The sequence below is a fragment of the Archocentrus centrarchus genome, chromosome 4 (genome assembly GCF_007364275.1).
Source record: "Archocentrus centrarchus isolate MPI-CPG fArcCen1 chromosome 4, fArcCen1, whole genome shotgun sequence".
Lineage (NCBI taxonomy): Eukaryota > Metazoa > Chordata > Actinopteri > Cichliformes > Cichlidae > Archocentrus > Archocentrus centrarchus.
In genome coordinates this window covers 12030378-12134233 of record NC_044349.1, presented here as the reverse complement: position 1 = coordinate 12134233, position 103856 = coordinate 12030378, and the positions used below count along the sequence as shown (strand labels likewise).

Here is a 103856-nt window from a genome sequence, read left to right as displayed (position 1 = left end):
AAAAGAATAACTGGTAGTATATACTGATGAAGTAGAGTTTGGACTCTTTTTGCTAGACTTCTTTTTCACATTTGCACAAGGGAATATATGGAGTCAGTGTATATGTGTGTCATAATAGGCTAAAAAATGTCAGATAAGGCTAGAAAAAAAATGCCTGCACAGTTTATTGTATTTTTATTTTTAAGTTAAATATGAAACTGTCAGACTATCTCCCAGCATTGCTAAAGTGTCCCATACTGTCCCACACAGAAACAGTATTGTAACCGTGTGTGGGGGTCAAAGGGTTCATTCTGTGAAAGCCTTTTACTATTATTTTGAAAACTGCTTCATCAACTTCCGCAAACCCTCCAGCGTGGCCTGACTGAAGCGCTTCCTTTGACACAGTGTACCACAGGGTGGCAGGGGCCAACATGACTAACTTCATTTAGTTTATTACTTTCATAATAAGTCACCGTACATGATGTTTAAATTAGTGGCATTAAACCCAAAAAAAAAAAAAAACATTTTGGCCCCAAATCTACCAAATATGTACACATAGCAGAACAAAAGAAAATATGAAGTCAATATTAGATTCCAGTATTTAAGGATAGGGTTTCTTTTAATTAAAAACATGAAGATGTGGTACTCTGCACATGAATGTAGGGCATGTTTATAAGAAACTGCTTCTCATGCCAAAAGTGCATTTATGCCTTTTGTTATAACATATAACTGATTGTTGATGTTGTTATGGAGCATTTTGTTGAAATAAATGTATATAACGTCTGTTATTGTGAGCTCTTTCATGTTGTGATTGTTTTTTTTTGTGACAGTTGCCACAAAGCCAGTCAAATGAAGACCCATCATTCTTTGCTACATGCCTGATAAAGCTGCAGATTTTTATGTTTATGGTTTGGGCCATCTGGAAAATCTGGTCCCTTTGCACATTAACATGGTGGTTCAGGGAAAAGGGCAATTAAGGATTATACTGTTAAACTGTTGTTGCATCACAAAGACAAAAAAAATAAAATCACACACCACTATGAATTAATTCAGTCATATCATCATATTTATGATAAGTTAATCCACATTGTTTCACTCACATCATTAGTTTGTTTCTACTTTATTAGGCTAAAAACAATAAAATGCTTTTAGGTGGTGGCAGACACACAGAGAGAAATTAACAATTACACTCGATTACACTCGCAAAGTAGCAGAATATAAAATTAGTTCTGTTCAACAGCATTAAGACACTTAACATTCAAACCATGACAGACAGAAATCTTCCTTGCATGGCTGACACACTGAAGTCCGATTTACAAATGCACATTTATGGCCTGTTTAGCTGTGTCGGTTCTGCAGTCAAAGCTGGTCAGTGTGCACCGTTCATAAAACGCTCTTTGTTTTGGTTGTTTAATGGCCGGTTCAAAGGACGCTTTGTGCAGCACTGGGACAGAATGTGCTTTTTTTTTTCTGTCTAATTGGTAGGCTCAGCTGCGGCGGCGGCTGCACCTTCCTCAGGCTTGGCCTTGCTGGATATGGAGTAATGATAAGTCCTCATGGCCTCCTCAACTTTCTTGAAGTCGGGACGGTCCTCATGTCTGTGAGAGACGAGAAACAGAGACAGCAGTTTCTGATTAATGGAAGTCACAAGATATCAAGAGATTGCATTGCTGACTTATTTTGGCTTTAAAAAAAAACCCAACCCAAAATATTAAATGGCACATTGTTTTAATTTCTGATGGACTGACTGGGGACTATAATGTCATTCAGCCTCAGCAGCCAGGCTTTAGCTCTGGTCATAGAGGGTGTGGGAGACGATAATAATGATTATTGTCTGCCATACCAGCTATGACGCTGATAAAATGATGCTGATAATAAATCTCTCACACACATGGAGTTCAGACGTTTTCAAATCAATTTAACAGGTTAAACACAGTTGTCTCACTAGAATCAGTGTTACCAATATTACACTCCTTTATTTCCCCCACACACATATAGTAACCAACTGGAAATGGAAAAGTGTTCTTTTATGCTAATAGCATGCCATCTGCTCCATCACAGAACTGTTCTCCTCCAGATTACAACCGTTTGTTATTTTTAAATCACTCTAAATTCCCCAAAGACAAAAATGTGGATTTCCAAAGAGCTTTGATGTTCCTCTGATAATGGAAATCTAATACATTCACAGCATTAATGCTTTAGGAAAAAGATTTAGGAACAAACTCCAGATAATGGGGAGTCTAAAGCAAGTCAAAGAATACACACTTCATCGATCTGGCTTACGGTTGTTGTGATCCAGCTGAAAGTTCTTCAGATCTGCAGTTTACTTACTAACAAAGTGTCCAATCCTTACTGCACATTACTTATCTAATTTTTGTAGATTACAATAATCAAGTCTGCACACCTCCCCACACTCCATCCCTCTCTGAGGTAATCTTTAAACTGATGTGGTAAGTTTTTCCTGTTATCTTACAAGGAGGTTGTTTTTTTGTTTTGTTTTTTTAAATCTAAATAATAAGGGTGTTCACCTCTGATGTATAAGCACTAGATAAGAGACAACACATAACGAGCCATGAAAAAGTTTTTGCCTTCTTTCTGATTTCTTATTTTTGTGCATATTTGTCACACTTACATGTTTCAGTTCCTCAAACTAATTGTAATGCTAATCAAAGTTAACTTGAGTTAATAAAAAAGGCAGTTTTTAAAAGACGATTTCATTTATTCAGAGAAAAAACTATCCAAACCTACCTGGCCTTGTGTGCCAAAGTAATCGCCCCTTATACAGTATATACCTTATACCTGTTTGTGCCAACCTTGGCAGCCAGAACTGGAATCAGGCATTTGTGATAACTGGCAATGAGTCTTTCACATCACAAACATCAGGAATTTTGGCCCACATTTCTTTGCAGAAATGTTTTAATTCAGCCATACTGGAAGATTTCCAAGCATGAACGGCCTGTTTAAGGTCATGCCAAAGCATCTCAATCAGTCTCAAAGTCCGGACTTTGACTAGGCCACTCCAAAAGCTTCATTTATTTGTTTTTTTTTTTGCTATTCATTTCGGATCATTGTCCTCTTGCATACCCCAGGTGCTCTTGAGCTTCGGGGTAAAAACTGATTCCCGGACATTCTCCTTCAGGATTTTCTGAGAGGGCAGAATTCATGGTTCCATCAATCACAGCAAGTCATCCTGAAGCAGCAAAGCAGCTCCAGACATCACACTACCTCCAGCACATTTGACTGCTGGTGTGATGTTCTTTTTATGAAATGCTGAGTTCACGATTTAACAAGGAGGAGCAATTACTTTTTCACGCAGGGCCAGAATGCAAAGTTATTTTCAGATATTTTAATATTTGTGGCAGTTATCTGGAGGTGTGAAATGGCTGCTATGTTGGACTGAACTGTGTTGTGTATACACATAAAATCAGTTTTCATGTCTCTCTTGTACAAGAGATCTTGATCTCAGTGAGTGAAAATAAAACTCAACACATGCACAAGCCTCAGTCAGTTTCTCACTTGTATGTCCAGCAGTCTTGCATCACCGTATACATTCTCTCCGGACACGCTGCTGGACAATCCATGCGGCTCCCGTTTTCAATGAAGCGGATCACGTCGGGTCCTTTCATTTTCTGGAGGAAAAAAAAATGAAAACAAGAGCAGTGTGAGCTCTGGGATCAAGCCAAGCTCTGATAATCTTCTGCAGTAACAGATTTTTACCTTGTAAGGTTTCCCTCCATAGGAAAACGCCTCCCACATGGTGACACCAAAACTCCACACATCGCTTTTGCTGGAGAATTTGTGGAAGAGTATACATTCTGGTGCATACCACTTGAGTGGCCATTTACCTGCAGTACGAGCCTGTGAACACCAAATTTATGACCATAAGAAGCATGTCACGGACTCACCAAAGCAAGCAAACATCAGTGATGATAATTAGGGCCTTGGAGTGAGGGATTGCTGGGGCTTTCTGATAACTCCATTCCCTCCAGATATAGGTCAATAAATCAGTAAAATGGAAATCAATCAAGCCTTTAGTTTAAACAGAGCATCTGACATCTTTGTGTCGACAACACTTAATTGGTGTTTGCGCAATGTGAGGTCAGCAATTCCCAGAAAAGCAATCCCTCTAAGACACACTATCGTTTTGTATTCACTGATAACCCCACACCTGACCCTTTAATGACTCGATATTTATGTAACTTTATATTGTGAGTACTTTGTAGTAGTTGTCATCGGCTCCCAGGGCCTTGGAGAGGCCAAAGTCACTGATTTTGGCAAACTGCTGGTTGACCAGTAGGACGTTGCGAGCTGCTAAATCTCTGTGCACAAAGTTCTTCTCTTCCAGATACTTCATCCCCATCGACACCTGGTGCATCAGGTTGACAATGTTCTCCACTGATACACTATGCCTGTGAAGACAAACATCCAGAGAAAAGAAGCATTAGGATATATTTTATGCACAAACATAGTTTTTCCTAAGACAGCTGGGATAGGCTCCAGCCCCCTTCCATGACCCTGAATTGCAGCTTTGGAATCACCTATCTATCCATTTTTTGCTGCTTATCTGGGTTATGGGGGAAGCAGTCAGAGCTGAGCCACCTAAATCTCACTCCCCAGCCACCTCCTCCAGCTGTTCGGGGGGCACAGAGGTGTTCGCAAGATGTAATCTCTGTGAGATGTCTTGGCTCTGCCCCCGAGCCTCTTCCTGGGAGGACATGCCCAAAACGCCTCACCTAGGATGACTCTCAGCAGTCAAGCAACAGTCTGACTTCCAGCTGGACAGGCCTTTGCATGTCATTCTCCTGCTCTCTTATCCATCTCTGCTCTATTGACTGGACTTGAATTATAGGCTGCCGTTTGCTTTGCTTATGAGTATTATAAAGAGACCTACACTATGTACAAATCCTCAAAATTAAAGCATCTGAAGGGCATGTAAAATCATATCTACATGTTTCAACTTCTGCCCTTCGGGGGGATGCTGCTGTCCATACAGACTGCAGTCTCCGCCGCAGGAAAAGAGAACGGGCTCAGAAATATCAGAAATGTCTCGTAGGTAACAGATTGTCTGATTCATTCCTCATCAGCATGTCGTGGCAAGGATTACTCCAGAGTCAGGTATTTAACAGAATCCACGTGAGGACTCTATTAAAAGTAGAGAAGTAGAGACTTGCAGCAGGAAACACTTTGAGTGCTCAACTTGAATAGAACATGGCCACATAAGTACCAGTCCACTTACTTTTTACTGTTTAAAAGATCTGAATTCTTTGAGGTAAATATGTGACTGTTCACACTTGCACATGCTTCGATCCTTTCTACAGCTGAAGGATTTTTGTAACCAATTACAGGCACTATTAGTATCACTGTGTGATGAACACTTATTTACAGATATGCATGACAACACATTCCAGAAACCCCAAAGTGGGGTTTAGGAACATTTATTTACTGCCATTGATAGTATTTTGTTGAAATAACACAGATGACTCAATTAGACTTAGACTGTTTTTTATTTGAATCTTTCTACACAAATGTTGCCAATCCAATGATGTATTTGTTGCACTTACTTTTCGGTGGAAAGGAATTTGTTGAGCGGTCCGGCTGAAGCCATCTCCATGACCAGCATGAGACATTCTGCATTGCACAGGCCAAGCATGCGGACTATGAAGGGGTTACTCAGCTGGTGCATGATCTCTGCCTCCCTCATCATCTCCTCCTTCACCAGCTTCTCGTTATCACTCTTCAGCACTTTTACGGCCACATCTATCTGACCCCTGAAACAAAACACACACACAAAAAAAATTAAAGCAGTGGGATCAGAAGGATAGATCAATGTATACACACACTATACTGTATGTACAACTCAATTTCTGTTTTTATAATATTTGGTTCCTCACGATTCTGTTTTGAGGACTCCCTTCTTGACACAGCCAAAGTTCCCAGAGCCGAGCTCCACCTCGTCCATCAGGAGGTCAGACCTTTGGATGTTGAACCTTTTGATATCATTGGGGTTGTGATATGGGTTGAATCCACTGCAGTCCATGGGGAGAAGATCACGGTCTTGAGGCACGGGTGTAGTAGTCTTTGAGGTCGGTATAGGAGCTGTAAAGTGCAAATAACATACAACAAATATTCAGTTTGTAAATATGATAATCTGGTGACATTTTTTTTAGGTACTCTACACATTGCTGGATTTTCCAAAATGAAACAGCATTCCAGCTCTAATCTAAATCAGACAAGAATATAAGCTTTACAGTAAGATACTGTCAACCCTTGCATTATACTGTGCATTATACTGTTATTAATATCTATAAACAGTTAAATACTGTAAAACATTGCTGCATGCCCTTGACCCGACTAAATTAAAGATTTGAAGTTAAACATTTAAAGTCTTCTTATACAGTAAATACGAACAGGAATTAGCTCTTATTTCTTTCCTCAAAGGCATCGGCATTTATGGTGTGGTAAACGGTGTAATTGCAAACAAACTGAATACAAAAATGTATCTATTGTTACAGCAATTTGTTACAGTGCTTAACACAACTGAATTTAGAGTTGTAAATACTGCAACTTAGTATTTTATTTTAATCTTGAAGGTGACTTAAAATTAAGATTTTATACTCGAAATCATGTATCAAGAGTCTAAAACATGATACACTGGTACAGATTAAATTGCCCAGTCATATATTTAATAGAAACTATTGTGGTGACATCTGCTATCTCCTTTATTTATTGAAGTGACACTTTTAAAAGTATAAAAAGACTCATAAATTATACTCATATGGAGTATAATTTATTATTGTTATTATTTTTTTTTTGTGTGTGTGTGTGTGTGTGTGTGTTTTCTTTTTTAAATGTATTTTAAAGCCCTACGCAGCAACAGGTATTGCAGACTAGCTTATGCTAAATGCTGCTTGTGTGTTTGTACTGCTGGCTACTGACCTCGAGGTGGCGGTGTGTATCCATTGGCGCCGCGAGGCCTCTGAAAGAGCGACAAAGAAATAAATCTTAGAGAATGAAGAAATATGCTGACTTGAATGGTGCAGGATGTGCTGACTACTTACATTGGGAATGCTGGGTGTTTCTGAAATATTACAAACAAAGATGCAGTATATTATATTATTCATATTTTAAAAAACACAATAATAATCTGCAAATTCAGGCTGACAAACTATTTTAAAAAAAAAAAAGGAAAAATGGTCAATACTTTCAGCAGCAGCTTTGCCGTTAACACATGCTTCACCAAGAACATTTACCAGGCCATCAGGTTTCATCTTTAGATACTCCACCAGCTGAACATGGAGAATAAGTTTAGTTTTAACTCAGAAAAATGTCACATAGATAAAGAGAGAAAAAAAAAAAAACAGCTTGAGGACTGACCTGCCAGATTGTGTCAAACTTTGTGCCCTCAGGCATAGAAAATTTCCCTGACTTGTCCTGGAGGATCTGATAGTGGTAAACTGTTTTACCGTACATCATGGAGAGAGCATATGTCCCAGTCGCTTCTCTGTCTCGGATTCTGAGAAACCAAACACACAAACAAAAACTGCATTAAAACCTCTGACACTAAATCTTTACTCAACAAATGAGCACAAAAATCGATGGAGAAGTCAGAAAATCTTCATAAAAAAGAAAGAAACTTACAGAAACTTGCCGTCTGGTTGTACTCCCGAGTACAGCCGCCTCTCACCTTCGTGGCGTGAGATTTTACCGTGATACCAAGGCATTTTCTCATGGGCTGTAGTTGCGATCAGCTTCTCGAGCTGAGGAGCTTGACTGATGATGGCCTGCTCCATGGCTTCTCCCTGCACGGTAAAACAAATGCGTTCAGAAGGCCCACACATTATCTCTGTGTTTTGCAACATTTTTTTTTTTTTTATATTTTATCTAAATACAAGGAGGACTGCATCACAGTTTGCAACCAAAGCTCATGTTGGGTGTCAAATGCAGTGGAAGGTGGTGCATGTGAAGCTCAGAGAGGGAAGGCTGTGACACTTGAATGCAGGCAGGTTCTGCACAAGTGTGGAGCTAGTTTGGCTGTTCTGTTGTATCGTAATGATAAAAGGATGCTGATCTTAGTACGTGCAGCAGGAGTGAAACAAGTGAAAATGCACTGCAGAGGGATGGCCTTCACGCTGAATAAAATCTTGTATTATAGGTTTAGTTTGTTGACTAATTCTTTCAGCGCCATCACGTCAGACCCTCGCACTCCCACCTGGCCTGCCTTTTCTCTCCAGTGACCTGCTCACTTGTTCCTACTCCTCCATGAGCTTGTTCTCAGTAAAGACTCTTTCCTTTTGTTTCTACTTCTACCCTCTGTGTCATGCTTTTGGGTTTTATTTCTGAGAACTGTAACTTGTCAGTGCAAGTACTTTCGCCAAGCAACAGGAACCTTCGGAGGAGGTAAGAGCTCCTACCTGTGTTTCTACTTGAGGAAGGCTCTGGAGAGATTGCAAGCCCCCCCCCCCCCCTTACACACACACACACACACACACACACACACAAAAAGTCCCTTCAGAAATCTCAGTTAAACCAGACTCTTAGGAAAAACTGTCAAACATGTGGCTTGCGGGCCAGAACTTTCCCAAGTAAGAGTCCAATTCAGCCCACTAAATGGCTTTTTGAGGTCTAGAAAATTGTGGCGAAGGAGGCTACCATTTTTGGACTTCTCATTCTCATTGTATTTTACAAGAAGAATCAGTATATCACGAGTCATTAGAAATGGAGGGGTTGTCTGAAATGTTAATTTCATCCGAGTGGGATGTCCGAATCATCACGAGTTTTAAAGCCTCCTTACTAGCAAAGACATCACCTGGTCTAATATGGCCGGTCATACCACTGACACCAACATGTTTCTTTGTAATGACATTAGACTGACTGAATGCGGAATTAAAGATTCATTAAACATGAATGTTTTTAGACCGTACTTGTACTTTTTTTTGCACCTAAACACAGGGAAACACAGGCTTTTTTATTCTGTTGTGGAGTAGTTTTCTGGTCTTGCCCCCCTTAAACTGAGCTGTATGTGACCCATGAACTAAAAATAGGTCTGACATGTCTTCTTTAAGATAAGAGTTCATGATGGCACATTTCATCTACATATCAATACAGCAGTGGAAATTTTTGTGTATTTAAATGTCTTATCTTTAAATGTGTGCAGCTGCTCTCAAATAACCGCAAAAACATGGCAAAATTTACTCACAGGCAAAAACATTTATCAGTTCATGCAAATTTCTAATTACAAGCTGTATTTTTTAGCCACCGGCAGAAAGTTTTTCTATTGGTTTTACTTGCTGTATTTTGGGGGCACAAAATATAAAGACTGAAAAGATCATATTCACTGCACTGTACTTCAGGGTGGATGGAGACATCCCATCAAAATTGTCTGCAGTGACAATGCCAGTACATTTGGGGGTTTAATTTTAGTAAAAAAAAAAAAAAATTAAAAGTAACATGGCAGGAAGAAATTTATTTATCATATATCATTATGTAACTAGTGACTATGGCTGAAAAAAAAGAATTCTGTAGTCTCAGAAATGCTCAAAACTGTACTGTACATGGATATTTTTTTTTTTCTGAACCCTTCAACAGTACCCAGGACTTGGGTCAAAGGCTCACCTCCAGATTCCAGGTTTGCTTCACGTACTCCCTAAGCATGTTTTCTTTCAGGCTGTCAAACACGCCTTGCCGGATCGGTGTATCTGGGGAGCGCAGACAAGGTTTCTTCAGGAGGCACACCAGGCCGTCGGTGTCTTTGCTGTAAAACTCACAGAGCTCTGCAGGGCCACAGTGAGGCTTCCCTCCTATGATGCAGTAAGTCCCGTTAAGCTGTTTCTCTATGGAGTAATGGTGGAACTCCAGGCTCCACACAACAGACAGGACGTAGCCTCCCAGACTGCGGAGACACTGTCGCAGCAAGAAGAGGCCGTCGGACATCCCGGCCAGCTTCAGGTGCTGCTCGGCCTCCGAGCGACTGATGCTGCCATAGAAGAAAGGCAGCTCTGCCGCAGGGTCGATGGACATGGTGTGACCCCGTAGAGTTGACCTGGTCTTAAAGTCCTAAATGTAAGAAGTCAAAAGAAACTAGAGAGACAAAAAAAAGGGAGAAATTTATTTTAGAAATTTGACCAGTGCACTCAGATTGAAACAAATCCATGGCCTCTGACCCTTTAACCTTTTAGTCTCTATCACCTCCAGGCTCTGCTCAATCAACCCAATTTTCTTATTTATCAAATTACAAATACGACAGCTTAAAAATGGACAACACAAAAATCAGTGCTACAAACAGCAAAAAAACCCCAAAACAAAACACACAATCACTCCGGATAAACTCACCTCTTCTTCTTTTCCCAGCTGTGTTATACTAGAATCTACAACACACCTAACAGACCTGTGTTTCTCAGGACTGTGAGCCCTAAACATACAAGTGAGGAGACATATATGTGGGGATGAAACACTTAGCATGAGGCACCCACACTTTGAGACTGCATAAAGTTTGCAGGTTAACAAACTGATGACACAAGCCACAACAGGAAGTCGCAGTCCGCCCTCACAGCCTCCTTTCTCCAGCATGTCGCTCTTCCGTTGAACAGGTGCTATTTGGTTACAGAACATTCCCTCTGCTTTAAAACTCAAGTTTGTGCATTTTCCTTTTTATGGAAGAAACAAGGGATAGCACTTATCCCACAGTCTCATTGCAGTAACTGCTGCGTGTGCAATTAGAAGCACTGATTTGGAATTTGATGATTTTATTGCAAATGGGAGTAAGGATAAGTTTAAAATCAAGAGGGTTTCGACTGCAGCGTGGAACGGTTATGTGACAGCAAGCAGAAGATGTCTGAGATGAAGAGGGAAATTGACAGCGATCATAATACGTCACACACATCAGCTCACAAAACCCAGAAAGGAAATGATCTGAAATTAACAGAAAGATCGAGATTTTATGGAAATAAAAATAATATGTTAGAGATTAGCCAGGTTATTCCCCTGAGTTTTAGATTGTGGAGTAAATAAGGGCAAGAAAAACATTTGAACACGGAGGGATGCAAATTGATACTTAAGCCGATCTTGTGATTGTCTTTGTGTTATTTACACTACATGTCCATCATTTTCACTACTTAATATTAGTGGAAAACTTGATCACAAAAGAGTATTTACATTTATTTATGTCACTCTTCCACATGAAGATCCCTGATGCTTTGTAACATTTGTGAAGAACAAACCCATTCTTTGGGAATACTGTCAGTGTTGATGCCTTTGAAAGACAACATTTCATTCATGGTTCCTGGATCAGGACAAGCAGTTATTATAATGATGACATTATAAGAGAAACCTCAAAGCTGGCAGTCGTATAATGAAGCTTATACTGTAAAATAACAGTTAAAAGCTGGCAAATCTAATTGCCAGCACTTTACTGTAATTTAACAGGGAAACTTCTTGCAGTTTATTATTTAAAAAAAAAAACAGACAATGTGAAATCATAAAAAGTGCAAAACCTCAGCTTCCTGGCTACATACCTGAGTTGCTTCCCACATCAACAGTGGACAACCAAACACAAACATACGACTGCCACAAGAAACCAGGTTTTACTGTAGCATGACCTCCAAAACGCCACAACAAAGTCAGCCAGACCTTACAGTGTGGACAAATGGATGGCGTCTAGACACATGCAGCAATGTGGTATCACAAAAATGCTGGAGCACTTCATATCTGCACCCAACTGGTGTTTAACTTATCAGCATGTAGTATACATCAAATGGAACACTTCAATATTTGATATATGTATATATTTATATTTATGTATGTGTATATATATATATATCTATATATATGTATATATTTATATTATGTATGTATATATATATATCTATATATATATATATCTATATATATATATTATATATATATATCTCTCTATATCTATCTCTATATCTATCTCTCCTATATCTGTGTGTGTGTCTGTCTGTCTGTCTGTCTGTCTCTATCTCTTCTCTACTCTCCCTCCTCCCTCTCTCCCCCCCCCCCCTCTCTCTCTCTCTTCTCTCTCTATATATATATATATCTATATATCTCTATATATATATATATATGGGGGGAGCCACTGTGTGATATTTTATAGATAAACAATAAATGGCTTGCATCTTGTGTGTGTCTGCATATGTGCACTTGAGAAAGGAGGTCTACTCCAGTAAAAATCCTATAAATGAATTCAAGTAACTCCATTATTTTTTTCCCATTTCCCATTTAAATTCCCCATACACTGTGGGACATTTAAGTGGGTAGCACAGTGATATATCAGCTCTAAATTTATGAACAACTTCTGTGATATTACTTGAGCAAACTGAAAGGGAAAGTGAATTTAATAACAAACCCCCTTTAACAGACCGTGACAAGCACATTAGCTACGCTGCTGTAATTTACGACCAAACTAACCAAAATACTGACAGCTTTCCAACAAAACATTAAAACTTCCAACAACAGCAGAAGCCAAGTCTCAGCTCTGCATGTGCCCTTTATAAACTAAGAGTTTTGTGCATTTTTTTTCCCTTTCTTTCTTTTTATTGAACAAAAACAAAGACTGGCGGGAGATGAGGCGACACATGGCACAGTTCCTGAGCCACACTTTGAACCCACACTGTTGCGGGGAGTCTTTTATACTGCGCCTGGGACTGCCACACAGAAACTGTATGCATGCAATGTATAAATCCCTGTGATGTGCAAAGAGTACTTTTGTGAGTGTTGCAGAGTAAGCAGATAGCGAGTGACCCAGTGAGTGATGGAAAAAAAGTCCTATGAGTCACTTTTTTCAGCAAGTAGAAGACTCGACGCAAAATCTAGAGGCCCGAGCACTTGTTTTCCACAGAGAACAAACAGGAAGTTTTCTGGCATGAAAGCAATTGCAATTTAATGCAAAGCAAAAACCTGATTGTGTTTGTCATTTGGTCAAACTTCTCTATTCTGGAGAGACGTACAGCTCCAGGTTATCAATCCTGATGGCAGCGAAGGAGAGTTTTTGTCGAGCACAAAGAACGGAGCGAAACCAAACACTGGGGCTATTGTAATCTTTACGATTGCTCGTGATAATGGCGAACTCACTGCGACGTTACAACCTCGGACGTGCAAGCTTAGACAAACTACGCGCGTAAATACTTCAAATCATTTGCTCTCAGATAAAAGCAGCATGATTAGGCTTTTAAAGGAGACCCCAGCGCGAGTGAAAAGTATTTGTTCAAGTAAACCACAGTTAGGAAACATAAGCATTAGCGGCGGAAGCTTCACATCTTGACATAAAGGTCAAATCTTAAACAGTGTTTTGAGTTGACGGCATTACATTAATACGCTCACAGTCACAGTGCAAACATGCAGATGTTTAGTGTTTACGATCCCCAACCTTTTTCCTTTCGTGTGTTAGCAGGCTAATACGTGCTAAGAAGAACCGAGCACAAAGTGAGGAAGTAGATGGGGATGTCGTCAACTAAAGTAGAGAACATGTTAATATTTTTGACCTGCTGTTGCTGAGATATTTAAAAATATATATATTTAATAAACTCAGCGTCGTCGTGGCCTCTGGACCCTGAAAGCAGGGCCTAATCTGGGCTACTTTTGGCACTTAGAGCACAAGAAAGTGTTGTGTGAGCCAGATCTGGCCTAAAACTCGTGCGACAGGCTTGATATCTGTCACACCAAGTGTGACCCAGCTGTCACAACACACCTGTAATCTGACCCATGTAAGATGGACCTTTAGCTGAGACGAGGCTGCCAGACTCACCCCTTGGCCCAAATGTGGCTCCATAGAAAGCATTTATTGCAAAGAAAAGCCAGGGCATCATCAAAATCATTGTTATTGCTCACAAACAAAGTTTCACAGCAGTCCATCCAGCATTTTTTGAGATATTTTAGTCTGAACCATATTAACCATCCCTTGAGCCACACTGCAAGAATAACTACAGATTTTAGAAAAATAAACCATTCGTGTAATATTTGTGTTACTGAGTGTAAACTCTTCCTCGGCTCATTTAAACCCCAGAAATATTATTAATACGTGGGCATGCTGACATCAGTACTGAAAGTGGGGAAACCCGCCGAATATGTCAGCATCAGAGGAGCAGGACTGTGTGCGGTGTAAATAGCGATCAGTCAAATATCTGCTTAAATGGTCGATTGCTGAGAATAACACGACTAAAAGCAAATCACCAGAACAGCGTTCCTCCTTATCACACGCATACACGGCACCATGAGCTCAGTGATTTGATTTGCTTCCCTTTGTTTTCTATAGATTGCTGATCGATATTAAACCGAGAACATGTCAGTGATAACTATTCAGAGTTTTTAGGTCATGATTATTTTCTTTGTGATATCAGGAAGTTAGCTCATGGTTGTGTAACTCGAAGCATTCCTGCGTACATGCATCAATGCATGAGACTGCGTAAGCATCTAAAGACAGATAATAAGCCCTTTAACCATAATGCAGAAAATTATTTTCTGTTTTTGTGCTGGTGCTTAAAGTATGTAGGTGGACTTTGATAAGAACATGCATGTGAAATCGGGAGCCTAAATGCCCCAAAGTGAATCATAATTTCCTGAATCAGTGGAAAGAAACTGTCATTAGATAGTCTGTCTACTTTCCTGTTATCTGCTTTATGTTTTCCAAAGCCTGTGCAGCACCTTTGTGCTCTAGAAATGAACCTGACTTTACCTGACGTTCAAATTAACAGTGCTCAGGCCCACCTCTGTTTCACTGATATTTCAAACTCAAAATAAAGTTATGCGTGCAACTGGTGACATCAAAAACCTAAAACATCCTAAATCCTTATTTTATCTCTGTTAACCATAACTCTACTTTGATTTCTGTTAACTGTAATGTGTGTTTGTGTAAATTGCACCTTTATCTAAAAATATAAAATGCTAAAGACTCTGAACATTACATTGTGAATTAAAGAGCCCATTTTGCACATAAAAATTCAGCTTCCGTCGTCCAAACCAATAACTGTCCGACTGCGGCTGACACATCTTGCAGATATGCCTCAGTGCACCACCAAAAATACATCCAGTCATTTTAAGAAAAGTTACAAGGAATAAAAGACACAAACATGGACCTCTTGGGTGTCTTAAAACCTATACCATTTTTGGTTTTCTATTCCAAGGCACAATGAAAGCAGCTATTTATGTTTTGAGCATGTAATGACTGCTTTTCTGAGCCAGAGCAACTGTGGTGTACACACGGTTTTATTCTTTTTTTTTACAGGCTCAGACACAGTTGTGAATATTAAATAAAACTCAGTTGAAATTAGATTTAACCGATCAATAGGATCACTGCACCAGGATTAGCTGGACTGAATCCACCAAAAATGTCTAAAATTAATAGATAAATCGCATTTTTATGTGTTTTGTGGCCAATTCTTGAGCACACCGAGTTCAAAATGTACCCTAGGTTTTTGTCGAGTTTGTGTAACAACGGTACAACAATTTCTCAGGCCCAGGCTTAAGATAGTCATACAATCACCTACCTTATCAGAGATGTCATACATGAGTATAATTAACCAATTTAACCAATACAACAAAGTCTGTTGTTAAGTAATCAGATATAAAACCTACTTACAGAGCACTTTGCTGCTAGGCAGACGCTGAGCGATGTTGTTGCTTCAGATATATCTGTTGATCTGACAGAAATGTTAGGTGCTGTGAAGAAGTGGGGGGTTAGAGACAATGACACACACTCATACACACGCGCACACAAACCCACACACGTGCACAATGGCAGAAAGCATGCACAGAGGGCTGATTTCAGTTTGACTGTCACCAATGAGGCTCTCAGTTAAAATAAATCCCAGCTGAAGAATTACAAACTATAAAGTGCAGTGTCCAAATATGCTATCCAGAGTGAATTAATATTAATTAATTAATTAATTAATATTAAAAGAATAAACCAACACTATGGGGGATTACTCTTATTTGCTTTCTAGACTGAAAATGATACAGTAAGCGTGTTGATTAAACTTGAGTCAAGATGCAGTAACTTAGCCCAAAAACAAAGAGAAAGAGCTAGCCTTCCTCTGTCCAAAGACATCTGACATCTTAAAGGTCAAAAATTTGCATGCTCGATCTTGTTCGCAGCTTCATCACCTTCATTGTCTGCGGCTGCCGTTAGTCACCAGTCCTTTGCCACTTCGTGCTCATTGTGGGCTCATGCTGATTATTCTCTTGCACCTTTTGCACCTTGTGATGCCTATTATATTGATACCCTTACTCTTGTAAACAGTCTTCACTTCATGTTGCAGGTCATCCTTTTTATTTATACAAAGTCAGCCATGCAAAACTGTAAAATGTAAGCAGTGGTTTTACAGGGAGGTACTGACCTATTTTTTAGCACCTGTATATAGATGATACTTGACCATCGCTTCCCTTTGTTTTTAGTGCAACCCTTAAGCTATGCTCTATTTATCTGATTTTACATTTCACATACTCACACAACAGCTGAGCACTTGTAGACAGCTGGCACAGTCTGAACTGATAGCACTCTCATGTAATAGCCTAATGTAAATATAAAGACTGGAAACAGCAGAAAACAGCTGGCCAGGCTCTGACTAAAATTAACGTGCATATGTTTATGTTACATATGCATAGGTTATATGCAACAATTAAAAGGTTGTATCTAGGTTTTTTTAAATGAATTGTTGTAATTAAAAACACATTAAAGGTTTATACCACTCTTATGTCTGAGTGAAATCACAGCAAGGCAACAGTTACAGTGCTGTGAAAAAGTATTCCTGAGTTCCTGAGTTCTTATTTTTTGCATATTTGTCACACTCACATGTTTCTGATCATCAAACAAATTTTAAAATTAGATACAGGAGACCCGAGTAAATGCAAAATGCAGTTTTGAAATTATAATAAAATTTGATTTATTAAGAGAAAAAAAAAAACCTATTCGAACATACCTGGCCCTGTGCAAGAAAAGCAATTGCCACGAGCCACACCCACACTTGAGTACTGCCAGACCTGCTGAATCAAGATATCACTTAAACAGAAAGTGAAGTTGGCTAAAAGAGCTCAAAAAGTAACACATCATGCTACAATCAAAAGAAACTCAAGAACAGCTGAGAAACAAAGTCATTAACATCCACCAGTCTGGAAATGGTTACAAAGCCATTTCTAAGGCTTTGGGACTCCAATGAACCAGAGAGCCATTATCCACAAATGGAGAAAACTCGGAAACTTGGTCTGGAACCTTTCCAGGGAAGGCCTAAAATTATTCTAAGAGTGCGTAGATGACTCGTCCAGGAGGTCACCAAAGAAGTCAGAACAACATCTAAAGAACTGCAGGCCTCACTTGCCTCAGTTAAGGTCAGAGTTCATGATTCAAGAAAGAGCCGGTGCAAAAATTGCATCCATGGGAGAATTCTAAAGAGAAAACCACTGCTGCCCAGAAAAGAACACAAAGGCTCATCTCACATTTTCTAAAAAAAAACATCTCGATGATCCTCAAGATTTTTAGGAAAGTTGGAGTCCTGTTACATCTGGAGTAAAACTAAGAGCATTTCATAAAAAAGAACATCATAGCAACATGGTGGTGGTAGAGTGATGGTCTGAGGCTGCTTTGCTGCTTCAGGGCCTGGACGACTTGCTGTAATTGATGGAAACATGAATTCTGCTCTCTTAAATAAAACTTTTTTAAAAACTGCATTTTGTGCAGAAAATAAATAAATGCCCTGCCTCTCGCCCTATGACAGCTGGGATAGGCTCCAGCCCCCCCGCGACCCTTAACAGGATGTGCGGAAGTGAATGGATGGATGGATAAAATAAATCAGAAAGAAGGCAAAATTTTTATCCCAGCATTGTAGCTTAGCAAAAGACTAGAGACGGGGGAAATATGGAGCCTGATTGCCTCTAAGGTTAACTAAATCTCTCTGCCCACATCTCTGAAGCTCACTCAGGTTATAGCTTCTTTGTTTAATTTCCACACATTTTTAATTTTAAAAAGTTAAAACATATAAAAGTGTTAATTTGACATTTTACAGGAAGCTTTGAGGTTTTCACTGTATAGAGGTTGCTACGCAACTGAGGCAACTGCTGGGGTAGTTGTGGAAGGCAGTGGTAGAGATCCTCAAAGGGTAAACTATGGTTTTCACATCTATAACTTTTCAAACTTCACACAGAACCAGGCTGGTCTGTTTTGTTTCCAGTATTTGTGAGAGGCTACTTTCTGTTTTGAAAGTGGCAGGTGTGCGAGCTTTATCAATCTTCTCACTAACTCTCAAGAAGAAAGCATTTTCTTCTCTCAAAATGTCAAAAACATACAAAGTCTGCGGCAGTTAACAGTATTAACATGCAGCCCAGTTAATCTTTTATTCAGCATTGTTAGATGTGATTCACAGCATGCAACGGAATTTCTGTCTGTGACATTTAATTGGACTTTCATAACTTGCGCATAGTCCATGTGTTTATATATTAACCTATATCATAAAATATTTTTCTGCCTTTTATCTGGCACAGCGAGGCTACTGTGTTAATATAAAACTGCCATCGTGACATAACAGACATATACTCTCCACTCCAGCACCTGTGCAATACCCACAGCACCAAAACCAACAGCAGGGATAGCAAACCCCTCACCCCTGCAACCCACACGCACTCAACCCCCACCTCGCCGGCTGCAGCTGCTTCCTTGGAGTTGCGGATCTGGCACCAAGTCAGCAGGATCCCGCTGAATCAAGCCACGCAAAAACAGACAAAACGAAACCAGAGATCAAAATGTTATCCTGCAAAATAAAAGCACGCAGTTCACTGGTGGGAAGCGTCAGCAATCTCTTAATCAGGGCAATAAATCAAATAAACTCAGCAAAACAGCTCACAAATTCAAGTATCGCATGCTCAGAAATATTTGTTACAGTTCAGACTGAAGTTGTCGAAATGATTACCAGGCTGAACTGTATAATAGATGTTGGTTGGTTTTGCCAGAGGATTGATCTCTCGAGAGTCATCACAACAAGTGCTCCTGGCTGTAAAGTGCCGAGCAGTGTGAAATCATGCAAGCCTTCCATGAAGTGGTTTGATCTGTGAAAACAGCTAAGCAATATGCTCAGTGAAAGAGACTGCCTTCTTCTAAAACACTTGTAGTTTGAGCCACCATTCTGGTTCAGGTACTAGATTCAGAGTCTGGCCATGAATGTGCACAGAAAATACAAAGTAACCAATTTTTTTTAATTTATTTATTTATTTTTTACATGCACGTAGTGTTTCTGTGCTTTCAGCATCACTGACAAGCAGACAATTGTTAAGTGAAAAGTAAATGAAGCACCAAATACAATGTACTGCATCACAGGCTACAAGTGTACTTGAAATAAGGTTCCATAAAGGTCTTAACTGAGAAACATGAATTATTTTGGCCGTAGCTCTTTATTTCATCCCAAACCCTCGCTAAGCACGAAGTCCAGCAAAAACTTTATTTTGAAATTTTATTTTACCGGACGTTTCTATTTTTACCACGGGGGAAAATTGACACCGGACTCCAGCTCTCCGCTTGTGGAAGTGGAAGAAGTTGAGTCTCCTCATTGACCCGCCGGCGCCGCCTCCTCTCCTCTCCGCTCCGCTCCGCTCGGCTGCTGAGGACAGAGGACAGACTCACATCGGAAACTTCTGCACCGGGGACACGGGAAGGTAGGTCACCGAGCCCGGCCACATTCTCTCTCCTTTTTTCATGCACAGCTCTGGAAGAAAAAAGCCACTGCCCTGGCATGATGCTGGCAGGAGGTTGTTCTCAACTCTTGTCCGCGCCTTCCTCCAGAAATATTCCTGCAGAGACTTTGCGTGTCGCTCTTATTTATGAGCTTTTTTCGCAGCGGAGTCATGAGGTCATTAGGTGCACCTCTGAGGACGTGGGTCTAATGTTTTCTTGTGGGATTTGTAATGTTCCTAAAGTCTCAGTCAGTGGATACTTCTCTTCTTCTTCGGATATTTTACTTTTTATGCCTGGGATCACCTCATTAGCTGATGACAAGACAGCGTGTGTCTGTGTCTGTGTGTGCATGTGTGTGCGTGTATTGCTGAAGGGGTGATGTGGCTGTCAGCAGACATCAGGTACACAAGTGAAGGGTGGCGTTGTGTTCTTCACCGGCTGGGGGCGCTACTTGCAGTTTCTCCATTCAGCAACGCGCACTGACTCTGCAGCAAGTTTTTAAAGACACTAAACTGATATCACGGGAAACATTTAGGCCATATTATATGTAACATCTTCTATGGCTCAGACATAGAGTCACAGATGTGGAATAATTGGCTGTGTGACATATCAGCACACGTAAGTGCAACAAAACAGCAAATCAGATGCTCCTTGCGCAGAAATCTGCAGTTTTCTTGATCATTATGCAGCATTAAAAAAAAAATTCTTTACCACATACAATTTCATAATTTTAATTTTGCTCTAATTCTAATTCTCTTCTATTCCCAATACTATTAATTTTTTTGAACTCTTTTAGATAATTGTGTCCTTGGTTGAGTGTGTTGTATGTTTGATTGTTTTTATAGATTTACCTATTTTGCTGTTGGCTGCAAAACAAATTGCCCCTCGGGGATAATAAAGTATTTGATTGATTGATTGATAAAACAAAAAACTGATGCAGATGTTTGTAGTTTTATCATCAACCAAATTACGCACACACGCTGCCACACTGGAAGCACAGATCCAACTTTTTTCTTCACCTCAACATATCACACTTCTCTCCAAAATGAAAACCTGTAACTGTCTCTTTGAAGCTCTGTCTTTGCATTGCGTTGATTCTCTTCTTAAATTGGGCAGTCTGCAATCACAACCTCAGAGGGTCAGAGCTGAACTGACACAAGTTTAACTGTCAGTGACTCTGACAATCATTTATAGGGAGTGACGCTAAATATTCAAGATTCCAACACCTCAAATGTAAGTTTTTCCTTCTTGTATTTGTCTTATGCGACAGTGAAATTTGTATTTTGGTGTTTTGGATTGTTGGCAGTCCCAAACCAGAGAAAACACAGCAAGAGAAAAGCCTTTTCTACCATGTGTGCTCTGTTCTCAGCGCTGCTGGTTGACTCACTTCGTGTCGAGTCAGCTCTTTGTCTCTCTCTCTCTCTCTCTCTCTATCTCACACACACACACACACACACACACACACACACACACACACACACACACACACACACACACACACACACACACACACACACACACACACACAGACACACACACACACACAAAATATTGTTTCAGACCTAGAGAGGCACATTTTCACTGAGGGGAGCACATCCGAGGTTCTCCGGCCTGTTTATGTTCCCACTTTTCATCTGCACACTGTTTATTTGGGGAAAATTGAGACAGGAATGCCTGCCCTTTTCTCTTTGTCTTTTTTTTTTTATATATCAGATTTTAATCTGAGATCTGTTATTCAGGCCTCTCTATCACCTGTCCAGGGCTTAATGTTGAGATCTACTTGAATCTAGATTATTATGCTTTTTAATTCAAGGAGTGAGCGGTTGATGCTGGAGCGGATGGAAACACCGCATCTGACTCGGGACATTCGTCTCGCGAGCCATTTGATCCCACAGCCTCATGGTCTTATTTGAAAAGAGAAGCTGTGCCGTCAGGTAGAAACTCAACTTAAAGCTGATTCATTAGCTATTTGCTGATCAAAGTGGAGACTGTGTGTGTGTGTGTGTGTGCGTGTGTGTGTGTGTGAGAGAGAGTGAGTGTGTGTGTGTGTGTGTGTGTGTGTGTGTGGGGGGGGGTCCTAGAGCATCTGTTCACTCGACACAGACTTTACTTTGAGCCGGTCATATGGCTTTGATTAGTGTGCTAGTTTTCAGATAGCTCCACTCGCCCTGGCAGCAGTTAAGGACAAGGACATCATAGTTAGCTGCAGTAATAAAAAAAAGAAAAGAATATACACACATTTAAAAAAAGCACCAGTCAGTGCTCACTAGGTGACAAGTTTTTTTTGGTTTTTTTTGGTAAAGTGACGTGTCAGTATGCCTCAGGGTCCACTTACTTGATTACACTGAATATTTGGCCCACCCTTAAATTCCCACCTAATTATCCTGAGCGCTCCAGCTTTTCTCTCTCGCTCTCTCTCGGCAACAACGACCCCTTTCTATTCTCCTCTGCAAAATTCTGATAGCGCTGGAAGCTGTGTGGCCTGTGTGTGCAGCTCGGACCTCGTTCCCTTTTTGGCCGTGATTGCAGATATACGCCCGAGATCCATCCAAGCAAAACCCAGACCGGAGAGTCCGTGTGTGCGCTCTCACTTGGCCCGCTGACAAACATACGCTTTTTATTTTGCAAAAGTGATACAGCCCAGAGGGAAAGCTTTGCACAACAGACCGCGGAAGATGTACAACGCCGTCACCTCTGCGAGACAGCTCTCTCTTAATTTAGCTGTATTTCTCTGCGGTTCATAATGGAGTAATAATTTACCAGAAGAGCTGTGCGAGGCAGTGCATGCGTCTTGTTGTGTGTGTGCGTGTGTGTGGTGGTGGTGGTGGTGGGGATTTGAAGCCTGTCCACAAATCTTTCTAAGCAGCTGTACTTAAAAAGCACCAGGGGACAGCACTGGGGGTGGGGTTGGGGGTCCTATCTCTCCTTCTTTCTCTGGCTTAAGTAAACAAGAGGAGATTTAGTGGTAATGAAAAGCACTTGATATCAAGCTGCAAGTTTAATAACCCCACAATAAATCGAGAGCGGGTGCAGAAAAAGTAATGAAAATGGAGGGGAGTTTGGCTTGTGCAGGAAATGACTGGGAGAAAGCCGGAGGGAGGGGAAGAGAGAAAGACTTTTAGTTGTTCCATATATGAGAGAAGTTGCTACACCACAAAGACCCCTCATTGTTTTTAAAGCAAGCCATTTTTTATACTGTACCTGCCCATTGCTGTTTGAAATTAACCAAGAGGCACATTAGGGCCCTTTTCATCTCCTCCATACTCAGTTTAGCGTATTAACACTCAAGAATGGCTCTCCCAGCTGGCTTGAATAGCTTACACTCCCCTCTCTCTCTTTCAATCCCTTCAGATTTTGCACTTGGTTTTTTTTTTCCTCCTTTTTTTTTTTTTTTTTCGCTAGGCAACTTGTTCCCCCTGCTCTCGTCACCAAAAGGTTTCCCATCTGCCTCCGATTACCTTTGGCTGCAGTTGGTTAGCCGCCAGCCATCTGGGCCAGTGCGGCGTCTCCGCTTGCTCTTCTCTCCCCAGACAGCTCTGAGGGAGGGAGGGAGGGAGGGTAGTAGGGCTGGGACAAGAGTAAGCTGGGTGGGCAGACCTTACTGGAGGATAGGGTTGGGTTTTTAGCTGACACTGCAATCTGTAGCCAGGAAACTCAAGTCAAAGAGAAGGGCACCCATGAAAATGTGAGTCCTGATCCAGGCTCTGTTCTGTTTTTGTAATGGGTACTTTGGGTCTGAGGAAGTCGTTTTTCCATTGTTATTATAATCTTGCTCCATGTTTGTCTCAAAGCAAAAAAAAGAAAAGAAAAGAAAAGAAAAGAAAAGAAAAGAAAAGAAAAGAAAAGAAAAGAAAAGAAAAGAAAAGAAAAGAAAAAATGCTCAAAATGTAATAGTGCTCAATTAAAAAGGAACTTGGCATTTATTTATAGGAGTAGACAGCTAAATTAGTAGTGTGGAAAATGAACAAAAAAAAGAAAGAAAGAAATTTGTGATGTCTGGCTGGCTGAACTGTTACCTCCAAACAGTCTTAAAAACTTTCTGTTCATATATTCAGCAGTTATAAGCATCACATCTGTCAGTGTGAAACAATGACTGTCATCTGCTAACTGAGAACTGGCTTTGCTCAGTGCTTTGCAAATCATGCATGACACCCTGTCCTCTATTTCCCTTTATGCCCCCTTTAATTTGCTGTAATTAAAGGTTTGTGTCTTGTTAAGTACTACTGCGCTGCACAGACCACATGAAAAACGAGCGTTAATTCTTTTGTCACTTCAGCCAGTATTGGCTGAAGCAGAAGTCTAGAATAAAAAGAAATGTGGGCTATATGTCCTGCTGCACACCTGAATCTCTGATTGAATTGTTGGTGGTCCTGTTGCACTGTGGGAAATGTAGGCACCAGATTTTCAAAATTAAATCTGTTTAATTCCTCTGGTTCAAAGCGTGCCTCAGAGCAATCCAGTTAAAATTTTAATGTTGGTTTTGAAACTTTGATTCTTGCTCCTGTTTTTTTTTTTTTGATTTAAAAAATTAGGACATCCAGATCTAGAACAAAGACTCTATGATCTGTCTGTACTGTGTGCCAAATATCAACACCGCTCTCAGTGTCAGTCAGAGTATAAATATAATAATACTATTTGTCTGGGATGTAAACAAGCTCTGTATAGGTGCTCATACCATCAGTCTGCTACACAGCACGGTGGCCAATTAGTGAGCTGGACAGTCAGGCAGCCAGCCAACAAGTCGCTCAGCCATACAGGCAGCAGTGTCAGGCAGTGAAGCAGTGATGGCAAACGGCTGTGCCTCTCAAACTGGCCCATTTTTACCCCCAGACCCTCTGACATAATACCCACTTCAAGCCCTGTTTGGGCACCAACCACAGCTTTTTACAAGATCAATGGCCTCCTTTGTGTTTGAACTCTTTCCGGTGGCAAGGCAGCTTAAAGTGTGGGTCCTCAGGGGCCCCAGGTTGGGACCTATTGTTGTCTCTGGTCATCAGAGTGAAATACTGGGTACTTGCCCCTCACTAAAGCCAAGATTGATTATCAGAAGAAACAATGGAGGAATGGGCAGTCCTTGAATATGAACTGGGTGGATTTGCCTTGTTAGACTGGGAACTGCATGGGTCATTGGGATCTCATGCTCTCTCTCCGTCTGTGTTTTACTATGTCTCCCTTGTTCCTCCCCTCGTCTTTGAGCCTAAATTTGTCTTTCCCCTCCCTTTCAAACCCTTTCCTGGCCTTCCTCCTGCAGTCACTAAACAGTTTCTCTTCTACAGGGAATCAGAGAGGAGTGTGAACCTACCACTGCTGCTGAGCCCCTTGAGAAACCCTTCTAGGTGTTTTCCACTTCTATGAGGACTTCTTTAGGGTCCATCACCTCTTGCTGATGCTACACTGAAGACGCTGCTGGTTCTCAGATCCTCTGCAGCCATGGCCCAACAGAGCGCTGAGCTGTCCCTCTGCTAGGCGACGGGGCATCCGAGAGGGCAGGAGACATGTTGGAACAGAGGCACGGGGACCACTGCACTGAATTTTGTTACTATAGCAACTACTGTAGTAACCATGGAAATGCTATGGAGGACTGGTCTGGTCTGCACTTTCATTGTCATCATGGTTGCCACCGAGGTTGCAGGAAGTCACGGAGATGAGTTTTCTCAGTCACAAGGTGAGATAAACCATAAACTGTATATAAAAGATGGATGTAGCCTCACCTTAGTTTCCTGATCTGAAAAGTAAAGCCAATGCAAAGTGCATTAAACCTGCATTCTCTCTAAGGGCCAGCAGGGGGAGACTCCTATGGTTACCAAAAGTATTCCTATAATATAGAAAATTACACTGTATAGTTAATTCATGGGTCTGTGTGTCCATGGAGGGACACATAGACCTTTACAGGCAAGGCAACGACACCCTGACTGCCATTTGACATCAGGATGAAATCCTTGTACCCACTGTCAGACCCTATGCTGGTGCAGCGGGTCCTGAATTCCTTATGGTGCACGTCAATACCCGGCTTCATGTGGCGAGGGTATGCAGGCAGTTTCTGGAGGATGAAGGAATTGATACCATTGATTGGTATCAGACCAGATCTGGGAGGAGATCCCCCCCAGGATCAATCGATTTAATTAAACATACTATTAAAAAAAAGCACAGATCCTTTTTCTTTATTTTCTGTAACGTTTATACTACTTTAATTATATTCAGTCTTTTAGACCAGTACCATTTTAATGTGTTTTATGGTCGAGGTGCACGGGCTGGGATCTGTTTTTCATTTCAGGAAAAAAAAAAAGAACTCTCAGCACTACCCAAGTTTAGAAATTTAAAATAAATAATTTATTCACAATTTGAATATGTCATTATATTAAAAAAAAAACATTTTTTTTTTCAAGGATCACCATATGTTTTATAGTTAGTGTAATTGTATTTATTTTTCCTCAGATGAGAAAAAGTTGGATGGTCTGAACTGGCTGCCTGACCGGCCGAGGCACACTCCCTCCAGGCCTCCAGGTCTGGACCGTCTGAGCTTTAACTCTGAACTCAAATAATGCTGGTCTGTGGCATGACCACATACCCGGCCTCTCAGCTAGAAGTCCTTCTAAAGGCAAAGACATAAAAATCCCTGGGTGTGCGTGTTTCACCACCCAGAACAAGGATATGATTGTGTATTTCCTAAACCTAACCTTTGACCCTCCCCCCCTCATATCCCTCAATCTCTGATAGTCTGCCACACTGCTTCCCCTAAATAACCCACCCCTTAAACCCTGACATGCCATATTCCCTCAGAGAGTTAGTTTTCCACAGTTACAGGAAGTCAGGTCTTTAAACCTGAACTTAATTAAGATTTTTTTTTATTAACAAGGATTGAATGTCTGTGTGTGATGTGAAAAGAGTTCCTTGCCATGGCAAATCCATGGAGGATTATCTACCTTCTCCTCAGCTCTGTGGGGCCTTTTAGCATTTCTTAGCTCATTTTTTAGATTTTCTGGTCCACAGCTTTACTCTCTTTAGTTCTCTCTAGCTGCTTTCATCAACCATATTTCCAGCTGTAGCAGCCATTTAAAGAAAATATACATAAAAACCTCATCTGATGGTTGGTAAGACCTGGCTCACAGCTGGCATTCCAGTTAATTTAGGTGTTGGACTGGGTTGAGGTCAGGGCTCCAATCATATTGTTCCATGCTGAACTCTTTCCTTATTGATTTTGCCTTTTGCTGCTAATAAACAAACAAACTTTGTTGCCTCAAAGTTAGAAGCGTCTAAAATGTCATAATATGATTTAGTGTTTTGTGTAGTAAAATCCTCATCTTTGCAGAAACTGCTGTAACTTTAGTTTGGTTAGAGTCCAGGGGTCTGTCGTCTCGCACTCACTAAATCTTTAAATGTACAGAAATACCACCCAGACTGCGCACAGGAGAAGGCGCAGAAAGACGTGAAGTTGTTTTTTATATAAATTGTCTTGTGAAGCATTCCTTCACAGCTGAAACAAAGTGATCTAATGGTAAGTGCTCCTCTTAAATGGCTCTTATATTTTACACTGAATAATCACCCGTTCTTTCTCTCCTGCCTCAAAAGAGGCCCCAACCTTTGGCCTGAAATACAGTCGAGATGTAACTGGCATAGAGGGAGGGGCACTTTTCCATCAGAGTACTTCCTTTCACTATTTTCATTTGGCGATAACAGAACTGAGGGTGTATTTATCAGCAAAGACATTTCTGTATGAGACCCTGTGGGCCAGGGTGTTTTCTCCTATTAAATTTAGCATGCACGTTTCCACTGATTGTGTCCTCTTTGTTCTGATGTCTCCTACTATATTTTTCAGCTCCTGAATCAGTCGATGACCTTGTTCGCAATAGATTGCTATAGCTTAAAATTGCTGCCAGAATACCAGGAATAATACATACAGCTTGCTATATGTAACATAGCAAGCTGTTTTACATATAGTGCTGTGCAGAAGTCTTAGGCCACCCCTCATTTCTTTATATTTTGCTAGGAAAATGGGAAATAGGTGGAGTGATTTATGGAAACAATGAAACATACGTGGAAATACACTATAAAGGGCAAAAACAGTGTGTACAATTCTAACGAGATGGAAAGTCAGCATTTGGTATGACCACTTTTATTCTTCAGCACGGCCTGAACTCTCTTTGGCAGCTTCATGTAATTTCTTGAAGTAGTCTTCAGGAATAGTTCTCCAGGCTTCTTGCTTCTTCAATAATGTTGAGATTCGGGCTCTGGGGAGGCCACTGTGTGTTTTTCTATCCAGGTAAGCTTTTACTGCATTGGCACTGTGTTTGGGATCATTGTCATGCTGAAGCTGTTGCCAGTCAGATACTTTCTAGATGGCGTTGCAAATCTGACGATGCTTTTCTGCGTTCCTAATTCGATCAGTTTTAACACGATCCCCAGCACCACTGCCTAAAATGCAGCTCCAAACCATGACGGAGCCTCCACCATGTTTTGACCGCCTTCACACATATTTACAGTGATTTGAACCAAAAAAATTCAAATAACTGGACATAAAACCTGTTGCCACTGATTTTCAGTCCAGTTCTCGTGTAACGTGGCACACCCGAGCCTTTTCTCCCTGTTTCCCTTCTTTAAGAATGGCTTTTGGACAGCCACCCTTCCACTGAGACCATTTCTGATGAGGCTTCAGTGAACAGTAGATGGATCAACTGAAGGGCCAGATGCATCTCTCGGGTCCTGTGTCAGGTCTTTGCTGGGTTTTTTCCCCCCTATTTCTTAAGGACATGACTTTCAGATACTGTCCATATATAGTTTTTTTAGGCCTGCCACTTGTCCAGTTGATTTTTTTCAAGGACAATGAACACTGCGTGAGATATTCCAAGTTTTCAGCTAATAGCGCTTTGGAAATCTTCTTTTTGGTGCAAAAATATTATGTTAACTGTGTTATCTTTTTTTCATAGATTCAACTAAAGAAATGGGAACAAATGACATGTTTTGGTAACAAAGTGCCTAAATATACAATTTAAAACTGGTTCTTTGTTCTCTCTTATGTGTAGACACATCCCTTGAGTTGGATGCCTTGTTTGTGCTTGATTAACTCTTAGTCTCATTGACTGAAAATGAGTGAAAAAGCAGCCAATGTCCAATTAAAACTTTGAAAGACTTTCAGAAAGCCTGGAGAACTTTTGCTCAGGACAAATTAAAAAAAAATAATAATAGGAAAGTCTGACTCTGTGGAAGCAAAATCTAACGAAATGAGGGGTGACTCAAAACTTTTGTACAGTACTGTATTGTGTTCTAGATGGTTTAATACTACAAATAACAGCAATCTAACACTGTACCTCTAATGGCTTACTAAAGGGAAAATAAACTTTTAGAGGAACGGGATTGATAACCATTCACTGCTTCCATGTGTGCGTGAACAAAGGTTGTTTTAAGTTCATAGTATTCATAAATGTGACATATTAAAGCTGTGGAACAGTTTTTAAAACAATCCTTAAAAGCTGCACGCGTTTTATCACCCCATTATTGTCAACAGACCTTCTGTGGGAATGAGGATTGGTTGAAAATCCTGAGTTTAAATGACTGTTTCGAAAACGCATCTGCTCAAGCCGTTACTTTAGACTGCAGGTTAATTTGTGTTCTGTTTTTCATCACTCTTAATTCTGTGTGAGGTCTCGTTAATGTCTCCTATAGAGACAAATTTTATCTACTTTATTAGTACTCACATTTTCTGTCCTAGAGTTTTTCCTGTGCTTCAAAGGTAGTGGAAATCCCACCTGCCTGCTTACACGCTGTGGTTTACAAGAACAGGATGGATTTGTTGTGGGAAAGCATCCCAGGAGGCTAATGCTTTTCAGGATGATTGAGGAAGAAATGCTCATGGAGTGCCTTTGTCATCTGTTGTAGTTCACTGAAAGAATCATTTTCTCAAAGCTAAATTTAATAATGAGAATAATACCTCTTTTGTTGATTAAATAATAAGTAATGGATGTCACCGCTGAAGCCACGTTACTGTTTCAGCTTTACAGATGTAAAGATTTGCTACTCTTCTTTGCTTCACACTATTATACATTGAATATCTTTGATGTCAATAACAATTAACGATGCTTAGTTGGTACAAAGGGGCCCAAAATGCGCCAAGAAAATAACCCTCACACCATTAGACTACCACCAGCAGCCTGAAGCATTCATATAAGGTTGGATTGATTCATATTGTTTACACCAAATTCTGACCCTACCCTTCTCCTCTGACCTCTGGTATTAACAAAGCATTTTCAGCCAGAGAACTGCGACTCACTGGATACCTTTCTTTTTTTGCACCATTCCCTCTTAAACTGCAGAGATGTTGTGTGGGAAAATCCCAGTAGATGAGCAGTTTCTGAAATTCTGAAATCCTCAGACCAGCCCGTCTGACACTAACAGCCATGTCACTTCAGGCACCTTTCTTCCTTATTCTAATGCTCAGTTTGAACTTCAGCAGGTCGTCTTGATCATGTCTGTATCGTTAAATGCATTGAGTTGCTGCCATGTGATTGAAAGGTGTACCTAATGAAGTGGTGGGTAGTGTTGAAGCTTTTCCCAGAGTCCTTCTAGAAGCAAGCTTTGGCACTCCGCAGCTATGTTGAAATGTATCCAGGCACGTTTTTGGGCAGTTATTTATCTAAATGAAGTTTAATTTCAGTGATTGCAGGACATGTGCATGACTGCATGTGCAGAATCACAGGTCAAATCTGTTAAGAAATACACTTAAACAGTTTGCTGTCTTTGCACCAAAATAAGACTTTATTAAGCCTTTTTCCCCTCTGAAAGTCACACTTGTACTATCTGCACAGTTGAGGAATTCTTCCTTAGATTTTATTTCAGATTCTTACCATCGACTGTGTGGTTAGACTGCTGTTAAAATAATGCCATTTTACTCTCTATATTTAATACATAGTCTGATATAGGGTCGTTTTAATACCACTATTGATATATGAATGAATTAGCGCTTGCAGGGTTTTTTGGGACCACTTTAGTCCAGCAGCTCAATGAAGTAAGAAGGGACTCAAACATGCCACTCACAGACTTAAGTAACCTAACCTTTACTAGGGAGCTGGATTTTATGGCAGAACATTAGTAGACAGACAAAACAACTTGGGATGATGTAGTGAGTGTAACACATTTGATAACCTTGCAGAGGAACATGGCAAAACGATGTGGTAATGGGGTGCAGGTGTGCAGCTTGGTGTGGAGGTGTGGTAATGAGGAAAAGTGGGAACACACTGTTGGACGGAGAGGAGATGACAGACAAATAGATACCTGAAATATGTTTAGTCTAAATCTAATTCAGACTAAACACGAGTACTATGTCTTTTTGCTGAAAGTGTGTTTTGCCAACATAGGGCTGGAAGATTAATCATTAAATTAAAATGCAGAAACTGCACTGTATTTTGGACACGTTCTCGTGTCCAAAATACAGTGCAACTTCATGTCCATGTGAAGGCTGCATTCGTGCTGTAATTGTACTTGCCGTTTACTCAGACACAGCTATCTCCAGAGAGGTTTTTCCTGGTACGGAGCTTTTAAAGTCTGTACCAGGGAACTCTGATCTCTGGGTATTTACTCTGTGTGGGAAGGGGCTGCTTCTCCACCACCCGAGACCAAAGGTTTAATGCAAACTGGGCTCATTTGCTGGTGACCCTTCCCTGTCAGTAAGCTGATGCTGGCTGTTTGGAGCTGTGCGTGTTTGGACAATAAATCTCTGCCGGGCCCTAGCACAGACTGGGACAGACAGGAAGTATACAGTTTCAAGGTAACCATGGGAACATCCTTATGGCTCACGGAGGAGGGGGTACTTGGAGTGGAGGGGCCTTGTCAGCAATGGGCCAAAAAGTCTGCAAGTTCCTCTTTTCCAACTGGGTTAGTCACTCAATAAAAAGCCCATTGTGTGATTTAAAATAAGCAGCTTGCAAATCCTTGACAGTTTTTTTTTTTATTATTATTATTAGAGTTTTTTGGAAGAAGCTGAATTTTGTCTTTATCTAGTTAAACTCTGGTGCTGATTTTATGCTGTCTTTATTTCTCCCCCTCTAGCTGCTTTCCTATCCAGTCTAGGCCAGTATGAGATCGCCGTCCCAGTACGTGTAGGACCCAATGGCGAGAAACTGGACTCAGAAATGACTGAACACCACCAAAGAAGAAGGCGCAGCACTGAAGACAGGCTACCTGATTCTGTATTAAACTTTTTGATGTAGCTCCTGTGAATTTTTTTTTTTTGTCCTACACCTTTACCCATTTTAAACAAATTAAAAATACATATATTTATTTATATCTTAGGCATCTTTTTGTCTCTTAGCTCTTCTATCAGCTGTCAACATCACGGAACAACTTCCTGCTCAACCTGACGCTACAGGGAGGCCTGCTGTCCCAGCAGTTCCGGGTGGAGTACTGGAAGAGGGGTCGTTTAGCCTGGAGTCACCCTTACTCACCTCATTGCCACTATGCAGGACACCTCCAAGACCAACCGCATTCCAGCAAAGTGGCCCTGAGCAACTGTAACGGCCTGGTAAGACTGGACCCTCCTGGTCTAATCCACAGCTAATACACTGAGTGAGGGCAACAGCAGCAGCAGTGCTGCCTCAGCAAAGAAGGGATCAGGAATGCCTGAGTCCAACATCAAAGCATGAAATTTTAACAAACCTTGAATCCTCAAGCCACCCTTAATCTTTAGCCAAACTGATGAATGTGGTTCTTCTAAACCTTATCTGAAAGGAAGAATTAGATGACATGATTAAGTATATCCAGCACTGCTGCTGTAGACTTACAACTTGGGTCCTTTTTAATACACTCACCAGCCACTTTGTTAGGCACACCTTTTCAACTGGTCTTTAATGCAAATATCTAATCAGCCAATCACATGACAGCAACTCAGTGCATTTAGGGATATAGACATGATGAAGATGGCATGTTCAAACATGAAGGTTAAACTGAGGAAAGAACAGGCTACTGGCATCTTCCCCACACAGCCATCTCTAGGGTTTACAGAGATCAGAGGAGAATGGCCAGACTGATAGGAAGGTAACAGTAATTCAGATAACCATTCATTACAAACAAGATATGCAGAAGAGCATCTCTTATTATACATCCTGAACCTTGAAGCAGATGGGCTGCAGGTGTGGAAGACCACACAGGGTGCCGCTTCTGTCAGCAGGAACAGGAAACTGAGGCTACAAAGTGACACATGAATCAGTCCAACTTTACTCGAATGCTTCAGGCTGGGGTGGGGGTGGGGGGGTTACCTGAGTATTGTTGCTGATCATGTCCATCTCTTTATTCCAACAGTGTACCCATCTAATGATGGCTGCTACCAGCAGGATAACGTACCATGTCACAAAGCTCAAATCATCTCACACTGGTTTCTTGACCATGACAATGAGTTTGCTGTACTCAAATGGCCTCCACGGTCACTAGATCTCAATCCAATAGAACACCTTTGGGATGTGGTGAAAGGGGGGATTTCCATCATGGATGTGCAGCTGACAAATCTGCAGCAACTGTGTGATGCTGTCATGTCAATATGGACCAAAATCCATGCTGGAGGAATGTTTCCAGCACCTTGTTGGATCTAAGCCGTGAAGAATTAAGGCAGCTCCAAAGGCAAAAATGGTATCCACCTTAATACTACTAAGGTTTAATTAATGAAGTGTCTGGTTATTAGTGTATAATAATTGTAAAAGAAATCCTTGACTATCACTATTTCCATTCCAAGGCTTTATGTCATGGTTTTATTTGCACTTTTCTTAAACAAAGTTACAAAATACTTCACAAACAGAAATAAAAAAAATTATTTTAAAAAAATCCCATTAAAATGGAAAACGAAAGAGGGATTAAAACATTCATGGAGGCTTTTTACTCAACAAATGTTTTAAGAAGACGTTCAAAAGGTAATAAAGAAACTGCCATTCTGAGCTCAATGGGCAGACTGTTTCACAGCAAGGGAGCTCTAAGCCCAAATTTGTTTGCTAGCCAAGACCTCGGAATAACCAGCAGAGCCCCATGCACTGATCTAAGTAATTGCCCAGGTGCATAAGGTGTTAATAACTCCTCGATGTGCTTTGGAGCAAGATTCTCAGGTTTACTACAAATGAAGACGGCGCTCAGACATTCTAGAAAAATGCTAATTATTCTTAAGCCAGTGTGTAGTCACCCTACCTCACAGCTGTCTAGCATGTGCTTGTTGAACCCTTAAAAGGCATCAATTTCATTTCCCTTTCTCATGAAGTCACCTCACCCCAACACAACACAACAGAGGACTTGGATCTACTCGATGCCGGGTCAAAGCTAGTTCCCTTCTGAACCCCAGTGTTGTCGGCTGAAAGCGGTCCGCTGTATTCACAGCGCTGTGTATCTGTGTATCCTCTCACTACAAACAGCAGGGCCCAAAATAACAGTTGTATACACAGCTGAGGATTAGATTTGTTCACAAAGCGTTAATAAGCTGCACACGTAATCACTGTTAGTCAAACCAGCATGAGCACATTCACCAGTGAGCGGGCTGTGTGTCCAGAGGACCATCACTAACTTTATTATGGGATTAAAAGCACTTTGAAAGCTGCCGCCGCCATTCAAGGGGAGACTCTCGCTCCGACCAAAGCCAACACATCTGAGCAGAATCAAAGGAAGTGTTAGTGTATCGCTCTCTCTGTCTCGCTCTCTCATTTTTCTCGCTCTCATTCACTCTTTCATGCTCTCATGTGTGTTTGTCTGTGTATGTGTGTGCCGTGAGGTCTTGATTCTAATGGGTCCAGAGTTCCCTAGAGAGGACTCTGTGAAGATACGCTGTCTGTAGAGTGGACACAGAAGGATATGACAATCAAGTTGTGCTTCTTTCCCATAAAATATGAGGCTCAGTGGTGCTGCTGACATTCACAAACCCTGAATAATTATACCATGTGGCATATATTATTGCATCCCCCTTTTTGTGTTCATGTTTGGGAGTTTAAATTTGCATTTCTTAACATCTTTTTAATATTGTTAATAATTGCCACTTCCTTTTGCTTTCAGAGCTGCCTTAATTCTTTGTGTCTTTGTGTCCAACAAGGTCTTGGACACATTCCTCAGAGATTTTGGTCCATATTAACATGATAGCATGTTCAAGAAACCAGTTTGAAATGAGCTGAGCTTTGTGACATGGTGCGTTATCATGCTGGAAGCAGAAAGACGTGGTCAGTAAGCTGTAGTATTTGAACAATGCTCAGTTGGAACTAAGGGGCCCAAAGTGAAAATATCCCCACACACCATTACACCACCAACAACAACATGAACTGTTGGTGTAAGGTAGGATGAATCCGAGTCTTTCATGTTGTTTACACCAACTTCTGATCCTGCTGCCTGAATGTCACAGCAGAAATTGAGACTCATCAGACCAGACAACATTTTTCGAATATTCTGTTGTCCAATTTTGGTGAATCTTGTGTGAATTGTGGATTCAGTTTTCTGCTGCTGTAGCCCATCTGCTTCAACCTGTTGTACAATCTGCATATCTTGGTTGTAATGAGTGGTTATTTGAGTTATATTGCCGTCCTGCGGCATGAAGCAGTCTGGCCATTCTCTTCTGACCTCTGACATCAGCAAGGCATTTTCTCCCAGAAAAATGCAGATCACTGGATATTTTTTTTTTTTTTGGACCATTCGCTGTAAACCCTGGAGATGGTTGTGTGGGAAAATCCCAGTAGATCAGCAGTTTCTGAAATACTCAGACCGGCCCAGCTGGCACCAACAACCATGCCGCATTCAGAGTCACCTTTCTTCCTCATTCTGAGTCTCAGTTTGAACTTCAGCAGATTGTCTTGATCGTGTCTACATGCCTAAGTGCATTCGGTTGCTGCCATGCGATTGGCTGATTAGGTACTTGAAATAACACGCAGTTGAACATGTGTACCTAATAAAGTGTCCAGTGGGTGCGTATTTTAGGTATAAGTAAGTGCCTTTATTGATTGATCCGTATTCACTTATTGAACTCATTTATCAGGAAAAGCGTTTGATTTAGTAAAGACTGGCACTGTAAAATGATCCTTCATGTCTTGATGGAAATTGTTATTTTATTCTATTCTATTCTTCAAATCTGTTTCTCTGCAGCAGGGGGTGATTGTTGCTGGGGGAGAGGAGTACCTGATTGAACCCCTTGTCTCACCAGATAACCAAACCAGGACAGAGAGCGGGGAGAGAGCAGAGGGGCGCCCCCATGTGGTTTACAAGCGGTCATCGCTCCGCCATCAGTACAAGGGCCAATCCTGTGGAGTCATTGGTGAGAGGAGAAATATTCCGGTCTTTTTAGTAGCAGTGTTAAGGTCTAGACTGGAGGAGTAAACATCCCCAGGCCAATCTGTGCACCGGCCAGCAGCAGAAGACTGTGGTTGTGTCTGCGTTCCCGGTTGTGATTAGGCGTGACTGAGTCTGTGTTACAGGGCGTTGCTGAAAAAGCACAAGTATGTTTGGAAAGTCATAATTTGACAAATATAAGAAAAGAAAGCTACTTTGTAATGCTGCACTTTAAATATGCTCTACAATTATGTGAAGTGTGTCAAGTGTTTCATCTAATTATTATTACTGTTATTAATCTCTGGTCAAATTATGGCAAAAAAGCAACTGGGAAAATGAAAGAGTCTGTTTCTGATAAACAACTGGATCAACTGCTGCTGTGCCTTTGCTGAGTTCTTTCAGCAGTACGCTCTCAAAATGTAAGAATATGCGATCTGCCTCAGATGAAAAGCCAATGAAAGGTGCGTCGTGGTGGCAGCGGACCCTGAAGACGCCTCCTCATCACGTCGGCCGTGGCCAGCTGCCTCTGAAGCGCTCGGTGAGCCGGGAGCGCTACGTGGAGACGCTGGTAGTAGCCGATAGGGTGATGGTGGGTTATCATGGCCGAAGGGACATCGAGCAATACATCCTGGCTGTTATGAATATTGTAAGTTTCACAACACACAACACTTTCCCGGTGACTCACGCAGTACGGCAGCATTAAAAGCCTCGTGTCAAGTTTCACTAAAACAACATGAAACTGAGAAGATGCAGTGAAGATGTTTGCTTTCCTGTAATTTAGCTTTTCTCAGCTTTCACCAGCTATCCATCAGCCGGTCGTGGTTTGGTTCTTTGGCATGTTACAAAACAAAGAAACAGCTTGGAGTCAACAAGGAAATGTTTTTGAACTGATCAAAGGCGAGCTGGAAAGCACAGAAATGCCTTCATTGACAGAAATAGGTTTCGGTGTTTCTCCAAGGCTGAGTCAGGCTTACGGGGACGCATTATTAATGTTTCTAGAAAGAAAGAAAAACAAATGTGTTGCCTTTGCCTGATTTCTCCTAGGGGAGGCCACATGCTTTAGTCAGTCAAGCTTCAGTTGCATGCCCTTTTCCTGCACTATTCCTGTCAATGAGGAGCTTTCTTACGTTCAGTTAATCATTTGAAGACCATACCCACACAGGGATGGGTTCTTAAAGTAAAGATATTGCTCTAAAAATAGTCTGATTTCTTTGATTATAGCTTAAAGTCGCTCAGCCTAATTGTGTGTGCCCTGGCTGTTGAGCGGTCAGCCCTCGCTGCGCAAATTATTCCAGACTTTCCAGGGTGATGATTTGGAAGGTCAGTGCTTAAGCCGTTATATATGGAAAACACATTAGTGCTTTGAGTTTGCCTTTGTTTTAGCCTAATGAGAAGGCCTGGGTAGAAAATAAAGACACAAAGTAAAGTATGTGTATGGTTTTGAATATTCAATATCCTGTTTATTCTGTTGTTTTCTGTGTTGACATCGCACAAACTGCATCAGTTATTTATATTAATTAAATGACATCTTGTGAGAAGTGTGAGAAATTTTGTCTTTTATCCATTTTGGGGAGTGGGCCTTTTTTTCTGATATTTCTCTTGTCACGCTTCTTCTCTGTTGTGTATTTATGATCTAGTGTTGTTGCAGGTCTGCTAACATCCTCCTTCAAACTCATCCCCTCTCCAGTGCAATATGCTGTGATTTTTTTTTTTTTAAATCTTATTTTAGGAAACCTGTTAAAGTAGAGTGCACACCACCATATGGATAAAATCTAGCTTTAAAAAAAAAAAAAAAAAAAAAAAGCACCTGTTTGTGCAATCAGAACAGCGGAATCTGTGTTTGCGTTTATCAGAGTCCCTGTTCTCTCTCATCCCTACTGTTTTTTTTTTTTTTTTCATTTTGGGCTCCATTTATCCATGCATCAAATCTGGCAGGGAGAAATGACAGGAAAAAAAAAGTTCCTACATTTCTTTTAACTACAAAACATAGGCTAATTGTTGTTACTGTACATGCTTACTCTCGGGCATAGTCAAGACCCCCCCGAAGGCCTGGTCTGAGCCAGGAAAAGACCTGCTTTGGTGTTCTCAGCTGTTCTTTCAGCCGTTTTTAAGACTGGTCTTTTCTTGTTTCCCTGGAGGTCAGGTTGCCAAACTGTTCCAGGATTCTAGCCTGGGGAATGCAGTCAACATTGTGGTGACACGGCTCATCCTGCTCATGGAAGACCAGGTAAATAATGAATTACTGTAAATGCTGAGCAGCCCTCCGCTCTCCACTCTGTGCACGTCCTCTCTGTCCACACTCCATCCTGACCAGAAACTACGAGCTCCCTATTTGTGTCAAATTATTGGCTGAAGTGTCTCACACCAGTGTCTACAGCCTATTTTGTGATTTTGGGTGGGATCTCGCTTGAAGGGATCACCACCAAATTTTGGTACATATATTCATGTTCCTCTCAGGTACATTTTTAACAAGGTAAAAAGATGAAACTTTTCATGTAGGACCACAATTATTATTTGTCTTGTATTCAATAGGGGGCAGGGTGGCATTCTTAACTGAAGAAGGTGAACATGGAAGACATGGAAGCCTCTTTTTCATGCCGTAGAGCACTAATGTTAGCATTTAGCTCAAAGCTCTGCCACTACTATTTCTGCAGACTCCTTTTATATATACAGTATGATGTAAGTGAGTGACTGTAGGTCAGGAAAGATGCAGAGTTAGAGTCCACACCTGACCACAAGGCAGGAGTTCAGCTCATTAAAAAAAAGTGCATGACCTTACCAGCATAGCTCAGGAGATGACTGTGCCATCTGACTCTGTAGTAAACGACCTTATTAGCCTGCCATTAACAGCGTGCGGCGAGACTGTGCAGCCGGCTGCATTTTAATGTTAACCTCGTAGCACTCTGACAGATGAATCATACCGAATTAAAGGGGAATTACGGTGTGGCTTTGGGGTTTCCTCTGTAGCTGTCTTATTAGGGAACATTTATGATTCATACTTTTCATACTGCCTCAAAATTAGACCCCATAATTTAGTACCAGGATGTGTTCTTTATCTGACACAGTAATGAAGTAAATGTTAGGATCATTAGCGGTAGGCAAGTATTAGTGTTGTTATTCTTACTCCACAGACCACTGAGGTTGGGGCAGGATTGAGAGTGTTCTGCGCAAGTGGCTCTGCTGCCGGTTTCCAGGTCTGACTAGGCAAGCTGCCCCTGGAAAGGAAAATGAGGACAGCAGTAGGGCCAGAAATGAGGGACTCTGGGATAAGACAATTACTAGTTATGTCACCGCATGCATTCTTGGGTTACGAGATCTCGCCAGCTGTGGCCAGCAGAGCACTCCCTCCGCGCTTCTACATATTTTTTACAGGATTGAGGTACTAACGTGCAATACTATGGTGGAAAAATGCCTAAATCACTGCAATACAGGAAGACAGGGTTATTATAGCATTGTTGGGATTTCATGTATTCGTTGTTGACACTGGAATAGCTTCACGTTAAGTATCTTTGTTAATCTCTGAAACTGATTGTTTTTGTGTTCAAACAGAGGAAGCACTTCTGAGTCTGTATTTCTGTTGTCTCTCTACCAGCCCACACTAGAGATCAACCATCATGCAGGGAAGTCTTTAGACAGCTTCTGTAAGTGGCAGAAAACCATCCAGCACCGCAGCAGCTACGGGAATGCCATACCGGACAACGGCATTGCTCATCACGACACTGCTGTGCTTATGACCAGGTCAGAAACCCCCCAAAAGAAAAACCTGTCTCACAGGTATTCGCACTAGAGACCCTGATACACATAAATAACTACAATTAAGAATGAATTGTCAGTTGAAAACTGCCTGTTATGCCAAAACAAAACTGAATGTAGTCTTTTTCCCTGCTCGCATAAGAGTAAAAACTGTACGTCCTCCAAGCTGGATTCTTTCATTCCAAGCTCATCTTCTCATAGTCTGTCTTTAAGCCAAGTCCAGGAGATCCGGGCTGTATTTTGTCCTGTTTGGGGTGACAAAAGCTCTGCACATCTCAGCACCTGGAGAGAAAATGTAAAAGAAATATATATGAGGGGACAGAATTAAGGTTTTTTTTTAAAAAACAAAACAAAACATAAAGCAGCCAAGAAAAAACTGCGAGACACCCGGATAGGATGGGAAAGCAAGCACACATGAAAGCCAAGCAGCCTTGAACCTGTCAGCAGTAACTACTATCACCTGTGTCTTACCTGGATCTTGAACTCCAACCCCTCCACCGAGTTCACTGAATCATCTGAATCTCATGGATGGCTTTAATGTGTTATTAAAATTGTCTGTCAAGTGCTGACAGGTTTAGTTTGATTCGTCCCTTGAGACTTGTTGGCGATTGCGTTTAGAGTGAGGGCAGTGAAGACAATGAAGATTTCTGTCACTGCACCCTCTGTTACTGATTGTCCTGCAGTAAAACACAGACACCAGTGGTGGATGCATATTAAGTAGAAACAAAACAGTGATGCTATTGACTCAGGAATGTGTAACAGTGAACAGCACAGCCACGGCTTGGTCAGAGTCATCTGAATGCAGTTGTGCTTGGGCAGAGCTGCCACAAATACTTTCCTATTCTGTGCAAAAAGAATGTGCTCTGACCTCGTGCTGCGGGAGGTTAACATTCGGGGGGTGAAAACAGATAAATGTCACAACTTTTTTGAGCTGCGGTTTTGGTGGTGGCTTTGTGAGAACAGCTTGGTTTTATAGCAGCATTTATCAAGCGGGATGGAAGCTGTCCAGACAAGATGACACCACAGTGACCATCCGTGGTTTCCGGCTATTGTTCTTTTAAAACTTTATCCGTCTGCTATCGCTACTGTCTGCGTGTGCGTGTGAATCTGCTGCATGTCCAAGTGTGTCCATATGCATCTTTAGCAATGGCCGATGCTGATGCTGTTTCTGTACGTACAGTGTCAAGCAACCTTGTTTATTTTTCCCTCCTGCCTTGCAGGTACGACATCTGCATCCAAAAAAACAAGCCCTGCGAAACTCTAGGTAACCTTCAATCACACATTACCGCAAACTTCCATATTTATACCCCCTGCTAATACCCCAGCTGACTCTTTCTCCTAGCCCTGACCATCGCAGCTACATATTTTATCCCAACCATAACCACAACAGTAACCCTACACCTTTTTCTATCCTTAACTCTAAAATCAGTTACTCATCCAAGAACCATTTTAAGGGTCCCACCCAGTGTGTTCTTACTTTCCAAAGATGCCTTCCTTTTGTAGACCAAAAAACTCAAGCTGATCCCTACAGAGGCGACATAAACAAAACATGCACACTTTTTCTTACACACACACACATACACACACACAAGAAAATTTGATGCAAATTATATGTGACAGTGTAGGTTATAAGGTGCATTGTGTATGTTGCTGTTGCACTTTTTTGATAACAATGCATAAAAGCAGAGTTGGCAAAGTAGTTCGCTGCTGCTCTGAGCGGAGTTCTACTTGGAGCATCATCCTTTCTCTCTGTATCAGGCTCTTTCAAATTCAGTTCATACAATTGCTACAGAATAGAGGTTTATATTCATATACTGGATTTCTGTGTGTGTGTGTGTGTGTGTGTGTGTGTGTGTGTGTGTGTGTGTGTGTGTTGTGTGTGTGTGTGTGTGTATGTGTGTGTGTGTGTGTGTGTGTGTCAGGTCTGGCTCCAGTAGGAGGGATGTGTGAGCCAGAGAGGAGCTGCAGCATCAATGAGGACATCGGCCTGGGAACAGCCTTCACTATCGCCCATGAGATTGGACACACGTGAGTCTTTTTTAAATTCCCGGACACTTCCGAGGTTTACAGATGTTGTTTAAGAAAAAAAAAAAGACTTCTGTTTGATGTTATCTCAGTTCATTTAAATGTGTAGCATTGTTTTTGTCACATACTTTTATTTCTAATATAATTACTCAGTTGATTACTCTGGCTCAGTAAGAGTGTGTGAAATGGTAGGAAAATCCCTTCAGTTTGTGTATTGCAGGACAAATTCATCTTCACCACAGAGGCTGAAGTGTTGGCGAGCTCGAGGTGTCAAACGGCAGAAGAATGACAAATATTACTCCGACTTCAGTTTCTCTTTTTCTTTTTTAAATTTAGACGCTATTGGCTGCAGACGGCAGTATCGTTTCCAGAATATACCGTCTTTACAAATATTAAATCGAATGCCAACTCAATGAGCAGATCCTTCGCAGCTGTCTCTGAAACCAGAGTTAAACATGGATTTGAAGCTGTCTGGAATATAAACGAATTGATTTATAGCAACGCTGAAAAGCCATTTAACCACCATCCCACGAAAAGTGTCAGCCTTGTTTCAAAGTATGCATTGGGGTTAATGTTATAAATCTCCTCAAACAGGGTCAAACTCCACAGTGTTGCTTGCAGAGATCAAGCACCAAGGCCACGGATAAGGGGTTCATAGCTGATGACAAACATCTGTTCCGTGATCCATGAACTAGACTGATTGCCCTTCTTGAAATATAAAATGTCACGTAAGGGTTCCTGAGATGTTTCGCATCCTCTTCTAGGGTCCAAGTCTCTCTCTCTCTCTCTCTCTCTCTCTCTCTCTCTCGCTCTCTCTCTCCTGTTTATGAAAGGGAGACTGAGATTATGTGTTAAAAGTCGTACCTTTGGATCACAGTGAACTTAGTCACATGTGGGGCTAAAATTCTGTCCTCTCAGTAGTTTTTCAACATCTGTTACTGTTGTAACCTACGTGCTCAGCAATTCACCGCTTCATTCATTTGTGTATGAAAATAGCATTGAAAAGTATTAGGGCAGATGGCAGATCCATCAGGATTTCCTAATGGTTAACACAGGGTTTCTTTTTGGGTTTTTCTTTTTTAAAGCACTCAGTCCCTGAGGCTGCCTTGTCAACATGACAAATTAATGTGTGTATATGCACACATGAGGGTGCTCGCATGAAGGGACAAAACATAAATGACTCTGCTGGGAAAAGAAATGTTTAAACGGTTGTATTTCAGATGCAAACGCAGCTTCTGAGAGCGTTTCCGCTTTCTGCCGCGGATTCCAACTTCTCAGACGTGAGGAGTTCGTTGTTATTAATGAAAATAATAAGGATATTAATAATAAAATTATTATTTTGCAGTTTTAGTCAGGTGTGCTAGTGAGATGTTTGCAAAAAATTGTCTTCGGTATTGATTAAGCTACACATTATCCTTGAGAGTAAGTGACTAATTCTTTGCTGAAAGAAGTGCTGGGAATATATAAAAAATAAAGCACACCTTCTTTAGGTTCTAAGGTTTTATGTATCAGGACATAACACAAAAATCATCTTGTACTTAGCAGGTCTTAAAATTAGGTAAATAAACAACAATAATGCATGACATATTACACCATGTCATTATTTATTTAACCAAAACTCAGCCAAAATGCGAAAGCAGTGTGCAAGAAAAACCAAGGACCCTTACAAGACGATAAGTCGCAGCCAGGTGCTGCTTATCAAATGCACTTCATTAACTGGTCATCACCAAGTGTGAGCACCTCTATGAAAACAGAAGTTTTAGCAAAGTTGCTGGAGACATCAGCAATAATCTTAGAAAAACAGTTATTCTTGCCCATCAATCTGGGAAGGGTCATAAGGTGATTTCCAAAGAAATTTTAAGTCCATCTCATTCTACAGTGAGAAAGATTACTCACAAGAGGAAAGCATTCGAGACAGCTACCACTTTTCCACACAGGTAACAAGACAATAGGAATCAGCTGGGTGGGAAACACAGGAAGCAAAAATAAACACACCGCACAAGGACCAAAGATTGACCAAAATAAAACAGGAAGTAACTAAACACAGAGACCAGGACTGAGACACAAGAACTTGACACCAGGACAGGAAGGTAAACAGACACTGAGACGCAGCTGACTTCAAGTATAAAAAACAGAGACAAAGACAAGACTAGGGTTAGGTAACCCTAACCCTAACAAACATAAACCAAGAAGCCCTGTAAATCATAATGTCAAAAGGCAAGGAAAAATAAACTAGAATAACAATCATCATAAAACCAAAATCACAAAATTCAAAAATTCAAAACCTCGGGTCCAAGACTGAGGGACCATGACAGTTTGGCCGTAATGCACAGCACCACATTTGGTTTAAACCAGACACAGCATATCAGCACAGAAACCTCACACCAGCTGTCAGCGCGGTGGTGGAGGGGCTGAAGATTTGTTTTTTGGGTTTTTTTTTTTTTTTTTTTGCAGCCACAGGACCTGGACACCTTGCAGTCATTGGGTCCACCATGAACTCCTCTGTGTACCAAAGCATTCTGGAGTCAAATGTGGGGCCATCTGTCTGACAGCTACAGAATGGCTGAAAAAGAAAAGAATGGACGTGCTGCAACGGCCCAAAGTCCAGACCTCAACTCGATTGAAATGCTGTGGTGGGAGTGGGAGAGCTGTGCATAAACGAATGCCAACAAACCTCAATGAACTGAAGCAACACTATAAATTTAAAGTTATTGATGCTAAAAGTGGTTTTACAAGCTATTCAGTCATGGGGTGTACTTAGTTTTTCAGACACTGCTTCTGTGTTTTGGCCTAGTTTTTGAGAAACAATGAATATGTTATGTGTTGTTCTTCATCCAAGGTTATATTTAAAGAATTGTAGAACCTGCTAATATTTTTCATTATGTACTGATACCTTAGATTAAAAATCTTCACAGATTTCCTTAAAAGATTAATTATTGATAGACTAATTACAGCTCTAAACTTGACCTCCTGTGATACAGAGTTAAACCTTTCTGTTTGTTAAAAAACTGTGCGTGTTGTTGTTATTCCAACATAATAACATGCAAAGTTAAGCCCCTTTAAAGCTGTACAGATGCACCTTTATGAGGTGTAAATCGGTCCCAGATTTGATGTCCAATAAAAAAATCAAAAACACACCAAGGCAACACATTCTCCTGAAGACCGCTGTCCCGAGATGATCTGGTCAGAGTTTCTTTTGTTAGATGGAAGGTGGACGTTTCTGACAGCTGACGACTGTAATCTTTCGTATGTCTGTTCTTTAGATCCCTCTCGGTTATCTCCAGTGATCTTTTTTCCACTGTCCCCATCGCTGCTGCAGGGATTATTACCCGTCCACATGGCCTCAAAGTGTTGTCACTGTATCATCATGGGCTTTAGGTTTGGGATGAACCATGACGGTATGGGGAACGCCTGTGGCCCCCGCAGCCAGGAGACTGCCAAGCTGATGGCTGACCACATCACCATGAAGACAAACCCATTCATCTGGTCCGCCTGCAGCCGGGATTACATCACCAGCTTCCTGGAGTGAGTCAGATTAACTGCGACAGCATAAATAATTTGTTAATGAGGGAGTTGAGAAAGAAACATTCTCACGAACATTGGTGTCAAATTTCTGATGGTCGGAGAAACATCCAAGTCACGCATGGGGCTTAACGGCAGGAAAATCTGCTTCCAGCACTACGTTTATTTATCTGTAGCCTGTTTAGTGTTTTCATAAATTTCACTCCCTTTTTGTCTCCTCTCTTCGCTGCGCTTTAGCTCAGGTATGGGCTCCTGTCTGAACAACGTCCCCCCGAAGCAGGAGTTTGTGTACCCCACCACAGCGCCAGGTCAGGCTTATGATGCAGACGAACAGTGCCGCTTTCAGTACGGCGTCAGATCTCGACAGTGTAAATATGCGGTGGGTATATTTTCATTCATCTTATGCTTCACATTTGTCCAGTCAAATAGCCGTATTTATATAGATTTAGTAAATTTTCTGAAAAAAATCCACTGGCAAACTTGTTAAGGAGGAATGTCAGAATAAACTGGACAGCACCTGAGGGGAAACACAGGGCCATGCACAGGGAAATCCACAGAGCAACAGAAACAAAGGAGAACGGGAAGACAGGAATATAAATACTCCATAGAATGATTACTGATGGGAAACAGGAGGAAGAGGACAGGTGAACACACTTACAAACAGGTGAAAACAATCAGAGAATCAGGGGAAGACAGACAGGAAGCAGAACTGACACAGGAAATGAAAGAAAACAAACCTTCAAAGTAAAACAGGAAAAAACCCAAAGAGTCGAACGCAGGTATGAGCACTACCAATTAACAGGGGCAACACAGAGGGGCCTAGGCATAAACAAATACTTGGGAAACTGTTATTGATACCAATACCTATCAAGGTAGATGCAAGATAACACAAAACCTAAAACTCATTACTACAGTGTGTAAATAAACAGTAACCTAGGACTTTGCAATATAAGAACCAAGACCAACATTCAACTAGAATCTGAAAATCCAGCAAACACAAAAATCAGAACCTTAAACAGTAAAATAATGAAACCCCAGATCTGAACTAAGACTCAAAAATGTGCAGAGACTCGGAAGGAAGAATCTAGAATCCCAGAACAGCAAGGCGCCTTCACATCCCACATGTGGTGCCCACTGTAACACTCTCTTTTTTGTGCCAGCCTTTATAATCAGATGATCCTTGTGGACTGGTGTTGTTTAAAAAAAAAATAGCCCCACTTTCTTTTACTGAGTGTCCATTTGAATGGCCCCAGGCTGACTTTGTCTCTCTCTCTCTCTCTCAGGTCTTATTATCTCACTGCTCACTCCTGATTTGTGTTCCTTTGCCTGCCTCTTTAAAAATCTGTGATGTGAAACATCTTGCAGTGCCTCCATTTAATAGCATCCACTTTATTGCATGGTCAAGTTTTACAGGGCCAGGTTCAGAGTGAATGGACATCTGGAGCAGCAAACTGCTTTATAGACTCATTATTATTCAAACTACGTGGTCAGAGCATATGTACACAATAAAACATAAAGCCCAGGTGTGAGAGGCATTGCTGTAGAGGGCGAACAGAGGAAGGTGAACGAGCGCGCACACAGAGACACTGTCAGGCCGTCTCACTTTATGCTTTGTTTCTCTTTAATCTCACTGTCTCACTGTCTTTTTACTCTTCTTTCACTCTCACACACACACACACACACACACACACAGGAAGTCTGCAGTGAACTTTGGTGCATGAGTAAGAGCAACCGTTGTATCACCACCAGCATTCCCGCTGCAGAGGGAACCATCTGTCAGACGAACACCATAGAGAAAGGGGTAAACACTCTAGATAATGCTCTTTTTTTTTTTTTTTAACATCATGGCATAAATCAGTAAAGCAAAAAGGCCAAATATCACTGAGATTGAGAATGAGACCAGTTCTCCTGTTTCTTAAAAGAATAGAAAAGCAGCAAATTTCATCAGGCTGATCTATCTTGGCTGTTGTTTTGTTTGGATGACATGTTTTCCAAGGAAAACATTTATAAGATTACCATCTCAAGAATGGAAAAAAATCATCTCGATAAACATGCACTCCTAGTGTTGCGAGCCACATGGTATTTCTTTAGTTTTCTCTTTGAAATGAGGATTTATTTGCTGATGCCTGGTGTTATTGTTGCTATACATTTGTGATAATGAGAATACTTACTGTGCACATATCTCCAACTTTGTCTAAGTTTATCTGTGTGTATGTTCTGCAGTGGTGCTACAAGAGGGTGTGTGTGGCATATGGGACTCGCCCGCAGGGTGTGGATGGAGGCTGGGGTCTGTGGTCTCCCTGGGAGGAGTGCAGCAGGACATGTGGAGGTGGAGTGTCCTCTTCTGTCAGACACTGTGACAGCCCCAGGTACAGATCTTAGCTGCACCTGAACTTATCCTGCCCATTCTCAGATTTATATTTAATATTGAATGTTACATCATACAGAGCCACGAGTTGAAAAAATTACTGGACCAAACATATAGAGCTGGCTGAAGCCTGAACTCTTTTACTTGTACATAGCCTTGAACTTTAGTTTTGTTTAATATGAGCATCTACCATTGTAACAGAAGCATAAGAGGTTCCCTTCAATTGTGTAAACTCTCTGTTTGGAATACATAATCTAACAAATTGTTTTTTTTGTTTTTTTAAAATAAAAAACTCCAAAGCTGTCCAAAGTGCAAAGCTGAAATTTGATATTGATATTGTGACAGAAAGTGCCTGGGAGATTTAAATACGTTAATATTCCTGCAGTGTGCCTAAACAGACTGTGGTGCTGTACAGAAAACGGTCAATAAACTTAAACTAGTCAGCAGAAAGTTCACAACATACACTCACCCACCACTGCTATGAAACTGGAAGCCTGGTAATACACGTTCGAAAATAAGATCAGCACTCTTTTTATTGAATCAAAAAGGGATCGTGCAGAAGTAAATGAGCCATTAAATGCTGCTTCTTCATCAGGTATTATAAAAACCTGCAAACACGATGAAAACATCAGTCCTGCCATTTAAATCCAAGATGTTCTTGCAGGCAGCAGCAGCATCTGGATGATCACAAAATGACTCTCCTTTTGAACCGTAGCCACCAGATACCTCAGCTTGAATTGATTAAACTGAGAATGGATTGACCCAAATCTGAGGCCAATGCTAGTCTCCTGTATCATCTTAAGCATCATTGTGCACATTTGTTTTGGCTCCGTTCTCTTTGAATTTGCTGAAAGTTTAGCACTAACAGCTATTTGACAGTGGCAGGCTGCAGCATTCCTCTCAGCTCTATTTTTGAAATCCAGAGGTAGTGTGTCGGTGAATTGTCATAAATAATAACGCAATAAATAAAAAAAAAAAGTGTGACAGTGAATTTGAATGCAAAGATAAAGGTCAGAAAGGCTTTAAGCCAGTGTGCTGATGGATGGAGGTCAAATCTTATTAAACTGTACCCAGATGTGAGTCTTTGTGTTTTACTGCAGGCCAACTATTGGTGGAAAGTATTGTCTAGGAGAGAGAAAACGCTTCAGGTCCTGTAATATAGACGTGAGTATTGCTGCTCCTCATCATCATCATCATCATTAGTCTCATCAACTGGTCAGAACACTGTAATATAATTTGACTGAATGTGTTTTGTGGTGGCTGCACAGAGCTCCGCTTGTACGTATAAATATGTGTGCACATGTGTATGTTACAGGACTGCCCTGCAGGCTCCCGGGATTTCCGGGAGATTCAGTGTTCCAACTTTGATAGCATTCCTTTTCGGGGAAAATTTTACACCTGGAAGCCTTACAGAGGAGGTGAGTGAGTAGTCCTTGTCTCTCTTGGGTGTGCACGTGCATGAGTTCAGTGTGAGCATGCAGACGTTTCCCAAAAGGCCGCTCACTCTGTCGCACTGTGTGGCCAGGCCAGGTCATTCAGGTGTGCTCTTAAAACAATTAAGAAACAGACAGTCTCTCTGGCTAGCTCATATCAGGTGATCAACTAATCAGGTGTCAGAAATGTGACCATCACCGTTCTCAGAAATTACACCGACTGCATTGTTAACATAAATTACATGTGCACCGGAGGGATAGTGTAAATATGGGGGAAAGCACGTTAAATATGGAGCTGCCAGGCAGGCGGAAAAGAGGAAGACCTCAGAAGAGGTTCTTGGATGTAGAGGGTTGGTATGACAGAGGAGGATGATAGAGAGAGAGTGAGATGGAGACAGATGATCCCCTGTGATGAGGGAGCAGCTGAAAGAAGAAGAGGAAGAAGACAGACAACAGCAGGCTACCACACAGTTAAAATCCACAGTCAAATGAAAAGTTAAGGTCACATCGTAATTCAGTTCTTTACTCCAGTACTTGCATCTGACACCTAACTGCTTAACAGAGCTTGATTTTAAATGTAAATATCCATCCGTTCAGAATCTGTACACAATGCTTTCTTGTGTAGAACCGCAAGGACACAGTGATTCCTGAATAAGCCGAATCATATGGATATAATGCTATATCTTCTGAGTGTTTTTAAGCTGGTTAAAATGAGCACCACATGCTTTACCTTAAAAATGTGGCTTAAAGGACAGTATTTCGTGATCTTGTGATGTCATTCCTTGTTTCATTGTTTACACAGTTGGACCACGGTTTGTGGCTTGAGCAAGTAGAATTGTGACAATAGCACAGGAGAAAAGAGTAGTACAGGTGAGATGAAGGAGAGAAAGACGTGAGCCAAGAGATAATAAAACAAGACAAACAGAAGTCAGGAGAAAGACAAGTGTGTGTGTGTGTGTGTGTGTGTGTGTGTGTGTGTGTGTGTGTGTGTGTGTGTGTGTGTGTGTGTGTGTGTGTGTGTGTGTGTGGAGACAGAGCAAAACGTGACTCAAAGCTGCTGCTGCAGACTTTCCCCTGTCTGGCCTGCAGATGCTGGCTGCAGAGAACCATACATCCCACAATGCCTTGCAGGAATTCCTCACTCCTTGATGAGCACTAGATGCTGAACCTGAAAGATAAATAGTTTCAGCGACATAACTGCCTTTAATCTGGCCCTCCAGTAACATAATGGCTTACAGAGATGGTCAGCCATCTGATTCCAACTTCAGGCAACAAGTGCTCCTTTCATCAAGTCAGCTGATTTTACAATGGAAATCCCTTGCAGCTGTTAAAATAGGAGCATTGCCACAGTCTCTGCCCTGTGTTGAGGCCAGATCACACCGCCCAGCCCTTTCTCTCTCTCCTCAAGTGCTCATTTTAGCTTTTTCCTTCTAACATCACACTCGGCAGTGACAGCTTCCCTTTCTTATTCTTTCGTTGTCATTGTCTCCCCTCTGTAGACACTCCCTTCCTCTCGCTTTATTCAGCTCACCATTATGCAATCCCTCTGTCTCAGTCCTGTTTCTGACACAGAGAACAGAGGCAGCCTTTCTCTCTCAGCTCAGACAGCCAAGGACAGTTCATTAAAAAGGCGCTCTCATATGAGCATTTTGTCAAGCTGCTCTACATTACTGTTCTCAGTCCAGCAGCCTCCACATTCAACCTTCACACGCCATACACCAAAACCCTGCAGGTTGTAATACACACATGCTGCTGCAGTGATTGCTGCGATTGCCCTGCCAAAGCTAGGCACCATGGGAATTGTAGTTTTCCGTGGTCTGGCCACTTTATTGTCCGCGAGCCTTGCCAGCACAAACTCTCTAACTCGCTTTCTTTCTCTCTCTCCAGCCCAGTGCTGTACCTGCTTTAGCGCTGCCAGCACAAACAAACACATGCCAAGCTGATGTCAACAGTCGCTCAAATAGTGGAGCAGCTGGCAAACTGCACAGATTAATGAAGGATACAGTATATGCCACTTGGCAGGAGAAGATTTTTAGCAATGCTGTGCGCATTTGTGTATGTGTGTGTCTGTGTGCATCTTTTTATTTAAGTATGTCGGGATGTTTGCATTTGCTTGACCTCAGAGTAGTTGACCTCACACCAGTGGAGCTAATAAATATTAAACATACATGTTTGTGAAACACTAAAGAAGATATTCAGCTGTATTCACTAACCTATATTGACTGAGTATATGTGGTGCTGATTAGTGTTATCACTCTGATGCCTCCAAAATTCATTTTACTGTCAGTACTTTATGAAATTTCCACAGTGTTAATTCAGGTAGAGTGCTGAAGGTTTGCTTGTCTTAGCTGATTGGCTTTTTGATTTAATTGCTGTGTATGTAAATGGAGATTAGTCCTCCCAATGGAAATTTAGCTGCTGCTCAGATTCCTTAACGAGGTCCCTCTGCAAATCTAACATGAACTATAAGTGTCTTTTTTTAAAAACCCAGTACTCTGTATGTTTTGTATGCATTCACTGAGGTAGTATTCAAAAGTTTTGTGTCTGTATGGTATGTGCATATCCACAAAAGCAGAGATGTAATTACATTCAGCTGCTTGTACTTCGGCTGTAAGCACAGAAAAATAAAAACATTCCTTTTCCCCAACACACTCTTTTCTCTCTCATGCTCCCTTTTCTGTCTGCAAACCTGAAAGGATATGATGCTTTCAACCTCATTTCTTATTAGCTCACATTCAAATTCTTGACAGGATACTGGCCACTGCCTCCTGGAGAGATGTCTCAAAATGGCATTGGGTATATCAGAGTCATTTTTATTCATTCAGTGGGGAAAATTGGAGAAAAAGCCCACAGACTGATGGCTTAAGAGTTGACAGAAGTATTTCAACCAACGCCCCATTTAGCACCTGTTACCACCAGTTTGGGGCATTTATTTTAGAATTTTATAGTTTCCTCTAACATCATCACAGTAATGAACTGGTGCTGTCTGTTTGCGTATCCAGGTGGGATGAAGCCCTGCTCTCTCAACTGCCTCGCAGAAGAATACAACTTCTACACAGAGCGTGCTCCCGCCGTGGTGGATGGCACGCCGTGCCGAGACGAGTCTCTCGACGTGTGTGTAAATGGAGAGTGTAAGGTGAGTTGCATGTGTGTTTGTGTTCAGCAGAAATACAGGCCGTTCATCAAATTGTTTTCATCTATGATAATGTTGTTTAACAACTGGACAACTGCCGTTAAGTAGTATACACACCAAAAGCTGAAAATCCTCACAGTCAGCTGCTCAGCAGGCTTCTTGCTACTAATGCTCTATTAATTTAAGCTATTAAATTACCACTATTACCCTTTTAGGGTTTTTATTTCTGTAGCATTTTGTGCATGTAAAGGTCTATAAAGTTACAAAACCCAACCCAAATTAAAATATTTTCCCCACAGAAAACACTGCTCCTCAACTTCATCAAATCCCTTGCATAATGATCTAATGATCTCTTATTGTCTTCTTTGGCACCCCAACAAACAAAGAAGGAGCAGCTGCCTGCCAATCTGCCATCTTTATTTACTTGCAAAAGCCCTTTCTACTAATTATAACTCTAAAGCATCTCAGCCACAACCAAGAGTTCTGCTGTTGACTGCAAGAGTGAACCCAAGAGTTTAATTTTTGAAAGCAATGTTCCCACAAGAATCCTAAATGTTGGTGCTGCTAAGGCCCCACTGACTCAAGCCTAGAGACCGGCTGACAACAGAATGGCAACCACCGGTCGCTGAGGAGAAATGTGCATTCCTTGACCGGTTGGCAAGTGGTTGCAAAGAGGTATACAGCGCTGTAGTGAAAACCTCTTTGCTGTTGCTTTGGTCACTATCATGTTGCCAGTGTCGCCTGTAGTTTGCGTGGAAGACGCTGACTTGTCTGCAAACACTCGCCAACTGCTCACTAAAAAAAGTTTTTGAACCTAATAGACCCCCTAAATACAACGATTAACCTATAAATGAGCATAAAGCTCATTAATGAAAACAAAACAGCAAACTGCTGTTGATTTTGGGCCATTTGTTGAAGAATGTAGACAACAGAAACCCTAATGGTAACACAGTGCAGCTTACATGGATACCATTGAATCCCAGTGTGTTTATTTTGGATGCCCTTCCACACTAGTGTAGGCTCTGAAAAAGATGTGAGGGGAGAGTGAAGAAAAATATCATCAGGATATCCAGCTTGTTGTTTAATAGTGGTAGTTCAGTTCTGTGCCAAAGGATTTTATTTGTCAGCCCCCACCCCCCCCCCACCCCCCCCCCCCCCCCCCCGCGCTGCCTCTTACCCCCACCCCCCCCCCAAGCTTCTTTAATGAAAGTGTTGCTGATTGGTTTCACTGAAGCTGAGGAAGTTTCATCCAAAAAAGACGACTTTGTTTATCAACACCCCCCCCCCCCCCCAACACCACCATGGCCTTCCCTCTTTTTCTCTGTAGTCTGCTCTGTTCTGCTCTGTAAGAACTCAGTGACCCTCCAGCTCAGCTGTTAGTCTGTCTGCGCTGCAGGCTGGCTTTCATTCACTGCACTCTTATTATCTCTTGCTTTCTCTTTTTTCTCTCTACACCTCCTTTCTCACTTTGTCCCAACTGTCCCCCCCCTTCTTTTTTCTTGCAGTTTTTCTATCTGCAGTCCAATTATTCCTCTTTCATCCCACCTCTTATATGTTTATTGCTCACATAAAACTTCAGCTAAACTGCACAGAAATCTCTTTCTCATGGCTGCGACTTCACGCTGGTTTTGGATACAAAGTTATAGTCTAACAATCAGAGAGAGGAGACACAGAAAGAAAGATGGCCAAGTGTGGGAGGTGGAGAAGGGCATAGGAACAGATGTTGAGGACAACATGCTGCTCCAAACAAAAAGTACATCAGCCAGAGCCTTTTTATTTATTTTTTGTCCCCTCTGGTCAAAATATAGAGTGTAGAAAACATTACCAACACCTGTAATTTCATCAAAATAATAAGCCAGGTAAATCCAGGTGCAACGTGTGCTCTCACTGGCTAATCTCCCTTAGTTAATAAATGAAGAGGAGTCTGTGGATCAGATGCTATTTGAAGCTTTAAAGTTGGCACAATTGTGAGTAGACATTCCGAAGATAAAATCTACATGAAGTTTCAATTATTTTAGATAGTCTTGCAGCGGGTTTGGTCATTTTCAGGACCGAGTTTCTTGCACAATATGTCAAGCACAAATCTAGGGCCAGGTTTACTTAGCAGGGCAAGTTAGCGTGATGCTTCAGTTACAAAAATGCGCCGATGGGAGTGGAAACTTCTGCGGGTGATCTGCTAACAATGCGCTAACGTATAAACAAAGATGCAGCCGGTTTATTTCAGTAATGACCAACGCAACCTGCCAAGAGCAGCGCAAATTAGCGGGTCAAAAACAAACAGCCCCAGTGAGAGTAAGCGTAATCAACGAACCAAAATAATACAGTGGAGGCACAGGTTTTCAGGCATGTGCTTTCTCTCAGGAAACGGCAGAGCAGTTCAGCTCAATGAGGGGCAGCTGAGGGAGAATCAGTATGTTTTATATAAGAACCCCTCTGTTAGAAATTGCTGGGGAATGTGTGTGGGGTCTTGAAGGTTGAGAAAGGCATTGTATGGATAAAGCTTGACAGCTTAGGTGGAGTGCAGCAGTCATGCAGAGGAATACATTATTACAAACTGCTTTGCCTTGTAAACACGCAGTCTGTGTGTAACAAGTGACCTGTAGGACCAACAGGTCACTTAATAAAGTTGCTGTGACACGTGTATAAATGCAGGCACCACAAGATTCAGACATTACTCTAACGCACTTTAGAGCTAGCCCCTTAAATGTAGTAATGATGTGGATGAGTGTCTAATTTATTATTATTATTTAGAAGCTTTTGTGCTTGCATCAGTTTTCCTTATGGACCAATGTCTATGTAGACACCTCACTAAAAATCTGAAATGCTGCAAAGCCATCAGCTCACTGTAAAAATGAACTTGGTTGCTAGTAACACCCAATAAAGCGTTTCCTTGAATGTGTCTTGTGACTTGAATATGTGAAGAGTTACAGGTCAGAGCCAAAGTTTTGGAACCGCGCTCACATTGAGCAGTAAACCCGTGCCACTGTGGATTCATCCTGAAAACATCTTTCCTTTCTTTCCAAATGAGTTAACACTCGAAGCAGAAAGCAGCACCAGACACAAAATGAGACACACTTTTTTTTTTAGCTTTAAAATGATACAAATGGCTGTAAATTGCCTTCTGCAAATGCTTCCCTGCAATGGAAATTTTTACATTAATTTCTTAGAATCTAAAAAAAAAAGTTTTTAGAGCCTGAAATCCAAACCTTTGAGCAGCTGTTTCCAGTTATTGTGACATGGACATCACTAACTGATTCACTAATATTATTTCAGCTTGAAAAGAACATAATAGGAATGGTAAATGATAATAATAGTTTTGGTCAGTGTTTTTATTTTTTATACTGAGTGAAATAATTAAATGAATGGACTGAGATGTGGGAAAGCCTGTCTGCACAACACTTGTTGGGATGTGTGTGATTTTAAACTTTTATATCTGACCATTACTCACATTACTGCTGACATTATGAAGCCACCAGACAACCATGAGGTGAACCAGCGACTAATTTTATTTTGAACTATGTTCCAATCAGTGTTAAAGTAATAATAAACTTAAGCCTCATTATCCTGCTGTACAATAATCAGATGCCACATGAATACATGAGAATAAGAACAGTTGCTATTCATTTTCTACACTTTTGTTTAGGTTTGGTTTGCTGTTAAAGAGTTTGAGTAAAACCACCTGCAATGCTCATCATGAAATTTATTTATGTCGACAGCTATGAGTTTAGCAACCTAAGAGCTTTGTGTCTGCACAGGATCAGAAAAACACATCTGGAGTTACCATCTGATATTTCTGTGTTTTGAAAAAGTGGCCTGGAAGACATTAGGAGATAATCCCTCAGGCCAGCCTCTGACACCTCTCGACTTACTGACTGTGCCCCTTCACCCATGACCCAGAGCGACCCTGCAGCTTACTCGTTTCTCCCTTCATGCAGCACGTAGGTTGCGATCGTATACTCGGCTCGGACGTACGTGAGGACCGCTGCCGGAACTGCGGTGGCGACGGGAGCAGCTGCACCTCTGTGGAGGGAGTCTTCAACGACTCGCTAACTGAAGGAGGTAGAGAACTAAAAACACTCACCAGTTAATTTGCAGTTTTGTTTTGTGAGCTGCTGCCACATGCTCAGTTCATATAGATAAAGATTTTGATCTGCCTTGACTTCATTAGCATTGGGGGGAAAAGGGTTTTACTTTTTTGCTTTCAACATTGGAACAGGGTCCATTTTTCCAAGATTTGGATTAAGTTAACATGAGGTATTTGCCATGAGAAATTATGCAATGTAATTTATCTGCTGTCCCAAAAATGTGAACATTTGGACTCAGATACTCTGGATTGTGAGTGCACATTGGAAAGCTGCCTTGCGGTATGAGTTAGGATATCCCAGACTTTCAAAATATATAATTTAATTGTCTGTTCTCATGCAAACTCGGCTCACAGCAGCGTGCTTAGAGTTATTTATATGATAACGGTAACTAAACTCAGAACAGGACAATCTTTTATTTCAACACCTGCTGTACTCAGTTTTTCAGATAAATGCTTTGAGATTAATGATGTGTTTACACATAGCAGGTGAGAGTTGATGCACTCCAGAATTAAAGTTGGCATTACAATTTGAAACAGTCACTTATCTACATCAAGAAGTTTTGTCATTATCACCTGGAAGAAGAAAGGAATTCATGTTTTACGAAGTCAGTAAATTCCTGAATATTCCTTTAACTTTTTATATGAATGCCATCAGAATGTATCCATCCAATACCATGGGCTTTAAGTGGGTTTTCAGGAAGATACACTTGTGTGTCATCTGCATACATATACACTGCTGGAAAAAAAAAATTAAAGAAACACTTTTTATCCTCCCGTGCAAAATGAAGCAGGAGGATATTTTCATCTTACTGGCTGCCTGGGTGTCTGTCCATGAGGTTTTATCTTTCTGGTCTATAGACTCCAAAACCACAAGGAATTGAGCCATGCAATCTGGCATATGTGTTCTTTACTCTTTTTTTTGAGCAGTATATAACAAAAATGTTCACTCGTTGGGTGATCATAGGACACTGTGCAGCAGCAGCATCAGCTGCAGCTGTAAGGTGTAGCAGCATCAAGACAGAGCACGGGCCAGCTGCTAAATAAAGGTTGTTTGACATTGTTTTGGCCTGTAAAATGAAATCTAAACAAATTACACAGATTGCACAAGTAAGTTCTGTATAAAAACAAGTCCCATCTGCATCGAATACCAGCCAAGGGTCTTTAAGAAGACAAACTTCTCAAAAACAGTTGGCAGTTAAGGAAACATGCAAATATAATCATATAGTACATACACTATACACTATACACATGTTGATGCATTTATCCACTGGCCACCCAGGGACACGTGGCAGACAGATTTAGGTCAGGTCCAACCAGTGCGGCTTGAGGTCCTGCTGCTGACGGATCTATATTGGGTTACTTTCTCCCCACAACACCAACTCCAGAGTCTCTCACCCAACTGTGAACGCCTCTCACCCCCTCATAGGGTTCCTAAAAGGGGACACACCCCGAGCAGGCAGCTGAACCACAGTGACCAGGCCAGCCTGTCAAACCCAAGCTGAGGGCTCCACTAACCTCAAAATATCTGACATTATTGTTTCCTTAAAAAAATTTTCAAAATCCATTAGTAAGGCTGAAGTGGTAGAAGAGCTGCAGCACAAGGTGGTCACCTGCCATTGGGACCAACCAGCTCACATTAAGCCAAACCAGTTAAGTAAGCACTGATGATCACAGCCAGTGCTCCAGTTCATCCCAAAGGAGTTTGATGGGGTTTAAATCAGGGGCCATAATTTTTTATTTTTTTTAATCAATATAACTTAGTAACTAAAAACTGGTAGGTCTGCTTCACTTGATTTTCAAAGTATCTGATATGACAAAAGTCCCTAAAGTCTAAACTCAGTTGACTTGATCACAATTAGAGCATAGTGTGTTCTCATTTCCAGCCAAACTTAAAATCCAGGCACAGGACTAAAGGCCTATTCTGGTCACAGGCAGATTTATGACTAGCAGAATCACTCAGTCATGTCCACAGCAAGCTTTTGATTTCTCTAAACTTCTAAAGCGTTCAGCCAGTAGTTCTCCTTTCCTCTCTGCTTCAGTGATTTCAAGACTCCCTGTGGCGTTTTTGACGTCCGGTAGTGCAACAGAGCAGTTTTTTTATGCGCGGGTCACTGTTTACATGAGGCCGCACATGCGTGTATGCGTGATGTGGGACCTAAATCTATGACTTCCTGTCACACTGTTTAACTCTAACAGGTAAATAAGTAAGATCCCTTTGAGGAATAGAAAACTTCACAGGGCTTCTTTAAACATGTTCAGTCAGCTGGTTCAAAAGGCAACCATTAGGAAAGATTATGCAGCTGATTACATGAATATGCTTGAAATCTCTATTGCTATCTGACTGATAACATCCTTGCTCACAGTGCATATTAAAGCTGCACTATACAATGAGAAAAATGATGGAGTTTGATTCTATCCCAGAACAAGTTTTTAAAAACTTAATTAATTGTCCTTTCAGATCTCTTTTCTTGTCCAGGCCGTGACAGGCAATGTGCATTTCTGAAGCTTTAGGGACCAGTGCTTCACAGATCATTTGCTCTCTGTTTACCACACAAGTTACTAACAGGAGAAACTTACTCTCACACTTTTGAGATCTCTTTATCTGAGGCTAAATACTTCAGACTCTTTTCAAGTAATCCTCTCCGCCCACAGACACAGTCTGTATTCAGTCTCGTCTTTCAGAGCTCTACAAAGAGGTCACAGGATAGATTTTATTTCTTCTTTTGTTCATTCCTTCTCCCTCTAGCGAGCTGTAGTTATTTACAGGGCTGTAGTGGCTGGCCTGCTGGCCGCACAGCAGAACAGAAGAGCTGAGGAAAGTGGTGCGAGATGGGTTGGAGGTGAGGTGAGATGAGATGAGCATTAAAGGTGACAAGAGACCAAAACAGATGGAAGGAAAATGAGAGATAAGGAGAGGAGAAGCCGGCTCTTGGCGTAGTTCTCGTTCTTGAGCAGAGAGCCACACAGAGCAGCCGAGGACCGCTGCCCAGGAATGCAGCTGGAATCTATAGCCTCTGCTTAGTCCATTGGCGTCCCAGGGAGCTAAACACTACTTATGCATCGCTCCCATGATCCTTAGTGAATAAACCTTCTTCAGTCAGTTTTCAGCTTTTGACTTTGTGTGGGTTTATGTGTCTCAGGTTATGAAGAGGTGGTCAGAATTCCCAAAGGCTCCGTGTTCATCCACATACAAGAGCTCAACATCTCCCTCAACTACCTTGGTAAGACGATGCTGAGTTTATTTTCAATGTAAGTGGTTAAAGATAATCCTAATGTGGGAGCCCATGGAGCTGGTACCACATCAGCATAATCTTTTTCCTTACTGTCTCCCTCGCTCTCTTCTGTTTCCTAGCACTGAAGAGTAAAGGTGATCAGTACTTCATCAATGGTAAGCTGACCATTGACACGCCACGCAGGTTCAATATTGCAGGCACCACCTTCTACTATAGACGGCCCACCGATGGACCAGAAAGTCTCGAAGCTCTGGGGCCAACAAATATCACCCTGTTTGTCATGGTAAGAATGGGAGCAGAGAAACCTCAAAATAGGTCTTCCAAAAAGGAGGATCTGGTGACACTTAAAGGACAACTAAGTGAGGATGTGTCACATTAAATGTTTGTGTATAGGTGCTGGTGAGGGAAGAGAACCCAGGGATCCACTATCGTTTCAACCCGCCACTCAACAGGGATCCGCTGAGTGGTTTTGCCTGGCACTACACCTCGTGGTCACGCTGCTCCGCTCTGTGTGCTGGAGGTAAGCAACACAAACGGACAGCTGTGGCTCAGAAGGTCGGTGGAGCGATTCCCCCGGCTACTCCAGTATACATGTGAAGTATCCGTGAGCAAGATACTGCACCCTAAGTTGAAGTGCGAGTGTGTGCACTTAGGTATGATTGGGTGAATGAAGCTTGTAGCACAAGTGCTTTGATTATTCAGTTAGAGTAGAAAACCACTATATACAGTGTGGGAAATAATTATTTGAACCCCCATGCTAAATTTGTAAGTTCGCTCACTTCCAAAGAAATGAATAGTCTCTAATTTTTATGGTAGGTTAATTTTAATGGAGACAAAGAGACAGAATATCCAGAAAAAAGCACATTACATAAAAGTTATAAATTGATTTGCATGCCATTGGGCGAAATAAGTGTTTGTTCCCCAAGCAAAACATGACTAAGTACTTGGTGGAGAAACCTTCTTACAGCAGTAAGACATTTCCTGTTGTTGATCACCAGGTTTACTCACATCTCAGGAGGGATTTTGGCTCATTCCTCTTTACAGAAACTCTCTAAATCATTTAGGTTTCTTGGCTGCTGCTTGGCAACTTGAAACTTCAGCTCCCTCCACAGATTTTCTATAGGACTGAGGTCTATAGACTGGCTAGGCCAATCCATGACCTTAATGTGCTTCTTCTTTAGCCACTCCTTTGTTGCCTTGGCGGTATTGTTTTATGTCATTGTCATGCTGGTAGACCCATCCACGAGCCATCATCAGTGCTCTGGAAGGAGGTTCTCCTCCAAGATATTAATCTGCATGGCCCTATCAATTGGCCCCTTGATGTGGTGAAGTCGTCCTGTACCCTTAGTAGAAAAATAGCCCCCAAGCATAATGTTTTCACCTCCGTGCTTGACTGTTGGGATGGTGTTCTTTGGGTCATACTCAGCATTTTTTTTCCTCCAAAGAGAAAATTGAGTTGATGCCAAAGAGCTTAATTTTGGTTTCATCTGACCACAACACTTTCTACCAAGCATTTAGATGTTCACTGGCAAATGTAAGATAGGCCTGTACATGTGCCTTCTTGAGCAGGGGGACCTTGCTGATGGTCTTGTAGCCCATTCCCACCTTGTGTAGATCTACAGTCTTGTCCCTGATGTCCTTTGACAGCTCTTTGGTCTTGCCCATGATGTGGTGGGGCTGGAATGGAAGAAACCAATTCTGTGGACAGGTGTTCTTTATACATATAACGAGCTGAGATCAGGAATATCTGTAATTGTCTAATTGATTGTGCAACATGGGCACCCAGCCAATCTGTGAGAGCAAGAACTGTGACTGGGTTGTTGGGGATCAAATACTTATTTCACTCAAAGACATACAAATCAATTTATAACTTTTATATAATGTGTCTTTTCTGGATCTTTGGTTGATATTCTGTCTCTCTCCATTAAAATGAAACTACTGTTCATGTCTTTGTACGTGACCAAGCTTACAAATTCAGCCAGGCATCAAATAATTTCCCCTTCTGTAAGTACCACCCCATATACCATTTGCAAACAAACTGTCATACATTAAATGGATCATTATCCTCTCCTTCAATGCCAGGAGATGATGATTGATTTTTTATGTATCTCTATACGGTATAGCTAATAATGTTCTGCTAATATTGGATAAAACTTGTTCCATTACCAGTAAACACCAAGTGGTTAGCATTAGCTCCTTAGCTTTTTAATGTATGAAATCCCCATGTTTTTGAGGCTGTCATTGGTACACTCGTGCAATGAGCTCTAACATATTAAAAACATCTTTAAACACAGACTACATACTTAACCTCAGACGGGGTCCCCATGTTTTCAGTTGTTATCTAAGTGGCTGCTCGGCGCACAGTCGTTTCCTATTTTTCCGGCAGGCTGGAGCGTGACATGAATTTCCTCATCTAAGAAATATGAAAGAATTTCACAAAGAATGTTTTGGTTAGGAGTTTTCACATTTGATTCCACACCCTCCACAGATTTTTTTTTTTTTTTACATGTCTGATTTGTGTTTCTCTCATACAGATGTACAGACACACAGATGCACTAACACACACACACACACACACACACACACACACACACAAACACATGCTGTATAAATTCCAGCAGGCGAGCGCTGACCCAGAGAAGGCACTGCAGTTTTCCTGGAGTTCAAGTTGAAGCCAGAGATGTTTGAGCAGTTCATAATCTCTACAGGCCTCAGACATATCACACATAGGCCAGGCTCCCTTTTTTCTATGCGGCGTTTGTGAGTTAATGATCCGTTTCATTTTACGTGATAAGAACTTGTTTTCCCTCTGAATAAACTCCTGCACAGAGGGTGTGAATATAGAGGATAAACATACACAAAGCTGCTGTTTTTGTGGTTGTTGTGCTCTCTTTATGGAGGCTTCATGTTTCATGACACCGTCTGATACATACAGTACTGGTAACACTGCAGGCAGAGAAAATAATGAAGAGCGGTCTGATTTTGAAAACACTGGGTTTAGGTGTTTTTTGTGTGTTTAAAAGACAAAATTTACCCGTCTTCTGGTCTCCCTTCTGGTCAAGTATGCCGATGACACGGTTCTAATATCTATGCAATCGGGTGCGTCACAGTCTTACGGTCCAGCCCTCCAAGAGTTTGTCAATTGGTGTGATAACTCATGCCTGGAGCTGAATGTGAGTAAAACCAAAGAGATGGTGATAACTTTTTCCAAAAAAAAAAGCGGAGCTGGCTTCATCGGTCACCACATTAATACATGGCATGCCGGTAGAACGAGTGGAGGAGTACAAATACCTGGGCACCATCTTTGATAGTCACCTGAACTTCTCAGTCAATACAGAGGAGATTCTCAAGAAATGTCATCAGAGACAGTACCTCCTCAGGAAGCTCAACTCCTTTGGTGTGAGTAAAAACATCATGCAGACATTCTATTACTCATTCATCGAGAGTATCACCACCTTCTCCATCACCTGCTGGTTTCATTCAACCAGCCTCCAGAACAGGAACCGCCTACAGAGGAACATCACTATCTGTGGGAAGATCATCGGACTGCCACTTAGAGATCTGTCTGCAGTTTACGAACACCTAACACGCAGGTTAGCACACCGGATCATCCAGGACCCCTCCCACGCTCTCTACTCAGCGTTTGAGTGGCTGCCCTCAGGTCAACGGCTCCGTTGTCCGGTGTGCAAAACACAGAGGAGAAGGTCCACCTTTGTACCCAGAGCCGTCCAGCTCCTTAACACACAGCCATTACATTCAAACACTTTCTCAAACCATTAAATGGACTAATTATGGACTTTACAGCACACGCACTCATGCACACTCGTACATTCTTACACACACATGGCATACATACACACACTCATACATATATATACACACACATATACAGGGACTGTACCAACTACCTTATGTAACTTGTACTCTTAGTGTCATGTCCTGGGCCGTTGGCCCAGCGTTTTGTGTTAGTTTATTTCCTAGTGTTGTGATATGTCTGCGTCTCTGTCCTGAGTCTGTGCCTGTTCCCCGTGTTTAGTCAGTATGTTCCTTGGTTTGTCACTTCCTGTTTATTTTGACAGTCTGGTTTTCCTGTGCTTTGTGTTCTGCTTTGCTTCCCCCGTGTGATTAGTTTCATTTGCCTCACCTGTTGTTCCCTGCTGTTTCCTCTTGCCCTGATTACCCAGTGTGTACTTAAGCCCTCAGTTTTGTGTTGTTCTCTGTTGCGTCGTTGATGTTTTGTGCCCGCATGTTCCTGTGTTCCCTGTGCCTGCCCTTCGTCTCCCTGTGCCTCCCTTCCAAGGTTTTTGTATTTGTGTTTCCCCCGTTGAAATAAATCCCCTTTTTAGTTATGTTTGCTTCTGGAGTCCTTCATGTGAGTCCTTCCTCGTCCGTTTCCTCCCCGGCCATGACAGAACGACGCAACCATTACAAAACCCCCTCCGGCTCCAATTTTTTCGACGGCACTCGTCTAGCGCTGGGGGGCCCGGCGTCTTTGAACAGTCCCCGTCATCGTCACTCACCTGCCTCCCCTTTCGCTGATCCCTCCCTTCCTCGGCAGCCGCGGAGGAGAGGGAGTTCCCGGCAGCAACGGCGGAAGGCACCCCGAGACCCGAGCGGTATAACGCCGCGGACCGCTTCACCACTTCACACCCAATCCTCCGTTTCCGTGAGTAACACTGGCTTCAACGCTACTATGCCTGCGGACAATTATTCCCGTCCCCCCCCCTGCCTTTCCCCTCCCTGAGGTGGCAAAGCAGACCATTATCTGTTGGGTGGATTCACTGGTTATGGACCTTCTGGCTGACCCATGTGAGCAGGAACAGCAACAGCTCACGGCCCAGCTGCAAGGGCTAGTCGATGATTACCCTTGGTTATTTGGCTCTCTGCATGGGTTAGTGCAGGATTTCTTAACCTCCATCCTTCACCTACAGCAGTCCCCAGTGTCAGCTCATTCTCAGTCCCCAGTGTCAGCTCATTCTCAGTCCCCAGTGTCAGCGCATTCTCAGTGCCCGGTGTCAGCTGTGTCTCAGTCTCCCCAGTCAGCTGTGCCTCAGGCTGCTTCCACGCAGTCAGCTCCTCTCCCTAGCTCGCAGTCAGTCTCCTCGCAGTCAGTCTCCTCGCAGTCAGTCTCCTCGCAGTCAGTCTCCTCGCAGTCAGTCTCCTCGCAGTCAGTCTCCTCGCAGTCAGTCTCCTCGCAGTCAGTCTCCTCGCAGTCAGTCTCCCCTAGCTCGCAGTTAGCTCTAACGCCCTTAGCTCCTGCTCTCTCTAGCTCGCAGTCTGCTCTTTCTGTCTCCCGGCCTGCTTCCACGCGGCCAGTTTTGACGTACTCAGGCCCCTCTAGCCTTCAGTCGGTTTCCCTAATGTCTGTTCACCCTAGCACTCTGTCAGTTCCTCCAGTGTCAGTTCCTCCAGTGTCAGTTCCTCCAGTGTCAGTTCCTCCAGTGTCAGTTCCTCCAGTGTCAGTTCCTCCAGTGTCAGTTCCTCCAGTGTCAGTTCCTCCAGTGTCAGTTCCTCCTCAGTCGCAGTGTTCCCAGTCAGCTGTAGCTCCAGCTCCTCCTCAGTCGCAGTGTTCCCAGTCAGCTGTAGCTCCAGCTCCTCCTCAGTCGCAGTGTTCCCAGTCAGCTGTAGCTCCAGCTCCTCCTCAGTCGCAGTGTTCCCAGTCAGCTGTAGCTCCAGCTCCTCCTCAGTCGCAGTGTTCCCAGTCAGCTGTAGCTCCAGCTCCTCCTCAGTCGCAGTGTTCCCAGTCAGCTGTAGCTCCAGCTCCTCCTCAGTCGCAGTGTTCCCAGTCAGCTGTAGCTCCAGCTCCTCCTCAGTCGCAGTCTCAGACCCCTCAGTTAGCTCCAGCTCCCCCTGCACCCGTACCTGTTCCGCGGGTGGGGGCAGCCACGGACGGGCTGACCTCTGCACCCGTACCTGTTCCGCGGGTGGGGGCAGCCACGGACGGGCTGACCTCTGCACCCGTACCTGTTCCGCGGGTGGGGGCAGCCACGGACGGGCTGACCTCTGCACCCGTTCCTGTTCCGCGGGTGGGGGCAGCCACGGACGGGCTGACCTCTGCACCCGTTCCTGTTCCGCGGGTGGGGGCAACCAGGTCCAAGCCTTCGCATCGGTTTTCTGTGTTAGCTGCAGCAGCAGGGTCTCAGTCAGCTCTAGCTCCAGTCGCTCTCCCTCGCCTTCAGTCAGCTCCAGTAACTCTTCCTCGGTCCCCAGTGTCAGCTGTTTCAGTGCCCTCTCAGTCAGTTCCCTCAGCCCCTGTCTTAGTTCCTTCGGTTTTGGTCCCAGTTCCCTCAGCTCCTGCTCCTTCTGTAGCTCCAGTAGTGTCAGCTCCCTCTCAGGCCCCAGTGTCAGCGAGCTCTCGGTCTGTCTCCACGCAGCCAGATCTCCCTAGCTCTCGGTCTGTTTCCACGCAGCCAGATCTCCCTAGCTCTCGGTCTGTTTCCACGCAGCCAGATCTCCCTAGCTCTCGGTCTGTTTCCACGCAGCCAGATCTCCCTAGCTCTCGGTCTGTTTCCACGCAGCCAGATCTCCCTAGCTCTCGGTCTGTTTCCACGCAGCCAGATCTCCCTAGCTCTCGGTCTGCTTCCACGCAGTCTGCTCTCTCTCGCTCGCAGTCTGTTTCCACGCAGCCAGATCTCCCTAGCTCACAGCCCGCTCTCTCTGGCTCCCGGCCTGCTTCCACGCAGCCAGTCGTCTCCCGGCCTGCTTCCACGCAGCCAGTCGTCTCCCGGCCTGCTTCCACGCAGCCAGTCGTCTCCCGGCCTGCTTCCACGCAGCCAGTCGTCTCCCGGCCTGCTTCCACGCAGCCAGTCGTCTCCCGGCCTGCTTCCACGCAGCCAGTCGTCTCCCGGCCTGCTTCCACGCAGCCAGTCGTCTCCCGGCCTGCTTCCACGCAGCCAGTCGTCTCCCGGCCTGCTTCCACGCAGCCAGTCGTCTCCCGGCCTGCTTCCACGCAGCCAGTCGTCTCCCGGCCTGCTTCCACGCAGCCAGTCGTCTCCCGGCCTGCTTCCACGCAGTCCCCTGCACCTCGGCTATTCCTCGAGCAGCCCCTGCTGCTCAATAAAGCAGCAGTGTGCCCTGTTCCGCGGTCCCAGCCTACGCATCCGGTGCCTCTCTATGTAGGCCCCGTTCAGCCCATGGGCTCAGCTCACTCCAAGCCGATGGGGGTCTCCGCTCATTCCGAGCCGATGGGGGTCTCCGCTCAGTCCGAGCGCTCCGCGCCAGGGGGTCCCGCTCAGTCCGAGCCGATGGGGGTCTCCGCTCAGTCCGAGCGCTCCGCGCCAGGGGGTCCCGCTCAGTCCGAGCGCTCCGCGCCAGAGGGTCCCGCTCAGTCCGAGCCGATGGGGGTCTCCGCTCAGTCCGAGCGCTCCGCGCCAGAGGGTCCCGCTCAGTCCGAGCCGATGGGGGTCTCCGCTCAGTCCGAGCCAGGGGGTCCCGCTCAGTCCGAGCACTCCGAGCCAGGGGGTCCCGCTCAGTCCGAGCGCTCCACGTCACCCGAGGGTTCCCCACCAGAGCCCGGGGTCGCCCTTCTCCGCCGCCGCATGCCCCGCGGTCGGCCTCCAGTGTCTGCTCCCCGTCGCCGCCGCCGCTGGGAGCGCGGTCGGCCTCCAGTGACTCCTCCTCGTCGTCGCCGCCGCCGCTGGGAGCGCGGTCGGCCTCCAGTGACTCCTCCTCGTCGTCGCCGCCGCCGCTGGGAGCGCGGTCGGCCTCCAGTGACTCCCCCTCGTCGTCGCCGCCGCCGCTGGGAGCGCGGTCGGCCTCCAGTGACTCCCCCTCGGCGTCGCCGCCGCCGCTGGGAGCGCGGTCGGCCTCCAGTGACTCCCCCTCGTCGTCGCCGCCGCCGCTGGGAGCGCGGTCGGCCTCCAGTGACTCCCCCTCGTCGTCGCCGCCGCCGCTGGGAGCGCGGTCGGCCTCCAGTGACTCCCCCTCGTCGTCGCCGCCGCCGCTGGGAGCGCGGTCGGCCTCCAGTGACTCCCCCTCGTCGTCGCCGCCGCCGCTGGGAGCGCGGTCGGCCTCCAGTGACTCCCCCTCGTCGTCGCCGCCGCCGCTGGGAGCGCGGTCGGCCTCCAGTGACTCCCCCTCGTCGTCGCCGCCGCCGCTGGGAGCGCGGTCGGCCTCCAGTGATTCCTTCTCGTCCTCGTCGCCGCCGCCGCTGGGAGCGCGGTCGGCCTCCAGTGATTCCTTCTCGTCCTCGTCGCCGCCGCCGCTGGGAGCGCGGTCGGCCTCCCTCGTTGGGATTTTGCTTTGTGGCCCCTTGGCCTCTGCGGCCTCCTGAACTGTGTGTTTTTTGTTTTTGGATTTCCCACTGACTCCCCTGAACTGTGGACTGTTTTTTCCCCTGCTGTTTTTTGTTTTGTCATAGCTCCTGGACTGTTCCTTGTTTCGACCCCCTGTTTTGGACTGTCTCCGGCCTTGTGCCGTCGCCTTTTGTTCTGGTCCTGTGTTTTTGTTTTCTTCCTGTACGGGTTTGATTTGTTTTGTTCACGCCCTGTGATTTCTGTTTTGCTCCCTGTCTTTGTTTTTGTTTCGGGCCCTCCCTCCTGGTCCCCCGCCTCCCGCCCTTGTCTGGTTTTGTTTTCTGGTTTTGGCCGTCGGGAGCCGGCCTTTGAGGGGGGGGGTACTGTCATGTCCTGGGCCGTTGGCCCAGCGTTTTGTGTTAGTTTATTTCCTAGTGTTGTGATATGTCTGCGTCTCTGTCCTGAGTCTGTGCCTGTTCCCCGTGTTTAGTCAGTATGTTCCTTGGTTTGTCACTTCCTGTTTATTTTGACAGTCTGGTTTTCCTGTGCTTTGTGTTCTGCTTTGCTTCCCCCGTGTGATTAGTTTCATTTGCCTCACCTGTTGTTCCCTGCTGTTTCCTCTTGCCCTGATTACCCAGTGTGTACTTAAGCCCTCAGTTTTGTGTTGTTCTCTGTTGCGTCGTTGATGTTTTGTGCCCGCATGTTCCTGTGTTCCCTGTGCCTGCCCTTCGTCTCCCTGTGCCTCCCTTCCAAGGTTTTTGTATTTGTGTTTCCCCCGTTGAAATAAATCCCCTTTTTAGTTATGTTTGCTTCTGGAGTCCTTCATGTGAGTCCTTCCTCGTCCGTTTCCTCCCCGGCCATGACACTTAGGTACAAAACCTCGAATAGGCATCCACTTACTTCTTGTATATATGTATACTATGTCACTTATCTGCATATAAATAGTCACTAAAATCGGTCACTTTATTTCTGTAATACTCAGTTATTCTATATTGTGAATTATATAAAATACTTATATTTCACTTATATTTATAAGTACTCAGCCACCCTATACTCCTTGTACTATTTATTTTTCATTCCAACCATCCAGTTGGTGTCATTCAGATTTTTTTTTTTTTTTAATATATAAATTTTTGTATTTACTTGTCTCTTGTGTTACTGTTGCCCTTGATGCTCTGCGTGCCGTCAATTGCCCCTTGGGGATGAATAAAGTTTTCTGAATCTGAATCTGAATCTTGCCTGTAGTTTTCTTAGTGCTTGATTGGATTATTTGATTCTGGTTGGTGCCTTAAACGTCTTAATAAGAGACACTTTTACTTGCAGGTGTGCAGATCCAGCAGGTGGTGTGTAAGAAGCAGACGGATCATTCGGTTGTCTACAACCACTTCTGTGACAAGAAGAACAAACCCAAAGAGAAGAGAAGATCCTGCAATACTGAGCCATGCTCCCCAACGTGAGTGGTCTCTTACAGAGAAGATGTAATGGATTTAGCATTATTTGACTTTTTTTTTAAACATTTTTACAAATATTTAGCCTTTTATTCAAACGTCTGCCATCAATCTGTACTTTCTGTCTGTCTGAAACTGTTAGTATTGCAGTAGGCTTCAGTTAGGTCCCTGCTTTTCATTTTGTTATTGAATATTTGGGGGGGGGGTTTGTGCATGTTTTATGTGTATTTATTGGCTTGGTATGTTTGCACCTGTTCTACCTGTGGTTTGCATTTTTATGCTGTTATCTCCCTATTATTATTATTATTATTATTATTATTATTATTATGTCCTCATATGCGTGATATGTAGTACAAATGAGGACATCAAAAAGCAAACAAAAGGCTCTTCCATGCTTCTAGCTGGTGGACAGGAGAGTGGTCAGAGTGCAGCCGCAGCTGTAATGGCGGCCTGCAAACTCGGGAGGTGTTATGCAAAAGGAGGATCTCTGCGACAGAGGAGAAGATCCTGGATGACTCAGCCTGTGCACCCCCCCGCCCCTCATTTACCGAGCCCTGCAACAACCACAGCTGCCCCCCTGAATGGCTGGCCCTGGACTGGTCAGAGGTAGGCAGCCGTCTGGGTTTTCCCGTCATGAATGCACTCCTGGGGTGTTTTTTTTTTTAGTCAACTCATGTCTGATTTTGAAACAATGCTTGAGTTTAAAAAATTCCTCTCAGATGAAGCAGTAGTTTCTTTTCCAGTTGAACCCAAGAAACCCAAACATCTGCCAGCAAAAAAATAAGAGTACCTTAAGCGTGAAATACACAACAGGGGCACGGAGCAGACAAATATATCACTCTGAACATGCAGTCTCAGTCACGAATGCAGCTGTCACGTGGGAATCATCAGTTAAATTCGATGACTAGTTTAAATAGTCTGTGGAAGTTTAAGCATGTCAGAGAGCTGTAAGTCTCTTCTGTGTCACATCTTGTTAATTGTTGCTTAACCACAACAGTTTGAAAGTCCTTCTTGTTTGCTACTTTGTTCCTGGAACTAAACTTTGTCCTCACAGTTCTGGATGAATTGAAACAAAATGAAACGGTGTTAGAAATCAGTCAGTGTTCAACTTTTCTCTGACGTCTTATGTAACATAGCAATGGCAGGAATTGTGCTCAGCTGTTTTACAGGAACTAGGTAGTTTCTTGACTTTGTCCTTATGCAGCTGCTGCCCTCTGCTGAGAGAACTGTTTTTTTGCAAGCTGGTGACTGCAGTGACCTCCTGCTGCACCCCTCGCCTGGCTTCCCTCTCCCGACCTTCCTGCCTAATGTTTTCTCTTTCCTCGCTCTTCATCTGCGATTCTCTCTGCAGTGTACCCCCAGCTGTGGTCCTGGCTACAGGCACCGTGTGGTTTTGTGTAAGAGCGGCGAGAGTGGCGACACGCTGCCAGAGTCCAAGTGCCCCAAACAGGGCCGACCCACTTCCAGGGTCCGCTGTAACCTGCAACGTTGCCCTCCCCCACAGTGGGTGATGGGTCCCTGGGGAGAGGTAAAACACCAAACCCTTTGATTATTAGTATTTTTTTATTTTATTTTAGAAAGTATGATATTTGCTTCTTTGCTGTCAGGCACCTGGCATCAGTAATAATAACCTCCCTGACTTTCTGGGAAAGTTAGACATAAATCAAGGCCCCTTCACCAGAGAAAATCAGAAGTATCACCATATTGCTGGGCACATTTCTCACAACAGTTAATTTTATTTTCAGAAGTTTGCAAAGAGCTGCTTCCCTTTTTCTATGCTGCATTTTATTTCTAGATTAAGTCATATATACGCATAGCTTAGCCATCTGTTTCTCACAGATATAACAGTGATAATGATCTGGTGTGAACACAGTTAATGCACGTTTTCTAAAACGGCTTTACTCTTAATGAGATAACTGCAGTTGTCGGTGCAGGATTTATTGTTTCTGTAAATGTGTCCTTGTGCTGTAGTGTTCTGCAAAGTGCGGTCTGGGACAGGAAATGCGCTCGGTACAGTGTCTGACCCACACGGGCCAGCCATCCAACGAGTGTCTGGATCATCAGCGGCCTGCAGCCATGCAGCAGTGTAAGAGTAACTGTGACCTCACTCTGCCCGTCAGTACAGACAACCCTGAAGGTGAGAGGTTTAGTGCGTTCTGTGACTGCCCTGCAGTGTCAAGTTTTTAGCAACCTTTTAACTATGCCAATGTGCAAAGAAAAACATTTGGAAGACCTTCAGAAAGCCTGGAGAACTATTCCTCAGAACCACTTTAAAAAAAATGGAGGAAGGTCTGGCTCCTTGGAAGCCAAATATAAAGAATTGAGGCGTGAATCAAGAGCGGAGAGACCTGTAAGCTAAAACTGGCTTCAGCTTTGGATTACTTGTTCTATTGTGAATAAAATATGGGTTTATGAGATTTCCAAATTATTGCATTCTGTTTTTAATGACATTTTACAAAGCAGCACAACTTTTTTGGAATGAGTGCCAAGTTATATATTATCACAAATACTTTAAGCCACTTTTAAGGTAGAGTTGTCAGGATAACCAGTGAAAATGTACAAAGAAGTCCTGACTTCAAATATTAATGCATTAATAAAGCTCTTGTCTGTCTCTCCTTCAGAGTGTAAAGATGTGAACACTGTGGCCTACTGCCCCCTGGTGCTCAGGTTCAAGTTCTGCAGCCGGCCATATTTCAGACAAATGTGCTGCAAGACCTGCCAGGGACACTGACACAACGAGCATCCAGCATCCATCTTTGGGTCCTGTACACTCAATACAGTAAGCCTGAAACCCTCCCACTGAGCCTCATAGCAGCAGCCCTCACTCTGCCTCCATCACAGGAGTGTGGGATCTAACTGGGACGCCATCATAAAGACGCCTGGTCCCATATCTGGTCAGAGGAACTGTTATTCTCCAGCCAGAATCCAGATCAGACGCCTCTCTCCGGGCCGAGCTGGGCTAGGGCAGCTCGAGCTGAGTTTATACATTCCACTGGAGGGAAGGCTGTTGACACCTGGAGAGGCAGAGAGATTGAGAGAGCGACTTTCCTCTCTCTCTCTGCCTCCCTAAACTTTCCTTTTGTTCTAATATGTTGGTGCTACTATATTTCTCTTAGGCCACAGGACTGGTTGCAGTACTCTTGAGTCCCACTTGTTTGTTTGAGTGCCCGAAAAAGTTTAGCCTTATCTCTTAAACCTGTATGTTAAGCGGCGATATTTTATAAATTTTCTTTTTCAAAATCCACTTTGTAAAGAAAGTGATTTTCCAGAAAAATCCCACAAAAAGAAATATCTTACAGGTATATTATGAAAAGAAAGGCCTGTGTCTATGTTATCTGATAGTTGTTACTTGACCACGTTGTTTTATGTTATTGCTTTGTTCAGTATCGACATATTCATCGAGTCCTCGCTGTCATTCAGCTGAAGCATGAGCAGAGTCTGATTTGCACAAAGAGTCAGCAGTTTGAGGACTTTTGTATTTTATGTTCGTCTTCATGTGATTAGACTTGATGTCTGTGTGGAAGCTATAATTGTCTCACTGCAGTGAACCTGCCACGGTCTTGCCATGTCGGTTAGTTTGCGTAAACGTTATCACCTCGGCTATAAAACGTCGCTTCGCGTCTGATTGCAGCGAGCAGCACCCGTGCTTGCTCGTTTTCCGGATGTTTCAGGATTACAGGATGTCATTTGGTGTTACGGCTGCAGGTTGTTTCAGCGCGCTTGTTAAAAAGTCCAAAACAAAAATTCAGTCGCCTTATCTGCAAATCTTCACTCATCTTGTGTGTGTCACGGTGAGTCAGCGCTGCCTGCAGGAGCATGCCCAGTGAGGATGAGGGATGACGTCTGACCACGCAGCCTTTCAGAGAGCTTTGTTAAAGCAGGGGTTCTCGACAGGCTGGACTTACACAGATCTGATGTAGCCACAGCTGCCTGAAGCCTCCGTTCAGACTGCTGTGAGAAGATACTGGCTACATAGTTCTCTAAATTTGAGCTGATTTAAACTTTAGATCACATTTTTCAGCTCTTATTGAGCAGCATGTTTCTGACCACCTGACAAGTCCAATGTTACTCAATTTTTGATCTCTATCAACTCCTGAGGGAATTATCTAAACTCTGTCTAGCTGCTGTTCACCCTCTGGGAATATGCCAAACAAAAGCTTGCCTTGGTTTCCCCGCTACAGTGTAGGAAACATACACAACTAATCAGTTTTAATGACACATTTTTCCAAATGCAATGTTTCAGCTGCTTGTATGTCGTGCAGAGACTAATTTGAGAACATACCGCCTAATGAGGCTCAAACATTAGTCATGAGGTCTGAGAACATGCATGTGACGTGCGACGTGCTCTGAAGCCTGCTGTGGCCTGACTCTTCGCAGAAGTCCCCGCCGGTTGCAGCTGAAAGCAGCTTTGTGTAACACTAAATGTCATCATAAAGAGAGGAAGCTACAGTCTGTCTTTAAATGTTGTTCCCTTTTTCTTTTTTTCCCCCCTCTTGTGGTGCTTTGGTTTTGAATGGTGCTATAACGTCACTGTTGTTACCAGTTTGATGATCTAGAAATCCATTTGAGCTTTTTGTAATAATACCAACTTGCAGAGGTGGCCTGTGGTGTGCACGTACAGCTGCTTAGGATCCAGCACCCGCCAGGTGGATCCACTACTTTACTTGGGCTGCGGTCGAGTAGACAGTCTTTCCAAGGTAGTGACCCACAAGTTTTTGTGTGGTAGCCATAATAAGAGCTGTATGCATTCACTAAATATTACAAAAATGAGCTCCGATGCTTCCTTTATTACCTCATTTAGCAGAGGACACGCTGAACATGTGTGTCACCAAGTTGTCCTCTTTACACAGTCAGCATAAAACACCATAGCAAGAACACGCAGAGCAGGTGATGTGTTTCAGTGTGGCAGACCCACCACTGCAACATCTGCTGTCACATTAAGCAGTCTACTATCAGCATCATCAGATCCTTTGAGCACTGCAGTCCTCATGAATCCTCCTCCATATCTTTCTGTGACCTTGTGAATCTTTCCATCGAGGTCAAGAAAGAGTCATTAGGAAAAGAGATAGCAGGGATTTTTTTTTTTTTTTTTTTTTTTTTTTAACTGTTTGACTGCAGCCTTCTGTAAAGTGCCTCCAAATCCCAAAATCCAGCTCACCACATTTGTGGATTGTTAAAAAAAAAAAAAAAAAAACATTTTAATTTAAATTTTGGAATTCGGATATATTCTCAAACATAGTCTTCTTATCATCAGAGCTGAGCACAGAAACATTATGTCATCACGGTGCTCTGCTAACTGATCCCTGCAGTTGGAAATGTGGAAATACTAGCAGTACCATTTTCAGCCACACAAACTGTTTCTGAAGAGATTTGAGAGCATAATTGTCAGAGTATCCTGATAAAGATCCTTTTACACCTGGTACAGATCACTTGAACTGTGCACATGCTGTGATTGTGTCATGCCATGCAAATATAGTTTAGCGTCACGGTTGTCACTCATGTCTAAATCACTCTGAATGTGTGAACGCTGAAGCGATGCTGTCACTTCATGTTGCTTCTGTCACACTTGCCTGAGCTAGCAGGAAGAGAGCAGAGCTTTTAACATGTCTTTCCCTTTATTTGGATCTCTGATCCCAGCATGTTGATGCCAGGTGTAAATTAGGTATCAGTATCTCTGTAGCTATGTGGCCAATAATGAGAGATCAAGCTGAGCAGCAAACCAGATTTATCTGATACAAAAGGAGGGACCGTTTCAGTATTTTTTTTTTTTATTCTGTTTTACACATGCTAATTATAACATGACATGTACTGTATATTGTTTAATACTATAGAAGATGGATCCATTTGCCCCCCATGTAAATCTTTTGTCAAAGGAAATATTAAAATGATTAAACATGGTGCATTGTTGATTGTAAGAAATGTGATTTGCGTTTTTTTTTATAATTATTATTTTAAGCTTCCATCATCAAAATCTTTCATCCACATTACGTATTTGCACTACAAACACACAACTGGACTAAAATATCACTCTGCATCATTCAGCCCGGAGGTTTAGATCATCAGTGACGGTCATCTATTTCTGGATCTGCCTGCTGCCAGGGAAAAGCTGAGTCAAGAACTTCTTCCTTTTGTCTGAATGACACGTATACCAGAGCAAGACCATGAAATGCTTTAAAAAGATTTTAAAATCAACACTGAGAAACTGCGAGGCAGCAACTTTAAAACCAGTGTAATGTTTTCGCTCTCTTTCTGGTCTTCATGTGAACTCAGCAGTACTGAACCAGCTGTAACTGATGTGGAACATTTAACCGAGCATGACAGCGGTCTGTTTCACTGAGTCACACCGAGAGAGAAAAGGTCACATTTTAGCAGTGTTTTTAAAGTGATAAAATGTGACAGACCCCCCCACATGGGGTAAGTCCAGAATAATTGTCCCTGGAGCTTGAAAAAAGGTGACCGGGCTTCTTTAAGTTTCTAGAAGATGTTTCACCTCTCATCCGAAAGGCTTCTTTAGACTTCCATGAACTGGATGATGGAGAACCTATACTCCAGAATAATTCCCTTTTGGGGCCAGTTTCTTATTCTGTGCTTAAAGTTTAGGTTTTGTCATGATTGAATAATAAAAAGATTCTTTACACCCACACATGCACATAGTTCTGATATAACAGGAAATCAAAGGCACTGGTTTACCTCTCAGCTTGAACAGGTGAGCATATACCACAGAGCTAAATACACTGACCTGGTGTTGACTATGACCTGAAGCTCTTTTGCTGTGTGTAACCCCCGCGCACACACACACACACACACACACACACACACTGCAATATCTAATAAAAACAAAAGCCCCCAAGCCCCACAGAAAGAGTAAACTAAAAGCACAGAAAGAGACATCAAACCCTTGAAATGAGGTGCAAAAAGACCAAAAAGACACATAAAATAACCTCAAAAAGTTGCAGAACAGCTGCAACAACACTAAATTGCACACTGACACATAAAACAACCACAGAGATACACAAAGCTGTATATAAAGTAAAAAGCGATATAAAACAAGATGTGTTCACAAATAAGCTTCACAAAGATAAAAACACAATAGTGAAACTAAAGAGCACAGAAAATAAAAAACAAAAATCTGTGGCACAATCTCAGAGAAACCATACATGTGTTTCTTAACCTGCCCATGAATGAATGAGACCTGACCAAGCGTGCCGGTGTGTACGCCTTGCAGGAACTTTAAAGATTCTCAATCCAGATGACATGAAACAGGAAAACCAGTAACTGACACCTCCACTCACACACTGCAGCGTACACTCTGCATGAACTCGTCTGTTATTATGGGCGTTGGAAGCTACAGCTTCTCTAACAAGACAAACACAACAAGAAGCCGCTAAATGAAGCAACCACAGTCTGGGTGGAGCCGGTAGCACACACGGCTGAAACACCATCATTTGGCAACTGATTCAAGATAACTATCCCCTTGGCAGGCAAGTGCTGCTGCCATCAGTTCTCGCCTGCTGTGTGGCCGATGAACTGGACTGAATAATTGTTAACTTTGGATAGCAGCCTTCAATCTTCATTTCATTCATTTCTTCGTCCTCCTGTCTCACAGCTCTGAACATGAGAGAACACAGAATGCAGAAGTAGCGGCTGAGCTTTGTGCGGTGAGTTAATGTGCATCAGTGTGTGTTAGAGCAGTTCTTGTTTCACACACTGCCGGTGGGAGTATGAGGAAGTGGGTTTTGAATGTTGTACTGGATGTCTTTTAGGGTGCTGGCTGCTGTTGGCTGTCCTGCTTGTGTGATGGCAGCAATCTAAGGTCAACTTGTGGATTTTAACAACACACACAAACACGCACTCTCTCTGGACAGTGGACGCTTGAGGAGGAGAGGCCCACAGGAACAATGGTACCGTACACCACCTTCATTTGTTCTCAGCAGCTCTAACATTTGTACGCTTCAGCTTGTGTGTTTGTGCCTGTTTGCTGTCGTTTTCTCAATTTAAAAGTGTGAAACGTGATGCTTTGGAGGCCATAAAGTATGTTTAAAAGTCAGCTTTCTTTTTGCGAAAGGTACAACAGCTCATGAGGTGCTTAATTTTATATCAGTTGTTTCCTGTTTACAAGCCATAGGAGGGTGTTTTTACGCTTTTAAGTCCGTTTTGACATCCAAAGTGATGAGATATGGTCTCTGAAGGGCCCGTCTCTTCAGGGAAATTCAGCTCCTTCACAGCAGCAGCAGCAGCAGCACCAGAGTTTCCTCTTTTTCAGGACAAGCTCACTTTCTCTCTGAGTCTAGCTCAAGCAGCAAAATACACCTACTTCAGTGCTGTGTGATTTCAATTTAAGATACAAGCAGAAAGTTTGAATGATGAAAGTCAGAAAACACTAGGTTAAATATACGTAGCATAAGAAAGCGGCCTGAAATGCTGTGTTCACGCAAAAATAAGCAGGAAAGACATATGATTGAATGATGAATCTGAACTGACATTTAAAGGGAACCTCTTCAGGTGTGCTGTAATCGCAAATGGCATTTTAATGCACTCGGGGGGGGGGCTAACAGACCGAGCTGCAGGCAGGCAGCAGGAAGAGAATTGGTAGCATGTTTAAAGTTTAGAGGGTTTCACAAGATGCAGCAATGAGGTGTGAGAGGGGGAAGTGGACTACAGGAGAGGCCTGCAGTTTCTGTCACAACACTTCCTCCTTACACACAGAATGGTCCTCACACATCCAGGATTGCACACTGTTGTAGCTCTACCAGTGGCCACAATCTGATAAACTGAGGTTAACGAGCAGTTTCAAGAAGGAAGAGATTCAAAATGTGCAGGTATTCTGAGCTCTATGTCAGTTTTAACACCGCTCTTAGGCACCTTTATATTTAGCGTTATTATCATTTAGCTATTAGCAGAACAAGTGTGAAAACAGCTTTAAAAATCTGTCACTTTTTTCCTAATTACACACAACAGAGAAGGAACAAAACTGTGCCCGACAGAAATAAATGCTAAGTAGGGTCATCGCTGAGCTTTTGTTTCTTCTCCTTCTTCTTCTTTAAACAACCATGCAGAAAGTTCCGGTTTGATGTGGAAAGGTTTTGAGATTTGACTTCTGCCGATAACCACACTTTACCACAAGTGACTGGCATGCAGTTTGTGGTTCTCAAGGTGTTGGAAAGTTGCGCTATTTTTTGAAACTCAACAGCAAATTCTCTCTCCGCGGCACACGAGTCTTTCGGCGAAATCTCGCGTGCCGCAGTGACGTTAACAGAGCTCAAAAAGCAGGAACTTTTGTTTTACCTGGTAAATGATGTTGAGGTTTTGAAAATTGTCTCTCCAGTACTACAGACGAGTTCCTGAACTAATTCAATAAATGTAAATAAATGTAATAATACTGTAATAGCCAATAAAGTTATATGTTTTAGTTGAGACTTAAAGGAGGTCAGTAAGGGAGCAGATGACTTGGGAGGTTGATCCCAGTTAAATGGGAGGCATTGGTGTTTTATTTATACAACACCAGTTCACAATAACAGTCACCTTATGTAAGGTAAAGACCCTACAATATTAGAAAGAAACCCCATCACATGACATTCCCTGTGAGCAAGAACTTGGCAACAGTGGGAAGGAAGAACTCCCTTTTCACAGGCAAATGTTAAAGACCTCCGATGATTATCACAGGGAAGACACATATTGTTCTGATCTTGCAGAAGAACCCAGCAGAATGTAAAAATCTCCACTTTGAATTCAAATTTAAATACAGTATTTCTCTTATAATCATATTGCCATCACATCCCACTGAAAGGGACCAAAACTGTGAAATCATCCCGCCAACAACACTGTCAGAGTGGGGGTTCCTTCGTTACAATGAGTCTGGATCCTGTTGTTTGAAATAATCACTAAAGGCCAAACTTGCATTGACCCACAGCTAAAAATAATCCCCAACATCAGACATAATACATTTACTGAGTTTGGAACTCCTGAGAGCGACAGCAGACAGCATGGAGGAGGAGACCTAACATACTGTTAGTTTTGATCTTTTTTTTTAATGGATTTCTGTTCATCAGGAAAGTATAGAGTCAAATCTGATTTGTCTTTTGAGTCTGTTTAACAGTAATTTAGCTCAGAGAGTGTGAACACTCACATGTATGAAAAAAGACCTCCTCTACACAGAGTTTAAATTAGCTTTAAACTCGCAACTTCCGTCTTCTCTTCAACTCAAGGGGTTTAAATTCAGAAACAAAGATACGCACTAAACTACAGTGCAGCCATGTTGGCCATACTTTAAGAAACTGTTTTGCACGAGAAAGGACTTGAATCATGCTCATGACACACTTGACATCTTTTTTTGTCGACTGCACAAGCACTACAGCAGTTCCCAGGCCTACATTGTTGCAAAATTAAAGATTGTGCTCGTTTTTTTTAAATGATAATTACAGAAATAATGTAGAAGTTTGGGGCAAAATGTGACAAGTCAACTAGAAAAGAACATGTGAGCTGGATGAGTCTGACACGTCTTGTTGCTGGATGACTGTGACGCTAACAATAACACCAGCCAGTAACTGTTTTTGTGACTAATTAGACATTTATTGTTTTTTATTGTTCTTAATAAGGGATGTAAAACTTCAATACAGTGACCAAAGTGTCACATGGCAAGGGATTTTAAAAATCAATAAATAATACAACCCCTTGCCCTTGCTACCCTTCATTTGAGACATTGCTGATAAGTCATATTCATGATGACGCTGACGAAAAATTTCAACTTGTCTACAGGCTGAAATGCATTGATCAAGTAATAAAGGAATCAATTAGTAATAAAGAGGTCTTCATCAAGGTGACGTTCTTCACGCCACCAGTGCTGCTGGAGATTCAGCCTCTTCCCCATGCACCTTGGAATTAGGCAAAGATATTCCTGAAATTTCCTTTGTGTTTCCACAAGACTTCACACATCAAACAGAACAGCATATTTTAGGGAAAAAAAACAAGATGCGGGAGACAAGTGTTCCTCGGGGTGCTGTAAGGAGGTATCAGCAGCAGTAGTCTCAACCGTAAATTGATTGTGTGCAAGCTGGAAAACGGTGAATTCTCTGTTACTAAAGTTTAGGCAGCTGTTTCGTTGCCATCTTCGTCTCCTGTTTAGGTATTCTACTATGTTGAGGCAAATTCAAAGAAGCTTCTCTAAAATGTCCGAGCCAGAAAATGAGCTCACCTCATCTGTGACCAGTTTCCTGGCAACGAGCCCCAAGCTTCCTGTAATGACAACCACACTGGTGGTTGTGTTTTTAAAACATGGGTTCACTGATGCCAAAGCCTTTCATGACTTTTAAAACGGTTTAATCAGATATCTACAGACATTAGCGCCCTTCAGTTTTCTTTTTCATGTGTCTTTCTTTGTTTGCGTCTCTGTTTCTTTCTTTCTTTTTTTTTCTCAAGCCTGCACTTCTTTCTCAAACATTATAGCATCGTGGTCATCTTTCTGGGTCAAATTCACACTCAGCCGCACAGTAGGTCACATTATGTGTTAATGTCGTTTTACGTCACAGCATGCAGTAATTTCTTTGATGAGGAAATCCAACTTGTTTTTAAAATGGCCGGAATGTCCCTTTAAACTTATTGCAACATGATTTTATTAACTGAATCTTCCTCTGCTGTGTGATTCAGGCGAAGTACCACTGGCAGAGTCAAAATGTGAAGCAAAGCGGCGTGGACGACATGGTTCTTCTGTCGAAGATCAGCGAGGATGCCATCGTGGAAAACCTGAAGAAGAGATACATGGACGACTACATCTTTGTATCCTCCAAGCTGCCGGCTATCACTGTTCTTTTATGTGGTGGCCAGGTGTAGTTTAACAATTTCAAATCAGACGTGAGAAATCAGCAACAACTCTTATCTACAGTCTGATAGGAAGTGAAGCCATATTCTATATACTGTCCCCATATGCTTCTCTACCTTCACACTGTATCACACAACAGAACCTGAAAGTGAAGACATCAAGGGGAAAATCCATCCTAATTTTAGGCGTAACATTCCACCCTCTTTGGTAAATAATCTCCTCCCACATTTGTGTGCATTCTTTTTTCATCCACCTACTGCGTATGCTGGTCAAAAACAAAAACGCACAGACAATCAAGCAAACATATATGGGCATAAATACAAGGAATTTGCTCTTCCTCTTCTGAGTTCACTGTGTGACTCAACAGCCCACTTCCGTCTTCTCGGAGCACAGCTGAACTTCAAACCCATTTTTAGAAAAATAATCCATAATTAAACCCTAAGTGAGAAAAACTATTAGCTGAACATTAAGTAAGGGGTCTCTGTTGTTAGGTTTGCTCTGCTGTTAACGTGGCATGCTTGGTTATTTCTTGCAGCTCTTTTATCAGCCCCATCAAAAAGTAAGCGGAGTGATAAATCTTCATAATGGTCACAGCTGTCACACACGGTTTTGTTTTGTTCTTGTTTTTTTTTTAATTCAAAGCTTATAATGGATTTGCGACTTTAGTATTTCGCCCTTCAGCAGTCTGGCAGCTGGGTTCTGCAGGTAGTGATTCTGGTTGGTTGAACCCAGAGCAGATTTCAGTCGCTCAGCGGATACTTGTCTTCGACATTTGTGTTTTTAGTGAAATATGTCAGCAATGCTTTGCCATGACATTTTGGTTCAGACAATCATTCGCATCAGTAAAGAGCTGCAGTCGCTCTGACTTCTCATTTACAGTGCAAGCATCAGCTAAAATTTCTGATTTGCCAGCTCCTGCAGCCACAGCTGCATCTTGTGTTTGAAAATGGTGAAAGGCGTGCCAACACGTACCATCTTTCCTTTTTCTTTTTTTTTTCCCTCTGTTTTATCTTCTGCGGAGTAAAAACATGACGCTTTTGTGACAGAGACACTCAGGAAGCTTTTAGAAGATGGTGTTTTTGAAACAGGAAAATAGCTGGGGTGTTTGTTTTCTGCTCTATTTTCAGGTGGGCAATATGAGCCATAGCTCATATGTCAGCAGAAACAATGGCGGTGCAGAAATTTATACTTCTAAATTTATACTTGTAAAACTTTTAATACATCATCCTGAAACTTTCCTCAACTGCCCTCTCCAGACTTACATTGGCCCTGTATTGATATCTGTTAACCCTTTCAAACAGATGCCCTATTTCACTGACAGAGAGATTGAACTCTATCAAGGAGCTGTAAGTGAATTTTACTCAGCGTCTTCTCATGAGTTCTTCAAACTTGTGGCATATGTGGTGCAGCGGTTCCTTCCTGTTGCCCTGTGTTCCTATAAGTCGAAATAACCTCAAATTGTTTCGCTCTGTAGGCCCAGTATGAGAATCCACCACACATCTACGCCTTGACTGACAACATGTACAGAAACATGATGATCGATGGGGAGAATCAGTGTGTCATCATAAGGTGATGATTTCCCAATTCAGACCAGTTTTTGTTGCTATGTTATTCTATTTTATGTTTTATCTGTCTCTTTCAGATGTATAAGATTTCCATGCTATGCTCTTCTTGCATGATGTGCACTTGTATTTTGCAATAATATATTGCTTTGTGGTGTGTTATCTTTTATTTTTCGCGTGTCTGTGGCAGCGGTGAGAGCGGTGCTGGAAAGACAGTGGCCGCCAAATACATCATGGGCTACATTTCCAAAGTATCTGGAGGAGGATCAAAAGTGCAGGTATAGACCGTGCGCTTGCTCCATCTTATCCAAATGCTCAAAATGATTCAAAACACCTTTAAATTTCCTGCAGTGTGGTGTGTGGGTTTTCAGTGTTTCATATTGTGTCAATATTTGTGTGTGTGTGTGTGTGACAGCATGTGAAAGAAATCATCCTACAGTCAAATCCTCTGTTGGAAGCCTTTGGTAACGCCAAGACCGTTCGCAACAACAACTCCAGTCGTTTTGTAAGTAAGATCTTTAACACCAGCTGTAGATGCTTTCTATGAACTTCAGTTACACTCAAGTTTATATTTATTAGTAAACGTACCTGTTCATTTTCACAAAACTTAAAAAAACATACAAGCATTCAGCAGCTGAAGCATTCAGGTGGAATTTTATACAAGTAACTGTCCAATTTTCTTTATTTGAATCCTTTCCAAAAGCCTGACTCTGGAGATGAATAACTGTGCAGCTATTCATGGTTCGTTTGCTGTTTTAGGTGAAACAGATATTGTTTTGAATAAACTGTTGTGAAATTTGGTACGTTCGGACATTCATATTCCCCATAACCTTGTGTTTAGTGGTAACAAGCACTAGTTGTAGCTTGCTAAGTGCTATTTCAGTTTTTTAAAAAACTAAGATGGTTAACACCGTAAAATATCAGACTATTAATTAAAGAAAGAACCTCAGCAATCTGATGATCCCCTATGAGTAGGATGGTTCATTCAGGGTCACCTGATTCATTTCTAACTACAAGCTTTATCAAAAAAGGAAAGCTTTACTCATAAAAGTAGAGAGAGTGTCTGTCTCCTGAATGCAAACATAGAGCTGGTTCCACAGTAAAGCGTCCTGATAGCTGAATGCTCTGACTCCCATTCTACTTTTGAATAACAGGGTGCAATGAGGTGTTTAAGGTCATTAGCTAACATTAGCATGCAAACAGCTGTCTCAAAGCATTGCAAAGTTGCCAATGTGCCTACAGTCTCATTATGACTTAATTATTTATTACTCACGACTAATTGTTTCAAGTTTGTTAATGGGAACATGAAAATACTTCTTTCATATGTTATCAAAAAAAAAAAAAAAAAGAGAGCCAAAAGAAGCATATACATTTGTATGAAGTATTTATTCAGAAAACAATTATTAATTTATTACAGCATTATGATGCACTGCAATAACACTTCAAAAACACCATTCCCTTTGGTTTCTCATGAGTAGGGTCCTGATGCTACAATATCACACGTATAAACCACATCAACATGCATATGTGCAACTTTAGCACAAGACATCAGCAATTAGTTATATTTCCTGTTGCCCTTTATACAGTATCAGAGTTGCTATGTACTGGCAGCGCAGCATGCAGATTATTTTCTGGCTCATACAGATGTAGCAAACATGGAAGCGGTTTCTCTGTAGGAGATGGCCGCATCGTTTGAGAACTGTCTTATCCTGAAAACAGCTTCGATCCTAATTGATCGGAAACAGCGAGTGCAAGGCTGTGAAGAGATTCCTTCACAGCCCCCTGTTTGTCATTTCCGAGTACTGACTTTGATTTTGCATTAATCAGGGGAAATACTTTGAGATCCAGTTCAGCAGAGGAGGAGAGCCAGATGGTGGCAAAATATCAAACTTTCTACTTGAGAAGTCAAGGGTGGTGAGCCAGAATGAGAACGAGAGGAACTTCCACATTTACTATCAGGTGAGAGGCTGAAGAGCATAACCACAGCTCAATAGCAACCCCTGTTAAAGAAAAGCCACATGAGCTGCAAGATTTCACATTCACTCCTGCTGAGCCTGTGGTGCTGCCTTCCAGTTGATAGAGGGTGCTAACGCTGAGCAGAAAGAGGGCCTGGGAATCATGACCCCTGATTATTACTACTACCTCAACCAGTCTGGGACATACAAGGTGGATGGGACCAATGACAGCAAAGACTTCCATGAAACAATGGTACGTTATCAGTCTTTGATGGCTGTTTCACACTCATAGGTGGAATCCACCAACTAATCTCAGAGTCTTAAATCCCTATTTTGACATAAAGCCACAAGGTTAGGCAATAATTCAGTTCCTCAAGGTCCTTAGCAGCTCTGATCATGATTTAGTGGTGCACATTTCCAAACAAAATTACCACTGATTGCTGAGTGATGATAGGTGCCGTGGTCCCTAATGCATTTACTCCATTGGCATTCCAGCATTGAAGCGAATTTGCTCTCACACTGAGTGGTGTATTTACTGCACAGGATGCTCACAAAAAATGTCCAATCAATACTTTTGAACTAAACCCATTATAGTGTAGCTAACTGATCTAAACTGATCATTGGTAAGTAAAATTGGCAGTGTAAAATAAACTTAAAAAAAATAATAATAATTTGAAAGTCGGTTATTTCCAGTTGATACCCCCCCCCCCACACACACACACACACACACACACACATTCACTGGTGAAGCTGTTACAAGCTACTGCCCTCACTTTCTTCTCATATTTGTTCTCCAGGAAGCCATGCAGGTGATCGGGATCCCAGGTGAAATCCAGACTCAGGTGCTGCAGATTGTTGCAGGTATCCTCCACTTGGGAAACATTAGTTTCATAGAAGCAGGCAACTATGGGCAGGTGGAAAGCACAGACTGTGAGTGCAACACACACACACACGCACACACACATACGGTTTTTGCAAACACGCACGGATTCGCTCTTCTGAGCGCATGTAGTCATATACCCACTGGAGATCAACAAGACACAGGCAGTCCCCTGGCAGATGCCCCACAAATTAATAGAATCTGTACACCCACACACAGAGAGTACTACCATCTCTGTTGTTTGCTGCTCAGTAGATAATTGGTGTTTACATCCAAGCAAACAATTATACCCTCCCATGGCTACTGTGTAGTATTATTTTATTATAGGAAGTCTTTAATTATTAGTCTTACAATATATTTTCAGGCAGTCTCTGTGTGTAATCTTAAAGCTTAATAAATCTGAATATTCATTACAGGCCGCTCTTTGGCATAATTGATGTAATTAAGTGCATTTGAAAAACTTCATTTTGGTTTGCTCCAGTGCTCGCATTCCCCGCCTATCTGCTGGGCATCAACCCCAACCGTCTCCAGGACAAGCTGACCAGCCGGAAGATGGATTCAAAGTGGGGAGGGAAGTCTGAGTCCATTAACGTGACCCTGAACCAGGAGCAGGCCAACTACACACGAGACGCCCTGGCCAAAGCCCTCTACGCACGCCTCTTTGACTACCTGGTGGAGGTAGCCACACTTGATGATGAAGCTAAAAGAACAAAACATTTGCTTTTAATTCAGCTGCCATATATACAGTACACACAGTGCATCTGCTCTTTATAGTTCTCCTGTGTCCTTACTTTGTCTGTCTTCTCCAGTCCATAAATAAAGCCATCCAAAAACCACATGAGGAATTCAGCATTGGAGTACTTGACATTTATGGCTTTGAGATATTCCAGGTTAGGCCTCCTATAACTTACAGATACTTAACCTATAAATGTATCCACTAAAACATTAAACACATGTTTTATAGAAGGATTTGTTTCTGTGGCAGTCATTGGTCACTGACTCTGTTGTGTTTTCTTCTGCAGAGAAATGGCTTTGAGCAGTTTTGTATCAACTTTGTCAATGAGAAACTGCAACAGATCTTTATTGAACTCACCCTGAAGGCTGAGCAGGTAATTGCACTGATTTAACTCTGCTGTGATTCAATCAGTGTACTCTGAATGTTGCTCAACTGTTATGGCCTAGATCCAAATATGTTGCTGTCATTTTCTCCCAGGAAGAGTATGTTCAGGAGGGTATCAAGTGGACCCCAATCGAGTACTTCAACAACAAGATTGTGTGCGACCTTATTGAAAATAAATTGGTAAGCTCATGAATGCATTAACTTTGAGTTGATATAGATCATGTAGAAGTGGTTCTTAAGAGGAAACGAGGGCCTCTCCAGCAGTGAGCGAGTTAGGTGCTCTGCTTGCCAAAAACAGTGATACAGTGATGGGAACAAGATATAGAGGGAGCATGAGGTAATACCTGTGGGGTATCATCTGCACTCTGTTTTTGGAAGACAGACAGCTTAAAGTCTGCTTATGCAGTATATAGAACACTGTAATGATCATATTTTCTTATCTACTTAACATCTCAGAGAGACTCTTTATATTTTACGTTTGGGGGTCTTTTAAACCTATGTTCAAAATTATTATTGAACATATTAAAGTCAAAAGATTGTACAGAGGGAATTTTGGATCTCTCTTTTTTACATTAAATCAGATGATACTCTCAATTGCCAAAGTAGGGAAAAAAATGCGTATTACTGGACACCTGTTGCTGAGGAGGCCATCTGCTAACTGGATGATCTGTAGTTTGATCCTCTGTATGCACTGTACTGTATGAATGTGTGTGTTAGAGGGTTAACATAGCTTGTAGTGTAAAGTCTCTGCATGATAAGACTGTGATTTACATGAATTATGTATTATATAATTAAATAATCTGTATATATTTCTAATAAATATTTCCTATCCATTAGTCTAAAAGAAGTTTTTTTGTAGGCACAAAATTCTCCAAAATCTTAAACTCAAGCAGTAGGTGAAAGCAACTAAAAAGCCATCGACTCTTTGCAGAGCCCTCCTGGTATAATGAGCGTGCTGGATGATGTGTGTGCCACCATGCATGCCAAAGGAGAGGGTGCAGATGGCACTCTGCTGCAGAAACTGCAGGCTGCTGTGGGGACACATGAACATTTCAACAGCTGGAACTCTGGCTTTGTTATACATCACTATGCCGGAAAGGTAATATTATTGAGAACATGCAGCATAGATATCAGCTTTTGACACCTTTCAGTTTGAATTTGCTCTGTCTTGCCTGTAAGTTAGGAAGTAAACATGCTTGGTGTGAAAATATCTGGTGTCGTCGCAGGTCTCATATGATATCAACGGCTTCTGTGAGAGAAATAGGGATGTGTTGTTCCCTGACCTGATTGAGCTCATGCAGAGCAGTGAATTGTGAGTTTCCTTTACCTGTCTAATTGTTGCACTGATGGCACATTTTAGAAAACAATGCAGTAAAAAAAAAAAATGATTTTGTCTCTTTAGTAACTTCATCCGTAGCTTGTTCCCTGAAAACCTCAACACAGATAAAAAAGGAAGGCCGACCACAGCGAGTTCAAAAATCAAGGTGAGAGGTTTTTCCTTTTTCCCAAAGTTGAATCTACTACAACTTTTTGTAGCAACACACTGATCACACGCTGATGTTTCCCAACAGAAACAAGCCAACGATCTGGTGAACACGCTGATGAAGTGCACGCCGCATTATATCCGCTGTATCAAACCCAATGAGACAAAGCGGCCGAAAGACTGGGAGGAGAGCAGGTGAGCGTGCTTGCTGTGATGCGTTCACTGAAAGATACCACAGGAAACACTTACTGATCAATGGTGGCATCCCATCTGTTTTTAGAGTCAAGCATCAAGTTGAATACCTTGGATTGCGGGAAAACATCCGCGTACGCAGGGCTGGATTTGCGTATCGCAGAGTCTTCAATAAGTTTCTGATGAGGTGAGTTTAATCGTGTGTTAATATAATCATACAACACATGCAGTGTTTCTGGATGTGTGCTGAAAGAACAAAAACACTCTCAATGTGACTTTTTGCTGCTTGCTGAATCCAGGTATGCCATTCTAACAGCCGAAACATGGCCGTGCTGGAGAGGTCCGGAGCAGCAGGGGGTCCTTCACCTCCTTCGCTCTGTCAACATGGATAACGATCAGTACCAGATGGGACGCACTAAAGTCTTTGTGAAGAACCCAGAATCGGTACAGAGTTCTTCATGTTGTGCATTCTTCAGGTTGCAGATCTGTATTAAACACTGGTGAAAAATAACCAACTTTACAAATAAAGCTCTTATATATATATTAAAAAAAAAAACTATTATAAGCTTAAACAACATGCTCCATTCTTAAGATCAAACTAAAGTAGATATATGCCATCCAACCTCTCAGTGGTGGGGTAAACAGCAAGCTGCGATAAGGACAAAGAAGATTACAATGGATGCTTTTTGACAGTCTCACCAGCAAGATATTAACATTGCTGCACTCAACTGTTCAAGTGAAAAGGGACTGAAATAGCTGTAAAGATTAAAAAAAGAGCCAAGACAGAAGGTCAGACCACGTCTGCTTTCTAACCTCCACGTAGCTGCGAGAAGGTGGGGGAAATTTTTACAGGTGCATATTTGCCATTTTCACACGATGACGAGACTGCAACTGTGATTTTAAACAAAATAGTGTGAGCCAAATGTGGGTTGTGATGTTAAAATAAAAATAAAACTCAAAGTCAGGTATGATTACATCAGTGATATTAAAGGATAAAGAAAAATTAGATGCAATTAATAATAGTTTAACAGCTAATAATAACATATCTGCTGCTTTGTATTTGTGGGCATTGACTGAAGAAGTGTTGTGCTTAACAAGCGCTAAAATTGCTGAAATACTAATGCGTATATGCCCTTCAGCTATTTCTGCTTGAGGAAATGAGGGAGAGGAAGTTTGACACGTTTGCCAGAATCATTCAAAAATCCTGGAGAAGATACATCGCCAGGAAGAAGTATGAACAGATGAGAGAAGAGGGTGAGTTACAAAAACAAGGATCCTCTGTGCAGTTCCCAACAAATCCTGCTATTTGAGTTGGTATTGTAAATGTTTCTCCTTCCTTGTGACACAGCCTCAGACATCCTGTATAACTCCAAAGAGCGGCGGAAAAACAGCATCAATAGGAACTTTGTTGGAGACTACCTCGGGCTGGAGCAGAGGCCTGAGCTCCGCCAGTTCCTGGCCAAGAGGGAGCGTGTCGACTTCGCTGATTCAGTTAACAAGTTTGACCGCAGGTTCAAGGTTTGAAGCTTTGGGAATTGTTGTGGTTTTGTACATTTAACAATGAAGGAAAGAACTGCAGCCTTGAGCCAGCCCATCATTTTTTTATGTTTTGCTAGGAAAACTGGAAACAGATGGAGAGATTTATTGAAACGTGCAAACATACATGGAAGTACAGTATAAAAGGCAAAAACTGAGTTTCAAGCTTGTTACAATTTTAACAAATTTGAAAGTCAATATTTGGTGTGCCCAACTTTATTCTTCACTCAGTTGTTTCTTTGCTAAGCTGTTTGTTATGTGTAGACAGCACTGGTTCATCACTTGAGTTAGGTGCCTTTTTTAAGCTTCAATGATTGATAGGTCAGCTTTAAGTGGCTCAGCAAACAAAAACAGAAAAACATTCCTCTGAAAACAGTCAGGTACGAGGTCGGGACTGAAAATGAGTGAAAAGCAGCCAATGTCCAAAGAAAAAGACCTTCAGAAAGCCTGGAGAACTATTGCTCAGGACCACTTGGGGGAAAAAAAATACAGAAATGAAGGGTGGCTCAAAACTTTTGCACACTGTTGTATGTTGAAAGTTTTGTTAATTAGAGAGAGATTTAAGAGTTATGAACTAGGGCACCAGATTAGCTCATGGTGCGAGCAGGCGACCATATGCAAAAAAAAAAAGGCAAAAAGAAAAGAGTTATGAAATAAATCAGACAAAAGATTTCTTGCTTGTTGTTTACTTCAGAAAAAAAGTGTACCCTCTACCTTGCCCCCCCGAGTCACCCAGTTTTCTTTTCTCACTTTCTCACAGTCTATCAAGAGAGATTTGATCCTGACCCCGAAAGGTATTTATCTGATTGGCCGAGAGAAGGTGAAGAAAGGACCTGAGAAAGGACAGATAAAGGAAGTACTGAAACGGAAGTTGGAGTTTGGAAGCATCGGCGGGGTCTCTCTCAGGTATGTTTCTAATTTGAAAGAGATACATTACTGAAACATTGGTGGATAAGTAAGATTTTTAAATACAGGAGTTTTTATTTGTGTATAGCCTATGTGTTTGGCTACTGGTGCTAGTCTAACTGGCACTGAAGTAAAGAATGTAACTGCATCTTTGACTTTCTTTTTGCTGCTATTTTCACGCTTCCTTGAATGTCTTTCAGCGTTTCAATTGCAAGTGCTACTTCCCCTTTCTGTTTTTAAACTTCAGGCAGAAGCAGTTCATGTTTTTCTTTTCTTGCTCTTAGTACGAGACAGGATGATTTCTTCATCCTGCACGAGGCCCAGTACGACAGTCTGCTGGAGTCCAACTTTAAGACAGAGTTCCTCAGTTTGCTCTCTAAACGCTACGAGGAGGTGACCAAGAGAAAACTGACAATCTCCTTCGCTGACAGGTGGGTAGAGGAACATGCAGCCTTTACTGGCATAAGGAAACATACATACATACATACATACAGACAACTCACACATGGTCCTCTTGCTTTAGACTGGAGTTCAGAGTGAAGAAGGAGGGCTGGGGTGGAGGAGGCACAAGAGTGGTGGTGTTCCAGAAGGGCCCAGGAGATCTGGCCCAGCTCAAACCTGGAGGGAAGACCCTTTCTATCACAATAGGAGATGGTCTCCCCAAATCCTCTAGTAAGTTAAAAGAAATCATGATGCTGTATAGACTTGAAATAAGAACAAAGTCAAATTTAAGTGGTAAATGAAGTGCTGCTCTATAAGCATCCTGTGCCTTCATTTGATTAGAGCCAACCAGGAAGTCTGCTCCTCAGTCTTATGGTGGACGAAGAAATCACGTACCCAGCAGAGGTGAGCAACTTCTCACCTGTTACTCTTTCTTCATTTTCATTGATGCGTGTTTTATTCATTTTACCTGAAACCTTCATATTTGAGAAAAGCTTCCCAGTGCCTTAAAGTAACTAAATAGTGAGACTGTATTTAAATAGGTACTTCAGTATTGTATTTTGAACTATTTCAGAGGCAACCATTATCCTTTTCACTTCACATTTATTTGACAGCCGGTTGCTTACTTTGTACACCCTGGTTATAAATACAAAGCAGGCAGTCATCTTATACAATATGAAATACGGTTACAAGATAAACTACACTGCAGTATGTAAAGTAGTAAAACAATAACTCAGCAAGGCACCAGTGATAACAGTCATGTCGTATAATACTGAAAGGGTCGTTTTGAATCTTTTATGATCATACCGCGGCCGTCAACGTCAGCTGTGTGGCAAGTGGGAGCTAGACCCAAAATGCAGGACTCAGAAACAAGGAGGGGGAACTTAAAAGCAGCTTGGTTACTGAGCTTTTACTAAAGTACAAAATTATAGCAGAATAGAAACAAAGAAACTAAAACTATTACTCATCTAAAAAACATAACACAAAGAGAGACACAGCTTCTAGGGGAGACTGAGGCAATATATACACACACAGCATAACGAGGGAACAGGCAGCAGGTGGGAGAGCAGCTGAAACCAATCACAGATCAGGAGACGAGAAGTTCAACTAGATAACGAAACTCAAGAGACAAAAGACCACCAAAGTAAAATGGTAACAGTTGATAGAGACAAGCCTGAGGGAACAGGAAGGGGCTATAAACTAACTAACCTATAATCAACAAAAGCTAAGCAAGGGACAATGGCACAGAGCAACAAAGCTCCTAAGCACCAGGGAACACAAGATAAAACCATAAAGAGAAGACTATAAGGCTTGATCATAAATCTTTTCTCCAAACTCCAAAACCCAGGGTCAAAAACTCATAAGCTGTAAGAAATAACAGGACCATGACACAATTTACAAAGCTGGAGAAAACCTAAATATCCCACAAACTCAAAACCCTGCACCATGACAGCTGGCCTCTTATTGAAGTACACATTTCATTCTCTCTCCTCAGCACATGAGAATGGTGGAGCCAAGTTTTCCAGAGCCCATCAGAACCCACAAGCAGACATCACATATTCGTCCCCGCACAGGCAGGGCCGGCCGAACAACGCACCCCTGCCCAAATTGGGTTCCCAGAGGGGCCCCCGACCTCCAGCCTCCAACCAGTATAACCAGTATAACCAGTATAACCAGAACAACATGGACTTCCTTAATGTGCCTGACCAGGGAATGTCGGGGTAAGATATATTAAAAGAAAAATATAGGAAGGTGTGGTGGCAGCATATGTGGGTAGAACTGATGACAGATTTGACAAATTGTCAGGGATCGCCAAGGTGAGGCTGACTGAAGCCTGCAAATGACTGAATGCCAAGGTGAGGCAGGTAAACCTGTTTTAACGGAATTACTGATGTCTCCTTCATACTATGTCATTTCACTGGTTTGGGGTGTATGTTGGAAACAAAGGAGTTCCTACTGGCCACATTCAGAGACGAGTCTGAAAGATCAGTTATATAAATGTCAAGTGTTGAGAGGGATTAAAAACACATTCATCCCTTGAACATGGGGAGAAAGATCACAAATGAAAGAAAACAAAATGTATTTACAAGGAAACTGAACAGCTGATTTTTGTCACGCAAAGCAGCCACGGCCCTAATTACGTACAACTTTTAGCCTTAAAATTTAAACAGGTAAGTTCTATTCACACTGCACAAAGGGGCTAATTAGCTATGGAGAGCAAAACAACATTTTCCAGAGGTCGGCAAGTTTCTTCAGAGTCAATCTCTACAGACCTCCAAACTTCATGTGCTTGGGGATTGCCCATTCCAACATGACTGCACACCAGTGCTCAAAGCAAGGACCATAAAAACATGGAAGAGCGAGTTTGGCGTGGAAGAACTTGATGGGCCTCAACCTGATAGGACAACTTCAGGAGGAATTAGACCAGAGACTATGAGCCAGGCCTTCTCTCCAACATCAGTGTCTGACCTCACAAATGCACTTAAAAATGGTCAAGAATTCCCATAGACACATTCCTAAACCTTGTGGAAGAAGAGTTGAAGCAGTTATAGCTGCAATGGGTGGGCCGACATCATATTAAACTCTATGGATTAAGAATGGGATGTCACCCAAGTTCATATGCATGTGAAGGCAGATGAGTGAATATTTTTGTCAATATAGTGTATTTTAACAGTTGAGGAATTGCATTTTTTAGCACATTTTCCATTCCATTCTCAGCCCACACATTATAGGCAAAAGTGAATTTCATCCATCCATAAATTATTGTCATGAGCAGCTCCTCTTTTTCCTTTGTCACAGGAAGCAGAGGAAAAGGAGCATCAGCCAGCGGCCTCCTCCTGCTCCTAAACCGCATTCTCGACCACAGGGTCCCCGCTGCCGGGCATTATATCAGTACGTCGGTCAGGACACGGATGAGATCAGCTTCGATGTCAACGAAGAGTTTGATCTCGTCAAAGAAGGTGCGTGGACAAAAGCAAGAAGAAAGATGGAGAGGGAACAGAAATCAAAATAAAGAAGCCCTTTGATTGATGCACTAGATCTGAAACGGTTTATGATGTGTTTCTCTTTCTTTCTGCAGACCCGTCAGGCTGGTGGACGGGCAGAATTAGAGGAAAGGAAGGTCTCTTCCCGGGTAACTATGTGGAAAAGATTTGATGAGGACTTTGATCGCTCTTTCCGGACGTGTCTGTGTATGTTCATAAGTAGATGTCATTTGTTGAAATCAGCACATTCTGTTTGCTACAGAAACTGCCTGTGAGTTGTTCGTGGTTGCGTAGTAAATCAGGGATTTTAAAGGGCCGAGCTCTCTGACATTTGAGCCCCAGCTAATTTGTCCGGCAGCGTGCCATACAAACAGAACAGATGATGGATTACTCCTAGGTTCATTATTAAAGCACGATTTCAAATAGCTGCTCGGGTTTCATCTTTGTCTTTATGTCAAACAATCTTGTTGAGAAACAACCCAGTGAGAAGATCTTTGACTTCACCTGCAGTGCAACAACGCCTTTCTTTGACTCATTCCTTCACAGACTATGACTCAAAGTTACGCTTTAAGCCGTAACTGAAGAATAACATGAAAGTACTGCATTGCTTCCTGATGTTTACAGTGTTTTATTTGCCTGAAGCTTTTGTCCAGATCAATGACGAGCACTGCTCAGTATTTTTGATTAAATCAACAGTGTCTAATCAAGTTATGACAGATTTTTTAAAATACTGAAACCGGAACAGGTGAACTTGACTGTTACTTTTGCTAAAAAAACATCAGATCAAATCAAAGCCATTAAGATAAGTAGCATTTTAATGTTAGTTTTATCATTTTTTTTTAAAATATGCAGATATTTTGTACTGCTATTTCTTGTGGCATTTTCTTATATTTTTCACCTCAATAAAAAAAAAAACAACAAAAAAAACAAAGGACTTTTGCACTAGTTAGAGTAACATTTCTATTTTTTACACAACAGAAAGAAAGAGATGGCTGAATTTCAGTGTGAACTTTTAGTATGCTTATTTTAGCCATTTTTTTTTTTTTGTGATGGATTTTTGTCAAATAATGTGATTACTTACAGTCAACTGGTCCATGATTTTCTATGTGAATAAGAAGAGAAAAATAAAGAGTCACTCAGAAATGAATGTTTTTCTCAGTTGTTATATTTTAAAGTATTATAAATAATGGAAGTTAATTTAAAAAATGTCCAACCTTGGTGAGCCTGTCTAGATTATAGTCTCAATTTCCTCCTCTTAGCTGCTGTTGTTGCTGCAGCCCATCTGCTTCATGGTTCAGTGTGTTGTATGCAGCATTACATAAGACATTTATTTGCTTCACAGGAACTTAGCAGTACTACAGTGCTAATTGTACTACAAAGTCAAAAGAGTGCAATGTTTCAACCTGTGTTAGTGGTGGGGTAGGGGGAAAGTGTGTTTTATTACTTTGCTACTTTTTTCCCTTTGTAGTCAGATTATGCAAAGATCTAAAAATAAATAAATAATCATCTGAGGAAGGTATAGTGTTGGCAGTCAGCAACTGTGAACAGGCCACAATACAGAATTTTAGTCTGCGTCTCAGCAGCAACTACATTTAAAGCTCTGCAGCCTGCAGTAATTGGATTGACCAAAACCTCCTGACTGGTGCTACACACACACACACACACACACACACACACACACACACACACACACACACACACCTGTTTTTCTCTGATTATGGGGCCCTGAGAGATTAACAGTTCATCTCTGTCTCAAACGTGATCATCGTGGCAGTGTGTGGGTAGAATTTAACTACATTTACACAAGTAGTATTGCCTGCTGCTCTAACACTTTCAGTTTAATATAAGTGTCAGATTTTGTCATTTTTGTCACCAGCTGCTTTGCAGATCTAAATAAACACCACCGAACATGATAAACAACTAAAGCACTGATATAAGAAAAAAAAAAGTATCCTGAAATGGGAGATTCTGATGAGTACATTCACTTTTACTACTATTAGATGACTCTTAGGTTACTATAGTCAGTTAATTTTAAGTAAAACTATATTCCTGCAATTACTTTCAGTGCTAAAAAAAGAAAATAGTTTTTCCACTTAGTTTCACCTTTGAAATGAGACTAAGCACACAACCACCGTACCTGCTCCTCTGTGCGGTTATACTTTTATTTTGAAACGCGCAGGGCGGCAGATGGACTGGTTGGACCTCCTTTGGTAAAGAACTGAGATTACTCAGACAGGTGCAGCCGCTGCCTATAACACCTGTTAAGGTTTCCCGTGTGCGTATGTGTGTATGTGTGTGGGCGCGCAGTACTCTTTAACCCCGCACAGTCGTTTCTACGTTACTCTCGCTGCTGTAATGTGAGTCAAACCGGTTTCTGCTTTTTCCGCTGGAGCCTAGAGGTTTGTAAACAATCGGTGAAGGAAGAAAAACAAATGAGCTCATTCCAGAGATGTTCCCTGTGATGACATATTGTCCCAGAGATCTGACAGCGTTTCGCGTGATCGTCAGTGACGATACGGGCTAGAGAGCGTTTCGATGCCCCGCCTCGTTAAATCCACCTGTTGTAGCACCTGGAACAGAGCAGCACTGTCGGGGTGGAGGCTGGGAGGTCGGCAGCATGGGAGGTAAGAGCCGGTGTCTGACTCTTTATGGCAGCACCTTCTAATTAGAATTTTTTGTTTGTTTTTTTAATTAAAAAAATATTTGTTTAGCTTTTGGACTACACAAGAGGTAAAACTGTCACAACAGGAAAACTCCTGGTGTTATTCTGGTTATTCTGGTAATTTACTGTTACATAATTTATTGTGCTCAAGTACGATCTTGAAGTACTTGCACTTTATAAGGTGTTCAATATATCAGTGACTGTTTTTCAGTTAAAATGCCTTTATTATTATTATTATTAGTCTATATATATATATATATATATATTCTTGCATTCTGGAGTGTTCTGGATAGCAATTACAGTTACGACAGGACAATATTTCAGTACTTGAAAGCTGAGTACTTCTTTCACACCTAGGAGCCCCTTTATTAGGTGCACCTATAAACTATATATTGTATTTCAGTGCATCAGCTCAGGTTCATTACAAAGGCTATATTAATTTTAGTGACACTGTTAGAAATGTGTAATTCAGATATCAACTACTCCCTGTTTAGGCTGCATAATAAATATGACATCAATACTAACTGCAGAATTTGATTAACACTTTTAAATACCTCTAAAAGCCCAAGATTAATCTAACTATTGTCAGTCGAACACAGTGTGAGACTGAAATGAAACTTTGAAAGGGTGCTGATCTGCATTTGACTGCAGGGTGGAGTGGGAAATGATTTACATAAATCACTTGTACAGTACAAACACCTTCATCTAACTGCTGAAAAGTGCAGGTGTGCCCTTTACAGCCGAGTTAGTGGGAGTTGTTTCCTTCTGTGTGTCTGTCAGGTGTTCACGCTGGTGAGAGGATGGCAGGAGTTTTCTCCTATGAGAGTTCAGAAATCGACTGGTGTGAAGACAACTACAGACACTCTGAGCATGTGGTCGAGTCCTTTAACACAGTAAGTCTGAAATTTTATATTCAGGAAACCGATTATAAGCATTATGATAGTTTAGGTGGGACAGTAACTGCCTAGTAACTGCAAATTAAAGCCATATTTTGCACTTTTGATTGATCGATTAATGTTTTCCCAGCAGATGAGCAGCTTTATTTTCTTCATCATTTCTCCCATCATGCTCTACCTTTTGCACCCTTACGCCAAAGAGAGGAACTTGGCGATCCACCTGGTGTGGGTCATGATGATTTTTGTAGGTCAGTTCTTTATTTCTTTCCTCATAAACCACCTTTAACAGTATGTCTAACTTATTCAAATAAGGCTGCAAAATGCTCAGAAATCCAGGAAATATTTTATTCTTGTTAGAAAGGAATGACATAAATCACTGACTCGTTAGAGAAGCAATGATATCAAAAGCAATGTGTTATCAAGTAGGAAGACCTACAGATCTGCAGCACAGGTTCAAGCATCTCAGATGTGATTAGGTTTTCTTACAGTTTTATGATACTGAAATAAATGTCTTGTCTTTGTTTTTAAGTTTAACCAGTTTAAGAAGAGATGCCCCTCCTTAAATTTATTAAATAAAGCAAGAAGTAAGAAGTCAGCTGCATTTGGAAATCTGTTGATCTCCCCTGCTCTGCTGTTATTTGTCTCTGAACCTGCAGTAACACATCTCCCTTCATTTTATTTTCCTCTCTGTCTTGTCTTCAGCTATAAAATTCTAAAAAAAAAAAGAAAAAAAAAAGAAAGGAAAAAAGCATTAATTATTTGACATTTATGAAGTAATTCTTTCTTCTTTGCAGGGCTTTTCTCGGCATACTTCCACATGACTCTTAGTTTTGTTGGTCAGATGTTGGATGAACTCTCGATCTTGTGGGTGTTGGCAGTTGGATATGCGGTCTGGTTCCCTCGCAGACTCTTCCCTTCCTTTATAAAAGACAGGTATGTTGACCTTGTAACCATTAACCCAGTAACAGGTAACTGTTTTTATATTTCAACAAATTAGTCCAAGGTCTTTTGTGTCTGGTGGTTATTCACATCTCTGCGTGTTTCTAAGGAGGTCACCAGTCCTTTAATATTATGAAAAACAATGGCAGAGCATTTCCAACACATGCCACCATGAAACCTTATCTGCTCTGACCAAGGTAACAGCTCGAATGTTAGTCATTGTCCCAAAGACACAATATGGTGGTTCATTCTTCACCATTTTTACTCGGGGCTGTAAAACTGGAGCTGCACCCAAGCTGTGTAAATATTTAAACTACAAAGGTCAATGAAAATTTGATGAGCAAAACAATCCCACGGGCATCAATAACATCACAATGATTTTTCAGTTTTCCGAGCCAGTGGGCTGCTCCTCCTGAACACGGGTGGATTACTGAACTGTTCAGGTGGCAGCTGAGCTGAAGCCTCTGTGTGAAGTGACCGTTATTACAGTGAAGTCTATAGATTTTGGCGCACTTTTTGTAATTTTTGCTTCTGTAGATCACCACGGGGAATTTTGAATCAATCAATGTGTGACTGAAGTGCAGACCTTCAGCTTTAATTCAATGGGTTTTACAAAAGTATTGCATTAACTGTTTAGGAATTACAGGATCCCCATTAATGGATCCCCATTTTCAGAGGTAACTGGACAAACGAATTTAATTTTAAATCTAAGGATTGTTTTTAAATCCTTTGCAGTCAGTGACTGCCTGAAATCTAGAACCCATGGACATCACCAAATGCTGTGTTTCCTCCTTGTGATGCTCTGCTAGGCCTTTACTGCAGACACCTTCAGGTGCTGCTTGCTTGTGGGTCTTTCTGTCTTTGTGTTTAGCTTCAGTAACTGAAAACCATGTTCTGTTGGGTTGAAATCACATGACTGACTTGTCCATTGAAGAATATCCCATTTATCTGCCTTGAGAAACTCTTGGGTTGCTTTGGGTCATTACCCTTTTACTCATCAGTTTTGGAGCATTTGGCTGAACCTGAGCAGAGATTGTAGCCCTGTACACCTCACAATTCATCCTGGCATCCAAGATTTTGTGAAGCTGTTCACATTGAGAATTCCAGTGAAAAGCTACCAAATGCAAGTTCAAGACTGACGATCAGCTCCTGATCTTTTATCTGCTTAATTTGTCACGACATAATCAAGAAACAGGTCCACCTGGCTGTGAAACTGCTCATCAGAAAATTATCTAATTACTTTTGAGCCTCTGAAGATGGGCGACTGTGTATAAAAATGGCAAACGCCCTTGATTTAAAGCTGAAAGTTTGCACTTGAATCACATCTTGAAGGTTTTATTCAAAATTCACTTTGGTGGTGTACAGAAGCAACATTTCAAAAAGTGTATCCTTGCCTAAAAACTGAGGACCTAACTGTAAAGTCACAGAGCTCAGGTAAACGTGAGGATTTCCTGGATTCATGTTGCTGCTCTTGATCCTGAATAAAGATGGGGTTTTTTTTGTTTTTTTTAATTGAGGATGTTTACATCAAATCCAGTTATTTTCATTTATATAAAGTCCTACAGACAAGTGTAATTAAAAGGGACAGTTAGTGGACCATTTCACAGTGTTTCCCACAGGAAGTGACCCAAGGTTAGGCTAAGCTAAGTGAATTTTGGAACCTGCATTCATCAGGCAGTTCTAAAGACTACTTCAGATATAAAGTAAGGCTACACAGTTACTGCTCGCCAAGAATGTTGACCAATAATTTTTATTTATTTGAAGTGTGGGTATCCGGAAAGACAACCCGTTTTTCAGGTTTGCCTTAATGGTTATCTAGAATGCTTTATAATAAAGTTTATTTACATCTGAACTTTCCAAACCAGCATTACAAAATGCTTTACACCAAACACACAGTGCATGCAGAACAAAACATGGCCACATGCAAATAAAAAGACATAACAGGAAAAAGAGCTCATTCTTAGAAAAGAGCCACACAAGACTGCAGTACAATGCCAAAATTAACCTAGACTCTTTAGAAATGTTTGGTTTAATTTTTGGTTCAATGTTCAGTTCAGTTTTTGCCTTACCACTTTCCTCTTATCTCTGTGCCTCCAAACACAGGTCCACATTTTCAAAGCTCGTCCTGTTGGTTACTGTCATCAGCTCCGTGTCATCATTTGTCAAACCCACAGCTAATGCCTACGCTTTAAACTGCTTCGGCCTCCATCTGCTTTACACTCTGATTATGGAGATGAAATGGTAAGAGAAAGATACGCAAAACCCTAACTGTGCACTTTTCAGTTTGACTTACTATGACGAGCCATTTTCTGTCACTCTCAGCTGCACTGACCAGAAGGCTCTGCGTCTCGCCAAGCTGTCGGTCGCTCTGTGGGTGCTCGCCATCTCCTGCTGGCTCAGTGACCGCTTTGGCTGCAGTTTCTGGCAGCGGATCAACTTCTGCTACCTGCATGGTTTTTGGTAAGTCCTGGCTTTCCTGTTTTGTTTTTTTTCCTTTTCCCTACCTTTCCTGTTATTCTCCTATTTCTTTGACTTTCCTCTTTTACCCCCGTTTTGTATAAATCACATTTATTTACACATGTTTGTTTCTAATCAACAAGATGAGGAACGGTGAGCTCATCAGCAGTGCACTTACTGACTAAACGTGAAAATATTCATTTACTGCAATGTTTCCAAAGCATTAAGCATCATACCATAAACCCCGGTCGACAGTGACCCTTATCCATCTTGACCACAAGTGTTGCCTTTGAGCAAAGCTCATTCACCAAATTATACTCTGCTGCTGCCAGTCAACTTGCAGGTGTAAAAATAAACATATTTTCAGGGAAAAGGGGTTTGTTTCTTTGTTTTGACCTTCGATTTATCCGTCCTCCAGGCACATTCTGATCGTGATAGCTGTAGCCTACGGCAGCACCCTCATAGCGTACCTGGATGCCAACTACGAGATACCATACTCGCTGCCTGGACTGCAGTTCTGGCCCTGTGATAAATGGGCTGTTGGGTTACCTCACATTGTCCTGAAAGGCACCCCCAAGACTGAGAAACGGTGCTGACGACATTAAAATCAAATTTAACTCTGGAAGAATATATCTATTAGTTTACTCAACTAATGAGTAAAATCCCTCAAATCCAGTGTCAGAGTAGAGTAGTTGCGGCTTTCCAAAGCTTTCCAAACATCAAAGAGCACTTAGGACAAACTTTACTGTCCAAAAAGAAAAGATGGCACATGTTGGTTGCTTTTGCTACTTTAAGCTTTTTGAATTTAATTTATTTAAAACATGGCAATGAGACATTTAGCTTTGATTTTAAAATGAAATACCTCTGGAGGGCACTGTGTATGAATACCTAAATCCATCAGTTTAAAAATAATAAAATTTAAAGTACTGTAAGTAACACATGTGTAAGTTACATATTTAATGTTAATCTTAATATGTAACTTATACATATATAAAATATATGAGTGCATACACATTTTTAATCATGCTATCAACTTAAAATATAATAAATAGTATGGTATTTATATGATCGCAGATTACTTTTTAGCCTTTAGATTTATAGTTCTAACACAGTAGCACAGGAAGAGCACTACTTCAACTGGAAACTTTGCCCTTAATTTTGCTCTTCAAGATATGGTTGTTTTATTGATGCACTTACTTGAACATTAAAACCTATAATCATAATTTCAAAATACTATTTGAGCCAGGTGGCTGCAGGCAGAACTTTTGGTTTTATGTGCATGTGATGTAAGTGTTTTTGTTTTTCTTTTGTTTTTTGTGAGACATTTTTTCAGTTTTTAAGACAATGACCTTTATAAAACTGTGTGCAGTGATCTTGGATGATTGACAAAAAGAGGAACACTTTTTGGACAAATGTGTAAATGTGTGTGTGTGTGTGTGTGTGTGTGTGTGTGTGTGTGTGTGTGTGTGTGTGTGTGTGTGTGTGTGTGTGTGTGTGTGTGTGATCTTATTTTGTTTTTCAGGATACAAATGCACTGTCAGATATCCCAGTGACTGTATGTTTTCTTGTGATAAAATTATTGCTTTACCAAGACAGCGAAAAAAAGCAAACAAAAAAGAAATCTTGGCATTAAACGCTACAGAGAAACATGTTTACATTTAAAATACCTCAGTGTTTGACATCCATGTGCCCTGTCCTCGTGGTTAGTGTGTGCTGAGTAACCTGAGCTTTTACTCCCATTTTTAGTAAGTATGAACTGTAACATTTTAATGACATTTCAGTTATGTCTCTGGTCTGTTTCAGAGAGGAAATGGTGCAGTTTGATTCAGGAAATTTGACTCTAGAGTGCATTTGTGCATTTGGACATGCCAGGCCCAGAACAACCTGTTACAAGCCTTTCCTTCAGTTGAGAATATTCAGGGATGTTGTGCCTCCATTCACATGCGCTTTCCCGAAGCAGACAATAGATCATTTATGCAAACAAACAGACAGGTGTGCTCTTCACTTTAGTGTACAACACTGACCTCCTGTGGACAAAGAGATATCAGCAGCTGGTGATAGCTTAGAGCCATGTGTCAAAATAGGATTAATTTCCTTTATGGCAGAATAAATTCTCCAGTAGTTTACTGTTGTGACTGAAAACTCTTAGTTTGCTTCCAAAACCTGTGTGTCCAAGTCCGGGGTCACTAGGAGCATAGCCAGGGTACACCCTGTGTGTTTTGGGTTTTTTTTGTATTTTTGGGGTGGAAATACTGGAATTTTTTTTAGGCTTCACTGGGTCAATAAAAATCCCTCAAATGGAACAATCAGAGGGCAGTGAGTTACCTTTATTGAAACTGCTCATGGCTGATATTCGGTCTAAGGCCAGAGAAAGGTTAAGATCAGCTCCACTACATAATTTATAGACAGAGATATGTTTTGTATGTGTTACCTTGCTAATATATTTGTTCAAATTGTATGGAAGGCACTGCATGCTGGGATTCAGCTATATTGTTTTTATTAATAAGAGATGTTAAATTCAGTTACTATGAATTTAAATAAAGATCTGTGTGAAACCTGCGGCTCATTGTTTCTCGTTGTGTTTGAGTCTCCTGCTACATTTGTGAAAAGGAGGATTTACAGGTTGGTGGCTGAGTGCACCCTGTGTCTGACAGCCAGATGGGATTTTCTTCCTCAGATTTAATTGAGAGGCAGGCTGGATCAGTTTGAGTGGAAGGAGACGAAGAGGAGGCACCAGCCCAGTGAGAGAGTGGTGACCTTCTGTCTTCTAGCTGAGGCCCCGGTAATCTCACTTCAAAGTCTGAGCACCGCAGAGACTACACTGCAGCGAGCCCTCACTCTCTTCTGTATGAAAGAAGCAGAAATCTGCTTTCTTTTTCAG

The 103856-nt window shown here is 42.1% G+C and overlaps 4 protein-coding genes across 7 annotated transcripts; 3 read left to right on the top strand and 1 right to left on the bottom strand.

Moving 5' to 3' along the window:
* Window positions 1-1071: 1071 nt before the first annotated feature.
* On the bottom strand, window positions 1072-15619 carry zap70 (zeta chain of T cell receptor associated protein kinase 70). Of its 2 annotated transcripts, none has more exons than XM_030727080.1 (13): window positions 15572-15619; window positions 9592-10056; window positions 7618-7778; window positions 7354-7492; window positions 7181-7265; window positions 7038-7057; window positions 6916-6955; window positions 5871-6075; window positions 5541-5747; window positions 4196-4388; window positions 3697-3837; window positions 3496-3608; window positions 1072-1577 (listed from the first exon to the last, which is right to left on the bottom strand). In XM_030727080.1, the coding sequence occupies exons 2-13, from the start codon at window positions 9994-9996 to the stop codon at window positions 1454-1456; spliced, it is 1833 nt and encodes a 610-aa protein (XP_030582940.1). In that variant the 5' UTR covers window positions 9997-10056; window positions 15572-15619; the 3' UTR covers window positions 1072-1453. The 2 variants fall into 2 exon arrangements, with proteins under 2 accessions (XP_030582940.1, XP_030582941.1); XM_030727081.1 differs by lacking the exon at window positions 15572-15619 and adding an exon at window positions 10309-10418.
* A 3890-nt stretch (window positions 15620-19509) lies between these two features.
* adamts10 (ADAM metallopeptidase with thrombospondin type 1 motif, 10) lies at window positions 19510-74310 on the top strand. The gene is made up of 26 exons (XM_030728375.1): window positions 19510-19629; window positions 24925-25313; window positions 31688-31827; window positions 31950-32159; window positions 35732-35900; window positions 36358-36560; window positions 38058-38141; window positions 39507-39652; window positions 40888-40931; window positions 41590-41695; window positions 45071-45217; window positions 45452-45593; window positions 46908-47015; window positions 47438-47583; window positions 48683-48746; window positions 48898-49000; window positions 52018-52151; window positions 56084-56207; window positions 59373-59453; window positions 59585-59748; window positions 59859-59985; window positions 69023-69152; window positions 69549-69753; window positions 70499-70675; window positions 71119-71284; window positions 71769-74310. Exons 2-26 carry the CDS (start codon window positions 25211-25213, stop codon window positions 71876-71878), a joined length of 3333 nt encoding a protein of 1110 aa, XP_030584235.1. The 5' UTR covers window positions 19510-19629; window positions 24925-25210; the 3' UTR covers window positions 71879-74310.
* Window positions 74311-76664: 2354 nt separating this feature from the next.
* myo1f (myosin IF) lies at window positions 76665-95102 on the top strand. Of its 2 annotated transcripts, XM_030726970.1 has the most exons (29): window positions 76665-76805; window positions 76911-77048; window positions 80791-80919; window positions 82219-82308; window positions 82437-82531; window positions 82715-82802; window positions 82940-83029; window positions 84352-84483; window positions 84598-84732; window positions 85277-85409; window positions 85841-86037; window positions 86169-86249; window positions 86382-86468; window positions 86573-86659; window positions 87411-87578; window positions 87706-87791; window positions 87882-87963; window positions 88051-88157; window positions 88243-88341; window positions 88454-88598; window positions 89294-89408; window positions 89503-89672; window positions 90451-90596; window positions 90881-91027; window positions 91120-91268; window positions 91380-91442; window positions 92533-92758; window positions 93837-93997; window positions 94117-95102. In XM_030726970.1, the coding sequence occupies exons 2-29, from the start codon at window positions 77046-77048 to the stop codon at window positions 94191-94193; spliced, it is 3288 nt and encodes a 1095-aa protein (XP_030582830.1). In that variant the 5' UTR covers window positions 76665-76805; window positions 76911-77045; the 3' UTR covers window positions 94194-95102. The 2 variants fall into 2 exon arrangements, with proteins under 2 accessions (XP_030582830.1, XP_030582831.1); XM_030726971.1 differs by lacking the exons at window positions 76665-76805; window positions 76911-77048 and adding an exon at window positions 77849-77966 and having other exon boundaries at window positions 94117-95101.
* Window positions 95103-96599: 1497 nt separating this feature from the next.
* On the top strand, window positions 96600-103479 carry acer1 (alkaline ceramidase 1). Of its 2 annotated transcripts, none has more exons than XM_030727944.1 (7): window positions 96600-96645; window positions 97464-97576; window positions 97710-97827; window positions 98374-98512; window positions 100622-100759; window positions 100841-100978; window positions 101394-103479. In XM_030727944.1, exons 1-7 carry the CDS (start codon window positions 96639-96641, stop codon window positions 101569-101571), a joined length of 831 nt encoding a protein of 276 aa, XP_030583804.1. In that variant the 5' UTR covers window positions 96600-96638; the 3' UTR covers window positions 101572-103479. The 2 variants fall into 2 exon arrangements, with proteins under 2 accessions (XP_030583804.1, XP_030583805.1); XM_030727945.1 differs by having other exon boundaries at window positions 96602-96645; window positions 97713-97827.
* Window positions 103480-103856: the final 377 nt, after the last annotated feature.

Bases quoted from the DNA above. Each gene is read 5' to 3' on its own strand.
- zap70 (XM_030727080.1), bottom strand. From the start codon at position 9,996: ATGTCCATCGACCCTGCGGCAGAGCTGCCTTTCTTCTATGGCAGCATC. The intron at 7,493-7,617 runs GTAAGTTTCTTT...TTGGTTTCTCAG, and splicing joins CAACCAGACGGCAAGTTTCT to AATCCGAGACAGAGAAGCGA. The intron at 3,609-3,696 runs GTAAAAATCTGT...TTTTTCCTCCAG, and splicing joins ATGGAGGGAAACCTTACAAG to AAAATGAAAGGACCCGACGT.
- adamts10 (XM_030728375.1), top strand. From the start codon at position 25,211: ATGGAAATGCTATGGAGGACTGGTCTGGTCTGCACTTTCATTGTCATC. The intron at 25,314-31,687 runs GTGAGATAAACC...CTCCCCCTCTAG, and splicing joins TGAGTTTTCTCAGTCACAAG to CTGCTTTCCTATCCAGTCTA. The intron at 70,676-71,118 runs GTAAAACACCAA...CTTGTGCTGTAG, and splicing joins TGATGGGTCCCTGGGGAGAG to TGTTCTGCAAAGTGCGGTCT.
- myo1f (XM_030726970.1), top strand. The intron at 91,028-91,119 runs GTGGGTAGAGGA...CTCTTGCTTTAG, and splicing joins ACAATCTCCTTCGCTGACAG to ACTGGAGTTCAGAGTGAAGA. The intron at 91,269-91,379 runs GTAAGTTAAAAG...TCATTTGATTAG, and splicing joins TGGTCTCCCCAAATCCTCTA to AGCCAACCAGGAAGTCTGCT.
- acer1 (XM_030727944.1), top strand. The intron at 97,828-98,373 runs GTCAGTTCTTTA...TCTTCTTTGCAG, and splicing joins GGTCATGATGATTTTTGTAG to GGCTTTTCTCGGCATACTTC. The intron at 100,979-101,393 runs GTAAGTCCTGGC...TCCGTCCTCCAG, and splicing joins TGCTACCTGCATGGTTTTTG to GCACATTCTGATCGTGATAG.